General features: G+C 53.7%; 4 protein-coding genes across 15 annotated transcripts; all 4 read right to left on the bottom strand.

Moving 5' to 3' along the window:
- Positions 1-1,525: 1,525 nt before the first annotated feature.
- On the bottom strand, positions 1,526-8,517 carry ATG101 (autophagy related 101). 3 transcript variants are annotated; one of them, XR_009521196.1, is made up of 5 exons: positions 8,312-8,517; positions 8,045-8,201; positions 4,816-5,142; positions 1,921-2,616; positions 1,526-1,822 (listed from the first exon to the last, which is right to left on the bottom strand). XR_009521196.1 is itself a non-coding variant. In XM_060024811.1 (3 exons), the coding sequence occupies exons 2-3, from the start codon at positions 5,065-5,067 to the stop codon at positions 2,212-2,214; spliced, it is 657 nt and encodes a 218-aa protein (XP_059880794.1). In that variant the 5' UTR covers positions 5,068-5,142; positions 8,045-8,517; the 3' UTR covers positions 1,917-2,211. The 3 variants fall into 3 exon arrangements, 1 of the variants encoding a protein (XP_059880794.1); XR_009521197.1 differs by having other exon boundaries at positions 8,459-8,478; XM_060024811.1 differs by lacking the exon at positions 1,526-1,822 and having other exon boundaries at positions 1,917-2,616; positions 8,045-8,517.
- A 7,849-nt stretch (positions 8,518-16,366) lies between these two features.
- On the bottom strand, positions 16,367-31,343 carry NR4A1 (nuclear receptor subfamily 4 group A member 1). 3 transcript variants are annotated; one of them, XM_060024809.1, is made up of 7 exons: positions 31,177-31,343; positions 20,668-21,530; positions 19,732-19,861; positions 19,273-19,424; positions 18,743-18,945; positions 18,478-18,656; positions 16,367-17,181 (listed from the first exon to the last, which is right to left on the bottom strand). In XM_060024809.1, the coding sequence occupies exons 2-7, from the start codon at positions 21,526-21,528 to the stop codon at positions 16,925-16,927; spliced, it is 1,782 nt and encodes a 593-aa protein (XP_059880792.1). In that variant the 5' UTR covers positions 21,529-21,530; positions 31,177-31,343; the 3' UTR covers positions 16,367-16,924. The 3 variants fall into 3 exon arrangements, with proteins under 3 accessions (XP_059880792.1, XP_059880789.1, XP_059880793.1); XM_060024806.1 differs by lacking the exon at positions 31,177-31,343 and adding an exon at positions 24,412-24,548; XM_060024810.1 differs by lacking the exon at positions 31,177-31,343 and adding an exon at positions 23,280-23,382.
- A 24,297-nt stretch (positions 31,344-55,640) lies between these two features.
- TAMALIN (trafficking regulator and scaffold protein tamalin) lies at positions 55,641-63,679 on the bottom strand. 4 transcript variants are annotated; one of them, XM_060026229.1, is made up of 9 exons: positions 63,372-63,440; positions 61,215-61,264; positions 60,407-60,514; positions 59,555-59,609; positions 59,347-59,449; positions 58,101-58,194; positions 57,929-57,995; positions 57,288-57,354; positions 55,641-56,829 (listed from the first exon to the last, which is right to left on the bottom strand). In XM_060026229.1, the coding sequence occupies exons 5-9, from the start codon at positions 59,408-59,410 to the stop codon at positions 56,318-56,320; spliced, it is 804 nt and encodes a 267-aa protein (XP_059882212.1). In that variant the 5' UTR covers positions 59,411-59,449; positions 59,555-59,609; positions 60,407-60,514; positions 61,215-61,264; positions 63,372-63,440; the 3' UTR covers positions 55,641-56,317. The 4 variants fall into 4 exon arrangements, with proteins under 4 accessions (XP_059882212.1, XP_059882211.1, XP_059882213.1 ...); XM_060026228.1 differs by lacking the exon at positions 60,407-60,514 and having other exon boundaries at positions 63,372-63,679; XM_060026230.1 differs by lacking the exons at positions 60,407-60,514; positions 61,215-61,264 and having other exon boundaries at positions 63,372-63,442.
- Positions 63,680-74,965: 11,286 nt separating this feature from the next.
- On the bottom strand, positions 74,966-106,728 carry ACVR1B (activin A receptor type 1B). Of its 5 annotated transcripts, XM_060024805.1 has the most exons (10): positions 106,605-106,728; positions 89,675-89,914; positions 88,595-88,843; positions 85,426-85,656; positions 84,049-84,171; positions 82,683-82,850; positions 81,527-81,683; positions 80,076-80,200; positions 76,664-76,794; positions 74,966-75,212 (listed from the first exon to the last, which is right to left on the bottom strand). In XM_060024805.1, the coding sequence occupies exons 1-10, from the start codon at positions 106,693-106,695 to the stop codon at positions 75,087-75,089; spliced, it is 1,641 nt and encodes a 546-aa protein (XP_059880788.1). In that variant the 5' UTR covers positions 106,696-106,728; the 3' UTR covers positions 74,966-75,086. The 5 variants fall into 5 exon arrangements, with proteins under 5 accessions (XP_059880788.1, XP_059880783.1, XP_059880784.1 ...); XM_060024800.1 differs by lacking the exon at positions 84,049-84,171; XM_060024801.1 differs by lacking the exons at positions 84,049-84,171; positions 106,605-106,728 and adding an exon at positions 90,006-90,579.
- Positions 106,729-117,486: the final 10,758 nt, after the last annotated feature.

Raw genomic sequence — 117,486 nt, 5'->3', positions numbered from 1 at the left:
GGAGATAGCCCGCCCTCAGAATCCCGAAAGGATCTTCCAGACCTCATCCCAGGTGCTGGCTAGGGCGCTGCCCCCGCTGAGCGGGACACAGGACAAACAAGGGCCATCCCCACTCCTGGGCTTTCTGTCCCTGGGCCAAAAAGGTCAATACTGCTAGGTGGCCCAGGTGGCCACTGGGACAGGAGGCAAATAAGCAGCCTCTAGACCCTTAGTGATCATAGACTTCATCGTGCATCATCCCCTTGGGAGCCTCCTGGGGCCGGACAAGCGGCCAGTGCCTCCTTGGTCCCAGGGGAGGGAGATGGAGGGCAGGAGGACTTTAAGGCCTGCCCCCATTCCTTTGCTCAGGCCCCAGAGGTCAAGGAGAGTTACAGACCAAGGGGAAAGCATAGATCTGAGTCACCAGGGCTCCTGTCCTGACCTTGAGTAAATCAGTCCCCTGCCTCCGGGAAATCACGCCACCAAAAGGGATGGAGATGTTACTGAACTGCCCACTACGGGGGGCTTGCTGCCAACTGGGTGTCCCACAGCCAAGCCAGGGCGGGAGACTGGCGCAGAGCCTGGCTGCAAAAAAGCAGAAAGTATGGGGAAGCTGAGATGGAGGAAAGACCCTCCCGACCAGGTCTCCTGAGAACTGTAGCAACCCTGAGCTCGGTTTAAAACAAAGTCGCTGTCCGCAAACACCTGACTCAGCCGACTCCCCGGAAGGGATGAGCTGATGGCCTCTAGGAGGAAAAGAAGGTCCCCCAGACTGCAGCAGGCCAGGTAGGGTCACACCTCATCAAGGACTTGCTGAGAATTGGCCTTCCCCATCTCCAAACCCCTGAGAACCTCCTGAGTTCTCCAACTCCCCAGTGCCCCAGAGGTCAAGGGTAGGACATCAGAAAACCCCTCATGAAACAGCGCACGGCCAAGAGTGGCTTGGGGTGAGAAAAACGTGCAAACACTTCCTGGCCATCCTGGCGCCTAACTGCTCCAGGACCATGGACAAGACCCCCAGCCCCTTTCTCCCTTAGCACAGCTGCTTATGCACTGCTCACTTAGTTTGGTTAGAACTGGCACCTATGTAAAAAAAAGCATTGTAAAACATGGAAGACTAAATCAATGAAAACACACAATGGAGTTCACCGGTTTTGAGCATGCTTGCCTAGAAATGAGTGAGTTACCGATGTCCTAACAACTGGCGAGGGCCAGCCCAAACTGGAAGAAGTGTTACCAGACACCAGTCTTAAGGTGGCCAATCTCTCTCCAGAGAGAGAAACACCAAATCAAATGAGCTCTCTGGTGCAAGTGGGGGCCTGTGTGTGCTCTATGAAGACAGAGGAGATATTCTTTGGGGTCATCTGAAGGAAGACCAGATAATATAAAAGGCAGGGATGTCATACCTTCCTTAGGAAGGGAGGAGAAATAGCACAGTCACATCCAAAAGCAGTAGATCCTGATCTGTGCCCTCATTCATGGGACTGACCATGGTCACACCCGCTTATGTGAATGTCCAACAAAGTACAAAATCAATCAGCTTTCATCTATCTTTAATCCCATCCGCCCACTCCCCTCATCTTGGAATAATGCTCTCAACACACACATGTGTCCTGGCAGGTCTGCTATAAAAGTGTTAATGTTTTGGGCTTCCCTGGTGGCGCAGTGGTTGAGAGTCCACCTGCCGATGCAGGGGACACCGGGTTCGTGCCCCGGTCCAGGAGGATCCCACATGCCGTGGAGCGGCTGGGCCCGTGAGCCATGGCCGCTGAGCCTGCGTGTCCGGAGCCTGCGCGTCCGGAGCCTGCGCTCTGCAATGGGAGAGGCCACAACAGTGAGAGGCCTGCGTACCGCAAAAAAAAAAAAAAAAAAAAAAAAAAAAGTGTTAATGTTTCAGGCCAGAACACCAGCCAAGGTAGAGATGGCGCAACCCAAACTCACATTCTCAACTTTATTCACCATCCTAGTGATGTCCTCTGTACAGCGTAGGAAAGGGGACCCCCACCAGGGGCGCGGAGAGACAGTGTAGGCCGGACCTGACCATCAGTGAAGGTGACAAGGATGACCAGAGACTGGCAACCACACACCAGGAAGCCAGGGGTGGCCCTTCCAGATCTCATCAAGGACCTGGAGCGGGTTCCAGAGCCCCAAGGGCTAACAGGGCCTAACAGTACGATCCCCAGAAGCCAAGGTCCGCAAGCCATCAAGGAGCGCCCGAGGCCCCAGCGACACCTAGAGGGCCAGGGTGTCTTTGATGAGCCTGCGCATGGTGGTGGTGACGGAGGAGCCCAGGGCATCGGTGATTTGGAAGGAGATCTTGTAGAGGTAGGGCTGCACGTCCCGCAAGCCTGTGTCAAACACGTTGTCCACCTCCGACTGCGTGGGCATCTTGGGCAGGTACTCGTGCCGGTTCATCACCTCTACAATGTTGGTGATCTTCTCGCAGAGCTTCTCACCCACCTTCTCCCGGCAGATCTGCCGTTCCTGCTCCGTGGCCAGGGCCACCACGTGCACCTTGACCGTCCACACCTCCCAGGGGATGCACTCGTCTGAGAAAGGCCAGCGAGACTTCTTCTTCTGATAGAACTCCAAGGACATCTGGCCCAGCCCATCACCCCCGGAGTTTCGCAGAGCATCCTGGGGAAGGAGGAGCAAGAGTGAGCAGGCCAAAGCCTCCGAGGGGCTCTCGCCCTGAGCGCCTGCTTCCTATGCCCCAGGGAGCTGCTCTCCTAGCTTCTTCAGTCCCCCGAGAGGGCAGGGAATGAGGCCCAGAGAGTAAAGGATTCGTGTGAAGCGCCACAGCCAACTGCCGGCCTCAAGCTGAACGGTCCAAGCAAAGTCTGTGCGCCCACCCAGCTCCTCCAGCTTTGCTCGGAAGTGAGGTTTTTAAGCACATATTCTGGGCCAGGCTCTTTACACACGCAATCCTTCTCGCTCCTCTCAACAACTCTGTGCAGCAGGTATATAACCTCCATTTGACGGAGGCAGAATGAGGCTCAGAGACACTGGCAAGTTACCTTGCCAAAGTCCCAGGCCAGTGGATGACGGCGCCAGGGTTTGAATCCAGATTGTCTGATTTCAAAATCTTTGCCTTTCAACTTTACAAGAAGGACCTTCCTTCTCCTTCCACAACCCTGCCCCTTTGGCCCCCATCCTTCAGAAGGTTCTCCAAAATCACCTTCTCTCCAACGTCTCCTTCTCCCCAGGCCAATTAAGCACAATCCTACCTCATTCACTCAATGACAACCTAAACTCACAGCCTCTAACGAAAAGCCCAGTGATCCTTAAAGAGAGAGACAAAAGCCAAGGAACCGAAGGGGGACAGGAGGGGAAGGACAGACCAGACCTGGAGCTTCTCCCTCCTCTCCTCTGAGAAGCCAATGGGGCCACCTGGTCCGATAAATCTGCCTGCCCCCCCGTGGGGTGTGGCAACCCCACACTCCTCCTAATGCAGCCAAGACCCTAAAGCACCTTTCCATCTGAGTCCGGGCCAACCCAGAAGGTAAGGATGCCTCCCTCAAGTCCTTAACTGCCCATCAGGAATAAGTCTCTCCTTCACGAACAAACCAAGCTCGTGTGCCCTCAGCTGACAGTAATAACAGCTGCCGCTTCTGTAACGCTTCCTGGGTGCAGGCTGTGAAGCACTTGACATATTTGACTCATTTAATCCTCACGGTGCATATACCCCATGAGGTGGGCACAATTTTCATCCTAATTTTACACACAGTGAAACTGAGGCTGGGAGGAGTGGAATCACTTGCCCAGGGTCACACACTTGCTGGGTGGCAGAGCCTGGCTCGAGTCTGTGCTCTAAGAGTCCACTGTGCTCCCCGTGCCGCTCATAGGCATCTGGAGGACAGAGGGCTGAGTACCGCTGCCTCCCTTTGAAGGGGGACTGGGTAACTCTTATGAACTTGCCCTTTCTGGCCTTGGAGGGATGGAGGTGGGGAGCCCACTGTGGCCTGGGAGAGGGTCCACCCCCTGCAAGGATCACACCTCTGTGGAATGGAAGTCAGACAGACAACCCTCCTCCTCTGACCTCAGGGAACACCTTAAGAGAAATTCCCTTGGTTACTTGAAAATTTAAAAATATGCACTCATCGGGGCTTCCCTGGTGGCACAGTGGCTGAGGGTCCGCGGCTGGGCCCGTGAGCCATGGCTGCTGAGCCTGCGTGTCCGGAGCCTGTGCTCCGCAACGGGAGAGGCCACAACAGTGAGAGGCCCGCGCACCGCAAAAAAAAAAAAAAAAAAAAAAAAAAAAAAATGCACTCATTGAAATAGTGAAACACTGCAACACTGAATGAAGACAAAATAAAAATCATGCCTCCATTCCCACCCTGAGGTGACCAACATTAGCAGAATGGCGTGTCCCATCCACCTTTCCCCTCACCCCTACAGGCACACACAGACACGTGCCACGCTGCCCGAGAGACACTCCACTTGGATGCCCACTGCCTGAGCCCAGCATCCCTCCCTCTCAGGGAGTTTCATGTAAGAAAGGCCCAAATGTGGAAGCAGAGCAGAGGGGTATCAGGAGAGAGAGCTGCAGGGTCAGAGAAGGTCAAGAGCACAGCGGCAGCGATCACCCAGGGGCCCTGACCGCCAGCGCTCCGAGGGCTTCCTGCTCTGCTTCCTTGTACTTTTACCAGGTCCCCTCACCTCCCCGCCCCCCACCACGCCCTCCTCACCCACAGAAGCTCTGAAAGCTCCTCTTCCTTAGAACCTGAAAGGACCCGACAAGTACCCCCAGGAAGGGCGAGCTGGCCCAGCAGCAGGCCGGGGCGGGGTGGGGATGACACTCAGGGGCCGCCTGCCCCCCACCGCGCCCCACCTTACCCTGAACTCCCCGACGACCTTGCGCAGGGCGCGGTCCAACTCCTCAGACGAGACGCGCACGTAGGTGAAGTCGATGAAGTCGCAGTCAACGTCCTGGGTGCCCACGGTGCCGATGGAGTAGGTGCCCTCCTTCTTGTAGTGGAACTTGCCGGTGCTGCGGTGCAGGAGCACCGTGTGCAGCACGGCCAGCATAGCCTCCTCCACCTGCCGCCCCTCCACCGACACCTCCAGCACCTCCGAGCGACAGTTCATCTTGCAGCCGGTGGCCCACGCTGGGGTCGGGACGAGAGTAAAGACCGGGGAGCTTCGCCCCACCCGGGGACCGCCCTGCAGAAGGAACCATATCAGATGTGGACACCTTCTGCATGATCTGCGCGTCACCTGTTCACCTCCTTCCAGGCCCAGCCCAGCCCCTGACGCCGCAGCCCGTCTCTGCACTGCGCAGCACATGCTGGCAGAGAATCACAGACTCTCGGGATCGGAGAAGAGGAGAGCCTCAAAGTTACCAGTCCAAACACCCGGCCCAGGCCTGAAGTCCATGACGGTGTGCAGTGCAGGTTACAGCAAATGCTCACTGTGCAACACCTATCAGCCCCTGCCCTTGAGAAGCTGCCAGGATGGAGGAGAGACAGGCAGGTAAACATTACCAGAGTGGTGAGACTACATGGTGGGAATAGAAGAAAAGGAAGATTGGAATCTGATTTCCTGGGATCTTGAATGACCAGATTAAGGCATCTGGACTCTGTCCCGAGGGCAGAAGAGTCACTGCATCACTGTCCAGCACTGAACCTGGGCAGCAGAAAGTGAACTCTGGTTGACAAGCAGAGAATGGCTCGTCGCTATTTTGGGGTCACGGACTGCTCTGAGAAGTCAGTGAAAGCTAAGAAGACTGGACTTGAAAACCTGACTGACACATACACACCAAATCTCACGTTTCCATCCACAGACTGAGGTAAAAACTTGCCAATTTAAGGCAGAAAGGGCTGGGCAAGGAGGCCAGTTAGAGACCACTACAATAGTGACAGTTACAGAGACAGTGCAATGGGATATGGGAGAGTGAAGTACAGAGTGTGGGGTTTTCACGTCCAAAGGGCCTGGGTCTGAATCCCAGCTCTCCTATATCTTGCTCTGTGACCTTAAGCAAATCATTCAACCTCTGAGTCTATTTTCTCATGTGTAAATTTGGATCGTTATGAGGATGAAATAAAATAACACATGTAAAACACAGCAGAACAGTGGTTAAGAGCAGTGACTCTGGGCTCCCCTGGTGGTGCAGTGGTTGAGAGTCCGCCTGCCGATGCAGGAGACACAGGTTCGTGCCCCAGTCCGGGAAGATCCCACATGCCGCGGAGCGGCTGGACCCGTGAGCCACGGCCGCTGAGCCTGCGCGTCCGGAGCCTGTGCTCCGCAACGGGAGGGGCCACATCAGTGAGAGGCCCGCGTACCGCAAAAAAAAAAAAAAAAAAAAAAAAGAGCAGTGACTCTAAAGCCGGACGGCCTGGGTTGGAACCCCAGCTCTGCCAACTGCTGACTGTGTGATGTGATCATGGACAAGCTGCCTCACCCCTATGTGCCTCAGTTTCCCCAATCCATAAAAAGGGCATATTCACAATAGCTACCCCGAAAGGGTCGTCTCAAGGACAGGATGAGTAAGTATCTGTAACGCACTTAATGCAGTTCCTGACAGGTAGTATTAGCTGCTATAATTATTTCATTGTCATTGATGAGAGATGACACAAGGCTACAGGACAGGACTAGTGGAGAGAGTGGGAATGAAAGAAGAGACTTGAGGGCTTCCCTGGTGGCACAGTGGTTAAGAATCTGCCTGCCAATGCAGGGGACACGGGTTCAAGCCCTGGTCCGGGAAGATTCCACATGCCGCAGAGCAATGAAGCCCATGCGCCACAACTACTGAGCCTGTGCTCTAGAGCCCGCAATATAAAACTACCGAGCCCGTGCGTCACAACTACTGAAGCCCACGTGCCTAGAGCCCATGCTCTGCAACAAGAGAAGCCACTGCAATGAGAAGCCCACGCACCGCAACCAAGTGTAGCCCCTGCTCGCCACAACTAGAGAAAACCCACGTGCAGCAAAGAAGACCCAACATAGCCAAAAATCAAATAAATAAATTTTAAAAATTAAAAAAAAAAAGAACAGACTTGAGAACCAGAACTTCATCAGTAACTGAATATGAGCCCAGCAAGAGAGGGTTCAGCCTACACACCTCCCCTGACAGAGAATTCACTACTTCTCGCAGCAGGCCATTCCGTCTTTTCAAAGCTCTACTCAGTGATTCCCTCTATGGAAGGAATCTCTTAGTGCTTCAAACCACTAAACTTAGTTTTGATATCAAGAGCCACACACAGAATAAGTCTCACCCTTTTTCCACAAAGGAGCCTTTCAGATATTTAAAGGCAACTCTTCCATCACCCCCTTACCCCTCCCCCCCACCCCATCTACAGGTTAAAGGTCTCCAGTCCCCATAAACATGCCAGCTTGACATCACATCTTATCTCCTCAAGTCTGGCAGCTCTCTTCAAAGTGTATTGGTTTGTCTCTTTGTCCCTGAAGACAGGGCAGCAGGCCATGGACTGCTCAGAATCAAGCTGGCTCTCTGCCTCTCGCTTGGCAATCAGCCCAGGACTACCTGTATTATCAGTTATCTTTTCACAGGTGTTAATCTTGACTGATCTCTCCAACTAGGCAGACGATTCCTTGAGGGCAGGGACTGTATCCTAGTCATCACTGGAATCTCAGTATACCTGATTCCTAGTACAGAGACTGCTCAATTCATCCTGATGCAGGAATTGTTGCTGGGTTGGTTCTCTAGTCTAACTCCAGCCAGCAATTTCCCATCTAAAGATTCCCAGCTCTGGTCCAGCTCCCCTTTCTTCCACAAACCCCCTCTTGTATCCCCCGCAGGCCATCCATCTCTTCACTTTTGGCCCAAACCCAGGCTCTTCCCTCGTTCTCGGCGCCACTCCACTCCTTCAGGAAGTCATTACTAACCAACCTCAGCCTCCTTCCCAACGCGGCCACCTTTGGTCTGTGATGAGCTTCTCTGCTCCCTCTCCCCCGACCCCGGTGAGCAGGGGACTTCTCCAAGGCAGGGCCTGGGAAGTCTCGTCCCTTCGGTGCCCCCAAGGCCCAGATCTGCAGAGCACAGGTGCAGAGGCTGACTGATGCCTTCTCTGAGTCAGGCCGGAGCCCAGGGTACCCCCATCCTCACCTTATGCAGAGAGACTGGAGCGCGGGTCCCTCAGGCTGGATCTTGCCCTTCCTCCTCCTCAGGCGCAGGTAAGCCCTCCGCAGGTGCGATCTCCGCAGGTACGATCTCCGCAGGTACGCCGCAAACTCCGCGCGCCCGAGGAGCCGCAAGAAATGGGCTGAACGCAAAAACACACAGTTATTCGGCTCCGCATCAAGAAACCCCGGCCGGACGCAGGAAGGACTTCCCGTCCGAGTCGCGTTTCTCCAGCCACCAGTCCCGGCGAACCTCCACGGTCCAGGGCTACGCGGGAGGAGCGGACTCCTCCAGGTCTCGGGAGCGGCGCCCCGCGCCCAGCCTGGCCGGTCCCGGGAGTTCGAGGCGCGCCCGCGCTCGTACAAGAGAAGGGGGCACACGGCTAAAACGGCCCCCCACCTCCCCGAATCCCCGTCCTGGACCTTCGGGCCACGCAACCGCCCTCCCCGCGGGCGGCAGATCACCTCGGCAGGAGGCGGTGCCGGCGCCGGAAGCCCTGACCCTCCTCTGCGAGCCTGGCCGGTCCCACCTGCTCCATCGGCCTCCGGCGGGGGCGCGAGCGGAGCTGGCCGAGCCCTGACACTAGTGCAGCTACCCAGATCGTTCTACCTCCACTCCAGAGGACAAAAAGAATCGTACGCTGCTCTATAATTTGAAATCTACCTGTTTCTGGGTTATCTATCAGCTTTTAAGATTTGATGGTAAGAAGTATCTCCCTCATTTGGACGAGTCCATTCACTCCCACCACAGAGGATGTTGTTGTGTTTCGGCTGGAACAACTCACTTCCGCCATAGAGATTAGAGGGAAGGAGGGGCCTGATGGGCTCTGTGCTGCCTCCCTTGGCCGAGAGTAGTCATCGGCGGCGAGCCACCCCTGGAAAGGAGCCCCAAGTCTGGGCTCAGAGGCCTGGAAGGGGCATCAATCCCCCAAGATGAGGGGCATGCTATTTGGAGAGGTGCCCTGGAGATGAGCTCAAGCCAGTGTTCTGAGTGAATGGCAAAACTTTAGCTTGTTCAATGTGCACGATAGACAAGATCCCTGGCCCCACAAAGATGCTGGACAAAGGGGCTTAACCTTACTCCGTTATCTTCACACAGGAGCACTTCTTGGTGCTCTGCCATGACGGATCTGGTGACATTTCTTGTAAAGCTTGTAATTCTGCCATTGCCTCTGTGTGTGCCTCTTGATGTCATTCATCCATTCTTATTTTCTCCTCTATAAATGGGGCCTGGGGAAGGAGAAAGCCGCCTGCTTTAGAGACCAGCATCCTCTTCTAGAGCCTGGACTTAACCAGAAAGGAATCAGAATATTGAGGAATCAAAGGAATCAAAGGAATCAGAATATTGAGGAATCAAAGGAATCAAAATATTGAGAGGGGAGGATCTGTAAGGAGCCAAAGGAGGGGGACCCAGGGAGGTTAGAACCAGCCCCAGGGGGCGGGGGGGAGAGGGGCGGCGAGAAACAGAGCCTAGGGACTTCCCTGGCGGTCCAGTGGTTAAGACTCCCCACTTCCACTGCAGGAGGCGCGGGTTCGATCGTTGGTGGGGGAACTAAGACCCTGCGTGTCGTGTGACAAAAAAAGAAAAAAACAGAGCCTAACTTCCAGAGACTGCCAGTGAGTGAGGGGAGTGACTGACCGCTCTCTGTCCCCTGACATACTCATCTCAGGGCCCTTCACTGCCACTGTCCTGAATTCCCCATCGTCACCACTACCAGTCACCGAGCTTTGCAAGGTACCACACCAGCACTTCACATGCACTAGTGTGTTGATTTCTCCTACTGCCTTTGAAAGTAAATACAGTTTCCCCCCATGTTACAGATAATGAATCTGAGGCCCGGTGATATGTAGTGATGTGCTGTGACGGCTAATGTTATGTCTCAACTCGACTGTGCCACAGAGTGCCCAGACATTTTGTCAAACATTATTCTGAGTGTGTCTGTGAGGGTCTTTCTGCAAGAGATTAACATTTGAATGCAGACTTAGTAAAGCAGATTACCTTCCCTAAGGGGGGTGGGCCCCATCCAATCAGTTGAAGGCCTGAATAGAATAAAAGGTTCTGACCCTCCCTGACGGCTTTCAAGATGGGACATTAGACTTGAAGTGAACTATCTGCTCCTCCGGGGCCCGCGTTTGGAATCGCACCATCGGCTCTCCTGGATCTCCAGCTTGCTGGCTGTAGATCTTGGGACCTGTCAGCTCCCATAATCACATGAGCCAATTCCTCATAGTAAATCTCTTTCTATATATACACATCCTATTGGATCTCTTTCTCTGGAAAACCCTGACTAATACACTTGCCAAAGCTACACAGCTACTCTTTCCTCATTCTGCCAGTCTTTTTACCCACTCTCCTCCCTCCACACCTCACCTTGTCCCTGGAGCCTTTCCTGCCTGAGCCCCCTCATCTATCTTATCTCACATCCAGACACTGGCTAGTTCTTGCCTCCTCGTACCTCCCTGAATCCTTACGGGGCCATTCTCGTTGCAACTCTGACCCTGAGTCCTACACACATCTGGGTGGTCCTGTCAGGGAGCAAGGGTCTCAGCCCAAAAAAAGGAGGCTGTGTGGAGTGAATTCTCCCGTCCTATGCCACTACTCCTGATGACCCAGATGGAATCATTCAATCATGCCACGCCTGTGTGACTGTCCCCATGCCAGGCCGATGTCCTACCAAGGGGAACAAGTCACAATCCTGGCCCTCCAGGAACTCAGAGTCTCACAGAGGAAATGGACCAGAAGTTGCCCCTGGGTGAGAAAACACAACCAATGGTATGAAAAATGGCAGCAGGTTTTGCAGGGGCCAGAAGGGGCCAGGATGGAAGCCACTGCTGTTATCCCAGAAAGAGGCCTGTGGCCCGGAAGAGAAAGTGACACATTCAGAGTGAAGAGGAGTCCCAAGCCCTGCTCTCAGCAAGCTGGGAGGTGACTGGGCACCAGTGGAAAACCAAGACAACTGCAGAGAGCACACAACAGTAACCTGAGGAGACGGACAAGAAGGGGGCTTGGCAATTCCAGGAAGAAGTGGGGCTGCAGGGAACTATGTTGGAGAGGCTTCCTGGAGAAGGAGACAGAAAAGAGCTGGAGAAAGAGGTCTCACTGAGGGCTGAGGGTGGGAACTGAGAGTTCTGAGGCAGGACAGGCCAGGACAGAGGGAGCTGACTTCTCAGCCAGAGTCATGGCCAGCCAGTCAGACAGGCGACTGGCGAAGGCCCTCTGAGGCACGTCTGCAGCAAAGCCTTTGTGGAGGGACCTCGAAGGCCAACCCAAGACCTTGGGAGTAGGCAGCTGGCTTCCCATGGCGAGTGTGGCCTCGGACGGCCCCGCCCCATCCTAGTGCGCCCAGGGGAGAGCTGAGCCCTGAAGCTGGCCCTGCAGGCCACCCCCAACCGCTCCAGAGCTGACCCCAGTGCGTCACAGGGAGTGACTCAAGCCTCTGCAGCAACAATGAGTGGGACTGACGTCAGGCTGGGGGCCCCTGACAGTGGCCGGCTTGGCTGTGTAGCCAGCACCCTGCCCGCTGACCCTCTGATCCGAGCCAAGCCACAGGGGCCATGAGGACCAGCTGTCCCCTCTGACATCTGCCCCCTGGGATCCTGCGCAGGGGTTGCTCCACCTCCCACCCTTTCTGGATGTCACTCCCAGCCCCACCTCTTCCCAGGCAGAGGAAACGGCTGGGCGGATGAGAGAGTGGCAGAGAGCATGAGGAAGAGGTGGCGCCCAGCCCAGTCTCATCAGGCAGCCTCTAGACCTGGGCTGGGTGGGAGGGGGCGCATCTGCTGCCCTTTCCCCTGGGACACATGGGGCTCTGTCCTTCTGTGACGGGGAAGGGTGTTGTGTCTCTTTCTCTGAGAAGATCTACGTAGTTGTCTCTCTGACCAAGCTGGGGTGGTGCTTTATTTCTGTGTCCTGCCGGGATAAGGGGTCAATCTCGCCTTCCTGCGAGGTCTGTGCCTCTGTTCCTTTGGGAGGTGTGTGCATATCTGTTGTTCTTTGGGGCAGAGGATTCTGTGAGGCTATCCTTGCAAAAGAAGAAGGATAGCTGTTTACCCACCCTTGGTAAGGGAGTCTCTCCACCTACTCCTGGGGGGGCTGCTTTTCTGTCCCAGGTTTCCTATCGGGTGGGGTCACCTCTGTAGCTATCCTCATGGTACCCCAGTTACCTGGGATGGGGTCCAGGTCTGCTGCTTGGGCTACCCCAAGGCTGGGCGCCCCGGGTGGCGGCCCTTTCCCTCTGATGTTCCTTGACTAGAGCAGCGGCGGTCAGCACCCTGCCCGCCCGGCTCGCAGCTGGGCACTGCTCCCTGCTAACGCAGCACGTACCAAGACAGGCCCCCCCCCGCACCCCCCTCCCCAGCCAGCTGCCACCCCAGGCCCTCACAGCCCAGCTGGCATGATTTATGGTCCTGAGCCAGCACCTGGGTGAGACCTTGAGGAGACCTCAAATGGCCCCCCCGGCCTGGCAGGGTCAGGGCCCAGCAGGAGGCAAAGGGGAACCAGAGTGGTGGGCAGGATGGCTGGAGCATGGGCCTAGGGGTGGGGGACGGGAGGCAGACGCCAAGGCCAGAGCCTCCAGGGCCCCAGAGCCTTCAGAGTCCAGCTGGGGACCCTGGAATGTGCCTCCCGCCCTCAGAATGTCCCTGGCTGTGTGGGGAAGGGGATATTGAGGGGGTGGAGGGGGGTTTCCTCAGCCTTGCACTCCTTCCTGCCCTTCCCACAGGGGGCTGGACGTTTCCAAGTCCCACTAGGCAGCCTAGGCCTTACCCAATCAGCCCCCAGCCCGGGGGCCAGGGCAGGGCTGGCAGCGGGCTGAGCCTGCAGCAGAGAGAAGCAGCGGTCTGGGGCTCCAGGGAGAGCAGAGCAGCCGCCCGCTGAGCTGTGGGGCTGCAAGGCCAGGTCCGGACGGGGAGGCAAGGCGGACGGGCGGAGGCGCACCCCTTCAGCCTCACGTTCTGAGAAGGCCCAGCAGCCCTGGGGTCACGGCTAAAGTCAGGGGCTCGGTGGGGCTGGGGCTCGTCCAGATTTAAGCTAAAACACGCTGGGAATCCTCAGACCCAACTCTCACGTGAGGGGGACGCAGCACTGCCCTCAACCAGAACAGGCCCAACACAGCTGCCTCACGGCTACGGAAGGACATCACTCGACCTGCGGACTGTCCAGCCACCACCCAGCAGCCTCCCACCTCTGACAGGCTCTCACAGGCTTCCCTCTGCAGCCACAGAGCCGGCTACCACCCAGCCCGGCGCGTGGACACTCAGAGCAACCGTGCGGTATCGTACAGCTCACGTACCGGCTGGTTGCCTGTGACCTTCAGAAGCTTCTCTACTTCCTTGAGGCCGACCCTCACCACCTAGCTCCGTAACCACGTCCGGATGTAGCAGTTTCCCCTATCCCAGGCCCCCGTGAAGGGCCATCGGCCCCTGCTCAGAGCCTAGACCTCAGAGCTATGGCCCCAGTCACCGAGCCGCCCCCAGACTGGGGAGGGGGCCAGGGCCTCTGGGCACAGGGCCCTGCGTGGGTGGGGTGCTGGGAGACAGGGAGGTAGGCTTCCTGGGTCTCCTGTGAGGACAAACAGCGGGATTTGAGGCCTTGGAAAATCCCGCCTGGGATTCCAGGCCCTGCCGGCGTCACTGCCTTTTGACTATTGTCCCCGACGGAAACGGCCCAGCCCCCGGGCTGCAGGGACAGAGCGGCCATTGTGAGGCCCCACCAGGCTCAATGCCCCCTTGTTCGCCCTCCTGGCCCCTAGCAAGACTCAGAGGCCAGTTCTTCCAGTTGCTGGTTGGAAAGAAAAGGCCTGCCTGCAGGCTCCAGCCCTTGGGCGGGGCAGGGCGGGGCAGGGCTGGAGAAATCAGTCCCCCAGCCCGTACCCCAATTGCCAGAGTCCCGGAAAGGAGCCACCATCCATGGGGCTTCTTTCATTTACAAGGACAGGGAGACCTAGTGGTTAAGTAGTTAGACCCATGCAGCTCAGCCACTTAGAAGTCAAGTGACCTTGGGAAAGTCATTTCCTTTCCTCTGAAATGAATTCTCCTCTTTGGTAAAAACAATAGCTATTACTTATTGGGTGCCTGCTACAAGGCAGGCACTGTTGGAAACACTTTGTATACATTCATTCATGTATCACTATGAGCAACTTTGTGAAATAGGTACAACTAATTTCCCCATTTATAGATGAAAACACGGAGGCACAGAAGGGTAAAGTGACTTGCCCAAAATTGCACAGCTAGGAAGAGCTGGAGCCAAGATTTAAAGCCGGGTAGTCTGGTTCCGGAGTCCTCGCTCTTTACCCCTCTGCCGTGTTGCACGCTTTCCTTACAGTGTGGTACCGAGGGCTAGAAGTAACAAATATCATATGAAAGGAACTTGGCGGATGATAAATCCTAATATGTGGTAGCTGCTGTCATCACTATGGGGCCTAGATGTCTATAGGGACCGAGATTCTCCACTGCCCTGGCCCATTCCCAACCCCTGGCCCCTCCTCAAACACCTTTTGCTTTCCCCAGGGGCCTGCCCTGTGCTCCACATCTGTCTTTGCCAAAGAGTGATTCAGAGGGAGAGGGACTCAGTCCAGCCACAGCTGGTGGGGGACTTCCCAGCAAGCTCTGCTCCTAACCAGAGTACTGCCACCAGACTCACCTCCGCGTGGAACAGATAGGAAACCAGGGCTCAGTGAGGAAGAGGGGCTTCTCAGAGAGCAGCGTGGAGCTGGGGTAGGGCTGAGAACAGAAGCAGATCTCCCAACCACCCCACCCCTAGCCCCGCCTTGCCAGGTGCTGGTGCTGTGACACAGGCTCACTCACGAGCTCTGGCGGGGGTGCCAGGGATGCACGCCGTGGCAGTCATCATGCACAGGGCCCAGGACTCCCCAGCCCACCCCACATGGACCCTTCAGAACAGAACCTGAGCAAGGGCGGGTGGCTGGGGACTCCTTGGGGAACCTGCAGACTGGGGCTGGAGCAGCAGGGAAGGCCCTTGATTCGGTCCTACTGCAGAGCAGAGCCCTATTTTGTTCGACTTCCATCCAGCAGGGGCTGCCCTCATCCAGCCAGTTCCTCGGGGCTGTGGAGGTAGAGGTTCAGGGGTCCTGGGCCAAGGGCCCTGCTGGGTCATGAGGCTGGAAGGGCACTGAGAGCAGGGAAAGGGGCCGGACCCCGCGTGGCTACCTTGGGCCTCGGGTTAGGGTCAGGCTACGTTCATGTTTCTCGAAAGAGTGGCCTCCAGGCCTCCAGCCTCACAAACACCTGGGTGCTGGGCAAAGGTAGAGCTCCATGAGCCCCACCCCGTCAAATCCGAGTCTTTGGGGCAGAGCCTAGGAATTTGTTTTTGTTTTTTTTTAAAGAATCAATTTTATTTATTTTTGGCTGTGTTGGGTCTTTGTTGCTGTGCGCAGGCTTTCTCTCGTTGCGGCAAGTGGGGGCTACTCTTCGTTGCAGTGTGCGGGCTTCTCATTGTGGTGGCTTCTCTTGTTGCGCAGCACAGGCTCTAGGCGCGCGGGCTTCAGTAGTTGTGGCACACGGGCTCAGTAGTTGTGGCACGCGGGCTCAGTAGTTGTGGCACACGGGCTTAGTTGCTCCGCGGCATGTGGGATCTTCCCCGACTAGGGATCAAACCCGTGTCCCCTGCGTTGGCAGGCGGATTCTTAACCACTGCGCCACCAGGGAAGTCCCTAGGAATTTACATTTTAAGCCAGCTAAGCATCTGATGGGCTTGGGGGATGGAGAACCTACGTGGGGGTATTTGGGCACAGGTAGGGACCTCAGAACAGTTTCCTTGCCAAGAGGGTGCTAGACGCGTGGGGAGAAATATTGAAAATGGCGATGGGAAGAAAACTTCTACTGCATAATGATAGCTGCTATCACCATCCTGAGCTGCCTTGTACCCAGCCCTATGGTGAGCACCACACCCACACCCTCGCAATCCCAGCAGCCAGGTGAGGTGGGGAATGCCCTCCTCCTTGTGTTACAGATGTGGAAGCCGAATCAGAGGCCATCACCCCAGGTTAGGAACTTACAGCCAAAGCCGGTGCTCTTATCCCTGGATGAATCAGCCTCCAGGCGCAGGCCCCATCCACGAGCCAGGCCTGCTTCCCAGAAGCTTTCTCCGTGTCGGAAACTAGTCTCGGTGCTTTGCATAACAACCCCATGAAGCAGCTGCGATTATTTCCACCTTTTACAAATGAGTAAACTGAGGCCAGTAAGCTCAGCTTGGTAACATCCAAGATTTATGGGTGCCCCCCCGCCTCTCATGCCATTTGGGGGATGGGTGGTGGGGGGGGAGGGTGTCAGAGAGAGACAGGATCCTAGCTTCAGCTACACGTCTATTTTTTATTCAATATATTAAATATATTAATCAGAAAAGACACGTACTATAAATCCAGGAAAATACACAAATATAAATGTCAGAATCTGTCACTTGTCTTCCTCCTAGAGTGAGTCTATGTACACATGGAAGGAGGGCGGGAAGAGAGCAAGTAGGAGGAGGCTGGTGGGGGCCCGTCCCTCCCTCCCAAACCCCACTCCTACCTCAACCTCTTCCTTCCTGTATTTACAGCAGCATTTGGCTTATTTACAGCATGGCGGTATGTGTGTTAAAAACGGTTTTATCTTACAAAAACATAAAGACCGGGGCTGGGCTGGGGGGTAAGACAAATAGTAAGGGTCACCCCTGTGAACGCATCCCCCTCCCCCAGGGCATGAACTCCCTGCCGACCTCCCAGAGCAGGTGGTGGGGAGGGGCGGCCAGTCTGCAGCTCAGGCCCAGGCTGAGGGGTGGTGCTCCAGGGGTCCGTGGGCCGTGGGCTAAAGGCACGTGGGGTGGCGTGTGAGCGTGCACACGGAGTGCACGCGTGTTCCTGGGCTGGGGTCAGAAGGGCAGCGTGTCCATAAAGATCTTCTCGACGATGGGCGGAGGGGGCACCAAGTCCTCCAGCTTGAGGTAGAAGATGCGCTGCAGGCCCTGGGTGCACAGGGTCCGCAGCTCGGGCAGCTTGCCCAGCAGGCGGGACAGGCAGCTGGCGGGCTGAGGCTCGCCTGCCTCGGCCGAGACGTGCTCCTTCAGGCAGCTGGCGATGCGGTTCTGCAGCTCCTCTACCCTGCAAGGCTCCTGCAGCCCGTGCCGGTCTGCGGGGAAGGTGCAGGATTAGCTGCACAGCTGAGGAGCAGACGCCCCTCTCCCCGGCCTCTCCCAGGTCTCTGGAACGGCCGCCAGTGACCAGGCCCCACAGCCCTCTGCACTGTGCAAAAGCACAGGAGCCCGCTTCTGAGCCCCAGCAGAAGCCTAGCAAGGCAGCAACGTTCATTATCCTCATCTTCCAAGTGACACAGTGAGGCCCAGAGAGGTTAAATGACTTGCCTAAGGTCGCAAAAAGGAAATAAAACCCTACGCAGGTTTTCTGACGAGGCCAGTGTTGCTTTTGGCTTCTGGTTTTTTTCTCCCCAGACTGTTTGTGAGAAACCCTGGGTTTGAGCAGCAGGGTTTCAGAGGCCACCTCCAGGGAAAGCAGGCCTCAAAACCCACCACACTCTCTCTGCAGCCCAGAGTGCCTCAGATTCTGTCCTACAGTTTTTTGCCCTATGTAGCTTTGTGAAATTTCAGTTAAAAAAATTAAGTGAAAAAGAGGTGGGGCAGATTCTGGTGCTTTAAAAAATAAAGAGACCCGAAAACCTCCGCATTTAATGCCAAAAACTCCATCCTGCGTAATTATATTTACATAAAGTACACAACAAGCACAGCTAATCTGTGCTATTAGCAGTCGGGGTGGCAGCCACCTTTTGGGGAACTGATGACAGGAAGGGGGCACAGGAGGGGTTCTGGTGTCCCGGGCATGTCTGTTTCTTTTTTTTTTTTTTTTTGCGGTAGGTGGGCCTTTCACTGCTGTGGCCTCTCCCGTTGCGGAGCACAGGCTCCGGACGCGCAGGCTCAGCGGCCATGGCTCACGGGCACAACCGCTCCGTGGCATGTGGGATCCTCCCGGCCCGGGGCACGAACCCGTGTCCCCTGCATCGGCAGGCGGACTCTCAACAACTGCGCCACCAGGGAAGCTCATGTCTGTTTCTCGATCTAGGTGCTGTTTATGTGCACATGCTCCGTTTGTAAAAACTTCCTGTGTGCAACACGATTAAGATTTTAAAAACAAACCCAAACTTTAGGCCACACATGACACCTACACGATCAGGATCTGTGGTCCTCTGGGATAACTCACAGGCTGGCTTGGTTTGCAGTCAGCCACAGCTGGGCCTGAAGCCTGGCTCTGCCACCTGCCAGCTGTGTTGCCCTGAGCCATGCTTACCCCTCTCTGCATCTAATCACCCTCGCTCCACAAGGTGGGGGCCCAGGAAGTGCCAGGTGCCCGCCCATCCAGGGCCAGGCCCTCAGGCCCTCCCCATCTCCCCAGGTCTGTGGAACTAGCCACCCACCTGTGATAAGGACGAGCGCAGAGAGGCAGGCAAAAGCAGGGACGTCGACGACCAAGCTGTGCAGGGAGCGAGAGAAGGCCAGGATGCTGTCGATCCAGTCCCCGAAGCCGCGGGCACACTGCAGCCGGTGCAGCACCAGGCCCGAGCAGAAGATGAGCTTCCCCTCAGCCGGCTTAGACCTGGTGGGCAGGGATGCAGACACGAGTCAGAGGGGCTGGAGGGCAGGGCGGCAGGGTGAGGGGTGAGCAGACAGCCGGAAGCTCACCGGTAGGCCAGGCGGAGGATGAAGAGCTCCAGGAAGGCCGACTCCAGCAGCAGGTCCTGGTCCCCGGGGGACAGCTCGGCAAAGCCGGGGATCTTCTCAGCCCACTTGCGGATAACCTCCAGGGAACCCGAAAGCAGGTCGTAGAACTGCTGCACGTCCCCGGCATCCTCCTTCCCGAAGTGGGGCAGCACCAGCTCCTGGAACTAGGAAGCGGCCTGGCAGGGTCAGACCCCAGGGAAAGCCCCGCACCAAGGCCGCCACGTACAGCCATGACGCGCCCTCCCTCGGATGTCAGATCCCGGGGGTGAGAGTGGAGCTGAGATTCTGCCCACACTTGCTTGCCAACTCTCACATATTAACCCAGGGCCACAGCTGCTGGAAGGAGCACGTTTTTCTAATTGACCCCTGCCCAAAGGGGTACATTTTCCCATCTGGTCAGCCTGGAGGGGCCTCCTCTCTTTTCAGTTTGTGGAACTGGGGCTTTTCTAATGTGCAGGAAAGCGCTGAACGTGGGGTAGGCGGGGCCTCACCTTGGAGTAGTCCAGTTTGGAAGTGCTGGGCCCCGAGTCCAGGTGTGCCCGGACCAGGGAGGTGAGGAGATTCGCAGGGGAGGCATCCGGGGGTTGCTTGGGCTTTGAAGGGAGCCGCCCCCGCCGCCCCTTCAGGCTGTCTGTCCGGACAACTGCAGAGAAATGGGCAAGGGTGAGCAAGGGAGGAAGGGAGCCAGGGAAGGGCCTCTCAGCACAAGCTGTGCCCAGCAGTGCCGGGCAGCAACCCCAAGTGCAAGGACCTAGAGCCCCCGAGACCCAGGGGACTCTGCAGGGACCTCCCCCACCACAAGGCAGGCAGGTGGACCAGAGGTCGGGGAGGAAGTAGGGCCCAGGCATGCCCTGCCCTGCGGCCCACCAGAACAAATGTCTGGGGGACTCTGCCGGCCCCACCCCACTCAGGCCCGCCGCTGTCCCACTGGGCCTGTGCCAGCCACCCACCTTCCTTCACCATGCCCACAGCCAGGCACTTCTGGAAGCGACAGAACTGGCAGCGGTTTCGCCGTCTCTTGTCCACAGGGCAGTCCTTGTTAGCCAGGCAGATGTACTTGGCATTTTTCTGCACTGTGCGCTGGCGGTGGGGGGGGCAACACGGAACACGCTGTCAGAGCGTGGGGATGGGGGGAGCCCAGGGGAGGGAAGCGACCAGATCCTACTGCCATCGCAGACAAAAGCGCTCTCTGTTCACAGCTATTTTTCTAACATTTGGGTGGCAGGGGAGGGAGAGATGGATGGGTGGGGGAAGGAAGAGAAAAGTCTTGGGGACACTGGGGGAGGGTTCGGCCTCACCCTCAGGACACAAGATTAGGGGCTCGGGGCTCCCCAGCAGCTGGTACTTCTTAACGTGCCTGCGTCCGCCTGCCCCTTCCCTGGGGCAGACACGAGAGGGCTGAGGAGGGGCTGGGGGTGGGGACGGGAAGCGAAGCAGGCACCCAGCACTGGGACAAACACACAGCCTGTTCCCAAGTCCACCCCCAGCCCTCAAGCACCAAGCCCTCTTCTCAGATCCTTTCATCTCGCGCCAGGAACACGAGTGCCTGGGGCCCCCCTTCCCACCAGGACCTTGAGTGGGGGGAGGCCAGGCAGAGGAAAGCTAGAGGCTGGCCACTGAACTTCCCCTCGTGGGTACCCCTGCAGCCCGCACCCTCTGCCCAGCTCTCACCCCTCCCTCCATAACTCTACAGCCCCAGTCCCAGCATGAAAAGGTCCCAGCTCCCTGCTCCCAGGACAGTAGCCCACCTGGCAGGCCTGCCCTCTGCTTAAAGAGCAGAACTTGTTGGGAGGAGAACCCAAGGGAAGTCACCACAGACCCTGCTGGGGTGAGAGAGCAGCCTGTCCCACCTGTCATAAAAAGCTACCCCCCGGGCAGCCCAGTACCTTGAAGAAGCCCTTGCAGCCCTCGCAGGTGCGGACACCGTAATGCTGGCAAGAGGCGTTGTCCCCACACACGGCACAGCGGCCCTCGCTTGCACCCGGAGCCCCACTCCGGGCTTTGGCTGGGGTCACGGGCGCATCCACCATCCCCAAGCCATCGAGGTGTGAAGACGCGGGCACCAGGCCTGGGAACGCTGTCGGCATGGAATAGCTCTCTCCCTCCCCCAGCTGGTGGGCAGCCTGCGAGGGGAACAGCCTCAGGGGGCTCTGGGCCAGGCTGGGACTGGGGCCGGGGGGAGGGCTGAAGGAAAAGAAGGTCAGCGGCTGGGGGTGCCCAGAAGCCTTGGGCAGCTGCTCTGTCCATGCGCGCATGCCTTCGTAAGTCTGGCTGGGCGAGAAGGGGCCGAAGGAGCCGTCCCAGGGAGAGAGCTGTGGCGGCTGGAAGCTGGGCGTGGACGGTGACGGGGCTGAGCAGGGGCTGCCGTAGTAGTCGGAGCCGCTGGAGGACAGGGTCTCGTCGAGAGGGCCGCTCAGGGTGCCGGGGTAGCAGCCGAACACCTGGAAGTCCTCGAACTTGAATGAAGCGGAGGCAGGGGAGGTGGCTGACGATGAAGACGTGGAGGAGGCCGAGGAGGAGGCCGAGGAGCATGGCTGGGCTGTTCCCGGCAGCTGGTACAGGAAGGTGTCAAACTCCCCCGTGTAGCCGTCCATGAAGGTGCTGAAGCTGGGCAAGGCCGTGGGGACAGCGGGGGCCGCCTCAGGGCTGGCCAGGTCCATGGTGGGCTTGCTGAGCTCGGGGGTCAGGGGGTCACCGGGTCCCGGGCTTGATGCTGGTGTCCCATACTGGGCTTGGATACAGGGCATCTCTGGAGAAGGAAGAGACCAAAGGGTGGGGAGGTGGGGAGTCAGTGAGAGAAGCCTGAGGCCTGACCTCTAAGTATAGGCCCCTGAGTTGCCAGGTGGCAGGAGTCCCAGCCAGACAGGGGACACGAGGCGTTAGGGCCACAGCCCACCACAGAACCCAGGAATCCTGGCCCCCAGCCAGAGCACTGTCTCGACCTCCATGTCACAAAGCCCCTGGGCAATGGCCCAGCAAGAGTGGGCTCAAGTCGGAAGGCCAGCCACACCCCAGGCAGCCTGGGAACCCTAGGGAAGGCATCTAGCCAGCATTTCTCTGCTGGAACAGGGGAAAGCTGTGTTCCTCCAGCCCCCTGCCCCTCCCTTACTGGGTAAGGCATGGGTGGGGGCTGGGAGAAGGGTGGGTGGGAGAGGCAGCCAGGCAAGGCCTGAGCCCAGTCCCGGGAGCAGATATGTCGTTCCTCCAACCTGGCACTTCTGGGAATATTCCCAGGCATGGCCCAGCCTCTCCCAAACCCCCTCTCCTCCTCCCCACACAGTGCCAGTGCCTGGGCTGAAGGACATCCTGCAGATGGAAAAGGAGCTGGGAGTAAAGGCCCAGCTGCCTACGAAAGCAGCCTAAGCAGCAGTGAGCCTGTGCCCCTCCACCCCCACCCCCACCCGTCCCCACCCTACGTACTGAGCAAAGGCTGCAGATCCCACGCGCACCCCAGTCCTGCCATCTGGGGACAGGCACCCACTCTATGCTGCCTGGGATGCTCCCAGAAGCAAAGAGAAAGGGAGCCCGGCCTCCTTACCCAGTCCCCAGCTCCCCAGGGGATCAGGTAACCTGGCTCCAGACCTTTAAAGGCCGCGTGCTGGAAGGGGGAGCGTGAGGGAGACAGCAGCCCCTGGACTTCCAGGAGAAGTCCTGAAGAGGAATTCCTCTGCTACCCCCAAAGCGTCTCCCCCTGTTATTTTTATGAGAACACTCAAGAGTCCAGGAGGCTGGAGATGGCTGTGCAGGGAAGAGGGGGAGCCTGCTGGTGAGTGCCGGAAGCCCGGGTCCCTCCGCTAAAGAGTTCTGTGCCCTGAAGAAACCAGGAGCTCAGGCAAAGGTGCTTACACCCTGCCCCAAACCTGAGGAGCCTGAAGGAGCAGACGGAGCATCATTCGGGGGGATCCCTAAGTTCGCAGACAAGTCAAAAACTAACGCAGGGGAGGCTCCGGGACAGTTCCCCATCCCGCCTCCTGGCTTGGCGGTCTCCGTGACCCTGGCCTCATCAGTCAGGGAGGGAGGCTGGGTAAGAAAGCAAGCTGAAGCAGAGCGCCATAGTCAAGGGGGACAGCAGGAGGGGCCAAGGTTGGCATCACCTCCTGGCCAAGAGCCCAGGGAGTCCTCTGGTTCTAGCCTTTCTCCCACCTCCTTGGGCCCCGGACAGGGCAGCTCCACCCCTGACCTGACACTCCCACAACCAACCCAGACAACAGAGCCCCCAGAAACTCTGGCCCCACCCACCCAGTGGCACCCGTCCAGAGGCACTGAGCACCTGCAAGAGGTAAGGGTGGCCACGTCTGCCTGCGCTAGGACAGCCTGGGCAGGGATGGGTTTGGGTGGAGGAAAAGAGGCAGCAGCTACACAGGGTTGGGCTGGGCGTTCCAGCCTTATTCAAATCCCGTTTCTCCACGTGGACGTCCCACATCCGGATCAATCCCCACCAAACTACCCCCACTCCTGCCTTCATGCAGGTACTTAATGACACAAGATATGGACCTACATGTAGCCTTTGGCGGAAGCACAGGGAGAAGGAAGAGGCGGGGTTGAAGGAGGGAGCAGGGAGAATCCAGCTTCAGGCGGGTCCTGGCAACACTGTGGTTTGCACCTGTCGTGCTGAACAAGCCTCAGGCTGCACCCTACCTGTGTGATCCAACATAGACCAAGGCGGGAGTGGGGCAGGGCTGGTATCCTCTAGGTGGTACCACACCACAGAACGCAACATTAGCAACTGCCTACCAAGGATCCCAAAGGATGACGCTTTCCACCACGCTCCCTCCCTCTCTCCCTCCCTCTCCCTCTCTCACACACACAGACAGACGCAGATCCAAGCTACAGTAAAAACAATCTTCCCTACGCTTCCAGAGACCCTGCTCCTGCCGGTGAGAAGACGCCTCTATTCCAACACACAGCAGCACCCCCTGCACAGTTCAGCCAATGCTGACCTCAACAATCTAGACCTCTCCTAGATAATCCAGGGAGAAACTTGCAGCTGCGGGTCACCACAAACTAAGCCACAGCCTCTAAAGTGTTAAGAAAACAACTAACGGCTGGGGTGCGAGCTGACAAGCTGGGAAGAAGGAGACCCTTTTGGAAATTCAATCCTGGTAGGAGTCAGATACATCCCAGCAGCCCAAGCTCTGTGCACCTTCTCCCCCACGCACACTGTACTGAGACCCCAACCAGCAACTAAGTCCCAGGCGCCCGGTGCCCACTAAAGGACCCTGGGAGACTGAACTCTAGCCAGTCTCCTACTGAACAGGTCCCCACTGCCGGCACCAACCTAACCCTCTGTGGCTTCCACCTTGCACAGACACGGCCCCCCCCCGCCCCCGCCACACACACATACACACACACACACACACACACACACACACACACACACACACACACACACACACACACACACACACACACACACACACAGCGCTCAGTAAACTCCAGTCCGATCTGAGTCCTCATCCCGTTCCAACCGCTAACCCCCAACGCCAGAACTGCATCCTACTCCCGCCCTCCTTCATGCTGACCCTAAAACACCCTTTCTGCCCGCGCGAACACCCATCTCCTTCATGCAGCAAGCCCCCCAACCCAAAACAGAGCTCTGTGGAGATGCACGCTTCCCGGGGGTCACCTACCCGGCTGGCTCCTGCTCCCCGTGCCCAGGACCGGCGCCCCAAGTCGCAGCCCGGTCCCGCGTGCGCTCCCGCGGTCCTGCACACTCCCCCAACTTTCGCAGCCTCCACCACTGGGACTCCCGGCCGCGCCGGACCCTGCTCTTAAGCGCTCCGTGACGCACGGGGAGGGGCGGGGGCGCCACTGACGCACGCGGCCGGGCGAGCTCTGGCCATACAAGGGCGCGGGGGGCGGCGCGGTTCCGGCGGGAGGCGGCCAGGGGTAGGCACGGGGACGGGGAGCCCGAGGAGGCGGGGCGAGAGGGGGGGCCTGGAATGTCTGCGCGCGTGACGCACGCGGGGTTCCATTGACGCAGGGAGCGCGGATTGTTTGATCTATAAATAGTCCCCTCTCGCCCTCTGCGCCAGCTAAAAATAGCAGCTCGCGGATTCGCCAGGCTCCTCCGGCAGGACCCAGCACCGGCCCGGGGCCCCTGGAGCCGAAATAAGCAGCCCGAGGGCCAGAGCCCAAGAAAAGGGTGCTCTAGCGCCGTGGCTGCGGGGCTTCCCCGGACGAGGAGCTCCTCACCCTCCGGCGGCTCCCGGGAGCCACGAACGCGCCCGGCTCCGCTTTTGCACCCTCCCCAGCCCTTCCAGCGGGCACGGGGAAGGCCCAGGGCTGGGGCGGGCAACTCAGAGACTCACCCGGGGAACCTGCGCCCCCCACCTCAGCCCAAGGCGCTGCCACTGCACTTGACCCTTCTTCCCCAGCGGGGTCTCGGGCTGTCACACTCACACACACACACACACACTTATTCCCTCCCCCCAATTTCTCATGCAAAGTACCTTCCGGAGGGCAGGGATTCGCCAAGCCCAAGACAGGCCAACTGGCTGTGCTTCACAGCTGAAGTTGATTTCTCACCACTACCCTCCCCAGTCCCTGACAGGGTGAAAGCACTCTAGTTGGGAAATTACAGAATTTCAGAACCGGGTGGAGCCTGAGAAATCTTTTCGAATCTGTGCCGACTCTTCCCCACTTTATAAATAAACAGGCTCAGCAAAATAATAGCACTTGCTCAAGGCCACAGAGCAAGGCGGTGGCACACTGGGGTGGAACCTGACTACATCTCTAGGGGATCCCTTCACACCCTCCGCTGTCCATGATCGAGGAGTTCCCACCTGCAGCCTTCCCGGGAGCCCTCGCCTGCTAGGTGGGAGAGGAAGGAAGAAAAGGCTAATATTTAGAAGAAGAGAGCCCCTCCCCACACCCCTCCCCCTCTCCCCTCTCCACACTGAGCTTGCGCCCACGGACCCCACTCTGGCCTCCCCTGGTTACCCAACAGCACTTTCCTCTACCCTTGAGGCACTTCCTGCTCCTCACTTCCACTCTCACCTCCGTCTCAGGTTTCCCACACCCTGCTCTCCAGCCCCCACTTCTGTCCACTCAAAGGTCCCACCAGCACCTCAAATGTCACCCGTTCCAGACAGAGCTTGCCGTCTCTGCACTCCCCGCCTGCCACCCATCTCTGCTCCTGATGCCCCACATGCTACTTTTCACTCTTTCCTGAAATTCTATTTTGGAACTTCTCTTGGATCCTCCGTTCCTAATTGCCAGCCAGAGCCCACGCCTCACTGGTGCCTGAAGGCAGCAGACCAGCTGATTGAGGCCAACGACCTCCCCTTCTCCCTTCTTCTTGCCCGCACCCATTAAGAAACTGCCCCTTCACCAGCCTGCCTCCTCTTTCCAAACCCTACTGTCCACCACGGATGGAGCAGTCTTCATGTAACACCAGCATCATTCGGTGATCCGGTCAGAACCTAGCATAGCTCCCGCACTGCAGCCCACAGTCTCAACATGGACCCGTCTTCAGAGAGCTCTGGCCTTTGCTAAAACACCTTCCAAAGACGCTTCAACGGCCACCTGCGTGCAGATGAAGTGTGGGCAGGATGATGTTTAGCCAAAGTTTTGTTTTTCTTTGTCTTGGGCTTTTGCAGAAGATATTACTTGGATAAAAAGGATTCCACAGCTTAAAACTGGTTTGAAACCACTAATATAATTCATGTCTTCCCATTTTGCAGATTAGGACCCAAGGGCTCCCAGAAGAGCTGCACCTTGCTCAGAAGCACGAACAAGTCCGGGCTGGTGAAACTAACCCAGGTGGGTCACGGGCTGGTTTCCCCACCTAGCCCCCCGCCCCCCCGCCCAGCAGGGCCTTCCTCAGAAAATAAAAACAATTCTAATATGTTAGCAAAAGATGATTAGCCAGGCCAATGTTCTTCCCAGGTCAGTGTTCTTCCCTCCAAAACTCATCAGCAAAAGAAAAAAAGAGACAAGAAAAAGTATATGAGCTGCAGCCTTAATGGCTCTTTGAAAGCTGACCTAGCCTTGAGCCCTAGCACCCCCTTTTTTCCCCACCACTTTCCATCTGTAAAGAGCAACACAGACCATCCCCTACCTTTCCCATGGGGAGGCCCACCCAGGAGCCCCAGGGAACTCAAGTGTGGTGAGGAGCTGTCCAGGTCTCCAGTCTAAATCTCCGCGTCTCAGCATCCAGCCTCCAGATTTGTGCCTGCGGCCCGGGCCCCATCTCCACGGGAGATGGCAGATTTGCAGGTTGCAGTCTTGCTGCCCCAAAGGCAGAGGGTGGAAGAGACAGCAGCAGCTACCCCCTGGCCATGCTTGTGGAGGTGGGGGATGCTGGGGGCTTGGAACACACTACACTCTGAAAATAAGTAAATAAGGAGAAAAAGGCAGTCCCTCTGTAGGAACACACCCGGGGAGCACCTAGCCTAAGACAGAGAGGGGAGAGGCGAGAGGGGCTTCGGGACCTCAGGCTTCATCCCTGCTGGCCAGATGCCCTCCAGGGAGGGTGGCTTGGGGCTCTGAGGTGGAATCTGGCCAAGGTGGAACTCTTGAAAAGGCATAACTGATGCAGACGTTGGGAGACCTGGAGCATAAGCTGGTCGAAGACTGGACGGAGACTCCAAGGGACTCCACTAAGCCCAACCTTTAGGAGCAAGGTCAGAGTGAACAGCTCATTGTGGGGTAGGTAAGGGTTGGAAAGAGACAGGTAATGATAGCAGAGGTATCCGAAACTAGAGGTGAGGACCAGAAGGTAAAGCAGGGCCGTGATAACACAGGAAGGGCAGGGAAAGATGCTGTGCTGGAGACGAGACAGCTGCCCGAGGTCAGGCTCGCACAGCACAGCACAGCCCACCAATCTACCCTCACCACCCCCAGGATCCCCACTGCCCCAACATAAAGACCTTGGGCTAAACCTTCCCACCACCCATTGGGCACATTGTTCCTCTTCCTTCTATTCTAACCCTACTCATCCTCTAAGACTTCAGCTCATAACACCCTCCTGGACCAGCCTAACTCTTAATAATAAGTACCTTCTCACTGGAGGGTTTGGGGGTGGGGGAGTGAGGGACACCAGTGAAGGGTCAGACCCTCGGCTTAGGGCACGTCACGTGGATTCTTCCACTTAACCCTCTCCCTAACCGTCTACGTTTGGAATTACCACCTACATTTTATAAATGAGGAGGAGGCTTAGCGGCCAGGAATCAGACTCCCCGAACTCCCAGTTCTGCGCTAGACCCACTGCCCTCAACTCTGAACTCCAGAGCTCTGGCTTCTGGCCCCACAAGCCTCGAGTCTCACAAGTGCACCACAGAGCTGGTACGCACACGGCCTATAAGCTGGAAACAGCAGTGCCTACGAGGGCGTCTCTGGGGGGGCTGGAAGCGTCCCAGTTCCTAGTCTGAACGGTGGTCACCTGGGTGTGCTCAGTATGGAAAAGTAATCACACTCTATGCTCTGAAGAGTTCACGTCTGTGATTTGCATGCTTTTCTGTATGTATGTTATACTTTCAGAAAGAAAAGTTTATTTACAAAAATAGCCACACCTAAATGGAAGAGACATATTTATTCAAATGGAGGCAGATGCTGCTGGAGTTTACTGAAATCACAGAGAAACAGTGGCTGTTTCTCATTACGTTATTCGTTCTATCGACACATACTCAAGAGCACAGCTACGGTTAGGAGAGGCTGCAGCATCTGACATCAGAAAGGGGTCCTCTCGCAGCATGTTTTCTGAATCACTCAGCTCGGGCCTGGCCCCTGCTAGTCAAATCTTGTGGGGCTCGGGGACTCTCGTGCTCAGGCCATCCCTCCCCCGACAACCAGTGTGTGAACGGGAGGGCAAGGCCCTGTCTCTCCCACCTTGGCAGGAGGCCCCTTCATGCATCCTCAACAGTAAGTAGCCCAGGGCAGGCCGCAAATGGGCAGCCAAAGTACACCATCGTCCCCCAGCCAAGACGGTGGGTAAATAGGAGACGGAGGAAGTGGAACTGCACAGCCCCTTTCCCACGCTGCCCCGCCCACCTCAGGCTGGCCCCTGCCCCTGCTGAGCAAAGGGCAGGAACTTGCCCTACTTTCGCCAAGACCATCCTCACCCATGGGCCTCCACACCCTTCCCACAGGGTAGGCAGAGGGAGTGAGCTTTGCCTCCTCCCCCCCACCCCCCACCCCAGCTTCCCCACCTTAGCCCCAGGACCTATCTCCAGGCCTGACCCAGCCACTTCCTCTTCCTGCCCTGGCAGCAGGCAGGGGGATTTGTGCCGTGGGCAGGGAAGCTCTGCCTACTGCTCCAGGGGGCTTCCACGGACAGCTCTGGGAACTGGGGATGTAGGGGCAGGCCCAGGTCTGATCTTCTGGCCCTTGTCCAGGCCCTGCCACGACCACACGTTTTGTTACCTCCCGGGAAAACAGGTTCCCAAGGACACGGGCAGGTCAGCCGCCACCCTCCACTTCTCACCCCAGCCCCAGCAGAGGCAAAAGATAAAGGAACTCTCAGAGGCATCTTTGACCTGGAGCCAGCAAGCCTGGTGTGTGACCCGGGGCCAGTCCCTTGCCCTCTTTGGGACCGTTTCCTCATCTGCCCAATGCTGACAACATCACTAGTCCCGGTGCTATTAGAATTCAAGTCACTAACGGAAGGGGGAGGCTCACAGTGAAATGGGAGCACTGTCTGGGGGCTGGGGCTCTAGGGACCCGCAGCAGGATCCTGAGGGAGGCACAGAAAGGAGACACCAGCGCCGTCAGCTCGATGGGGAGCCAGCACCCTCCTTCTTCAAGACCCAGAGATAAATAGTACCCCCATCCCCACCTCTCCCTCTCCAGGGCTGCGTGAAAGGAAATGAGAGTATGCCCAGCACCAGGGAAATTCCGGACTGTGTGCAGCAAGTGCTCAACTGATACTCCGAAGAGAGCTGGTTACTTGAGCAGGTCAGACCTCTCTCCACAGAGGTCATTTCCAGTCCAGTGATGTCTCAACCCCCAGCCCGCTATCAGGCCAGAAGGAATCCACATACAACATAAAGCAACAAGATCAGACTTCAGGAAGAACCTCCAGACAGAGCTGGAAAACATAGACAAGATCATGGAGGTCCTCTGGGAAGAGTCGACCCACGCCTCATTTGTAGCCTCCTCAAATCTCCTTCCATTGGCTTCCCTGGTGGCGCAGCGGTTAAGAATCGCCTGCCAATGCAGGGGACACGGGTTCGAGCCCTGCTCCGGGAAGATCCCACATGCTGCGGAGCAACTAAGCCCGTGCGCCACAACTACTGAGCCTGCGCTCGAGAGCCTGTAAGCCACAACTACCAAGCCCACGTGCCACAACTACTGAAGCCCGTGTGCCTAGAGCCCGCAACAAGAGAAGCCACGGCAATGAGAAGCCCGTACACTGCAAACAAAAGTGGCCCCCGCTCGCCGCAACTAGAGAAAAGCCCGTGCACAGCAACGGAGACCCAACACAGCCAAAAAAAAAAAAAAATCTCCTTCCATGCCCCTCAGTCTGCTCAGCTCCTGGCCAGCTCTTCTCTCCCCGACCCTAGGGGGTTCTCCCACCACCTCGCACAACATCAACAACCCACCAAATTCTCCTGTGCCTGCCCAAGGTCTCCACCCAGCCTCCCTGGGCAAAATTTCAAATTCCAAAATAAAAACCCTCTGATAACGAGGCCCAGCCGGAAAGACTGATGCATTTTCCTATTGTTGAAGTATTTTTAGTCACAGGCTCTGGATTCGTTTAAAGACTCACGTTCAGAAAGGGAAAAATTTTTTTTTCAAGAACCGAGAAGGAGAGCACACAGCCTCCCACGTAAGGAGCTCCGCTTATTCCATGCCGGCCCAAGCCCCTGGCCCGGCTCCCGGGGAGCGTGCTTGTGGCAAGCCGGTTGGCGGACTTGCCAAGCCTAGCTCCAGTCCAGCTTCTCAGGCACCAAACCAGGCGGGAAGCCAGGCAAGTAGGGCGGGGCAGGGGCCGAGGGCGGGCTCAGGGACGTCAATCCACAAGTTCAGACCCCAAGTCCCAACCAGCTGGGGGGCCAGGGACCCTACTCAAGGACAAGTGCTGAGGTACCTGACTGACACCTAGCTCACTCCAGCAACCGTCCCCAGCCTGAGCACACCAGTGTTGTCCAGGCCGGGTCAACAGGACAGGAGGATGGAAGACCCTGTTGCAAATCTCTGAGGAAGGAGACAGGCGGCATCACCTATTTCCTCGTCGCCTGGTTCTCAACCACAAAGGGATCCAAGTCCAACTCCCGTCATCCAAGTGCCAAAAAGCCTTTACCCCCATTCCTCGGGAGGGTCGGCCACCCCTGCTTCCTCCTCCGCCCCTCCCCCTCTGGAGGCCAAAGAAACCACAGTGAGGACGGTCACAATGGAAAAAGATGCACACAGCCCAGCCCCTGTGCCTCGGTTTCCCCATTCCTAAGACTCACCAGCTTCCTCCACGCGATCTGCTTTGATTCTCTGAGGGCCTGGACAACTGCACCAAGGGAGAATCCCGGGATTGGTTGGGGACTCTTCCCGGTGGCCTCAGGAAGCCCTGCGGGAAGAGACGTGACCGCCCAGTCAGCCCGTCCTGCCGACCGAGGCTGTGCACCAGCTGAGCGGACTCAGGACACGGAGCGGCCTCCAAGCCAGCATGTCCTCCTCTGTTTATATAGCTGAAACCGGAGCTGGCCTCTGGGGGCAGGGGGAACTGCCTCAGGGCCCTCTGGCTGAGGCCTGACTTTGGCCCAGGTCAGCAAGAGCCTAAAATAGTCAGCTGACGGGAGCCCTGGCATGAGCGTGACCCTGGGCCCGTGCCCGGGCCTGGCAGACAGGTGCCCACGTCACAGGACCAGCAGCTGTAGCACTCGTGGAGCCCCCGCTGGCAGCACTCATGGTGGCCTTGCCAGCACCTCTGGCATGGGAATTCCACCCAATCACCACCCTCACCCAGACAACGGACTGACCGCAAGGAATTCTGGCCCCAGGAGCCACTGGGTACCCAAAGGGAAGGCTAGGCACTCAGCAGGCCGCGTCTGACCTGAGGGCAGAGGTGGGGGCTGAGCGGAGGGAAAGACACCCGGACACTGCTGTCATCTTCACTCACGTGCTTCCCGAGTCCAGATGTCCAGCTGACCAGGGACACCTGCCTCTTCCACTTACAGTAATTCCTCTCCCTGCCCCAGCCCGAGGTTGGTGGCACAGTGCCTGCTGCCAGCAAGAGGCCAGGTGCATACCCAGCACAGCCCCCGGAACAGGAGGCCCTGCTTCCCAGGGCTTTCCCTCCTTCCCTCCAGGCTTGGAGGGCTGGGCAGCCCATCCTCCCCATCCCAGCCACCTCTCTGGGACTCTCTGCACCTCGAACACCAACTCCACAAGAGGCAACAGAGTTTGGGGGTCCAGGGTGGGATACTGAGCCAGCTCCTGCTTCATCTGGGGATCTCTCAAGGCCCGAAGGGGGTGCTGCTCAGAGATGACCCTCGTTTCTGGGCAAGGAAGAAGGGAATAAGAGGGTCCCTGTCCAGGGCGCCAAGCTGAACTCCAGCTCTCTCAGGTAAACACGGTGACCAGGACTATGTACCCTTGACCCCGCCCCAGTACCTCAAGTCCCCAAGGAAAGGCCTGGTGGAAATCCCATTCCCACACTCCGCCCCTCACCCACAGATCAGCTTGTGTCTTCTCCGGAGGCATCTTCAGGCAAGGAAGGTATGTCCTCCATCAGCTGACCGGGCCACTGGGCTTGCCCAGAATCCAGAAGACCTGGATTCTGAGCTCGGGTCTACACGTCCTCAGTGTAGGACCTTGAAAAGTGCCTTGTCCCCTCTCTAACTCAGTTTCTTCATCCATAAGAAGAGGAGGGGAGCTAGACGGCCACAGATTTCTCTGGCCATGGCCACAAGTCTGAGACTTTCCCTCTCAGGGATGTTGGATGAATAGTGAAGGGTCTGTCCCTGCCCTTGGTCAGCGAGATCCTCCCCATTCATAGAGCCACCCGCCCCATACCAGACCCCACAGGACCTACAGGCCCACCGCAGAAGGGGGCAGTCATCACCCTTTCAGGGAGGCAAGGGGTGGTCCAAGTTTCCCTTCACGCACTCCCCTGGTACAGTGTCTACACCCTAGGAACAAGGCAACTTCCCATCCCCCAGGTCTGCCCCGCTATACTCCCAGCCTGGCCTTGAGCTATACAACCCCACCCCATCAGCTTCCCAGAACGAGGCACATGCTGCCCTGGGAGCAGCTGTCATCCCCAACAACCCCATGACACCCAGGCCCAGAGCCCCCCAGTCTGTCCTGCTAAGAAAGTCAGGCTTCCCCCCTTCCCTGCCCCCGCGTTACCCCCACCACTGAAGAAATCAGATCTCCCATGCGGAGCAGCACCTCGCCCACCACCTCTGCAGGGCTTCCCCCTCCATCCCCCAAACCACATCCGCTTCAGGCAGCTCCACACCCACCTCAGGGGCCCCAGGGGCGTACAAGGGGCAACAGCAGGGCACTCACCCCTCTGGATGGACCAACAGTCCTCGAACAACACTCGACCATCCCTCGGGCCTTCGGGGCCTGGCAGAAGGCGCCGACACCAGGGAGGGGCTGGGGCTGGCCTCTGTCCACAGTGGAGGCCTGCAGAGGGAGAGTCCACGCGAGAGAGGAGAAACCAGCTAGCGGGACCATTCCCTGGAGACAGCACAGCCAGAAAACACAGGAGTGGGAACAGAAGCAGGACCCGGGCCATGAGGGGGGACAAGGCAGCCCAAGGACCTCCGTGAGCTGGGCGTCAGAGGCTAGGGGCCCACACCGCAAGCAAACAGCACTTGGGAACGTGGGGTGTGGCCAGGAGCTGCCGACAGTGTCTGGGGCACCTCGGGGCCCTGGAGACACAGCTCCTCAGCCTCACACCCCACTCCTGGGGGGAGGGGGGTACCTCAATCCAGCTTTCAGCTCCCTGATGTACACAAAAGGGCCTGTTGTAGGCAGAGAAAAGGGAGCTATTGTGAGGACAGAGCAGAATACCCCTCTCTCCTTTAAGGGGCTCCAACTTGCCCCCCAAAGCTTCAGAGGCTGCAGAGCAAGGGCTCCATGCCCCCATCTCTAGGCAGCCCAGCCTTCTAATCTGAGCCATGGGGACTCTCAGGAAATCCTCTCTGAAGGGATTCCAGTCACAAAGCTGGAAGGTCCAGCTTGGGGTGGAGGGGTTAAGAGCATGGATGCTGCAGCCCTGTGGCCTGGGTTCAGATCCTGGCTCCATCACTTGTAACCTTAGGCAAGTTACATAGCTTCTCTGTTACTCATCTGTGAAAATGAGAATCTGTGGGACCTCCCTGGTGGCGCAGTGGTTAAGAATCCGCCTGCTAATGCAGGGGACACGGGTTCAAGCCCTGGCCCGGGAAGATCCCACATACCGTGAAGCAACTAAGCCCGTGCGCCACAACTACTGAGCCTGCGCTCCAGAACCTGCGAGCCACAACTACTGAGCCCACGTGCTGCAACTACTGAAGTCCGCGTGTAGAGCCCGTGCTCTGCTACAAGGGAAGCTACCACAATGAGCAGCCCGTGCACCGCAACAAAGAGTAGCCCCCGCTCGCTGCGACTAGAGAAAGCCTGCACGCAGCAACGAAGACCCAATGCAGCCAAAAATAAATAATAAATAAATAGTCTAAAAAAAAAAGAAGAGAATCTGTAATTGACATCTCTAAAATTAACAACCATACGGTTACCAGCGGGCTTAAAATGAGCTCATATGTGTAAAGGACTTAAAACAGTGCTGGATACACACAGGTGCTATCATTATTAGGAGAAATTGAATGATGACACATAAAAGCTAACCCCAGACCTGGTTCCTATTCCAAGCCACTTCTGGGCACCTGGCCTCTACTTCCAGGGCCACCTGTGCGTGCCACCCCTTCAGCCTCTTCAAGCTCTCCCCCAACCCTGCTGGTGCCAAAGGCTTCAGCCAGGGCAACGCAGACCCCACTCCTCTCCTTCCCTTCTCCTACCCTTACTCAGCCCTCTCCTCTCTTGCCTGGGCCCCAAGGTGAGGGCAGGACCAGACAAGGCGTGATCTTCCCTGGTTATCAGGATGCCCTTCAGGCCGATGAGATCTAGGAAAAGAGAAGTAGATGCTTCCACGGTGCCAGGTAGAGGAAGTGAGAAGGAGGGGTCCCAGAGGGTAGGTGATGGACTCCTTCACCCTCCTAACCTCTGTCCCACGGTCCACAGGCTTAGGGGAGTTCCTCTAGCCCATGGTACCCAGATTCTCCTCTTACAGAGCTATTAGCACCCCAATATCCCTGTGGGTATAATGGGGAGCAGGGCATGAAGAAGGGGAAGGCGGTCTGGATCATCTAGAGGGAGTCCAACCCCACACAGAAGGCAAAACCAGGCTGCAAACCTGGGCCAGCCCACAGCCTACACCTGCTTCCCAGAATGACCCTGTCATCTTCCCGTACCCCAGAAACGGTCTGCGGTCATGCCCTAGCCTCCCCCCATCCCCGACCCCACCAACCTTGCCTTTTCTCCCTTCCAGCCCACAGCTGAGGACAAAGGGTAGGGAGGGCCAAACACCTCTTACCACAGTCAGGCCCAACCTGAGTGCCTGGGAAGACCCTGTATCTGAGAACAGGGGTCAGAGTCGGGGATCCAGTTGGTGCCCAGAAAGTGATTCACAGCATCTTAGAGCAGGCATCTGATCCCATCTCCTGCCCTCCATCCAAATCCCATCCTCAACAGTCATTCCACAAGCATTTACAGAGGGCCTACTGTGAGCCAGTGAGCCTCAAACAGTGGGAGATCCAAGAAGCAGCAGATCAAGGTCCCGGGGCCCCAGGAGGTTACGATGCAGGAACGAATCAACATTGGTTCCAGTCAGCCCTGTGCCGAGGACAAACCAGGGGCTGAGTGGGCCTGGAGGAGGAGAAAGTGATTCCCCCCCAAAGGAAGTGGGCGCCTCAGGCCAGACTTCAGCCCCCAGCCCCTGCTCTCCAGCTCCCCTTCCCTGCTGTGCTCCAGCCCCGTGGGCTCTCTTGCCCCACGCAGAGCCTCTGCATTGGCTGTTCCCTCTGCCAGGAAAGTCACTGCCTGCGATATCTGTGTGGCTAGCGCCTTCTCATCAATCAGGTTTCCATTCCCATTTCACCTCCACTCCCACACCGCCACGTGAACCTATTTTTACCATCGCCATAGGACTAATGCTGTGCGTTTGTTTACGTGTCTCTCAATGGCTGCAGAGTTCAGTCTCCAAACCAGAGCTCAGTACTAATAGGTGCTCAGTTAAGTATTTGTGGAATGCGGGAGAGGGGGACTCAGACGTGCCTGCATCAGGAAGGGTTAGGAGGAGGGTCAGCCAGTCACCTGGAAGGAGGCAGGGAGAACACTGCGGCTAAGGAGCTGTCCCCTCCACTTGGGGGCAGACCCAAACTCCAAGGGTTCCCTCCTATGCTGAGTCACGACTGACACAGGAGCCCCCAGCCCCGCATGAACCCACCTGAAACCTCCTTCTCCTCCCTCCTATCAACTGAGTCTTTTCTTATCTGAACTCCTTGCAACAGGACATGAATGACAGGCCCTCTGCAGCCCTGGTGGCTTCCTGATGGCATAAACTCTGCATTGGCCAATGTCCCCACCCAGAAATGGGCATATTACTATTACCAACAATAACAACAGCAGCTAATATTTGTTGAACACCATGTGCTAAATATATCACTAAGCATTTTACACTCAGGTTCTCATTTTAGCCTCACAACACTGTGAGAAAAGCATTATTCTTATTATGAACGTTTTAACAAGGAGGAAACTAAGGCACAGAAATGTTAAGCAACCTGTCCAAGGTCACACAGCTAGGAAGTGACAAAGCCAGGATTAGAACCCAGGGAGCCCAACCAGGGAGCCCAGGGTCAGGCAACCCCCTTCCCTCCTTGGACCTGCTTAGTGGGCACAGAGCAATTTGACAGCCAACACCAGAGAGCCAGTGGGAAGCTCCAGGGCCTGAGTTGCTGGGTTGAACCTCTCAGCTAATTTTCTTAACTACAGCACAGGCCTCAACATTCATAATCAGTCTCATTCATCCTGCTAGACTTGGTCCATCCTTCTGCCTGGCTGCCATCGCTTGGAATCTTGGCTTTACCGTACTATACATTTGTCATTGTCATTCCTCTCACCTCTAGGTCACTACAAAGAGTCGGCTGGCTTCCCTTTCAAGTCTTCAACCAATTCACTTGGTGTGGGTCTAGGGCCAAGGCTGAAGTCACCACTGAAGCCTCCTACTACATCAGCACACTTCGGGCATAACTATTCTCAATCCACCTACCTCTGCCCAGCCTTCCTTTTCCCAGCACACCCCTAATACTAGCCCCCAACCCAAATTATTACTCCACTGGAAACCACTGGAGATGCCACCTCTGCAGCACTTCTAATCCCAGGTCCGCTCCTGACTCCACGAGACCCTCTCCAGGCTCGGCTTCTCAGCTCAGTCCCACGAAGGGGTTGCACCGGGCAACTCTGGTCCCTCCCGGCTCGGCGTCCTGGCAGCCGAGCTCCCTAACTCCTGGAAGCCAGCGGGGAAATGGAAGGAATTCCTCCGGCCTGGCCACTTCCAGCGCCCCTCGCGGGCCAAACCCCACCCTTGGCGGGCTGGGGCGAGAAAGCGCTGGCCGCCACACTCGGGGTCTGACTCGGATGTAGCCGGTTCCGCCGGGAATCCAGTCCCTGCCCCCACGCCCCCCGGTCTCCAAGCGGGACTCCCGGCGCGGCCCCGACCCCCGCCACGCACCCGCGCAGACCGCACCCTTCCCGGGGCCCCCGGAGCCCCCTCCCCGGCCCCCTCCCCTTGCCCGACTCGCCTGGCTCGCCTCGCCGCCCCCGCCTTCCGGGGTCGCGCCCCCGCCGCCGGGGAGCGGCTCGGCAGCGTAGGAGCGCCCATGGCCGGGCGGCCGGGGATCGCGGACGCCGCGCGGGGGGCCCCACTGTTCCGCCGCCGCCGCCTCGCGCTCCTGCAGCCGCGCCACCGCGGCCCCGCGCCCCCCGCCCCCGGGGACCCCCCCGGCCCCCAGTTCCGGCCGCGACCGCGCCCCCCGCCCCCGCAGCCGCCAGCACCGCCGCCCCAGCCCCGGGCTCGCCTCCCCCGGCGGGCGGGCGGGGACAGTGACGCGCGCCCATTGACGTCTCCGGAATCCCGGCTGCGTGGCCGACGCAGCCTCATCAATGGGGCTAAAAATAGCGGCGCCCGGAATAGCCGCAAGGGCCTGGCCCCGCCCCGCGGGCCCCCCTCCCCAACCCTCGCCGCACACCCTGTTACATAATCCGCCCGCCTGTGGCCTGGGTGGGGGAGCTGTTTCTCAGGTGAGGCGTCTGCGGCCTTGCTGACATCTTCCCAGACAGCGAACCTGGAGCTGACTTATAAATAAATTAACCCAGGGGCTTCCCCGAGGAAGAAGTGGAAAAAGTGAGGCCCAGAGAGGCTCAGCAGCGGCCCAAAGTCACACAGCAATTAGGCTGCTTTGAGAAACCAGGACCGGGGCCCTCTGAGCCCTGGACACTCCCACCAGCATCACTTGGCCTACATGCCACCACAAGGGCAAGGAGCCCAGCCAACAGGGTATCCAGCGTTCACACAAGAAGGCAGCTTAGAGAAAGAAGACTTCTGGGAAGGTGAAATTTCTCCTGGAGAGAAGCATTCCCAGAGGCAGCTGCTCCCATACTACTGTGTGACCTAGGGCAAGTCACTTCACCTCTCTGAGCCTCAGTTTTCTTACCTATAAAATGAGGATGATGAACTTCCCTGGTGTCCAGGGGTTAAGACTCTGCGATTCCACTACAGGGGGCACGGGTTTCATCCCTGGTCAGGGAACTAAGATCCCACATGCCGCACAGCGCAGCCAATCAATCAACCGAAATGAGGATGATAATATTATCCCCCTTTTCCAGTTATCAGGAGTCAGGAGAATCGAACAACCGTGGAGGTGCCTCGTACACAGTAGTTACTCACAGTTACTTTCTCCTCCTTGTTTTCCTCTAGGAACCTGACTTCCCCAATACACAGGAGTGCTTCGTGAAAGAAACACACAGAGGCACACCACAGTGGCCAGGAAGCGCTGAGTGGCCCACCCTCTTCTGATCCTATTCTTCTCCCCAGTAAGAACCTGCCCGGGAGTGAGAGTGCTTGGAAGGTTTCCCTCTCCCACCTGACTGGAACACTCTTTGGAAATGGGAGAACTGTATTTGTCCGGAGCAAACAAATCCTTCTCCCCCAGCAGCAGCCCACTCAGGAGGGGCTGGCTCGGGGAAGACGAGCCAAGGCCGGAGCAGGGGGGCGGGGGTCTGGCTGGGTGGGGCTGGGGTTACAGTGTCTCCCCCCGTGCTGCCCAGCAGGCAAGGCCCTTGGGGAAGGCCCGTCAGGCAGGACCAGTCCTGTGCTCTGTGGCCCTAGCCATCAGCCGCTGCTCATTTTCGGAGCCACCTTAAATTACGAGTCTGCTAATCAATCCCAGCGCCCAGGCCAGGCCCCACGCAGCAAAGAATCTCTTCTGCATTCAAAACTCTGCAAAAGAGGCCCCCTACCTCCACTCAGCCCTCATTCCAGGGGCCACATTCCTCTCCCCACCCCCCCACCCCCGCCCACCCCCAGAAATCCTTTCCCGGACCTGTCCTGAACGCCTGCTGCAACTCAGAAGCCCCTTTCTCTCCTTCTTGAGAACGATCCCAAGAATCTCTGGTTTGTCTCAAAATCACCTTCTCAGAACCTTTATATTTCTTTCCCAGATTCAAATATTAGGCCAATATGGAGATAAAGAAACGGAGTCTTCAGAAAACGGCAAGGTCGGGGGTGCGGGGAGGCTGTGAGTCTGGCTTTTTCCTTCCCTCACCACCCTCCTCTCCTTCCTACCCCAGGAGTTCCTTCCAAATGGGCTTTTTAAAGAAGCCACTACCCCCACCTCCTCCTTTTCTTTTTCCAGAAATCTAACTTTTGAAATACATTTTAAAAATATTTGCCTGTGTAGGAGAAATACATTTATTTGGACAGGAAGGATGAAATTTTTTAAACGTCTCAGTTACCAGTTTTTCCATGAAGGCTTCCAGCCCACAGAGGTCTCTCCCTTCTATAAATACTTCAGCACAACTTGGCTTTATTATATACTCTCCTGTTTTATAATGAAATAAAAAACATATTAAAATATGTAATGCTAAAACACACACACCTTTGTGGCTCGTGGTGGCAGACTGAGATGGTGGAAGTAACATAGGCTCAAGAGGCCTGGGATTGACACTGGTTCCAACTATTACCAACTAGGTGACTTCAGGGAAGTTACTCACCTTCTCTTGCCTTCAGTTTCTTCATTTGAAACAAGAATAATGACATACCCGGGGCTTCCCTGGTGGCGCAGTGGTTGAGCGTCCGCCTGCCGATGCAGGGGACACGGGTTCGTGCCCCGGTCCGGGAAGATCCCACATGCCGCGGAGCGGCTGGGCCCGTGAGCCATGGCCGTTGAGCCTGTGCTCCGCAACGGGAGAGGCCACAACAGTGAGAGGCCCGCGTACCGCAAAAAAAAAAAAAAAAAAAAAAAAACACCTTTAAAAAAGAATAACGACATACCCATCTCACAGATTTGTCATTAAGAGTGCATCTTTGATAGTAGATATCAGAATGCAGCAAGGAGTCTGGCACGTAGTAGCAGACCTGCCATTTCCACACAGGAGGATTTGGGGGAAGGCAGGGCTGGGACTTTGTCTTGAAGCTGCACATGCAAAGTACTCAGCCTGTCTTTGCCAACTGGTATGTTTATCAGGGGGCTTGAGGAGCTGCACAGATGAGGGCAATGTCACCTCATTATGTCATGAGAGATGTCCAGTAAATTTCAATCCTCTTGTTGTCTCCTTGACCCTGTTAGTCAGTGGCCAAGCCAGGACCACAGCCCCAGTCTTCTGACTCCCTGACCAGTGCTCTAATTTGTATGCACCATCTTGAACCTTCATAACTTAGCCTCTCCCCTTTCTACACAAATTCCAGGAACTACCACAGAGCCCACATGGCAGATGGGAAAACTGAGGGGAGAGAAGGTCAACTCCTTTCACGGCTCAGGAGCTAGGACTAGAGGGGAAAACAGACACCCCAGCCAGTGCTGTCCCACGTTCTGGGAAATTCCTAAGGAAGAGGACAAGATTTTGCCACAGAGAGATGGATCCTAGTCTGATGGGGAAGCAGGACACAAGAGGCCTCCCTGGAAGAAGCGAACGTGGGCACAGTGTGAAGGGAGAGACAGGACTAGGCAAGGCAGAGAGAAGGGAGGGTATCCCATGGAGGAGAAAGACTGACCTCAAAGTTCACAGGGGTGGGGTGGAGGCAGGGTTGAGATCCTGGGGGTGCAAAGCCCCAGGACCCAGGACAATCAACCAGACCCTTAGTGGTGTTCCCCATATGCCCTTCCATCTCAAAGTAGCAGAAACTCATGACCCAACTCCACCTAGTCAGGGAGACACCACTCCACCTCACCTCCATCCTGGCCCACTGGGGGCGGTGGTAAAAGGATGTCAAGGGGGTTCCCCAGCCCATTTGGGCCCTGAAGGGGCTCCCCTGTCCAGGCCCCAGCCCTCAGTGAGGAGAGAGGCTGTGAAGGGGATTCCCTTTGTGGTTCCCTTCCTTAACCTGAAGATGGAGAAATACCCGGCTGGGGTCCTCCCACCACTCCCCAGGTTTAGGAGCAATTAAAGGGCAAAAAAAAAAAAAAAAAAAAAAAAAAAATGGGGGCACAAAGACAGGGCCTTCCAGGGGCTGTCGCAGGGATCATGGCCTTCTACGGACAAAACCCGGATGAGAGTACTTGCTCTGAATTACATAAGGACGAGGAGGCGCCCCACTGGGAGCTTTTAAAAGTGCCTCCACATTTGCTCTTCCCTAGTTGCCATGCAAGGCCATCAGGGCCAACATGAAAAAGTGGCCAAAGTCACGAGGCTGGAAGTGACAGAGCTGGAATTAATGTCAAGATTTCTCCTAAATCCAAGCCAGGCTCTTTATTAAAAACAAACAGAAATCCTCTGTAACTTATTTTTTTTTTTATTACAAAATCAAACTGGCTCGTTGTAAACAAATGCAAAACGTTACAGGACTGCGTGATTTACGAAGTGAGAGGCCGGTAATCCACTCCCAGAGGAGTCGAGTTTGGTAATCCTTTGCTGTCTGCTTCCAAATTTCTCTCCACGTCGCCAGAGATCAGATCTGGCCCAGCGGGCCCTCCCAGAGGGGCCGGGACCGGAACGCTAGGCCGAAAGAAACAGGGCCGGGCCCCGCTGCAGCGCTGCGGCCTCGGCAGTGCCCCACGTCGCGTTCCCGGGGGCGGCTGTGCTGCCCAGCGCCGGGTCTGGGTGGGCCGGGTGGGGCCCGGGGAAGCCGCTGCCTCACGAGGCATACCCGAGGGAGTCAGCACGGGGACCAGCCGGGATTCCGTTGCATCACCCGGCGGCGCGGAGCCGCGGCTGGGTAAACACCGCTGCAAACCATTGGCTACCGGGCCGCCCTTCCAACCAACAGCACGAGCGTATGCAAATCAGCCATCGGGCTTTTGCTTCCTTTGGATCTGATGTATGCAAACAGACGTCTTTGCCAGGGTGGGGAGACCCTGGGCTGAGGAAGAAGCGTGTCTCGAATTACGTAGGGGGGCTGGTTTGCGACTTTCCATCCCAAATCTGGTCCAGCCACTCCTATGGGGAATAGAGTGTAATTAAGGGTAAGCGCCCTTAATTCTTGAGCTATCTTTCCAGTTAGACCATGCTTCTTGGAGATTCAGTGAACCCAAGAAATGATGCAAAAATTAAGTCAACTTGGAAACGAAAAGAAGGAAGAAATAAGAAATACAGAGATACAGAAAGCTGGATCGTACTTTGGAGAACATCTAGGCCAACCCTCTCGCTGGGGACACAGCAAAGAACAAAACAGGCCCAGCCCCTGTCTCCACCCCTACTTACAGCCCAGTTGGGGAGACTGCTGTTAAACCATCTTGCAAATAAGTACTAAGCGATGTAAAGAGAAAATGAGTTGCAGGGTGCCAATGCGATATTTAATGTGGAGCTGTAATTTACAAGTAGGGTGGTGGACTAGGGAAGTAATTTTTCTCCTTCCTCAGGAAGTAAGTTTTCAACTGAGGAATATTGATGAGGTGCAGAGTGGGGGGAAGGGCCAAGTGTTCCAGGGAGAGGCAGTATGTAGGAAAGCCCAGGGGTGGGAAAAAGCATCGTGGAGGGCCTTGTGCCAGACACTGTGCTGAGCACTTTCCTTGCTTTGTTTCTTCTTCCTTCGTTCAACAGCCCTCTCAGGTGGGTACAGTTTAGCATTGAGAGAACTGAGGCTCCAAATGGCTAAATAACATGCCTAATGTCATACAGCTGAGAAAATATAGAGGCTGGATTTGCATCCTGGCTGATGTGGCCTCAAGTCTATGCATTGAACCACTAGTTATTGCCTCCCGGATTAGAGACTGAAGTTCAGAGAGGTGAAGTGATTTGCCTCGAATCTCGTGGCTGCAACAGATCTAGGACCCCCAGAGAGGTCTGCAGCTTTTTCACTGTGTTGTGAAGGAAGGTGGGGCTGGAGAATGAGGAGCGGGACAGGGAGGGAGGGGAGGGAGGATGGGGAGACAAAGGGTCCTCCCTGCCCAGACCTTGGCCTAGAACTTGGGGTTTACTGAAGTGAAAATATGTAGAAGTTTGGTTTTTTTAAAATTTTATTTAATTTTGGCTGCACTGGGTCTCCGTTGAGATACGCGGGCTTCTCATTGAGGTGGCTTCTCTTGCTGCGGTACACGGGCTTCAGTAGTTGTGGCATACGAGCTCAGTAGTTGTGGCTCACAGGCTCAGTAGTTGTGGCCCACAGGCTTAGTTGCTCCGCGGCATGTGGGATCTTCCCAGACCAGGGTTCGAACCCGTGTCCCCTGCATCGCAAGGTGGATTCTTAACCACTGCACCACCAGAGAAGCCCGGAAATAGGTGGAAGTTTTTAAGCGTCTTCCTCTGGGGGTCTGCTGCTAGCCAGCAGGCGGCTGCCCTGGAGACTCTGAGGGGACTGGCCCGCCAGATCAGCCCAGATTAGCCGAATCTTGTGTGCTATTCAGGTTGCCGAGTGACGCTGCTCCTCCTCCGGCTCTCACCGGATGATCCAGCTCTGGTTACCAGTGACAACTCCCAGGGGAGGGCCTGGAGAGACAGGGAGGCAAGCAGGAGAACACAGGAGGCCAAGCCCTTTCCTATACAGGTTTACCTGGCAGTGTGCGTGTGGGGTATCCCTTAGCTCTCTGGCGAATTTTGGGCCTGTCTCCCCATGCCATGGGCTCAGAAATACAGGACGCACATGCGCACAGGAGGGTAGCACAGCAGGCACAGCGCCTTGGCACAGGTGGGACCTTCCAGGGAGAGCTGCTGTAGGAGCTTGGGGAGGAGGTCCTGTCCGCACACCTGAGCACCAAGAAGAGCAGCCGTGTGTGTGTGTGTGTGTGTGTGTGTGTGTGTGTGTGTGTGTCTATATCTGATCATTGAGCAGGGAATCTCATCAAGAAGGAGAAACAACTCACCAGCCTTCCATTGCTCCTTTGTAAAACTTCCCACCCTTCTCCATTTGGCAGGTCCCTACCTGTCACAGGGTTCTGGAGTCATGGAGTAAAGAGGTCCTAACTCCCTGGGAGTGCCCATTCTACTGAAGGATTGGGGGAGAATAATTAGGCGATTTAACTGTTAGGTAATTTAAATCATTTCTATACTTTTAGGGAGGGTTTTCTTTTTTCTTTTTGAGGGGTAGGAATCTTAAAGGCTAAGGATTGGAATACCCATCCTCATAGTTCTTACCATATGATCACCCTATACTGGGAGAACACCCTCCCACACCCTGGGTGGTCTTTGAAAGTCTGCCCAAGGTGCTCTCAGGAGTAGGCATGTATGTGCCTTGTCTCTGGAGGACTGTGTCCTTGCCAGTGGGCATCAGAATGTGTGGGCACCTCCTTGGGACCGGGAGTGCGGTGACAGAGCGGGCTGTGACACAGAGGCATGGGGGTGGGGGTGGCACGTAGCCTGCAGCCTCTGGCATCCCCCATCCCACCCCCAATTTCTCTGGCTCCTCTTGGGGCCCTAAGCAGAGGACGCCAAGGAGCAGAGATCCCAGCCTTCCCTGGTGCTGGCTGCAGAGATTCCACAACACTTTCTCTGGGCCAGGCTCTGGCTCCCCGCACCCAGGGTGGCCGCAGCGGGCACATTGTAGCTGTGAGCTGCCTCAGCCACTCGGGCTCGAGAGTGGGACGATCCCTCAGATGCTCGCACCATAAATGTCCAGACACAGAGTCACAGAGGACGGGCAGGGCCTCCTTCCAGAGAGGGCCGGGTAACCTGAGCTGCCGGCAGGCCCTCAGGTCACCTCGGGAGAGGTCAGCTGATGTGCCTGAAGACCATTCATCATGCCCCCAGCCCAGCCCGGCCCTGCCACGGCTATTTCCAGCCTCAGGGTACGGAGCAGCTTAGGTAACAGGCTGGCAGCCAGGGGCTGAGCTGGGGGCACTTGTGGCAAGGGGTGGGCTGCCCCCACCTCCCACGGTCAGGCCCGCCCCTCAGAGCCCCTGTTCCACATGTGGACGTGTGTGGTGGGAGCTCACAGGCCTGGGTGGAGTCACTGGGGACAGCCTGGTGGCCCCCAGCACACTTTCACTTGCTCCCTCCCAACCTGGCCCGGAAGATGACCCAGTCTCCTCCCTCCCATGGACCTGAGGCCACCAAGCAGTGTCTCCTTCACCCCTGAGCCCTGCATGGCGTCTGTTCTCTCACCCTCCCCTGAGGCTCAGAGGAAGAGCCAGGTGTGTTTGCTGCTGGCCCCTCTAACAAATGCGTCTACCCATCCCCGACGCCATTTCCTGACTCCGGTGGGGAGTGGGAGGTATCCCTTGGAGGTTAAGCGGGGTTCAAATACACGTGTCCACATCACAGCTTTGGGCGAGCTCTGTCAGCTGGCTGAGCCTCAGTTTCCTGTATGGGAAATGAAAAATCATACCTCTTTTTCCATGTGCCTGTGATCACGAGGGCTTAGGAACCCATTCTGGCAAGAGGCAGGTTATTCAGGTTTGAATCCCACCCAATCTGTGTGGCCTTGGGCAGTTTACTGAAGCTCTCCATGCCTCCGTTTCCTTGTGGAGAATGCAGACAGTGACACGACCCATCTCCCTGAATTGTAAGGGTCCCATGAGTTTCTACACATAAAGCACTTAGTGCCTGGCGCAGGGCAGCCCCATCTAAGTGTTGGCTATAATTAGACAATGTCTGGAGATCACTTTCCTCAGCCTTGGCTCCTAATAAGCTCTTGGTGAAAGGTAGTTATTTTTAACTTCTTTCTCCTTCACTATTTTAATCCCCTTCATAAACCCACCTTCACTTAGCCTTGCAAGTGCCCTCTAATCTCTCCTCTTTTGTTGCTAATCGGCTGCCACTACCAATAAAGGCATGTGTAAATTATATTCCCAGGTGTTTACATTCACAAAACATTTCACACACATTCCTGTTTGGGCTTCACAGCAAACCCAGGAGCCAGCCATGCAACTCCTGTCATTGCCCTCATTTTGGAGAGCTCAGGATAAGGTGTGATCTGTCCAGAAGACTCAGCTGCTAAGGGGTGTGTCCAGGACAGCAGTCAGGGTATTCCGACCTTGGGCACCGGAGCACGCCGGATGAGGCGGCCAGCCCAATGCCAGCCCATGCCAGCCCCCCGCTGCCAGTGCAGATTAGCACAGGGGGCCCTCCTGCTTCCGGTCCCAGCCTGACTGAGCGCCCACAGAGTGGGAGGAGAGAGGCCTGTGGGCTTTATAAATATCTCCATCCTAGTACCAGCCCTGGGAGACCCCAAAATGCTGTGTGGTGGTGCCCTCTACTGGACAGAAGTGGCTTCTACTGGGCTGCTGCCTCTTTGAAGGAAGAAAGGCAAGTGGTAGATTTATTCATATTTGCACAAAAATCTGTCCAGGGCCTACTATGTGCCAGGCAGTCTCCTAGGAGCCACAGAGGTGGAGGAAAAACTCAAAAAGTCCCTCCCTTCCAGGGAGATACATTTAGTGGGGAGATACAGATAAAAACATATGCAAACTTATAAGCTTTTGTACAGCAAAGGAAACCACAAACAAAACAAAAAGACAACCTACAGAACGGGAGAAAATATTTGCAAATGATGCAACCCACAAGGAGTTAAGTTCCAAAAAATACAAACAGCTCATACAACTCAATAACAAAAAAGCAAACAACCCAGTCGAAAAATGGGCAGAAGACCTAAATAGACGTTTCTCCAAAGAAGACATACAGATGGCCAAGAGGCACATGAAAAGATGCTCAACATCACTAATTATTAGAGAAACGAGAATGAAAACTACAATGACGTACCACCTCACACGGGTCAGAATGGCCAGCATTAAAAAGTCTACAAATAACAAATGCTGGAGAGGGTGTGGAGAAAAGGGGGCCCTCTTGCACTGTTGGTGGGAATGTAAGATGGTGCAGCCACTATGGAAAACAGTATGGAGGTTCCTCAAAAAACTAAAAATAGAACTACCATATGATCCAGCAATCCCACTCCTGGGCATATATCCAGACAAAACTACAATTCAAAAAGTTACATGTACGCCTATGTTCATAGCAGCACTATTCACAATAGCCAAGACATGGAAAGAACCTAAACGTCCATTGACAGATGAATGGATAAAGATGTGGTACATATGCACAATGCAATACTATTCAGCCATAAAAAGAATGAAATAATGCCATCTGCAGTAACATGGATGGACCTAGAGATTATCATACTAAGTGAAGTAAGTTAGAAAGAGAAAGACAAATACCATATGATATCACTTATATGTGGAATCTAAATATGACACAAATGAACTTATCTGCAAAACAGACTCACAGACATAGAGAACAGACTTGTGGTTGCCCAGGTGGGGATGGGGGTGTGGGGGAGGGATGGAGTGGGAGTTTGGGATTAGCAGATGCAAACTATTATATATAGAATGGATACACAAGAAGATCCTACTATATAGCACAGGAAATGATATTCAATATTCTGTGATAAACCATAATGGAAAAGAATATGAAAAAGAATGTATATATATGTATAACTGAATTACTTTGCTGTACAGCAGAAATTAACAAAACACTGTAAATCAACTACACTTAAACAAAATAAATTTAAAACACATACGTAGGACTTCCCTGTCAGCCCAGTGGTTGACTCTGCTTCCACTGCAGGGGGCACGGGTTCGATCCCTGGTGGAGGAACTAGGATCCCGCATGCCCCGAGGCGCGACCAAAAAAAATATGTAACATAATGCCATGTAATGAGAAGTGCTATGAAGAAAAACAGAGCAGGTCTAGAGAATGACTGGAGGCTGCTAATGATGAAGGAACAGTCAAAGCGACTTCTCTGAAGAGGCAACAGGGTAGCAGGGACCCCAGGGAAGTGAGGGGAGGCGGAGACATTTTCTGGAGAAAAAGCTAAGGAGGCCCAGGATGAGTTGGAGGGCCCCAGAAGGGGAATTTCTGGATGGGCTGGAGGAATAATGAGACCCACGTGGCCAAGAATGGTGTCAGGGTGGGGCAAGCTCGGAGACGGAGATTTCTCCCTTTCTTACCGTTATGGCACATGGAGAAGGGAGAACATCTTAAGTGCTCTGAGAAGCAGGCGGCTGGGAAGAGTACTGCGCAAAACACAGGCGGCACGATAACACCAGCTAACAGGTTCTGAGCTGGCTATGCCCAGGGCTTTACCGCAAGCCTGTGAGGTGGGTACTCCTGACATTACCATTTTGCTGAGGAGGAAACTGAGGCTGAGAAAAGGAAACGTTATGTGGTTTGCCCAAGGACGGAAATATACAGTCACAGAGCGAGGACTTGAATCCGGGTTTGTCTGACTTCCAGAAGCAGGCTTTTACGATGATTTGTGCTCTTGGAAAAAAAAAAAGACAGGACATAAAACAGCATGCAGAGTATGGCCACATATGCGATATATATGTTTATTATATAATTATATTTGAATTACATAATAAATATATTTAATGCAAATGTGACCATATATATTACATGTATATTATTTTTTTAAGAAAAGACTGAAAAGCAATGCATCAAAATGTGGTGATCCCAAGGGATGAATTAAGCCCCTCCTTCCAGAAGGCGGGAGAGAACACCCTTAGCTTTAACAACGACCACACCTCATCCTCAGATGCTCCCTTTCAGTTTACAAAGTGTCTTCTTTCACTGTCCCGCATTTGGACTTCACGACTGCTATTTCACAGGGAAAGAAGCCAAGGCTCAGGGAGACCGCGACTCTGCCGCAGACAGCCTGTAACAGAGTTGGAACCAGGACCGACATATACATGGTCGGAGTCCTGCAAGGGTCAGGTTAAGGAAAGGACAGAGAAGGCCGAGAAGTCAAGGAAGGTCCGAAAATAAGTGGTCCAGGGGGCAATGAAAGGACGCGGCGACGGAGGTGAAGCAATTCCCTGGTCTTCCCAGCAGAGGGCGACACCTCCCCCAAGCTCTGCAAACCACCCGGGCTACGCCCCCCCCACCCCGCAGGGACAGCCCCAGGGAGCCGGGCGGAGCGCAGGGGCAGCTTTCCCCGGATTCTGAAGGGTCTGCGGGCCGTGGGGCAAGGGATGAAGGGCGGGCCCGCAGGCGAGGCTTCCGGGCGCGGGGCGGGGGTGGTGGGACGGGATGGTGTGGGCGTCCGCAGTGGGGTCAAGGGTGCTGGGGCACCGCGCGCCGCTGTGGAGCGAGAAGGTCGCGGCGTGGGCGGGGGGAGGGCGTGCGGCGTGGATGTGGGACTTCCTGAGGAGGCAAGACTTGCTGCTCCGGGGAGGCGGTTACTCGCTCAGGCTTTGCCACCTGCTTCCCTCCCAGCGAAACGAAACCCGGAGTCCCCTTCTCCACCCCCAACCCAGCTAATGGCGGCCGCACCCCTTGGGGGACCTGCCTCCGCAACTCAGCCCCTCAGCCGCTCGACCTCAGGGTGGGCGAAGGTGGGTGCTGCCCGGCTGAATCCAGTTTGTGCACCCAAGTGGCACTCGCACCCCCACCCCCATTTCAACCAAGTCTAGAACTTGAAGGTCAATCCTGAAGCGCCTCGGCAGCTCATGGGGCTGCCTCCCCCAGCACCACCACCAGTCTGATCTCCCCCTGCTGACCCCAACTGCTGGTCTAGACATGAACCCCGGCTCAGCCCCAGACTCCTCTCGCCTCCCCCCCCCCGCCCCGACCGTTGGCTACACCCCGTCAGCCAGCAGGTCCTGGATACCTGTGTCGTGTCCCTATGCCCCACTCCAACCAAGGCAGGGACATAGATGTGTCCAGTGGGCTCTCCTTGCTCCCCAAGAGCTCCCAGTTTGGGGGGGGGAGAGGGCGGAGGCAGGGGAGTGGCCACCACACATCCCAACACTTACACCGTGAAGCAGAAAGTGTTTCTGTGCCAGTGGGAGGCTCAGGTCCTCAGCTCCCTGAGGATGACACGGATGACAGGACCTCAGGGGGTGCCTGAGTTCAGTCAGTATTTGGAGTGCCAAGGTTCTAGGTGGGAGGGAGTTCAGAGGCCTCCGGAATCATCTTCATTCAACATCCGATCAATAAATCCTTATTGAGGGTCTGGGGTGTTTTTAAAAATCCTGATGCTCCAGCCCCGACCCAGAACTCCCAAATCAGAATCTTATGGGGGGACTTCCCTGGTGGCGCAGTGGTTAAGAATCCGCCTGCGAATGCAGGGGACACCGGTTTGATCCCTGGTCGGGGAAGATCCCACATGCGCAGAGCAAGCAAGCCCGTGAGCCACAACTACTGAGCCTGCGCTCTAGAGCCCGCGAGCCACAGCTACTTAAGCCCCTGTGCCTAGAGCCCGTGCTCCACAACAGGAGAAGCCACGGCAATGAGAAGGCCGCGCACCGCAACGAAGAGTAGCCCCCGCTCGCAGCAACTAGAGAATGCCCGCGTGCAGCAACGAAGACCCAATGCAGCCAAAAAAAAAAAAAAAAAAGAAAGAAAGAAAGAAAAAAGAATCTTATGGGGAGGGGTAGGGTCCTATCTTTGGTTAAATGTCCCCCAGGCGATTTGTTGCTATAGTTGGTAACCACTGGTCTTGCATTCACTTAACCAGAGACCGTGTTCCTCAGCACTAGTGGGGCTTGATCTGGGCTTTCAATCAGGGTGAAATTTGGGGAAAGCTGAAAGTGGGACCTGGGTGGCCTGTCACTCTGGTGGGGGAAGGGAGTTGCTGAATGGACTGGCCAGCTGTGTGTGTTGGAGGGGGCCCTGTTAGTGACTCTTTGGGGAAGCAGTGGGGAAACAGGGACAGTATTTGCATAATCTTTACTTTTCGCAGATTTGTGTGTTCTCTACTGAAAGGCTAAACTCCAGGAACAGAAAATTCGCTGCCATTTAGGAGGTGTCCCTTATAGCAGCAATTCTTTGTGTCGCTGTTTAGCAGCTGTGCTTCCTCCCCTCTCCCCCCTCCCACCCCAGTCCCGGAGCCTCCAGACCGTGCGGAGTTCCCTGCAGAGAAGGTAAGCTGGTTGAAATCATTGGAGTTGGATGACTTAAAAGTTCTGAATTCATTCTTCACTCCCTTCAGGCATACCTGCCTTCAGTGTTTTTTGAACGCCCACTCATTACCAGGCCCAGGAATGGTGTCCGAGAGCTTCAAATGGGTTGTGTGGTTCCAAGGAGGCCCCGCCTTGTAAGGGCGTGGGAGCATGGCTGAAGAGGTGGGCTCGAAGGCGGGGAGCTGCCTTCACAGCTTGTTGGCTGAGGGGAGGACCCTACTTCTGCCCCACCCTGTTTCCCGAGCTCAGGGCTGAGCGGTGCAGTGTCCTGAGGTTACCACCAGGGGTCAGGCGCACCTGCTCTGTTCACCAGCGTCTGTCTCATCTCTTGGCTATCTTACTCTCTGAGGAATCTTCCTTGGTCCCTTGCCCTTTCTCTCTCACTTCTCTCGGCCTATCACTCCCTCCTTTAGGTCATCCCATCCAGCCATCAATGCAGGACCAGGCAGGCTCCCAACTCGACAGGCTGACGTTTCTTCTGACACTTGGAGAGTCCCACAGCCCTTCTCACTTCCCCAGCTTCATGAGTGACGGACTGGTGAACAGAAAGTGTCATCTACTGTCTCACTGTTTCCCCTCCTGCTGCCGTTCAGCTCACGTTCTCTGGTTTTGTTTCCAGGCAAAACAGGAGCGTTTATAGGTTCCCTCCTTCTAACAGGTTTTCTTACGTGTGTCCACAAAGCACTTCTCTAAACCCAAGTTCTTTTGTGACCCCTCAGAACCCAGTGCCAAAAGCCCCTCCCCACCTCACTCCAGGACAGCACCCACATCCAGGAGCCTTGATCCCTGTAGACCTGATCTCCTCCTCCTTTTGCTGTCTGCTACACCCCAGACCCTGCTCCCTCAGGTCCCACCATTCATTTACCCTCCGTGCTCCCACCTTGTTCCCCACGAGTGAGTCTTACAGCTTTGGAGGTTCAATTCCTCGAAATGATTCCTTACCACCTTGACCCTGTCCTCACACTCCTTCCTCGAGGAAGACTTCCCTCTCCCCAGTCTAGGCTCTAGAGACAGACAGATCTGAGAGAATGCTGGCTGAAGCAGGTACCAGCTGTGCTACCTTATCCTCTCTGATCCTCAGTTTCTTCATCTGTAGAATGGGCTGTCAGATACGCTGTGAGGCCTAAGTGAGGTGATGGATGTGGCGTCTTAGCACAGTGCTGGTGCCTAGGGGATGCTCTGGGAGCCAGTCTCCCGTCCCTTCCTTCAGGACAGCTGCCATCCCCACTGTCCCCCAACTCCAGCCTGCTGTCAGGAACCTGCCTTTGTCTCTGTGCACTGGCTGCTTCCGCTTCCCCCACCGCCCATGGGCAGAGCTCTGGCCTGGGCAGAGGGGGACGAACCAGGGGACTCAGGGCCATGCAGCCACCATGATTGAGGGGATGGGGCAGATGCAGGGCTCTGTGGGGACCTCATATCTGAACTCCATCTGCAGGGCTGTGTCCTCAGTCTACCATGCATGAGACCTGGGGTGGCGTCCACTCTCCTCCTTCCTGTAATTACTAGGGGCCCCTTATGGCCTGGGGAGGAGGAGGGCTCCCACAGAGTCCCCTGAGGCTTTGAGAGAACCAGAACGCTGGTGGGAGGGGAGGCAGAGCAGGGGGGATACCGACCGCACAATATTCCAAGTCCCTGCTCCTTTCCCATCCACCCCCACCCCTCCACCAAACACGATCCCTGGGTTAATTTTTAGCATCACAGCTCTCACATTAGTCACTCCCTGTCACCCCACCTACACGGCAGGAGGCTGCTGTGCTGGTGCCGTCATTCCGTCAGCTGAGAGGTGGGATCCAGCCCCACCCTGGGCACCCCCTCACTCTCCTCGGGGTGCATACGGCCAGCCAGGAGCCCCCCTTCAGCCTGGGTAAGCGGTGCTGACATCACTGCCAACGCTAGCTGCTTGGTGGGGGAGGGGAGGGGAGGAGCAGGCTGGTAAGAGAAGGGCTGGGAATCTATTCTAGGAGGAGAAAGCCAGGGAGGCCCTGGCAGCCCCCCACCCCCAGGAAGGTGTTAGGCTATGCCCAGGCAGCTGGTCTCCTGGCAGCCAGGGGCTCTGGGAACAAAGGTGCGAGAGGGCCCCTCCCCTGGACCTGAGCCCCTGGGAGCCGCTGTCTGTCATCACTGCAGAGCAGCTGTTCAAACAGGGAGCTTGGGGAAGCTCCGTTTTCTTAATCAAATGTCCTCCCTCCCCAGGACCAGGGAGGCAGGGCAGCCAGGTGCGTGCGCCCTGGCTGGAGCCGACAGCCAGCCCCGAAGGGATTTGGTGAGAAGGACCCACAGATGCCAGCTACAGATGGTGCAGGGCAGGGGCCTCCCCACCCCACCCTCCAGGGCTGAGAGGTGGGTAGGTCGTGGTCACCCCTGTGCAGGGCTGGCCCCAAGGAGGCATTCCCATATATTGAGCACCTGCCACGCGCTAGGTTGTGTGAGTCCCTGGAGCGGTGTTAGTAATTACTCACAGCTGAGTTTCCTGCCTTAGAAAGGCAAAAGGCAGATACAAAAGAAGTCAGTAAAATTACCAACTGAGAGTAACTGCTATAAGGAAAGAAAAATAGAGGGCTCAAGGTAAAGCATAATGGGGACAGGGAACTTCTGATCAGATCACGAACATCTCTTTAAGGAGGTGATGTTTAAGATGAGATCTGAGGCTGGAGGAACCAGTCTTGCAAAGAAGACTGTTCCAGGCACAGGGAACAGTATGGGCAAAGGCCAGAGGCAGGAAAGAGCTTGGCACATTTGAGAATAGGACTAGAAAGAAGAGTGTGGCTTAAACATGATGAGTGACACAGAAGGAGAAACGATTTGCGCTTGAAGAGAACTGCAGGGCCCAGATCCTGCAGAGCCTCGTGCAGGGCATCCCAGTACAGTTGCAGAGGTTGTGCACTGCACAGAGGCTCGCAGCTGCCAAATCGCTGGGCCCGCGTGGCTGCCGTCAACCCACAGGAAGGGATGCGTTTTTGTAATTTGTCTGCCCAGAGGGACAACACATTATGGCTAGGCCACGATAAAGAGTTTGGATTTGATTTTTTTATTCCAGGGGAAACCATAATGTGTTTTAAGCGGAGGAGGGTTGTGACCCAATTTCCTTTTTGGAAAGATCACCCTAACTGCTGTGTGAAGGGGTGGTCCAGGGGTGAGAGATGAAGCAGGGAGCCATTCAGGAGGCAAGTGCAGTGGTGCAGGAGGGAGAGGCCTCCCTCCTGCCACTTAGACCTCTCAAAACCACCCCTTGTATGCTGATTACTGCCAGGGAGAAGCACTCAGGAGGCTCAAAACTCAGGCCCAACTCTGCCACCTACTTTCTGTGTGACCCTGGACAGGTCACTTGCCCCGGGTCACCTCAAAGAAGGTGGTGACCACCTCTTGAAGATGCTTTGAGCACACACTGTATTTATCGAGGCTCTATTATGCGCTAGCGTTGGGCAAGAAATAAAGCAGTGAGTAAGACAGGAGAGGTCCCTGAGTCCTGCTGTATGGAGTGTATATCCTAACAGGGAAGGGAGCCAGGCAAAACCCAAAACCCATCCGGGTCGAGACAGTTTCAGAAGCGGGTGAGTAGTATGATGGAAATAAAACAAGGCTCTATCAAAGCAGAGGGTGCGACAGTATTTTAGACCAGATGGGACGGCCTTGGGGAGGCCAAGCTGAGTGCCAAAGGAGTCAGCTATGGACGGAGCAAGTGCAGAGACCCCAAGGGCAGGGCATCTGAAGTGTACCGTGGGCGAAGTGGCCAGAGCAGGGAGCGAGAGGGGAGGCAAGAAAACGAGGCAGGCAGGAGTCAGATATCCCTGCGTAAGAGCTGGAATCTTATACTAGGAGTGATGGAAAGCTTTGAGGAGTTCTAGAGCAATGAGTGACCAGTGATTGGGCCTGTCACAGGTTGGGTGGGTGATGGCTAAGGTCTCCTAAGCAGGAGACCCCAGACCCCTGGGAGAAAGGATGCCAAGCAGTTGTTTACACAAGGATAGTTCAGAAGTATAGAGGAGCCTTGACCCCACCAGTTGTGGTATTTGGGGAGGGAAGTTCTAGATACATTAAACACGAGACCCAAGTTCTGAAGGGGTGTGGGGCCTCTAGTTCAGGCCCATACATGTAAGTTAAACTCTCCCAGTCTGTTTCCCTGGCTGCAAGCTCCGAGTAAATTAGATGTAAAATATTGTGTGTGTGTGTGTGTGTGTGTGTGTGTGTGTGTGTGTGTGTGTGTGTGTCTGTGTGTGTGTCTGTGCGTGCGCGCGCATGCTGGGGGTCGGGTGGTGGAGTCAGAGCTTGCCCGAGCCCAACCCTCCCCCTCGGGCAGTCACCACACTGACACAGATGCAAAAAACCGTCAATTTTATACAGTCTGTGGTTCAGAAGCAACAATATGCAAAACGGTGGAACAGTCTGTGCTGCCCCCATCCCCCCAAGACAGGCCCATTCCTGTCCCCCAAGGGGCAGAGGACCCAGGACCCCTGCCAGGCAAGACCCCACTTAGTTACAGGCTCCTGGGAGGGGCCAAGCCCTTAGGGGTCAAGGCTGGGAGGGAGAGGGACCAGCGCTGGTTAACTGGAACTATGTCTGTGGGGGGATGGGGAAGCGACTGGGCATAGGCCATTTCTCCCCAAGGCCAAGGGTGGGGAGCAAGTAAAGCTGAGGAGAGGGCTTCGTGGGGCAGGGTCCTCTCACCCGGAGAAGGGGTTTTCTTGGACACCCCACAAGGCACTACTGACCCAGATGTAGGATGGCACGCCCCATCTTTGGCCCCGGAACCTCTCCCAACCCCGAGCTCGCCTAGCTCTCCGTGCCCACCTCCCACTGTGGTTCTGGGGAGGAGTAAAGGGGCCTGGGGCTCGGGTTCATTCACCACTCTGCACAAGCCAGGAAGGCAGGCCAGCTGGGGCTGGCGAGGACCCTCTCCCGCCGCCTTGGGCTCCCGGAGTCTCCGCGGCCAGGCGCCCGCCCCCGCCCCCTTTTTGCACTGGCTGGAAAGAATAAATAAATAAATACCTTCCCCCGCCCGCCCCCGCCCCTACAGCTGGCTCTCCTCCTCCTCCAGGGAGCGGTTGAGTCCGGGGATGAACTTGAGCAGCCGCCGGCGGAAGCTGCGGTACTTGGTTTTGCGCAGGCCGGGGCCGCACAGGGCCTGCTCGCGGGCCTCAGTCCAGAGAGCGCTCGGCGCGCCCACGCCGCCGCCGCCGCCGCCGCCGCCGCCCCCCCCGGGGCCCGCGCACCGCACGCTGGCGCTGCGGCTCAGCACCGCCCGGGGCCCTGGGGTCGGAGCGTCGGCGGGGCCCAGGCCGGGCGCGCGCGCGGGGGGCGGGGGCGGCGGGGGCTCAGGCGGTTCAGCGCCCCCGAAGAAGCACGTGTGGTAGACGGCGTCGTCCGCGTCGCCCCCGGGCCGCCGCGCGCCGCCGCGGGAGCCCCCGGGGGCGGCCAGCAGAGGCCCGAAGGGCAGTGAGCCCGGGAGCAGGCCCGCACCGTACAGGCTGGAGCGCACGGACTCCAGCGTGTCATAGATGCTCGGGTCCTTCACCACGAGGCCTGCCGGGGCAGAAGACACGAGGGAGGGCCGTCAGAGGGCACGGGTAGGAGACCTCAGCTCCTTCCTGTTGACCATCTGTGTGGCCCTTGGGCAAGTCACAACCTTGAACCTCACTTCTCTTGTCTGTAAAACAGGAATTATACACTCAGATGCTTAGGAGGGTCACTTATGACACAAGAGCCACGGAAGGGGTCTGAAACAAACTCGTGGAGCCCTCCTGTTCCCATCTGTAAAATGGAGATGGTGCTATCTCGTACTTTCCTTCAGGGAACAACTGTGAGAATAAACTAAAAATGTGTGTGCATCAGCCTGGGGCAGCATTGCACCCAAAGTAGTAGCTCAACAAACCTTTCTTCACTTTGGAGGGGGAAGTAACCCACTAGTTCTGCGGGGGAAGCAGGAATGGGGGTATCAGTAGGGGTGCAAGTGGCCCTTCACACACCCCTAATCTACTCACCGTGCACCAGCCGCTGCTCCTGCACCATTAGGGACCTGTATTCTCCCCACTTCTCATACAGGGTTTGCTGTAAGAGACACGCCCCGCCTCACTGTCAGGAGCTAGCAAGAAACTAGCAGGAGGTGGGTACAGACTGAGGGATCAGGGAGTACACAGAAGAAACCTTAAGGTTAAAAGGAGGTTCAGGACTTCCCTGGTGGCGCAGTGGTTAACAATCCGCCTGCCAGTGCAGGGGATGCGGATTCCAGCCCTGGTCCGTGAAGATCCCACATGCCGCCAAGCAGCTAAGCCCGTGTGCCACAACTACTGAGCCTGTGCTCTAGAGCCTGCGAGCCACAACTACTGAGCCCGCGTGCCACAACTACTGAAGCCTGCACGCCTAGAGCCCGTGCCCCGCAACAAGAGAAGCCAACGCGATGAGAAGCCCGCGCACAGCAATGAAGAGTAGCCCCCGCTCGCTGCAACTAGAGAAAGGCCGCACGCAGCAACGAAGACCCAACGCAGCCAAAAAAATAAATAAAATAAAATAAAATAAAAGGAGGTTCAAGCAGATAAACGACCCCTAAAAAAGAGTGCGGCCGGTAGGGGCAGGGGCTTGGGAAGAGGAGGGTGGCGACTGGACGTTATCTGGGCTGCTTTACCTTCAGGTACTGCAGACGAGCCTCCAGTTCCGCCTTCCGAATTGATGTCCCATACAGAGTTTCCAGTCTGAGGAGGTTGGGGAATCAAAGGTTAAGTGGGCCCACAGGGTGGGGAAACACTGAGAGAAGCTGAGCTCAGCAATCCCTCAGGGACCGCAGCACTTGGACGTACCTGAGAACGTTGCCAGACGCCTTAATGATGTCAACAATTTCCCGATGCCGGATGCCTTCCACGTTCAGGCCGTTGACACTAGCGATGGTGTCCCCTGCCAGGCAGAGAGGGGATCAGAATCTGCTCCACGGGGCATGTGGAAGAATTCCAGCCACCTTCGCCAGAAAGGGTAGGGGTAATGACCCCACAAAATTCTCCTGAACTCCCTACCCCCAGTCATGGTTCTGGGGAGATCGTGTCCAGGCCCGGCACCCCAGCAGAGGGGCCAAGGCCCTCAGACACCCACATTCTCACCTCACTCTCAGGAAGCTCTGTCCTCAAAGGCTGAGCCCTCCTGGCAAGCCTGGGCTGCCCCCAGAGCTGGTTATTTTGGTCCAGCCCACAGGCTGTCATGACACCCAGCCGAGACAGGAAGGGGGCAGGGTGAGAAGCACCAAGCTGGGAACTAACACCGGCCCCAGGCATGAGAAGCCTCAGCTCTGATACCCTGGGCCACTGCAGAGCCCCCTGACCTCAGGCAGAGCAAGGCACCATCTCCGAGGGCCCATTTCCCATCTGGAAAAGGGGGTGTGGACCCCTGCGGAGGCTACCATGGCGATTAGGAGGGAGGGTGGATGTGAAACTACTTTGCAAAGTTGCAATATACCACTTAGCTACCAGGGGCTGCTGGTAAATAGGCAGGGAGGTAAGGGCTTAGGGAAGGAAATGGTGACAGGACTGGGTGGGGGTCAGTTGGCTGTCCCTTCCTGGGACTTGGGACTCTAGATTTGGCCAATTCGAAGGGTCTCCTACCAGTGGCACCATTTCCTTGTTAGAGGAAGTATCACAGGTACCCCAGTTTGGGGCCAGGTTGGGAGCAAGACAGACCCTGATTCTCGATATCAAGCAGATCTAATGGAGTGGTTCCACCCCACCTCCTGCCCACGCTGGACTGCCAGATCGCCAGGGGGAGGAAAAACAGCGGCACCAACACCTGCCATTTACCAGGCCCTGGCTCTGTGCCCAGGGGATTCCCTCACCACGCTGACGTGAGGACATGGTATTGCCCCCAATTTGCAGATGGCACTGCTCAGCATCACACAGTAAATGGCAAATTTGCCTAAGTCCAATCCATGCTTCTTTCTGGCCTTCTCAAAATAGGAGGAGGAAGGGAAATTGTTTTCAGAAGAGATTTCTTACCCCCTCTGCTTGGGAGTAAGGTCATACCCCTCTTCCCAGAGCCCTGTGTCCCGGGTTCACGCCTCACCTGGTGTGAGCCCAGCCAGCTGGGCAGGGCTGGACTCATGAACCCGGCAGACAAAGGTCACCATCTCCACGCGCTGCTCCTCCCGGTGGTGAAGGCCATAAGTCTGTAATAAACAAGGGGACCCTCAGCCCAGCGGTGGGGCGAGATCCATCCAGCCCTCTGACCAGCCTCCCAAGCCGTCCCTCCCTCTGCACTCAGCTTCTCCCACCTGGATCTCAAAGCCGAAGGTCTGGTTCTCCTCCTTCTCCAAAGTCAGCACTTTCCTGCAGGAGACACAGGGGCCATCTCATCAAGACTGTCAGGATTAAAAGGAGCTTGCCAGTCCCATAGCATGGCCCCCCGCTAAAGCTGGGAGTCTGCTCTGGTACATCCAGGCAGGGTTCCCTGTCTCCAGTGACAAGTCACATTCATCACAGGTTGTCGGAATGTCCTTTTCCCATTCGCAGCTGAAATCAGCTTCATTGAGCCACACAGCATCAACCCAGCCCCTGGTGGGGGAGGCACGGGGACAGCTGACCCCCAGAGCCGGTGGACTTGCTGAGTTTTTCAGCCACACTCCCAGCTTTCTAGTGAGCCCCAGAATACTACTTACTGATTTAGCTGAGGCCCCAAATTCGGCCACAGCCTGGAGCACCGTCCGCTGCAGAGCCCTGGGGAGAGGGCTGGCCCCACCCCCAGAGGCCAGTCACGAGGCTGAGCCCAGACCACAGCTGCTCCTCCCAGCTGCGGTGAGGCCAGCCCACCAGATGTGAGGGCTGGGGGGAGGGGAGCCTCGAGGCCGCCCCTTCCCGCACTGCAGGCCTGCCCACTGGACACAATGGTCTGGAGTAGCTCCAGATTCTCGTCTGCTGGGGGAGCCCAGAGTTTCCTCTGCCCACCCCCACACCCCCTTCCTTCCCGCCCAGCCAGAGGCAGAGTTAAAGCAGCCTGCAAAGGCCCCTTCAAGCCTCAGGGCCTCAGAAAGGCCCTGGAGACCCAGGCCTCTCAGTGCCCAACCTGACCCACATACCCCCCAAATGCTGAGCGGCAACTCCCCGCCCCAGCCTGAGCTCCTCCCTACTTTGAACGCAGGGCTTTCCCCCTCTACACGTATTGGGGCGGGAAGCAGGGTGACTTCTGTGTCTACTCCAGTGCTCTCTGGTTTTCTGGAAGGGTTGGCAAACTTTTTCTGCAAAGGGTCAGACAGTAAATATTTTAGCCTTTCTTTTCGAGTCCTAAATTATTTGACAGCCTCCGTCCTATACTGTTCTTTGTTTTTACTTGTACGACCCTTTCGAAAGATAAAAACAACTCTTGGCTCAAGGCCAGTCTGGCCAGCGGGCCACAGTCTGCCGATCCAGTTTGGAAGAAGCCACGCCCAAATCAGGATGGGACCTGGGCAGAGTGGGGCCTGAGTCAGCACCTACTTCTGCCCTCACCTCAGACCCTTCCTAAGAGGCCACCACAGGACAGGACCAGCAGAGGACTGAGATTTGGGGTGCAGGGGCAGACAGACTGGAGCAGCTGGACGTAGCCTGGCCATGGTTTGGGCCCTCGGAGTTTGCTGGGCTGGGAGGGCTCAGGGTAGCCCCGAAGACTTCCTGCTTCCCTCCTCCCAGATCCAGATCTCTCCGGGGAGGGGTAACTGGCAGGGACTGGGGGTGGGTTGAGGAGCACCTGATGACTCAAAAGTCCCTATCTCCTTCCTCTGCCACCCCCTTCACACAGCCCACACCTCCACCTGCCCCTCATTCCTAGCAAGGGTGCTGTGCTGAGAGGGTGGGAGAGTGACTCCCCCCTGGCTGGGCTGAGATGCTGTGTCGTGCTGCCCCCAACCCAGCGCCTCACCCTTTTGGACCAGGGCAGGGGCTGCGGTAATGGTGACTCACCGCTGCTGTTCGGGACTCTGGCTGAGATTCTTCCAGCGCAGACCCGAGCCCTGGGTGGGAAGGAGAGTCAGGAAGGAGCAGGTGAGAGGGAGCTGCCCGGGAGCAGATGGTGAGAGCCCTCCTTTGGGGGTTTCTCACCTGGGCTCTGGCCCTAGACCCAGCACCCCACTTCCTGTTGCCTGTGTGTCTGGCCCCAGCTCCACACTTACTCTGGTGCCGGCGTAGCTATCTGCAGAGTGCCGCCACCAGCACCATTCCACAGCTTTCTCCCTAAGCTCTATCCCCACAGCCGGAGGACTGTGGGGGCACAACAGTCTCCCGGGTTCCAGATGCATGAACCTCTAAGCCCTGTGCTGGTTCCCAACCTGGAGGGTAGGGGGTTTCATTACTGTAGATAGAACAGTCTCCACCCCCAGGGTGCACGTCTGCGGCGGCTCAGGCCCCCTAGACCCCACAAGCTGAAGCAGGGGCTCTTCCCAGCTGTTATTCAAGGAAGGGCAGGGGGCCCCTGGGCTTGCCTGTGAAAACACTCCAGAGGCCCCTGGGCCGGTCAGGTCTCTCCTCATTTCTCATTCACACAGAGTGGCTCGGGGGAGCCGGGGTCAGAGGCCCAGGTCTGGAGGGCTGGACTCTCAGCCTGAACATGGAAAGGCAGGGGACAGAGGGGCCCAGCCTCCTCCCTCAAAGTAGACTGTTTCAGGGACCAACTATGGATTCCAGCTGCAGGTGGCCAACTGTGCCCAGCTCCACCTGGGTCTCTCAACATTGCCATATATTTTGTTGCTTTCTGGGACAAAAACGAACAAAAAAACAAAACCTTGGATCTCAAACTTGTCCATAAGTCTCACTATACTTAAGGAGAGACATTGGGAGGTTTTTTTTTTTTTTTTTGACATGGCGGATGACAGAGCTGAGGGTCCCTACCTCTTTTGGGTCCTTGAGAAACTAAAGCAGTCTCTCTCCCTCCCTAAATTATTGATCCTTGGAAGAAGCCCAGTGCCAGACCAGCCCTTGTCCTGTGTGCCCCAAACAGCCCAGGGCCTTCCTGGTCGGTGCCCTTGTTAACCCTCCCCCCAGGCTGCCCCAAGGCCAGGAAGAGAAGGAAGCCCTCCTTCTCCAGAACCAAAGATTGGCCTCAGGGGTGGGGACAGTTCCCAAATGGGCCAGGGAGGAAGGACTGGGCCGCAGAGAGAGACCCCTTTGTCTTTCCACCCGATTTTCATAAAATGCAAATTCTCAACAAGCTGTTCATTGTGTTGGGGGGAGCCAGGGGCCAGGGGGAGAGGAGGGGAGCTGAGCTGGGAAAGGCCACCAGCCCCCTCTCCTTAACCTGGGTCTTGAGTTCCCCTTTCTGAGTGCTCGGGTCCCCCTCAGGCCAGAGGAAGAGCCCTGCGCAGGGGGAGACTCAAAGGGCGGGCGCGGCCCGCATCCTTCCTGCCCCGCAGGCGCCCTGCGACCCCTCCCACCGCGTCCGGTCGCGGCTGACTTCCAGGGAGCGGTGGCCTCGAGCCCCGCACCTCAGACGCAGGGCAAGGCGGCAGGCCCCGAGTCCAGGAATCCGGGCGTCCCCTCGGAAGGGTCGGCGGCGCCGCACGCACTTCCCCCGCTAGAAGGCACGCGGCGCGTCCGCCGCCCTCCCCACCTGGAACCCGCAGACTCTCAACTTGACTGGGCGAGCGGCGGGACCCCAGCCCGAGGCCTCCCCGCTCCCACGGGAGAAGCCCGGGCGAGGCGTCCTGGGGACCTCGAGACGTCTGGACGCGGGGAGGCGGGGCTCGGGGGTGGCCGAAGACCAGCTAGGGCGAGGGGAAGGGGACCTGGGGAGGCGGCAGGAAGGAGAGCAGCGAGACGGGGCGGGGGCGCATGGGGAGTGGAGAGCCAGCCGCCAGGTCGGGGGCGGCGTGGAGCCGGGGTCGCGGGTATGGGGGATTGCTCCTTCTGAGCAGAGGATCGAGGGGACCCAGCAGGATCTGAACGTGTCCGTGGGGGATCAGCGGGCTGGGGAGGAATGGGGGAACTCGGGGACCCCAGGAGAATGCTGTGGGGGTCGGCAGGCGCGAATGGGGGCTGCTGCGGGTTGCGCGGGTCCTGAGGAAGGGACCCCGGAGGGTACCGAGAGCCGGGCGGGGGGCCGCGGGAGTTGGGGGGGATACGCACCTTTCGGCGGGGCAGGGTACCCCCGGACACGGCGAGCGCGCGATACAGCTCGGCCGGGTGATAGTCCTCCAGCGCCGCGTACAGCTCGTCCCCGGGGGTCCCAGGGCAGGCGGCTGCGGCAGGGGGGCCCGAGGCCGGGGTCGGGGTCGGAGGGGCTGGAGCAGCTTCCGAGTCGGGGGCCGGGGCAGCGGGGTCTGGGGTGGCCGCCGCCTCCTCTTTCTGCTGCAGCTTCCTGAGTCGGCGGAGGGTCATGGCTCCGGCGCCCCTCGGAGGCGGCGCTCGCTCCGCGCGGCGGGGCAGGCGGCGACTCGGGGATGCCAGCCGGGAGGGTGGTGTGTCGCCTCCCTTTATAGGCTCGGGGATCCGGGCGGGCGGGGAGCGGCCTCGCGGGGCCTCGCCCCCCGCACGGCCGGCTCCGCCCCCCCCCGGGGCGGGGGGGCCCAGCTGTCCCGGAGCCCCGCCCACAGCTCCCGAGGCATGCCAGGCTGGGGAAACTCTTGGGGACCGGAGTGCTCAATAGGGGGAAAAGCTAGCCTCAGAGGGGAGGGGGGGTCCAGGGCATCGGGGGGCGGAGCATAGGTCTCCGTGATACCTGAGGGACGGGGAGCCTGTGAAGGGGCTTGTGCACGAGATTTGAAAATTTAGGGATGGATATCTTTGGAGATTCAAGCAGTCTGGCCGTGGAGCGACCGTAGGAGTCCTTAGGAGGAGGTTTGGAGGCCGCCCAGAGTAAGATTCTAGGAGACCCAAGAGGCTGCAGGAGACTTTAGGCAAGGAGAGGGAGGCAGGGGGAGGGGTGAGGTCCCTGATGGGAGGGAAGAGATGGCCCTGAACTAACTGTGCAGAAGCTGCTAGGGAGTGAAAGGGTCCAGGATTTCCCCCTTACCCAGCTGTCCCAGAAGAGTTCAAAGAGGCTGCCTCTCCTTCCCATGTCATGGGGAAAGGGAAGAGGGGGTAACCCAAAAAGTAGTAGACTTAATTCTGGCCTGTCCCCTCAGAAGGTCAGGAGTTGTTCCTCCTGGATAAACCTTTCCTCACCTCCTGATGTTGGAGCTCAGGTATCCTTTTCCCAGCCGATACATCCTTACTATGGGGGTTGACTCATGGCAGGGGATGTGACCGCGCTGAGTGGGTGCTCAGGGCTGGGGGATGGTGCTCAGCCATTATCTGACCTTTTTTGGGGAGCATCTTCCCCCCACCCCCGGCTGTGTTGCTGGTGGCTGCCAGGCCATGGGAGAGGTGGGAATGGCCCAGCTGTCGTCAGTGGTACCCGAATAAGAAGTGAGAGGAGGAAGTGGAAGGCCAGGTCTGGCATCTAAAGAGTGGCCAGCCACCGCAGGGCGTCAGCATCACAAGCTGGGGGCTCCACATCCCGACGTCTGCCACTGAACAGAAGCCAGGAATGTCCACATTGTCCCCTCCTCCAGTGTTCCCAAATCCGTTATGCCTTTCCAGCTGACATTTATTGTGCTGTGCACACTGTTCTGTGTAATCTTTTACATCTTCTACATCCATGAATGAATTCATTTGGTCTTTATAACAACTCTATGAAAACAGATACCATTATCATCCCTTACAGAGGAGGAAACTGAGGCCCAGAGAGGTTAAGTAACTTGCTTTAGGTCCCTCAGTGGCAGAGCTGATTCGTACCTGGGCAGCCTGGTTGCAGAGCTTGCAATCTAACCACCGTGTGATGCTGTCTTCCGCTGTTCTTCATTCACCCTGTGTTGAAGCCCTGCTCCGGGCCAGGTTACAGAGGCTCTTGGTCAGGTAGGGAGTGATACACGCACTGGTGCTGTGTTAGATGTGTGGCCTGCGGAGTACAGAGGGGCTAGTGGCCCATCAGCCTGGGGAGACCAGGAAAGGCTTTCTGTCTCCTGTCTCTCTCAGTCCATGGGTCTGTCTCCGTCTTCTTGCTTCCTAGTCTCCTTGACTCCGTCTGTGTCTTCCCCACCCCCAGGCCCCTGGGGCCCCAGCCCCTACAGGAGGTGTGTGGGGGGGGTGCTTCTTCACCCTGCAGTGATTACACAAGTCCAGATGGCAGGATGCTCGTTGGGTGGGGGGCAGGGGGTGGATTGGGGACTGCCACGAACCAAGTGCTAGCTCCCTTAGTGCCTTCCTCTCCCTCCTCCCACCTTCCCCCTTGGCATCACCAAGTGGCCATCAGCTGAGGGGCCGAGGGGGCGTTGGTGGGGAAACACGGGACTCTATTGTGAAGCATTAGCACAGATGGACCCCTGGACCGTCTGCTGCCTGCTCCTGACAGACGGCATCTGCAGCGGGGGTGGGGATGGGGAGGCAGGCAAAGGCAGCAGAGGCAATGGTTTCTATCCTCCTCACTCTGTGCTTACTCATGCAGGGACCCTCAAAAGGGCATCTTGTAAGCTCTTCCGTACCGCCACCCCACCTATCCCAGAGGCTTACCTAAGGGACAGCTCCTCGCCTGAAACCTGGAGGAGCAGACACCACGGGTGTCACAGCACCTGTGTCTGCCAGCCCTGTTGAGACATTCCTCCTTCAGACTGACGTGGAGACAGACAGAGACTGCCCATCAGTATCCAGGCCAGCCTGCCTCCCGACCTCCAAGTCAGAGAACAGCACCAGAGAAGTGAAGCTTACACCAGTTTCCGCCTCCTGCCAGGCAGGGCACCCTAGAGAACCCCAGAGTAAAGGTGGGCCCAGGAGATGCAATTTCTGTCACGTTCATTGCATGATTTCCTCAAACCCTAGAACTTCAGAGCCGGGAAGGGCCCCGTGGGCCGGAAAGGACACCAAGTGGTCCAAGTCCTTATTCAACGGAGGAGGCGAACTGAAGCCCACCAGGGAGGGAAAGATGGTGGCAGAAGAGGCACTAGAAGCCAATAGAGCCCAGGTCTCCTGACTCTGGAGACTATTTAACTCAGCTGCTGGTAGCTCCCGCTGAGAGCTCAGAGACCCGCGCCTGCTTCCTCCTCCCAATCTTCCCAGTTTCTCCAGGGAGGTGATGGAGAGCCCAGGATGCCACACTGTGGGGTGGTGGTGCCCTCTGGTGGCCATGAGTCTCGGAAAATCTTCAAATCAGACTCCGAAGGGCTGTCTGGCTGGTGCTAGCCCCCCTCCTGGAATCCCAGCCAGGTTTAAGGAGCCCCCAGAGCTCCTCTCTGGCCTGAGATGGTCTGTGTTCAGCTGAGACCCCAAGCCCCGCTTCGGTCACTGCGTTCTGGAGTTTCACACCTGTTAGGAAGTTGTGTGTTTGTCACCCAGCCGCAGGTGACACTGCTCGGTGAGAGGGCAGACAGCTGGTGGGCTTCCTGCACACGTCAGACAGTACACCAGGCCTAAAGCTTTGCTTTTTCCGACCCTCCACGACTTCCTCCTGAGCCCGAGTCTCTGGTCTAGCATCTGCTCTCCTCATCCCATCTTCTGCAGCTCTCTTAAGGCTGGTGGTGGCGGGGGGTGGGGGGTAGGGGGGGAGGGAAGCATGCTGCACGCCACCTGGGGCCTCATATTAGGACACCTCCCCCTCTGTTCTCCTACCCCCGGAAGCCTCTTTGCAAAAGCCCCATGGCTCTGGCTCCCGCAGACATCTGCACTCAATCTGTACCTTATTCCTGAGCGTGTCCCGGGCTTTCAGAGTGAACTCTCCAGGCTTTGCTTCCTTTGGATCCAGCTGTCCTGGCCCCTGGCTCTCAGGGTAGGCAGGGCTTGGCCTGTGGTAGGGGCACAGAGAGCGGGGGCTTGGCTAATGGACAAGGCCTAGGTGAGATCCCTTCTCTTTGGAACAAGCCCTTGCCCAGGTTACCTAACAGTCAACGGTCCCCTGAGTCCCGTCCTCGCCCACCTGCTCCAGCTCTAGGCTCCCATCAGGAGGTCGGGGCACTCAAGGCAAGAGCTCCAGAAGCCCAGGCTCCTCTGGCATCTGAGTTAATGTCAGGGCTCTCGCACAGTCATTTCATCCCAGGACTGGGGGGCTCACCGGTCCGCCGGGGCTCCTCTCTGGGTACTGCCACTGCTTCTGAGTGGAAGGTGGGAGGGTGAGGGCCTGGGACGGAGCCAGCTGTGTGGGCAGGAATGAGGGGCTGGGCCCTGGCTCTCGGATGCTGAGGGAGGCCTGGGCAGCTGGTAGGCAGCTGACTGGGCAGGGAGCGGTTGTTTTCCTTAATGGCTCATATTGCCCAACTGTTTCCACGGGCTCGTGTCTGTGTGTGGCACTGGGGTCCAGGGGAGCTCAGCAGCAGGGGCGAGGGGGAGGTGGATCCATCACAGCCCAAAGAGCTAATTCTAGGGGGTCTGAGAGCCGGAGCCAGGCGGATCTGGCCATTTATTTGTTTTGGATACTGTAGCTTCTGAGTCTAGTCCCAGCCAGAGGCCAGGGACCATCTTGCCTCCTAGGTGGGATGGCAAGGTATCTCGGGCTTGAACAGGTTAGACTGGCAGGAGGGAGAAAGGGTCATCTCTCTAGTTTTCCTTACAGTATCCACAAACCACTTCTAGGACAGAGGGCATGTATTATCGTACCCCACCTCACTTCAGACAGGTACAGACGGCTAGGACAGAAAATGACAGCTTTTAGGGCCCCAGACTCCCCAGATCTCGTCTCTCTTGGCAAACACAGCTGCTCTGGTGGTCCAGCCCTGGTTCCTTCTCCCCAGGGACAGCATTGTACACAAGGCTGAGATTCTCCCGTGGACTCCACACTGAAGTCGGCTTCTCCTCACTGTCCACATCTGATCGCGCCCCCAAACTCTGCGTCCTTTCCACCGTCTCTCCCCGTCCTCCAGCTGTTCCTGCTCTACCACCTCGGCAATTACCTTCTCAAGTCAGCACTGTGTTCTCCCCCCCAGTACAGGTAAGATCACATCACTCCCCTGCTCAAAACCCATCAATGGCCTGTCATTCCTACAGCAGGAATGAAAAAAGAGGTGTTCATTCATGGGACAACTCCACATAAGCGAGCTGTTGAGAAGAATTTGGAGACCAGGTCGAGACCCAGGAGGAAAAACTACTGAGATCAGCAGTCTGAGGCAGTGGTCACAGGGGAAGCGATGGCACTGGTGGCTCTCGGGATACAGTCTTGACGGCTTAGCACAGCATGGCTCTAAGAGAGCTCCTGTGTGCGCCCCTGGCTCTCTTGCTCTAGCCATACTGAACCTGTTGTTCTTGAGCAACGCACTTTAAAAAAATAATTAATTTCTGGCTGCGTTAGGTCTTCGTTGCTGTGCGCGGGCTTTCTCTAGTTGCGGCGAGCGGGGGCTACTCTTCATTGCGGTGCGTGGGCTTCTCATTGCAGTGGCTTCTCTTATTGGGGAGCACGGGCTCTAGGTGCGTGGGCTTCAGTAGTTGTGGCACACAGGCCCTAGAGCGCAGGCTCAGTAGTTGTGGCGCACGGGCTTATCTGACCCGCGGCCTGTGGGATCTTCCAGGACCAGGGCTTAACCCTGTGTCCCCTGCATTGGCAGGTGGATTCTTAACCACCGTGCCACCAGGGAAGTCCCGACACACTCTTTTTGACCAAATCTCCCTCCTCCCCAGTCAGCAGGCCAGTGCCTATCCCTAAATAGATGTCACCTCTCTTGACGCCATCTTCCTGTCTGTTCTGTGTTTCCAAAGGATTGTGTGTCTACCCCATCATAGCACTTACCTCAGTCCATTGTAATTACCTATTAACTAGTCCATTCCACCAGGCAGGGAGCCCCTGAAGGGCTGGCTTTCCCTAGGCACCTCACCTGAGCTTCCACGACGCATTACACACGGCTCTGTAATGGGACTTGCTAAAACCTGCTCTACTCTCGATTCTCTGTACAAATCCTCTCGGTCTCGAAGGGCAGTGGCCACAGCTTGTTCGTCCTTGTATTCTGCCTACTGCTTTACACACTAAGGTTGCTGAACTCGTGCTTGTTATTTAATAAGAATGTATTTAGAGCCCAGTCCATCCTATCGTTCCTTAAACCTTCCTATCCCATTATCCTCCATCCTTGGCCTCCAAGGAGCATTCCCAGGTGGATCCAGAGCCGTCTGCCTTATTCCTTAAATCCCACCCTGTCTGGCCATGGGATGCCTAACACTTTTCAGGGTGTGACGCCAGCGGTTTGGTCAGACCAGTCTGGATGTTCCTGTGAAGGTCTGATTGAGATGTGATCAACGTTTAAATCAGTAGACTTGGAGTAAAGTAGGTTAGGTTACCCTCCACGGTGTGGATGGGCCTCATCCAATCAGTTGAAGGGCTTAAAAGACTGAGGTCCCCTAAGGAAGAAGAAAGTTTGCCTCCAGACTGCCTTCAGACTCAAGACTGCAACATCAATTCTTCCCTGGGTCTCTAGCCTGTCAGCCTGCCCTGTAGCTTTCAGACTTAACAGCCCCACAGTTGTGTGAGTCAATTCCTTTAAATATCTATCTATCGATCGATCGATCTATCATCTATCTAATCTATCCAACCCTATTAGTTTTCATTTCTCTGGTGAACCCTAAGAAACCATTCCTGTCTTGATCTACAGCTCTCCCTCCCTCTCCCTCCCCTTCATTATGCAGCCCTCACATGTTCCTGCATGTCTCTTGAACTTTACTACTCTACCCCTCATTTTGTTTGGGTTGTATTTAGCAAGCATGTTCTCCAGCCTATAGATCAGAAGACATGGCCGGGGGTAGGGGGTGGGGACAGAAATTTAAAACGTGTGAAACAAAACCCCTAGTGATACACCATTAAATGAACGCAGGTCTCCTGGGTTGTGGGCCTTACAAAGGTGAAACGTTAGTAACCTTCAAGGGCACGTGAAGAGGTCCCAGAATTGCTGCCTTTCTGATTTTCAAAACGGTAAGGGTGAACCTGCAATCCACAGCCTAGTGAACTTTAGGTCCGTGCTTGGCAAGACGACTGATCATTGACTGGCTTCTGAACTAGGCTGAGATCCACTGCAAGCCACTTCACCTTTCCTTCCGACAGACAGATCAGAGATGCAGCAGCCACAGGAATACCTGCCACTTCAACAAGGTACCTGGGATTCTGCTGTTATCTTTGTCCAAAAAGAATTAGGGCCAGGGTGCGAGGACAGTTTAATTAGCAGCCACTCTGGGTTACTAGGATATATGCCAAACTTCGAGCCAACTTCTAGAGGTAAGTTACTTGATTTGCTCCGGCCCAACAGTCTCAGATGGGAGGACAAATGGAAAACTCTGGGCAACAAGCAGAATTCTAAAATATTGCCAGGCTGCAGCCACGGACAGGTTCTGTGGTGAAATTTAACAGGGTAAACCTGTAAGGCGTATGAGGTCCTGCACTTGAGTTCAAAATACCAACTTCTCATATACAGGAAAGAGGAAGGGGGCTGGATTTTACTCAACCCAAACATAAGATGCAGTCCTGGGATGTGACCTGAAGGTGTCAAGCAGAGTCTGGGATTCTCCTTCTAGTCTGTGCTGCCAGTGAATGCCTGGGTGGAATGTCATGTGCTCTCCGTGGCCCCAGGCTTGAGCCAGGTTCTCGGAGAGCAGCCGGCATGGGGGAAGGGCATGGCGCCATGGAGGCAGGATGTGCAGAGGCTGAGGGGCTGCAGTCTCTGGCCAGACACCCTGGACCCAAGGTCTTCTCCACCCTTGTGAGCTATGTGGGCAATTTATTTGTTTTCCCTAACCCTCAGTTTCCTAATCCAATCTCATACATTGTTTTGAGGATGAAAGCAGTTCACGTACGTAAAGCCAATTCTGGCACACTGCGTAGCACAGAGTAACTTTTTTTTTTTTTTTGCCGCCGCACAGCATGCGGAATCTTAGTTCCCCAACCAGGGATCAAACCCATGCCCCCTGCAGTGAAAGCGCGGAGTCTTAACCACCGGACCGCCAGGGAAGTCCCACACACTAACTTTTTAATAAGTATCTGCTAATATTAACTGAAAAAACCCTAAGCTTTGCCACATTCATAGTAACGTAACAGCTGCCTTCAAATATGTTAAGGGACCTTACATGGAAGACAGAATAAGTGCTCTGAACCATCCTGGAGAGAAGTTGCAGGGAGGTTTCCCAGTTCTAGGTAAGGAAGAGCTGTTCACTGAGCAGATGGCCGGCAGGTGAAGGTTGTGGTCCTGAGCGTTACAGCAAGAGGCCCCCGCCACTCGGCAGGGATGCTGTGGGGGAGGTCAAATGCCTGATGGGTGCTGGACCTCTGGAGTCCCATCTAAACTTGAGAGTCTATGATTCTAGGACTTGCTCTCTTGGTTCCTCAGCCTGGAGATGTTGGGTTAGGGCTGTTCCTCACAGCCACCTGCACACTGAAAACCCCGGAGTCACCACTGAAGACTCCCATCTCAAAGTCGCTTAGCCAACCCCAAATTCACATTTATACTCCAAGTCAGGAGGGGGAAAGCTAAAACTGAGGAGGGCCCAGGCTGCCTTCGAGACTGGGTGGTTTGTGACTTACCAGGATCAAGACCCTCTTTTATATAAAGAGAAAAATGCTAAAAGACAAAGACAAATACAGGCAAAGCCCAAGAAAAGGTGCTGAGTTCGTCCTCCGCTCCCTCTCACACGCCAGGCCCTCCTTCTATGAAACACAGGGCAACAGCCTCAGGAAGACCCCGGATGTTCCGACAGGGTCCTCTTCTGACATGACCTGCTGCAGCTGCTGTTAACGTCGTACCCCAGCCAGTGGCGGGAGGGACGCTACCTGAAGCACCTGCCCAGCTCCTCTGATAAAGGCTGGGCAGCCAGTCCACAGATGTAAAACAGATGGCACCAGAAAAGCTCTGTGAATAAAACTTTAATAATGTACAGCAGAAACTGGACAGGCTCATTCTTATATTAAAACAAAAGATTTCCTATATTACAACTTATTTACATTTGCATACTGAAGAGGTAAAGTGTCTAAGTGGCTATCTTACAGTCCATTCTAATAAAATGTACAAAAACAAACAGAAGTACCGAGAATGCCGTTCGGGGGCCTTGACGGCGACCTAAGAACGGGCTTGGACTTGGTCTGTGAATCCAGAATCCAGAGGTGCAGGTAGCCCTATGGATCGGGGTTAGCCTCAGGGGGCCAAAACCACAGCTTTAGTTTCTTCCCAACTCTCTCACTCCTAACTCTCGGGTTAAGAGTGGTGGCGGTGGGATTGGGAGCTTCCCCCCAAAACTGCTCAGTCTTCCCCAGAGGTGGAGAAGGAGGAGTGTGTGGTGAGGACAGCAGGGCCACCGGAGGAGTGGGCTAGTGGCTTGGGAGTCCCTGGGTCAAGGAGTGTTGGCAGATCCCAGAGGCTGGCTGTGGCGGGGGGGAGAGGAGTCTGAGTTCCGTCATCTCCTCTAAACCGCTAAGTTCTGCCGCAGGGCGGACAGATGGGGCATCGGCAGGGGTGGGGAAGAAGGTCCCCCTAATGACACAATTGGTATTCGAGGGAAATTAGTCAGGAGCCAGTAAATTGGCTCAGAGGGTTAGGGGAAGATCTCCTTTAACGCAAGGAAAGAAGCAATACAGCAGGAAAATAAATAGGAAGGCCAGGGCACGGGGGAGACCAGTGGAAGTGGGGGGAGGGCTCTCCCCTCCTCCACAAGCTTTGGCAGAGAATCGCTGGGCTGGAGGCAGGGATGCTCTGAGGCTGCACACAGTCTGTGCCTCCCCTGGGGGCAGGAAGGGGGCTCCGGATGAACGCAGCGACTGGGGGGGGTCTCACTGCCCACCACCGGCCTCTTTGGTGGGGGACAGGTGGGCATCCTCACTCCTTAGTGGTCTTATATAAGAGCAATCACTCCAGGCTCAAAAGGCTCAGAAGCAACTACGAAAACTTCTGGTTTCAAAACAGTCACCCACTAACTTGAATGGGTCCCGTGGTCGGCGCTCCAAGAGTAGGACCCAAGCCTGTCTTGTTCACAGCTGTATTTCCCAGCGCCCGGCGCACTGCTTGGCATCCAGCAGGCACTCAGCGATGTCTGTAGCGTGAATGCGTGCAGGAGAAGCTGCAACCTGCTGGACAACACACGGAAGGCCAGGGCCCCAGTGCAAAACCCACTTGTGGAACTGGGAGGGGGGGCAGAACGCAAGCGAGACCAACCCCCAGGGCAGAGGAACTCTTGCTGCTGGGTGGGGGGAGCAGGCTCAGGTACAAGGACAGACATTTCCAGTGTGATTGAGCTGTGTGCGTTTGATTGAAGCATTTTTTGTGTGGTTGTTTTTATAGGGATTTCCTTAAAAACAAATAGATTGAGAGGTAATCATCACATAGAGATGGTTTTCCTTTTATAAAAACTTAACAATATTTAAAAAAAGTTAAAATCCAGACCCTCCCAATTAAATTAAAAAAAAAAAAAAAAAAAAGAAAGAAAAGAAAACCAAACCACTCCAGTTAAGTTATGGCTTCAAAGTTAATATATACCTAAGATATGCTGACGGAATCACCACCCACAACCGCGCTTCCAGACGTCGTTAAATACTACACTCAGGTTAAACAACAGGTTCAGCTCGGGCTGTTCCCTTTAGTAAAGCCCCTGAAGTGGATGCAAGTCTCACATCTTCCCTCCACCGTGATCAGATAATCCAGTAAAAGACCCATGCAGATGCCTCCCTCCCGCCCCAGACTCCCTCCCCACTCCTTGCCCCCCCTTCCCTTCCCCACCCTAAATCCACTACCACCAAAAATATACACTGCTGTTTCCAGAATGTGGGATATGAAAGACAGATGTGACATTCCGATCTGAGTCCCAAGATCTGGGCTTCAGATTCCTCGGCCCTTCCTCGACGCTGCCGAGGACGCTGCCCTTAGGCTGGCTCATTTCCCACGGTGGCCGCTGACCACAACACCCAGACTGCCACCGAGATTCTCTCCCTGCCCATCCCACCCCGCCTCCCTTACGTCTGGACCCAAGAGCCTTGCCTGCCAAGACAACCGGGCCAGCTTTGGTTCCACAGTCTGAAATGGAGAAGGAGGGCCAGGCGACACAGGGCAGGGAGACCCACCGTGGAGGGGGGCTTCTGGAAGGGAGGGGAGGGAGACCTCCGGGAGGGGCACCAGGGAAACCAGACGCTGCTCACTACTGAACAGAGGCCCCAGCGCGCAGAGCCGGCGTGACGACCACACGCCTGACCTGCACATGCACGGAAAGCTCGAGCAGGTAAGTGCGCACCTACAGACACACGTGCGCGCGCACACACACACACGCACACACGCGCACGCGCACACACACGTGTAAGGGCGCGGCACAGACCAGGCACAACAGGGGACGCACCTCGGCACATGCATACACGGCTGGACAGACGGGCACTGGCAGTCCCTCCAGGTGTCCCGACGGGGCGGAGGGGAGCACGAGGCCCGGCGCTGCCGAGAGGGGCCATCCTTCTGGTTCCCCGGGCTGCCTCGCTGCGCTGGGGTTGGTCCCAGAGGAAAGCCCTCGGTGCCGCTCAGCAGGGGCCACGCTCGCTCCTCCCGGGCCCTCCCAGGCCGCCCGTCACCATGCCAGGCTTCTCGCCAGGTGCGCCGGGCTTTGCAGAACTTCCCACTACAGCCGGTCCAGGCTGTGGCACTGAGTTCTCCACACCGTTTGCTCTCAGAGGCTCTGTGCCACTAGGAGGTAAATATAAAAGGTGTCTGTGTCTCAAACCCAATGTGGGAGTGAGCGAGTCTCCCGGGCTCTGTCCCTCTTGCGGGCCAGGCTCCTGGCCACAGAGGGCTGGGCAGAAACGAGAGGTAGGCCTCCATCGGACGCTCAACACGGCAGCTCGGCTGTAGGTCCCGCTGCCCAGCAGCGTGTGGGGAGGGGCAGCTAGATCTTCACGTCCTCCTGCACGCTGAGCTGGGAGAGGGTCTTCTTGATGCGCAGCGCGGTCAGGCGGGCCGCGCCGTTGGCGTACCAGCACTCCCGCATCATCTTCCCCATCACCCGCAGCGCCTGCACAGAGACCCGGCGTCACTCGAGCCTGCCCCCGCCCCCACTGAAGCCTTCCTGGTCCCCAGGCTGCCGTCTCCCCGACCCGTGCTCCGCCCGCCCCCCACCCCCTGCCCCGGGCTCCCCCTTCCTTAAGGGACAGCCTGGGGAGGGGGACCTTCTCGGCAAGCATGGTTGGTCAGCCACTCCCCGGTGTCTGGGTGATCCTGAGAGAAATACCTGCAACGGCCTGTGATCTGAAAATCACTTCTGGAAGGTTTGAGTATCCGTGTTTATGACTGTTTACTGACTGCTTTTTGTAAAGCAGCGCTCGAGCCAGGCACAGCAGGGACATCCCCCAGCACGAGCACGCACGCGGCTGTGACCCCACGTTCACGTGCAGAGACAGGGTGGCGGAGGAGGAGGCAGCAGCCCCTGAGGGGCAGCCTCGTCAGAGGCAGAAGCTCACGGCCAGGGCCCGGACGGCACAGGCCAGGGGCAGCCAAGGGGCGGACCTGGAAGGTCACCTGTGGAGGGCTACGGAGTCCCCAGACTGCTGCCTCAGGCCTGTTTTCCAGGTTCCTTTTAGCAGTGGGACCCGTTTTCCCCAGCGGAGTCCCAACACACAAACAGCCCCGACTGAAGAGGGAGTGGGGTGCGGGCAGCTGAAGACCAGCTCTTTCTGCTTCCCTCACCCTCTGAAGTGAATAAACCCTGAGGGTTCCAAGGACCATTTTGGAAAAGGCTGCTCTGTCAGGCAAAGCGGAGGCGTCACCAAAGTGTGAGCGCAGTAATTCTGCTCTTCAACGCAGGCCTGCCCTCCAGTGGACACACTCCTTAAAGCAGAGCCACGAGAGAAAAGGGGGCCCAAGAGCACTAGCGAAGCAAACCCTGTGCCGCCAAAGACTCCAAGACCCCGCAACTCCATGCTTCTTAGGAATCTAGATCATACATTTGTCCTCGTTTCTGTTATTGCCATCGAATGCCACCCCCTCCCCGCTTCATCCGCCATCACTCCCCAACCCAAATTCTCTACACCCTCCTCGCTTCTGAGTTTTTAGAAAGGCCACTTCCCTCGCAGACATGTCTTCTCACTGAGTCCCACCCCCTCATTCTTCTACACCCTTCGTGGACGCCTCTTCTTAACTCTTCCACGAAGCTCAGCTCACCCCTTGGCTCCAGAGCCATTTTTCTAGTTGGGCAGGTCTAACAGCTCCCACTCAGTCTTTGTTCTGTCTCTTATCTGTGTCCTGGGACCAAGCCTTTTTCTTCTTCTAGGCTGTCAATTCCAAAGGGGACCCTCCAGTGCCCAGGACAAGGGCTCGGTATATATAATACAACAGCACATAACAGTCTGCAATGACCGACACGCTCAGGGGGTAGCCCTGGGGTTGGCCCCACTTTTGGCAAACGCTCTTCTAAGGGAGAGAAATCGGGCAGATAGAAAGGCCACGGGAGAGAGGGGAGCTTCCCACCTCGTAACTCTGCCACCAGTTGGGGATGTTGGGGCGGAGCTTCTGGTCGCATACGACCTTCCGCATCTCCTCAATGGAAGGGTCAGAGGGCACTAGGTCATAATATGGTAGCTGATATTCCTCATGGACTCCTGGGAGAAAAGAAAACGTCCACCGGAGTTATCAAAAGAAGGAAGAGATTACTCAAAAGCCAATGACAACACCCATGTTGCGATCTGTAAATACCACTTCCCACTAAGAGGAACTAGGGCTCCTTGGAGAGCCTGGTCAGTGCTAGTTATGGGACAAGAGACACACAGGATTAGCCAGGAATATCTTTTTCGTAACAAAAAGCAAGGAAACTATCAAAGACTACTGAGGCCATGTCAAAAGGTACCGACCTGAAAAGCTCCCAACGGGCCAAAGATGAGAACATTTAAGCAACAGTAAGACCTATGACTTCAATGGAAACAAATATTTTAAATCACCAGTTCGTGATGACACTAAAAACAAACAAATAAACCAAAACCTCAGTCGCCTTTGTAGAATGAGAGGGAATAAACTCATTATTTTGAAAAATGTCAAATAAATGGAAAGAATCAAGTATTTATCCTGCCTTTCCTCTTCAAATTAAACATCTTGGTAACCAAATAGACAATAGGGGAAGTTTCTCTTTAAAGAAAAAAATCTAGCTAATACATGAAGTTTGACAGGATCGGAATACTGGCATTTTTCAACCTCTAATACATTTGGATTTGGACAATAATCAACAACAGCTGCTAACATCACAAAAAGAGAGGTAACCACCATTATCTGTGTCTTTTAACAGAAGGATTTGGGGGGAAAAAATGATTCTAGTCTTTAGATGGAGCTCTCATAGGAAATTCACAGAAACAGTAGAACGTGTGAACTGCATAAGAGGTTACCTGGAAAATCTAGACAGGAAAACCCTACAGGATAAAGGACCTGGATTCTCCAATTTTGAAAACTGCAGGAGAGGGGACTTACTTGGTGTTCCAGTGGTAAAGAATCCACCTTACAATGCAGGGGATGAGGGTTCGATTCCTGGTCGGGGAACTAAGATCGCACATGCCATGGGGCAACTAAGCCCATGCGCCACAACTACTGAGCTCTCGCGCCTCAACTAGAGAGCCCGCGTGCCGCAAACTACAGAGCCCACGCGCCCTGGAGCCTGCGTGCCACAACCAGAGAGAGAAAGAACCCGCACGCCACAACTAGAAAGAGAAAACCTGCACGCCGCAACTAGAGAGAAGCCTGCGCGCCGCAACAAAAAGATCCCGTGTGCCTCAACGAAGATCCCGCATGCTGCAACTAAGACCCGACGCAGCCAAAAATAAAATAAAAATAAATAAATAATAAATCTTAAAAAAAACCCCAAAAAACTGCAGAAGAAAAAAATTGAGGGGTAACCTGTAGATTATGAGACTTGGGAGTTATATCAATCAACTGCAGTGGATAGACATTTAAATTAAACCCTGATTTAACAAGCTGTTTTTTATAAAAAATTCACAGATAATTGGGGAAATCTCAACACTGGCTAATGTTATATGATATTAAGAATTAAGATATTAAGAAAACAGAATTACTGTCTGTTTTTTAAAGTGTGATAATAGTACTATATTTTTGAAGTCCTTATCTTCTAGAGCTACAAACTGAAATATTTTCCGTAATAAAAAGTTAATTTAAAAAAATCCAATGTAACTTTCTCATGCCTTTTTCCAGAAAAAAATTCTGCTGTTCTGAGCTGATGGGACAGATTTTTATTTTTATTTATTTATTTTTTTGAGATTAGCATTTATTTTATTATTTCTAAAAAATATTTATTCATTTATTTGGTTGCGCTGGGTCTTAGTTGCAGCTGGCGGGCTCCTTAGTTGCAGCTCGCTGGCTCCTTAGTTGTGGCACGTGGGCTCCTTAGTTGCGGCAGGCAGGCTCCTTAGTTGTGGCATGCGAACTCTTAGTTGCGGCATGCACGTGGGATCTAGTTCCCTGACCAGGGATCGAACCTGGGCCCCCCTGCATTGGGTGCACAGAGTCTTATCCACTGCACTACCAGGGAAGTCCCCCACTGCACTACCAGGGAAGTCCCGGGACAGATTTTTAAATAGAGTCTGACTTGGTTAATCATCTAAGGAGCAATTAGCTTAAACTCTGGCCTCAGTCTGCCAGAGTCTGAATCCTAGTTTATCAGTGGTGTGACCTCGGACAAATCACCTAATCTGTGACTCACCTTCTTCATCTGCAAAACGGTGACAATAACAGTACCCACACAGACCCGTGCGACCAGATTCAGCTTGATCTGTTTTATCTGTATATCACGATCAAAATTTAAGATGTACAATACCTGGGTGCCTCCTCCATAATTTGGATTTTACCAAATGTATCACAGATGGAAAAAGGCAGTAAAATACAGAAAAGGGCTCTGCTGGAACACTCATCAGTTCTTTTTAATTAATTTAATTCACTTCCACTGACCTGGAATCTCTTACATCAAAGATAAATGGCTACGGGCAGGGTTCTAGTGGTTCTTGAACTTGATCATGTGGCAGAATACTTAGAAGTCACCATAAAATTCTGATATACTAAGCCGATGATAAAAAATGTTTTCTGCTGGGCTTCCCTGGTGGCGCAGCGGTTGAGAGTCCGCCTGCTGATGCAGGGGACGTGGGTTCGTGCCCCGGTCCGGGAGGATCCCACATGCTGCGGAGCGGCTGGGCCCGTGAGCCATGGCCGCTGAGCCTGCGCGTCCGGAGCCTGTGCTCCGCAACGGGAGAGGCCACAACAGTGAGTGGAGTACCGCAAAAAAAAAAAAAAAAAAAAAAGTCTTCTGCTAAATCTGATACTACCTTTCATTGAGTTCTGACGTGGTTGAACACTTGCAAATGCCAAAGACTTAGGAGAAAATTGCATAAGAAAAGACTCATTGTGAGAAAATTCTACGCATTAGTAAGCTTTCTCCCACAAATTGAGAAATCACCACTATTATTTTATCAGTGAAACCCCACATTCCCCAGGAACGTGGCTTGAGAGCCAGTGTGTTAGAATACCCTGCCTCCTGTATAAAAGAGACCCCTGCATTAGTCCTGTGCTATTCCTACCCAGGGCTTTCCCAACCTCGAAAGACCAAGAAAGACAATGTGTTACCAAAAAAACCCCCCAAAAGCCCAAATGAGTCCCCGGAACGGTCACCACTACATAAAACACTATTCAACAAGCTGGTCCAAAGAGTAAACACACTCTTGTCCCTGCGGCTCCCCGGTCCCCTCCCTCCTCTTGGATGAGAACCCTAAGTATGATGGGTGCTGGTGCCAGGCATCTGACAGGCCGTTAGGAGAAAGAAGGCAGGACAACTCTAGTCCCTCAGGACTCTGGACTGCGAAGGAGGAGCCAGAGAAGGCAGGAAGAAAGGTACCTCCAGAGTTGCATCTTCGAGCAATCTCCCAGTACACAAGCCCAAGGGCGTAGATATCAGCACACTTAAAGGAGTCGAAGTGCTTCATGTTGATGGTTTCATCAAGTACTTCGGGGGCCATGTATCTGCAAGAGCAAAGGAAACGTGATCACGCATAGAAAATGATGACTTCTTTCTCGACTCAAAGTACTGATTCAAGGGCCCCCTGAATGTGGGACAGAATCACCCCAAGACAGCCCCTTGGGGAGGAGGAAGTGATGGATTCTTATTATTGCAAACTCCCATGCTTTGGATTCGAATCTAAACACCTTAGCAAGGTTTGGTAATACTAGCCTACTCTTATTTCTACCTCTATTTTTTAACCGCCAAGATTTATTTTAAGCGTGTTTTGATTTCTTGGCAGAGGTATGCGTACTGTAGGCCACAGAGCAGGAACAGTACATAATATCTGGTTGCTACTGGGGGCTTGGACTTTATTCAGTGCAGCCAATAATGGGTTGAGCTTAAATTTCAGTCTGAACTTCTTTTGTTATCTTACCCGTGCAGGTAGTGAGAACTAGTTCTAGGTAGTCATCAGAGTCCCACTCAGTTAGTTCATGAGTACTGCTTGAGCCACTCCCCACTGCCCACAGAGGCCAATCAGCTCACCTCAGGCCTCACACTTTGGGGCCTGGGTGGCTGCAATCATTCAGGTCAAAAGGAAGGGGAAAAAAAGCAGCAGCACAATCAGTGAAATTCACTGATACTCAGCAGAGAAACAGCCCTCCTCTTCCATCCTATGAAAAGTTGCATTTCCAGCTCGTGAAGTCGACCTGGAGTCACAGTCAATCTGTTCCTTATTTCCTTTGTTTTTGGCCATGCCATGCGGCCTGTGGGATCTTAGTTCCCCATCCAGGGATTGAACCCAGGCCCCCGGCAGTGAGTGCTCGGAGTCTTAACCATTAGGCCAGGGTACGCCACGTTCCTTATTTCTTATGTCACTTCTCTGTGACGCGGGAAGGAGGCCCATAATCCTTACGCGGGGCCCTCATCTCCACCCTGGACTACCTCTGCTCTAGCTTGGCAAACCTGCTCTCTACACCCTAAGCAAAGCATGCTCCCTGCCTCCTGTGGGGTCCTGCCCAGGCCACCCCTTCAGACTGCAACATTTTCCCTCTCCCCCAGCCAAGGCTGGTGCCTGTCTCCCTTCTAAATCTTGCTCCAGGTTCTCTTTCTCCATGGCCTCCCCTGCCCAATGCACCAGCACCTATGGGTATAGGGTCCTCCGGAGCTGTGCCGCTCGCACTTGTATCTGTGCGATGCAACCTGTGTGGCTTTCCAGTGTGGGGAGCGGGTGTTCAATTCAACCGCCACCTGTCAGAGTAAGGACCACACTGCCTTCTCCCACGCAGTTGGGCAAGGGCTACTCAGTACCAGTGTCGGGCAAGCGCGAAGGCCCAGGGCCTTCCTACCGTTTGGTTCCCACCCTCTGGTTGGGGGCAATGTCAATGGTGTCCGTGACTGCATCGTGACGGACAGCCAGGCCCAGGTCTGCAATGGCACACATGCCATTTTTCTTCACCAAGATGTTCTTTGACTTTAAGTCTCGATGAGCAATTCCAGGCTTCCCTAGCAGAGAAAAAACAAACAAACAAACCAGGGATCTTTAAAGACAGACAGTACAAGTGTTAAAAGCATGGTCTCTGCAGCCAGACGTATGGGTTCGAGTCCCCGTTTTGCTCCCCACTAACCCAGTAACCCTGGAAATGCGACTTCACCTGTCTATGCATTGGTCTTCTCATCCATAAAATGAGACTAAACCCCAGTACTGACTCCAGGGGAATGTTGTAAGGATTAAATGTACTGTATTAACTTAGGTAAGTCAAGAGCTTAGAAGGGCATGCGTATGAGCTAATATTGCTATATTAATACTACTCCTGCTCGCCTTCCCCGAACTAATAAGCTCCTGTACAGAACTGCTGAGGACTTCAGAGAGAAGCTGCTGCGCTAGCTACGTTCTGAGAACCAAACGGGGGAGGTAAGGACTGCTACTTGCCCTGAAGAGCCCAGCAACAGGGTCAAACTTTCGTGGCTGGTTTTCTGTCACGGGCAGCAAGAGCTGCTGCCCGGTCGACCAGGCACGAAGGAGCAATGTGCCGCCTGCCAAGCCCAGGAGCTCCCAAAGAGCTGATGTCAGGCCACAAGCAGGGGTGCCCGCGGTCGCCTTCCTCCAGGAGGGCCCTCCTAGTTTAGCAGAGCCCAGTGTCGAACCCATCAAGCTGACCCACCGATGAGGGTGTGAACCTGCTAAACTGACGCTCGGCACAGCAGCTCCTTCGATTTTCTCAGTCCCCTCCTCTACCAGTGATCCGTGGGCATCTGAGATGACCACTCAGTCAACGGCAGCCTCCCAACCGACAGCCACGCCAGTCCATCGGGGACAAACCACCCACACTTCCGTCAGGAGTCCCCCGAGGAGCTCTGAAGGCAGAGGCACCTCTTGTTCTCGCTGGAGTGAGGCCAAGCTCCTCTCGCTTAGACCAGACCCCAGGCCCTGAGGCCCAGATCCCACATCCTCAGGGAGAAGGGGTTCTGGGAGCTCGGTGGGGATGGGACAGGCCCACTCACCTTGGGTGCCCACAATCTCCATGTGCAGGTGTGCCAGACCGCTCGCGGCAGACAAGGCCAGCTTAATCATCCCCTCGATGGTCACCGTGTACCGGTTTAGATAGTCAAACAGGGAGCCGTGCTCATGATAGTCGGAGACGAGCCACAGCTGTGTCCAGGTGCCGTTATCTGCAGAGAGCCACAGAGCAGGTCCAGAAAAGGCACAACTACCAGCAAAAAGGTCAAGGTAGGAAAGGAAGAGTCTGTGTGCAAGCCCCAGTTAGACCCCTGTACTCCCCGCTCCCCGCCCCTACACCTCCTGAGGCCCCTCTGTGCCCGTCTCATCCACCACCGTCCACAGCTTTAGGCTCCAGGAAGGACAGAACAGTCTTTCTTTCTTAGACCCGCTCCCTTACTTCTCGTAGGCAGGATTCTGAACCGCACGCACCCTGATAACACCCAAATTTGAAATGCGAGGCACCCCGAGGAGGAAGCACATGCTTAGGCAAAGTAACAGGATCATCTGTTTCTTCTGCAACACTGCTTCTGATCCTGACGAGACCCGCTCATCAAAACCATGACCGGCCGCACCCACCCCCGCCAAGGAGGAAGGCTTCGCAGGCCCTCCTCTGTGCTCCAAGACCCTGCGAGCACAGCCCAGCCCGAGCACCAGGCTCATCTGCAGCGGGTCCTTGAAGTCCACTGCTCTTACCAGGCCATGAGCTCTCTGTGAGAGGAGGAAAGAGCTCCTTTGCGTATTATTGTGTTCCAGGCCAAAAATGCTTTTCAACGCATGAAGAGCACACTTACAAGTATTCCAGAGAGGAATCTTATCATCTCATCCTCAGAAGAGCAATGGGAGGTGGCGAGCACACACTTTCCTACTAGGGGAGAGGGGTATGCAGTGTACAGCGGGAAGGAGGAGTGGGAAGAAGGGAGGGAGAAAAAGAAAAACCAAAAGCTGGTAGTCTAATTAGCTTGTGCTGCTGTCAGTAAGAAGACTGGGAAATTGGATCGAGATCGCCCAAATTCCAAGCTGGCCCTAGCTCCAGGACGCTATACTATCCGTATCATGTTAAACAGGCAACAACAAAGGAATCCGAACTTCCTCCTCCCCTGGCCCTCGCGTGGGTTTCAACAGCCAGATCCTACTCACACAAGCTGCCAGAATCAATACAGGCAGTGGCTCCTGGAAGAGCACCAGCCTGTTTCCCTGATTACGAACGAGCGGTCCACCGAACACACCCCTTTACACTCAACTAGCCCTGACATCTTGAGGACCCTGCCCATGAGTTAGAAGGGAAGACATCTTCTGACCCTCTAAAATATATGTCGGATTTAAATGAATAATCAAAAGGTAATGCTGTTTTACAAAGGCACAGCTTACTCAGAGGGAGTAAGGAATTCTCTCTTCCCCTTCCTCCCTTGCGTGAGAGGTCAAGTCTCTTCAGCCTGGGGGCAGCTGAGGCCACTACAAACCGCCACGGCAACGTGAGGAATGAGCGCCCTGCTGTTGTTTTAGGAAGGAAAAACAAACACTTAGCATCTTCCGCAGCTTCTGCCAGCACCAACTTCTAAAAATTACTGGACCACGGAGCAAACTGTGTCCTGACCGCCGGAGACACTCTTCTAAAATGCAAATGCCTTCACCCACGGTCTTTCTGACTTCAAGTGCGCTACCTGCCCAGGTGTCGGCTGTCCCCTCTTCCTGGGCACTGTAAGGTCAGGGACTGTGTCTTGTTCTTATATGTGATGATTCCAGGACCAGACAGCAGCCAGTGAATATTACCGAATAAATGAATGCAATTTCGATTACTACCCACTCTCTATAATAAAATACAATCCTCTCAAAAAGGCCCTTCCTAATCTGGCCTCTGCCACCTCTCCACCCATGTCTTTGGCTGGAACATCCCAAGTTACCTGCAGGTTCCCAAAGACACTTCCCCTTTGCACATGTGCCTGGAGTGCTCTTTTCATTCGTTTTTCTTTCTGACCAACTCCCTGCCACCTTCGCCTCAATCAAGCTCAGGTGTGATATCTGTGATCCCCATCTCACCCCCAATTTGCGCTCACCAGAACAGCTGTTGTTTGATTACTTCCTATAAACAATCATTAGTTTGTCTCTTTGCTAGTCAGCAAGGTCCTTAAAAATGAGCACATGCCTGGGCACACGAGAGAGACTCAAAAACTACAGCGAAATCAGCAGAGAGAGGGAGGAGGAAATAAGGAACCTCAGGTACAAGCGGACCCAAAGCTGAGCTTGGAGGCCACGGGGGAGCACCCGGGGGGAGGCAGGCCGTGTCTCTGCTGCACCCGCTTCACTGCAATAGTGTGTATGATGCTGGTCTGTCACTCAGTGTGGATCGCATGCCTTTCCAGGGCCAGCCTTTCCTGGCAGGGGTTGAAGCCACCCTTCTTTGTTCCAACCGGAATGAAGGTAAATTTACTGGAGCCCCTGCAGGGACTACCCTAGGGGTGGGTTTGGGAGTATCACAGAAGGGAAAGTGAGCAGGTAGGATGAGGGTTTACTTATCTGCTTAATAACTGCTTATTTACTTGCTTAATAACCTGGATTTCTGTACAAGCTTTTCATAGAAGAGAAGTTTGAAAACCATCGCCTTACTCAGATCCCCTTGCTATGGGTAATAACTATAAAGGCAAACAAAACTGTGCTGTCCCACAACCGTTCAGTTTCCACAGTCACTCCTCCATCTGGGACTACTGTTGGCTCTGGGACACCCCGTATCCAAACCCAGCCCTTTACCTTTATTGTCAGCAGCAATAAACCCAAGGATGTTTTCATGGCGCAGCATGACTGTCTGGTATATCTCTGCTTCCCGGAACCAAGACCGCTCTTCACGAGAAGAGAATATTTTCACAGCCACGTCACCACCCCTCCAGCGGCCGCGCCACACTTCTCCAAACCGGCCCTTGCCAATAATCTCCTGTAAAACGATGGTTCGGGCCACTGTGCGCTGGACAAAAAGGGGTAACCCTACGGACCAAAGAATGGAAAGAAAGCAGACATTTGTGCATTTGCTGAACTTTGCAACGCCCACTCTCACTGCCACACTGGAAAAGCCCTTATCACAGTGCCTCCGTTCTACACTGGTCCAATGACCACGGAGCTCGGCTGCCCCTACAACCGTCCAGGTAATCCTCCGGAAGTCTAAGCTGTGCAGCGCTGACAGTGAGTGAGCGAGGACGGGGCAATGTATACGATTAGCTCCTCCTCATCTAAGCGATTTCTCCTCCCAGTTAGTACGGACGGACGACAGATCTGAATGTAAATGTCTGACCGGATTTACTAACTCTTCAGCCAGCCTCCGGGGGGCCAATCCACCTACAGCTGCTTTATGTGGAAGAGGAAAGCGGAGGTTTGAGTGCTGGGGGCCGCCTCTGCTGCTCCACTCATTGGCCACTGGAGGGCAGTGCTGCGTGGCCCATGAGAGCCGACGTGTGGTCAGGGCCCACCAGGTTCCCACCTCTCTCCAGGGAGATCAAAGTTCTGCTCACTGGGAGCTCCACATGCAGGACGGTGGGGGGGGGGCTACCCAGGCTTATTCTAAGATTACATTTACTGCCTTTATAGGACTCGTTTATCGCCTCATTTGACCCATGCAGTAAGTGTCTCCCTGTCTCTCCAATCACCCCCACCATCGTGACCCTTAACTCTCTCCCTCTCCCTGACCAAACAAATAATGTGTCGTTAACCCCTAACTTGTGTACTGTATGTTTAATACTATGCAGGAGGCACCTGCATAAATGATCTCATTTCCTCACAACCACCTATATGGTAGGTGGTGTTATTATGCCCATTTTACAAATGAGAAAACTAAGCATCAAAAGGGAAGGTTAAGTAACTCATTCGAATTGCTACAAGCTGTAAATGGCAAAGCATCTAAGACCGACTCTAAGGTTTATGCTTTTAACTCCCACAGTACAGAGCCACCAAATGCTTCCCAATGCAGCCCCCTCCTCTCCAGGTCCCCCCTCGCTGGCCCTTGTCCCGGCCCTCCTTTGAAAGATTTCCAGTGGGCCTCTGCGCCTCCCAGCTCACCCGCCTTGCCCTGCCCTCCTCAACAGGGGGCGTAAAGCACAGCAGCCCGAGGCTTTCCCACCCTGGCCTGGGGACGGCGTGCGGGCCTCTTGACCATTCCCTAAACACCCAGTGAGCGTTCATGCCTTTCTGTCCTTCTTTTGCTCAAGGGTTTTCCCTTGGCCTGGAATGTTCCCTGCCCTCTTACCACTCTCAAAACGTCCGACTCGTGCACCCCTTTAGACACGACCTCCTCTGTGAGACCCTTCTCCACAATCTCTTCTCTCCCATCCTGGCTCGGCCTCTTTCTCATTTTGTTCGCCCTGTATCACCCAGAGGGTATTCAACGTATACTTGTTAGTGTGAACTGAACGTCACACAAACAGCAATGACTGGGCTTCCCTGGTGGCGCAGTGGTTGGGAGTCCGCCTGCCGATGCAGGGGACGCGGGTTCGTGCCCCGGTCCGGGAAGATCCCACATGCCGCGGAGCGGCTGGGCCCGTGAGCCATGGCCGCTGAGCCTGCGCGTCCGGATCCTGTGCTCCGCAACGGGAGAGGCCTCAACAGTGAGAGGCCCGCGTACCGCCAAAAAAAAAAACAAAAAAAAACCAGCAAGGACTTAGTACTTTAAGTCCACAGAATTAAAACCCCAGCACCTTGGAAGCTTTGCATATTCTGAATTAAGAATGGACTAAACCATCCAGAGAGGAACAGTTATTAACCATTTTACTCCAGATGACCGGGCAACTGCCCTGGACCTGCCCTAACCTCAGCTAATCCTGATCTTACAAAAGACTCCAGAAACCCCGAGCAACCTTCCTCCAGCAGCAAGTCAGGTCACAGAGTCAGTCAGTTCTAACCACTGCCCTACCCTCCTTCAGCAAAGAACAAGCCATATATTTTCTCTCTTCCAAAAATATGCAGCTTTTAAATATATCCATCATCTTGGCACTCTCTACTGCAGAGCTTAATAAAGGCAAAACCACAGAAACTCAGGAGATGCCAGAGCCCAAAGCATTCCTGTGCTCAGGAAGGGATGTCTGGCCATGGCTGATGGCGGCATAATTTCCCTACAGAAGAGCCTTGTCACACGGCGAGAAAACATACATAAACACGCACAAAGCTCTCACAGATATGATCCTGTCTGTCTTAGTTAGAATGGCAACAGTGACCTTTGTGGATGATTTTTTTCTATAGGAAGAGAATACCACCGTCACTAAAATAATCGTCTGTCTTCACAAAAAGACTCTTTTGCAGTCATAGCCACATCTACTAGCTAGCTGAGCTCTACCCTGCGACTGAGACAACCCAACTCTCTTTACCCTAAATTCCAGTCTCAAGTCAAGGTCCACCTAAGAAAGGCTTGGTCGCTCACAGGCAGCTCTGCAAGTGGTGCTGACGCCATGCTGGAGGCCCCAGCTGCCTTTATTTCAACCGCCACCAAAAACCCTTGGGCAACTGGCACAAGTCAACGACTCACCCAAGCCGGGCTCTCGGCTCTACTCGGTGTCCTTAAACTCCCCCTGCGGTCGCGCACAGATCAATGATTAGCTGCCACCACCTCACAGGAACCCGGCACACTCCTGTTTCTCAAAAGGGGCCCTGAAACTGAGTACTCCACTGCTCAGGTGGAACCAGGTGAATTTTCATAGCTGTACGGTTACAAGACTTGGAGAGGCAGGGATCCCGGAATGGAGAGCTTTGCACCTGACCTTTGGAATTCCAGAGAATGAAAGATTTTCTGTGAACCCCATTATCTTATCTTATTACGTGTCAGACTCCCAAAGAAGGGGAATTATGAACGCAAATGGCCAGCCTTCTTCCTGAACACTCCATCCTGCTGGGAGGCAGTGATGGAGGCCAACAGCAGACACGAGGCCTGAAGAAGCGGTACCTGAGCCAGACCCCGACGTGGAGAGGTCGTAGACGAGATCCTGGAGCGTCTTGTCCTTGGAGAGACACATCTCACACGAGGGGTCCTCCACGTCCAGCCTCTGGCGGTTGTGATAGACGCGCTGATGATAGTTAATGACAAGGAAAACAATGATGATGATGAGAAACAGGAGGAACACTGGGCCGGCAATAATGCCCACCAGCTCCACAGGGCCCCACATGGAGGGGTGCTCAGGCTCCTTGAGGTGACCTGGGTCAGGTGAGAGAGGAGAGGGAAAGAACAGAGTAAAAATGAGGGAACGCCATGGCCTCATTTTTCCCCGGCTCCTCCCTCCAGGTGGAAACGCCCTTTTCCTCTCCCTGTGTTCAAGGTGCCCTTGATCTCTCTGGTCTTACTGGGCTCCGTATCTGCCTGGATGCTCTCAGATACAAACCACTCTAGTTAAGGTACCCTTTGCAACAGTCAAACCCACAACCCGCTCTGTAATTTCACAGCATGTCATGGTGCTCTTCCCACCTCCACGCCCCAGGCACGTGCCATGTTCTGCTCCCCCACTTGTGACGGCCTCCTGAAGCTCGGCCTGGTCTCTCTCTTCCTCCTCTCGCCTCCCCAGTCATACCTCCTAAGTGGCGGACCTGCGAAGGCTGGTGTCTAACACTCCTCAGCCTTGATGGCCGTCCTTTCAAGCTCTAGCTCCTCTTCCCATTTTGCCATCACCATCACGCCAGAAGCTTCCTTCAGATGGCTTAGGGGCCGCCTCCTTCGGGATCAGCCCCAGGCCCTCCCGTGGGGACCCCTGCCTGGCCCTTCCACATCTCACCAGCCGCCCATGGCTGCTCAGCCACGACCCAAGTCGCAGCTTTCACCTCTGCGGCTCACTCGACAATCTGTTTCCCCCATCCTCGGAGCTACAGACCGGAGCTGGGAGGAATGCCATCCCATGTCACCTCCGGGAGCATCAAAAAGGCACCTTTACCTATCCTCCAACAAAGGGGTGGGGGCACAGTAGAGAAGGATGAAAATGACAGGGGTGCCCTACCTCCACGATGAGCCAATAGTCCAACAAGGGTGTCCACTCACCGCTGGGCACCCTCAGGTCGATCTTGTTGCAGAAGTCAGTGTAGCAGCAGTGCGTGTTGCGCAGGTCCTCGGAGCTCAGGCAGTAGAAGGGCTTCCCGGCGGGGACCAGCTCCACTTTGGGGATGCAGGTGCGCACATGGTGCTCCATCCCGTCCAGGTTGAAAATGGAAACCATGCAGGCCCCATCTGTCTCACACGTGTAGTTGGCCTGTAAGCAGCTGGTGCACGCACAGAGCAGAGCTGCGGGACATTTGGGAGCGGACACTGACATCAATGGCGAGGTCTTATCCCAGGTCCTTTTCCAGACTTAGAATACAATCCCCCAGCATACTTGATGTTCCAAAATAAGGCGCTTTTATAGAGATGGGGCCAGAAAGATGACATCGTCAGTGGGGGCCCAACCTTTGCACCTGTTTATTCTGCTCACAACAAGGCTTTCTGGGTCCCACCATTGTCCTCTAAGTGCTCTAGTTTATGCCTACAAGAAACAGAGAAACTGCCTTTTTAACTTTTAGACTTTGACTTATTTAAAAAAATTGTTTTGTGGCTAGGAAAGCCTGAGGATGGGAGGAAGGCACCTTCCCTTGGGAGACTAGAGGACCCCTCTCCCCACGCACTCCAGCTGACACCACCCGGGCTCCCTGGAGTCATCATCAACCCCATCTCCTTTCTCTGCACCAGGAACGCCCCCAGTTTCCTGAATGCAGTGTACGTGCTCTCACACATGCTTTTGCTGCAATGCTTCTTTTCCCAGCTAATGCTTACAAGTTCTTTAAGATTCAGCTTAAACGTCACTTCCTTTGAAAAGCTTCCCGACTAGTCCAACAACCTCCTCCATCCTTTAGTCCCCAGCAGGTGCCCCTCTCAAGAGGGGGCAAAAAGAACACCCTCCAAAGAAGATAATATTAGTGCCTACCTCATACAGTCACTGTGAGGATTAAATGAGCTAACGTACAGAAAGTGCTCAATAAATCTAACCCATTCGGAAAGACAACTGATATCACTTTATTTTTTTATTTATTATTTTTTTAAAAATTTATTTATTTATTTTTGGCTGCATTGGGTCTTCGTTGCTGTGCGCGGGCTTTCTCTAGTTGTGGCAAGCGGGGGCTACTCTTTGTTGCGGTGTGCAGGCTTCTCATTGCGGTGGCTTCTCTTGTTGAGGAGCACGGGCTCTAGAGCGCAGGCAGTAGTTGTGGTTCGCGGGTTCTAGAGCGCAGGCTCAGTAGTTGTGGTGCACGGGTCTAGTTGCTCTGCAGCATGTGGGATCTTCCCACACCACGGCTTGAACCCGTGTCCCCTGCATTGGCAGGTGGATTCTTAACCACTGTGCCACCAGGGAAGCCCTGGATATCTCTTTTAAAAGCACTATATATATATATATATATATATATATATATATATATATATATATATATGTATATGTATAAATTTTTTTTTCTTTCAAATAGGTAGTGCACACAATCATCTCTGGAACTAGTGAGTTTGGCTGGGTGTGTATTATCCGTAAGTGTGCACTGTTGACAGGAAATTACTGTAAATGAATTTGGTGCCTCTGAAAGCCAGCTCGGCAGCCCTGGAATCTGAAATCCTTTATTTATCCGTCTAACAAGAATAGCACAGACAGCAGCCGTTGGTTCTCCCCAGCACTGTCTCCCATGAGCCTAACCCAGCCCTGACCCCTTGGGATGGGCAGGAGGGTGGCTTGAGCCACTAGGATACTGAGGTTGGGACTCCCAGTGCTGAACGAAGCATTCACCCAGCGGGGATGCAGGGCCCACCCGAGGCCCCGACTGGACACTAAGCCAATACTATCTGGATCCCAAGAGGGAACATATTCAAACTATGGCCCCTGGAGAAGAGACATTTATGACCAGTCCCGTGAAAAACCAGCCTGTCGTAACTCACCCCTTTCGGCTGTAAACAGTCTATCTTTGTCTCTTCCTCTAAAACACTGGAAGGCATCTCCTGGCTTTTCAAGTCCAAAGACAGATTCCAAATATCTCAGGGTCCAGCCCCCTCCTTCCCCAGGCTTTCTGTAAGTGACACGATCCTTGCCATCCCCAGCGAGGAAACAAAGCAGGGCGAGCACAGACAGGTAAGTGGACAGTGTGGATCTCCACTGCACCGCCTGTGGGATTTTTCTCACCGCGTCTGATCAGAACCCTTTCTTCTGGGAGAAATTCCAAAACACGCAGCTACCTGCTGAAGGGCTCGGGTAGTGTTCTATTTTAAAGGCAGGAAGTTTAAAGCAGGTACCCTTTAGACTAGGATCCCAAACATAAAAGGAATTTTAAAAGTAAACTCCTCCTAAATTTCCTTCTTCTTGCTAACTGAAGTTTACTTCTGCGACTCTGAGAACACTCAGCCCAAACCTCTTTGACTCACCCTGGAGTCCTGACTACTCATCCACGAGCGCAAACGCCCATTCCTCTTGGTGTCAATGGGGACATTCAGGCACAAAAGGGGTCCCCGTGGCGCGCACACCTCTCAGTACACGCGCCCCGACGTCCGGCGATGAGAACAGCCTCAGGTCTATTTTGGGAAGCAAGAAGGGAAAGCGAACAACTCCCAGAGGGCTATTCTGAGCACAGTGGGACACGCGGGCCAGACCCGCAGCCGCCTTTGGAAAAGCAGCTCACTTCAGAGTCCGTCAATTAGCAGGCAGGGAACCAGAGCCTCTGCTCCCAGACACGCACTCTCCTTTCCTTGGTTCGTGGCCTCTTTCACAGTGATTCATCCTGGAGAACGAGCACACCCACACGTGGCTCATTATTTTTGGGAAGTACTTAAACAATCTTGGTGTAAGACAGGAAAGAACAAAAGTGGTGAAATCTATGCTAGACGGGACGAAGGACGGAACTGGGAGCAGGGCCATGCGGCTTTGTGATAAGGGATTGGGCAATAAGCCCCTGACTCTATCTGGGCTTCGGCCGCCCAGCCAGAAAATACCATTTATGTTACAGAGATGGTATGAAGATCAGCCCACATCTGCTAAGTGCCGTGGGTACGCTGAGAAGACTGCTCACATCTGTGTACATCTCTGCTTTTACAGAGTGAGAAGTCTGAAAAAGCTATTTTTGCAATAACCATCACTACTGCCCACACCCCTGCAGAGGTTTCAGTTACTCTCACTAGAGCCACAGCAGAGCATCATGGCAGGAACAGGCCACACAGACCCAGTGCTCAAATACCAGCTCTAGTGTTAGTCACATGGCCTTGAGCAAGTTAGTAACCTTCCTGCACCCCAGCTGCCTAATCTGTAAAGTGGGACTGTTAATTAGTTCACAGGACTATGTAAGAATTACATGAAATAAGAGATTTAAAAAGTGCTCAGCAAATAGATGCTCAATGAATTTTAATCCCTCCCTTCAATGTAAAACTCAAGTAAACACATCCATGTACAATGTGTCTCTCTAACCACTAATTAGGAAGTGACAGCAAGACCACAGCAAGGAACTGCTGTTTGAGTCTCAGCTCTGCCAGTAACTGGTCGCGTGGTTTTGGGCAATTCATTTAACCTTCCTGAACCTCATTTTCCTCACCATTAACCAGAAAGAAGGGGTTGAACCAGATGACCTCTAAAATCCTCCACTTGAAATCTGAATCTAGCTTGTTTTTAAATTCACATTGTCTGGATCACTGATTCAACACTGGGAAGTTCTGCTTTAATTCCATATACCTTTTCCTGAACTTTATAAAGACAGACTAGTCTTTAAACTGTCTTCTGTTAATATTCATTTTTCATTGAAACAAAGTAAGTGACAATAAGATTACAAAACATCTGAATTTACTAAAACTCCACTAGTACACTACATCACAAACCTAATTGTGATTTCTTTGAAAAGTTAAATCTGGACTAATGATAACAGCCCTTTATAATCTGTTTCATAGCGACTCATCAAGTGAAATCCGCCTACTACACATGTGTACATAGACAACACATACCTAAAACTCCCAGTGTTCCATCACCAAAGAGTCACGTAGTAGAAACAACACAATTAGGAAAGCCGATGGCAGAAGAGGAACAAAATCAATCTACAGAAAAGCAATTAAAAAGTGGTCAGAGTGCAATTCTCACTAGCACAGCATTTTGTTACTAACAAGCGAGTCAAACCTGAACTAAAGACATTTTGGCAGGATTTGAACATGGTGCCAAAGTATGATTAGGAGGCGGTCTGTGGTAGGATGTCAAAGCAAATTTGATTCGTGAGACAGGATGTGTTTGGAGGAAGGCTGACAAGTCCCGGCCTGGGCAGGCTCTGTCTCACTGCATCTTATGTAGGCACTAACACACGGGGCCTGAGCAAAGGCACCCCCACCGCAGGCCCCTCTCTCCTGCCCACGGCATACTCTAGGAGGATACAGTAAGGCTGTTGCTCACTGGAAATTCCCAAGAACCACCATCCAGGACTAAACTCACAGCCACTCAATCCACATCACCGGGGGACAGGATGTGGGAGGAGCAGGGTGGGGGCACCGACCTCAAAAGGTAAGAGGCATGCTGCAAGACACCCACCTTTGTGCTGGTAGATGAAGGTCCACGAATGTTTTAAAGCTACAGTTTCTATGATTTTTAGCTTATGTATATGCTCCTTGGGGATGGTAAGTTTCATCAATTTAGCGTGGAACAGGGTCCCATTTAGGGACACTAAACCTGCCTCTTCCAAGCTTCACTGGGCAACCTTCTAGTTCTACAGGAGCTAAAATGTGGTGCCCAAATAGCCCGTGCCACCCTTCCTCTTCATGATTTTACAACTTGATCATAAGCTGCCTCTGAGCCCTCATCTTACCAGATGACAGCATCTATCAGGCAGGCCAAACTGATAAGAACAGCCTATTACAACCCATGATTATTTTAATTATTCTTCCATGGACCCTATCCAAACTCCCTACAGCTTACTTGGGATAGAACAAAGACTACAATTCTACACAACTCTGTGATCCTGAATAGCCAAGATGATCTTGGGAGGAAAAAAAAAGAGAAAGAGAACAAAGTTGGAGGGCTCACACATCCTGATTTAAAACTTACTACAAAGCTACAGTTATCAAAACAGTATGCTACTCCCCGAAGTACAGACTATATATCAATGGAATAGAATTGAGAGTCCAGAAACAAATCTATACATCTATCATCAACTGATTTTCCACAAGAGTGTCTACAACATTTTGGGGGTGGCAAGACTAGTCTTCAACAAATGGTGCTGGACAACCAGAAATCCACATGCAAAAGAATAAAGTTGGACCGTTACTTCACACCATATACAAAAATTAACTCAAAGTAAGTCAAAGACCTAAATATAAGAGCTAAAACTTATATCCGAAAACTTCTAAAACTTTTAAAATGAAAGTAGGGGTATATCTTCATGACCTTGGATTTGGCAACAGTCTCCTAGATATCACACCGAAAACGCAAGCAACAAAAGAAAAATAGATGAATTGGCCTTCACCAAATTAAAAAATTTTTGTGTCTCAAAGGACAATATCAAAAGAGTGAAGAAAAGAGAACTTACAGAATGGGAGAAAATATTTGCAAATCACGTATCTAGTAATGGTCTTGCACCCAGAATATGTAAAGAACTCTTAAAACTAAACAACAGGGCTTCCCTCATGGCGCAGTGGTTAAGAATCTGCCTGCCAATGCAGGGGACATGGGTTTGAGCCCTGGTCTGGGAAGATCCCACATGCGGCAGAGCAACTAAGCCTGTGCACCACAACTACTGAGCCTGCACTCTAGAGCCGGCGAGCCACAACTACTGAGCCCTCGTGCCACAACTACTGAGCCCTCGTGCCACAACTACTGAAGCCCACGCACCTAGAGCCTGTGCTCCGCAACAAGAGAAGCCACCACAATGAGAAGCTCGTGCACTGCAAGGAAGAGTAGCCCCCGCTCGCCAAAACTAGAGAAAGCCCGCATGCAGCAACAAAGACCCAACGCAGCCAAAAATAAATAAATAAATTTATATTAAAAAAAACCTCAACAACAACAAAAAATAATTTTAAAACAGGCAAAGGACCTGAACAGACATTTCTCCAAAGATATACAAATGACCAAAAAGTACATGAAAAGATGTTCAACATCATCTCAAATGCAAATGAATTTCAAATTCAAATGTAAATCAAAACCACTTCACACCCACTAGGAAGGCCATAAGAAAGTGTTGGTGCAGACTCAGAGGAAACTGGGACCCTATACACTGACAGTAGGATCATAACCCGGTGCAGCCACTATAGAAAGCAGTTTGATGGTTCCTCGGTAAGTTAAACATCGAATTACCACGTAACCCAGCAATTCCACTCCCAGGTGTATATCCAGAAGATTGAAAACAAGTGTTTAAACGAAAACTTGTACTCGAATGTTCATAACAGCACTATTCACAACCGTCAAAAGGTGGAAACCCCAATGTCCACCAAACATAGAAAGGATAAACAAAATGTGGTATATTCATATGATGGAGTATTACCCAGCTATAAAGGGGAATAAACTACTGATATTCACTACACTGTGGATGAACTCTGAAACATTATGTTAATTGAAAGAAGCCACATACTGTATGGGCCCATTTATATTAAATATCCAGAAAGCATTATTAGTGGTTGTTAGGGGCTTGGGGGAGAAGATGGGGAATGCTGGCTTAATGGGTTACTGGGTTTCCTTCAGGGTAAAGAAAAAGTTCTGGAACTAGAGAGTGGTGATGGTCTGTGTACCATTAGGAAGGTACTTAACACCACTGAATTATATACTTTAAAATGGTTAAAAATGGTTATATGTGTTCTACCGCAATTTTTAAAATACCATAAATCTCTGTAAGACAGTATGTATAATATAATCTCAATTACAAAACAATAACAACAAAAACCTAACACGAGCATACCAAAAACAATGGAGGTACAGTGTCCTTCCCAAGTCCCAGGAACCTGTAAACTCCTAAAGGAGGGAACCAGTGTCCTTCTCTGCTTCATTTTCTCACTGGTATCCAGCACAGTGATCAGCAAATAGCGCCATGATTAATAAGTCTCATTCAACAGATCTCAGCCTAGCAATCTGAGAGGGAAGGGGCTCTGCCAGAGTGGACATGCTTTTATCCGTTTTATATACCTGTCTACATTTTCATTTTTGAAAGAGTTTTACTGCTTTAAGAAGACAGAAAGAAAAAAGAAAGGGCTTCCCTGGTGGCGCAGTGCTTAAGAATCCGCCTGCCAATGCAGGGGACACGGGTTCAAGCCCTGGTCCGGGAAGTTCCCACATGCTGCGGAGCAACGAAGCCCATGCTCCACAACTACTGAGCCTGTGCTCTAGAGCCCACGAGCCACAACTACTGAAGCCCGCGAGCCTAGAGCCCGTGCTCCGCAACAAGAGAAGCCACCGTGATGAGAAGCCACCGTGATGAGAAGCCCGCGCACCACAACGAAGAGTAGCCCCCGTTCGTTGCAAACAGAGAAAGCCCGCGTGCAGCAACGAAGACCCAATGCGGCTAAATATAAAAATAAATAAATTTTTTTAAAAAAAGAAAGAAAAAAGTTGTTCAGTAACTACTGATTTAGACAACTGCCAAAATGTTTATGAAAATCTTGAATCGGGTTTAAAAATGGAGGTGTCTGGCACTAAACTATCACAAAGTAGAGGTAATGTTTGTTTCTCCAGGGGGTGGGGGGTTGGGGAGAAGACAGCGGGTGAGGCTGCAGAACTGACACAGTACCAGGCAGAAAAGTCCTCCTGCATTAAAATACAGCAATCAGATGCTATTGCTAACAAAGAATCAAGCTGCATTTCCAGCCTTCACAATCATCAGAATTAGATTGTAAAACTACACTAAAATAAAACAAAACAAAAAGTCTTAAGCACCCAAGAGCCATGATAAAGTCAAATTTTACATGTGTAGTTGGTGGTATCGAAAACATCCAAAAAGTATACTGGTAAAAAGCACTTATGAAAAAAATGTAACTGACTTAATAAAGGAAGCTATTTGTATGACGAGGGGGAAAAACGCACAGATTTAACAACAAGACATTTGATAAGCTTGGTGTTTAATTTCAATCTGGGAAAAGGTCTCAGAGTGGGTTTTGCATAAGAGAAAGGTGTTTGAAAAGCCAGCTCCACACTATATCTATTCTACAAACTGCCTTTCTGACATTCTACTTGGAGACAAACCCAACCCCAGAGAGCTGTTTAAACAAGTCACCCTTAAGCCTCAGGTCTAGAGAATGAAAGCTTTGTTCTCACTCGAAAAAGACGTTTGATGTTTATGCTAAGGAGACCTGTCACTGCGACTTAACTTATGGCTGACTGTAAATGCCTGAACACCTAGCAAGGGCCCACCTGCTGCCCAGGAGAGCGTCAAGGTAAAGCTGGAAGGAGTGGCATCACTATGACAGAGCACGTCCGGTGTTCCTGGGACCTAAATGTCCAGACTCGGCTGTCACATTCAGGCTGCCTACTAGTAACCTGGTATTTCTCCTTTACTGACACGTTTATATTGACAGGTACAACCATTCTGTTTTCTTTCTTTGCTGTACTTAAGCAGACACGCTCGTGGCCCGTCAGAGCAGGGGAGGGTACTTATCAGTGGCAGTCCTCTTTGCTTCCTGACCTACTTACTATACTATGGATGTGTGGAGAGGCCACAGGGTACATCACAGTTTTGAGGGAGAAGAGGGATAGGAATGACTGTTTCAGGCAACTGGGACAATGAAGGAGAAAACAAAATCAGCCAGGACGGAGAATAAAACTAAAGAGGCTGAGATCAAGTTCATCTGGCTGGAATAAAATGGGCAGGTGGTAGAATAAACAGAGTAGAATAAACAGAGATGCAAGAGGTGAGGTAGGAAGTGTGATTAGGATGTTCCAAGTAACTCACAAGTGTTTGCAGCATTCTGAGAGACTGGGATAAAAACTGTACATACAGGAGACAATAAAATTACAGCAGGACAGAACTAGAATTATTTACCTAGGATTTTGCTGAGAGGATGGAAAAGAGATGAATGAATTCAATTAAATTATTAAGTACTTAAAATACACAAGGCTCTGTGATAGGACGAAGACATATAAAGAAAAATAACGTAGCTCCTAGCATCAATTTTTATGGGGTAGAGAAGCGAGAGTGGGAGAAGCAGAAAGCTATAAACCAGTGCGAACCTCTATACCACTGATATGGATGAAAGGGAAAAGCAGAGAGGATGGAGTCACTGGCTGGGGGATAGGAGGAAGACAAAGTGGGTCCCACATTGGAGGATGGCTGGATTTGGACTAGGCTAAGAAGAGAAGGCCAAGACCAAGAAGAGCACAAGGCATGTGAGGCCCAAAGCAAACAGATGTGACAACAATGCCACGGTTCCAGTCAGAGGCGAGGGCAGCAAGGGAGACTCGGCCAGACTGCACGGACTGTGGTGTGACGCCAGGCTACGGGGTCTGGAGCTGATCCTGGAGGCAGCAAGGGAGACTCGGCCGGACTGCACGGACTGTGGTGTGACGCCAGGCTACGGGGTCTGGAGCTGATCCTGGAGGCCACATGAAAGTGACACGGAAGGTGCACTTTCCAAAGTTAAATCCAGTGGTAGGAAGGATCATAAGGGAGAGACAGGAGGCAGGGACTGGTTAGAAAGCTACTTTAATAGTCATTACAGCACATAGTAGAGTACAGGATTTAGAGCATGTGCTTTGGAGTCAGACAGACTTTAGGCCCACTGCTTAACCTCTCTATGTCCCAGTTTTCTCATCTGTAAAATGGGGATGAGAGTGCCTCAGAGAATAGTTGTACAGAGTACGCGATGTAGCACAAAGGCTCCGTGTAACACTTGAGTAGATAGTAAACATTCAGTAGATCAGATGCTTTTATCACTACTGTCATCCTAGGGAATGAGAAGGGTCAGAGCTCTTTGTGGTTTTATGGTTCTTCTAACAAGCAGAAGTCAATTTGTGCGTAAACGCCTCAATGGCAAGGACAGAGTCGTTCCTCAGTATCCCTCTCAACATTAAGCTGGGCCCTGCATGTTAGGAATGAACGTTGACTGAATGTGATTCAAGCTTATCTACTACAAGCGTAGAATGTAATGTCTACAAACATACACCAAGACAATATGCAGAGATTCGGGGTAAGGCAGGTTCAACACAAATACTTATTAAAAAAAATATCCTTCAATTCACAGATTCCTCAACTCAAAACATCAAAACCATCTGAAAAGTTTATCTCCAAAGCACCCATAATCTCCTCTCTCCTCCAAACACTCACAGATATCTAGGAAAAGGTAACAGGCAGTAGGTGAAAGCCACAGGTGGTCAAAGGACTTCTTTCCACATGCAAGGTCCATCCATGGGATGACAGGTCTCAAGGCGCCTCAAGCCTATCTTGGGAGAGTCCTGTTGTTTCCCTCTCCTGTTTTCCTTCTCCTCACATCACCATCTGACTCACCACACACACATTTTTAAAAACAACACCTATTTACTATTTCACAGTTTCTGTAGGTCAGAAGTCCAGGCACAGCATGACTGATGTCAGCCGGGGCTGCTTTCTCATCTGGGGCTGGGACCTCTCCCAAACTCACTCGTTGCTGCCGAACTCTAATGCCCTGTGGAAGAAGGACTGAAGCCCCCGTTTCCCTCCTCGCTGATGGCCAGGGACCACTCAGCTCCTGAAGTCAGCCTGCAGTTCCTGCTCACGTGGCTCCCATGGGCAGTTCATACATGGATGTTTACTTTCTTCCAAGCCAGCTGGAGCATCTCTGCCTTCCTCTTCTGCAATCAGCTGAGAAAATGCTCTGCTTTCAAAGGGCTAGCTTGATTAGGTCAGGCCCACCACGACAGCCTGCCTATCTGGAGGCGCACTGATTTAATCCCGTCACAACACAGTTGACCCTTGAACAACTCAGGGGTTAGGGGCACTGACCACCATGGAGTCAAAAACCCAAGTATAACATAACAATCATCCCTCTGGATCTGTGGTTCCGCACCCACGGATTCAACCAGCCTTGGACCGTACAGTACTCTAGTCTGTATTTACTGAAAGAAATCCAAGTATAGGTAGACCCATGCAGTTCACACCCACGTTGCTCAAGGGTCAACTGTACCACCTGCATTCATGCGTGACTGAGTAACTGGGAAAAGGTGTGTATATACCTAAGGCTAGGAAACTTGAGGAGAGGAGAGCAGCGGGGGGACTGTGGTAGACAGAATCACCTTGTATTTTATTTCTTTATTGTCCATTTCACCAGCCAGAAGGTACACTTCACCAAGGAAAGCATTTGTCTCCTTTTGTTTACTGTTGTATCCCTGCACCTACAGCAGTGCCAGGTATATGGTAGGTGCTCAAGGGTTAAAGGAACCCTTAGATCACCGTAGCAGTATTCGATATACGTATATATATACCTGTTTAGTTTATTCACAGGCTGGAAACGGGACTCCTAACTGTACACATTAAACTTTTGGTTCAGTGAAACCATTCAGGAATCCTGGGAATTCCACATGATATAATTTTCTCTCTGCCACAATCATTGTATGGCTTTTAACAAGATACAGTTGATTCTCGTTATTCATGGATTCGTATCTGTGAATCTGCCCACTTGCTAAAATTTATTTAGAACCCCCAAATCAATACTCTCAGTGCTTTCATGGTCATTTGCAGACATGCGCAGAGTGGTGAAAACTTTGAGTCACCCGATGCACACGTTCCCACTGAGGCTGAACAAGGCAATGCTCTGGCTTCTTGTTTCAGCTCATGCTGTTAACATGTGTCCTTCTCATGGTATGTTCAGTGCCAGGCTTTTTGTGTTTTTTCTTGGTGATTTCACTGTTTAAAACAGCCCCCAAGAGCAGTAGCTTAGTGTTCTGAAGCTCGAGAAGACAGTGACGTGCCTTACGAGAAAGAAAATACATATACTGACTAAGCTTCATTCAGGCACGCATTACAGTGCTCTTGGCCCTGAGTTCAATGTTATTGAGTCAACAATGTAAATTAAATGAGGTGTCTTTAAACAGAAACACGAACAACACAAGGTTATGTACCAATCAGCTGATGAAAACGTGTGACCAGCAGCTGCAGGGAACTAACCCTGTGTCTCCCCCAGGAGCAGTGGTCCAGTATTTGCGAATCCTGTGTTCAAGTGGGCCTCACAGAACACAGTTACGGCAAATAACACGACCTGACTGGATTAGCCCCATTTTACAGATGAAACAGTGAAGCGGACAGGGATGTGATGTGGCAGCCCCCCGCGCACTCCAGCACACCATCCTGCTTTATTTCCTTCACAGCCCTCATGACTGATAACTGTGTTTACTCATTTATTTTCGGTCTGAGCCACTGCAATAGTCAGTTCCATGAGAGTTCGGGATTCTTGTCCACCTTGTTCCCTGTTACCTCCTCATGCCAAGAACCATTCCAGGCACATACCCAACCGAATGAATAAAGAAACCTCCTGTATGTAATTGTGTAAATATTAGGGGGATTGATTCTTTAAAGGGAAAGGCAGTTACTTTCATTGTGTTAAATTCAAAATATTTAGCGAGACAAATGCAGGCTTCAGACTAAGTGGAGAGAGAAGAAAACCCGAAAAGAACACCAGAGCTGCCTGAAGTGGCGCTGTCTCAGACACCCGTGGGCAGGTACGACTGCTGGGGGTGGCAGCTGCACAGCTGCACCAAGCTCCCGAGACCTACAGAGGAAGAAGAAAGCTACACTCTGGAACGGTATTTATCCGCGACGGAAAAGCCAGCAAGGCAGAGAGAACAGGCAAGAGCAGAGACGCTGCCTCCAGGCCCAGCCGCAGGTTGAACCACGTGTGAGAGAAGCTGAGGAGAGCAAAACCCGAGAGCTGGACTCGAACCTGGCCGTGATGCCGCCCCTGCAGAGTGACAGAAACGTAGCCGAGACTGCCGGGGACTGGCGGCTCCGGAGCCGATTCCCTTCAAAGGTTTGGACACTCCTAGGCCAGGCGGAACTGATGGGCTCCGGAGGCCCGCAGCACTTCCAGCATCGGGGGGAACTGATGAGCAAAAGGACTCCAGGATTTTCTTCTTGTGAATACAGAGAGGAAAATGAGGTAAGACCCTCTTACATCAACCCTACTGTAACAGACAAATAGCACAAGAACTCGAGACAAAGAGGCGGGATTCCAGAATTAATGTTCACGGCTGCTCTGAGCAAAAACTGAACAGTAAACAATAAGGATTTCAAAATTAAAACAAAAGAGCCACTCCAGTATTCTAATCTAACCTTCAAAAATAAAGAAGATCTCAAGCACCGCGGACTGAGAATTCCATTCCACCTCAACACCCCGCACTCCTGAGTTATTATGAGAACAGACTGCGAGGCAATTCAACTCGTGCTCCGAAATGCAACAAGCAGCTTCAGCAGGCCATGCTGGAAGAGGCAGCGCCTCATCATCACCTCCTGATTCATATTCTGGTAGCAAGGTTACAATTAGCTCACCGGTGGAGAATACACCTATTTATAACACAGTAGTCCACCTGAAAGACACAATCATCTAAAAAGGTTTTTAGACAAAAATGAAGCGCAGCTTCTTCCTGTACTGACTGCAGATTCCCAAGGTCCTTTCAGATGAAGTCCTCAGTCTAACCTTCCTGTGTTCACAGGCACCATTCTGGCCACCTCTCAGCCTCCATGTTCTTATGTAACATTTACATAGTGCCATAAACATACCCGGAGTTGCGTAAGAATTAAAACGTTGCCAAACCAATAAAGCCTAAAGCAGGTCACTCCCTCCAGACTGCCTTTGATTAGCAAAGGTATGCTGCCCGGCCTAAGATGTAAGGGCCTGTCAAGAGACAGAAATTAACTTGAGGAAATCTGAAACGGGTCCACAGAAATGCACAAAGAAGAAGAAATTAACCACACTGTGACATATGATGCTTCTATCAATCCCAAGAATTACTCTGCCCCATAAGATAAAAAGTAACCCAACATTGCCTGGTCTCTGAAGTCAGAAACTGTGTCTAAAAATACCTCCCAGCCAACTGGCTATCAGTAAGTCAGTCTCACAAATGTCCCAATAAGAGCGGCACAGACTAGTTCCTTACTTTACAGAGGCAAAACTGAGGCAGTCACAGAAAGGTTAAGTGCCTCATTCAAGGACAACCTGTAAGGGAGCAAAGTTCAGGGGCTGGAAACCAGCCTCCTCCCTCCATCTGGCTCTAACCTTTAACCAGAGTAGCCATTTTATTGTTTTAATCACATCTGTTCCCGGAGCTCTTAACAAAACTAATCTGAGATTCTCTTTTTCTCTATGAGAGTTCACTTTCACCGTAGTTCGAATTCATGTCCACTCAACAAAATTACACGACTTGGCCTGAAATTAAATTTTTAGTTTACTCACAGAAATTAAAAATATTCCTATCAGAACCTCAAATGTCTCCCTTGTTGCCTTTGTCTTAAGAAAGAAATATCACGCTCCCCTGCTAATTCAATTTTACGTTTTCAAGTACTAATGTGAAAATTCCCAAGGCAGGCCTTAAAACACGGCCCACCTATCAAATGATGCTGTTTATAACCTGGAACTCATGCTTCTTATCACTGGCCTTTTACTAAGTCGACATTAGTTCACTATTTAGCGCAGACACCGACCCCTTGCTGCCCTCATGTCCTGTCCAAGTACCAGGCAGCAGGGCTGGCTGGTTCTGCCATTCCTCCAGCCCGCCTCGAGGATCACAACAGAGGAAGTGCAGGGGAGGACAGCAATCAACTTCTTGTTATCCCACAGCCTCTATTTTCCCAGAACTGATGTCTTACTTGAAGCCTTTTGCAACAGTGGTCTCTGTAGCATGCACTATTGGCAACTAGATGTGTCCCGGAAAAAACTGTAGTGTCTGGCCAAATTTAAAGGCCTTCGAGAATGCTTGCTGGACACACAACCTTATTTCCAATTTACCAAAAAAAGAAAGCAACTTCCTATTATGCCCACCCATCCTCACGCCAACAACATCCATTTCAGGAAGGTTACAGAAAATGAACTCTGCCCCATTCAGAACCAGCTGGATTATCAATTAAACATTCAAGGCTCACAACAAGAAATATCCCACCAGACACTACACCAAACCAACAGGGACACGGCTGTTAAAAATCTTGGATATATTAGGAACAGGATAAAAATTCCTATGGAAGGAATTTAAAGATTTATTCATCACATGTAAAATAACAAACCTGAAGGCTGAGTCTCCTTACTTACTACCCTACTAGAGAAATAACATCGTGTTACACACTCCAAGAACATGGCCCATAATAAGGCCCAGTAAACAACATTCATGAAAACCATTAATTTACCACCAATGTCAGACTGTGTACATACACCTTCACCATGTCTATCAGACCCCACGACACATTACCTATGCCACAGAGCGGCGAAGACCCAGGAACACGCATGAGGCGCCTTAGCAGAAGCATTAGCCTGTGAACAAAGACCCCACCACACAGGCTGCACCACTGGGAACAAATATCAAGGCTGGAGGTAATGAACTTGTTTTTGAGACTCCAAAGTGGGATGAGGTCTTTTGTTGATTGTCTGGTTTACGAAGGAAGCCAGAACCCACCTAAGAACCATTCTTTTTAGTGGAGAGAAGAGAGCCACAGGACATACATTTGATCTCCCACTGCTGGAAGGTTAGGGGCTGCTGAGAAGTCAAAGCAGCAGGCTTTGTACATCGGGAGCCGATACAGACCTGGATCAGCTCTCCCACATCTATCTGTGGGTCAATAATCAGTTCAATATAACTGCCAAGCATAACCTTCATCTGCTACCCCAATGCCAACACGCATTTGAGACGACACCCTTAAGTTAAATATTTTAGGGTTTCATCTGCTCTCCTCAAGCCCCCCAAGCCTCACAAACAAGACACCCAGCTGAGTGTCCCACAGAAAGGGGCTACCTCTGCAGCGGGAAGGGTGCGGGTGCTACCAGGGAGCAGAAGCCTGTGGGGTTTGGAAGGTAAGGGGTGTGTGAGGTGGGGGAGTGTGTAGGGAAGGGGCTGTGCTGGAAGGTAAATAAATCCTGCCCAAGGGCCGGGAGCCGCTCCAGTGCTGGGGTCTTTAAATGATCTTGGGGGTGGGAGGCAGGTTCTAGGATGTCACCTGAAAGGCATCCACAAAGTGACGAAGTGAATGGGCCCCCTGGGGTAGGGTGGGAGAGGCGAGGTGAAAAGCAAATACACCTAGATGCAGATTAACTGTTCTGGAACTAGGTTTCCTAGGGTTCGAGAGATTCCAAAGCCAAGCTCCCAAAACGTTTAGGGCCCTGTTGGTCCCATTGCCTCCACAGAGCTTCCGCGGGGCATGTGTATTGGAGGGGTGGGGGGGCTGGCCCCACTGAACTCAAGGGACTGCGCGAAGGGGAAATGTGACTCGCTTTCCCAGAACATTAGAGGGGAAGGAGAAGGAGGGGAAGAGGCACCCCGAACGCAGGAGCTCAAGGAAAGGTTTGAGACCCCTTCCCCTTTCATCTGAGGTGCGCAAGGACTCTCAACATGAGGATACCTCGGAGAGGCGAAGACCCCATCGCCCGAGCCCCACAATCTTGGCGGGAGAAAAGGCGCCCCCCAAGGAGCATCTGGAGAGAGGGAATGAAGACCACCGCCCCTGGACATGCTGAGGGGCAGAAACGTGGACCTCCAAATATTGGGGAAGGAAGCCCGCACTCCCCTCTATGGAACATGGGGGTGCTGGGAGCGCGACCCCCGAGAGCTCCCCGAATCCAGTTTCGCCGGGAAGAGGGATCGGGTCCCCAGGGGCCCGGCGTGAGCTCGGTCCCGGCTGGACGGCCGCGCCTCGGGGATCGGGGAAAGCCGACTGGGGGTCACCGCGACTCCCCCGCGCCCCCCGCCCGGCCATATTGAGTGCGTGGGGAGGGGGCGCGCTGTAGCCAGGGGCCGCTGCGCGAGGCCTCGCCCTCGCCCGGCCCTCTCCATCCTGGCCCCCGCCCCGGGACTCACCCTGGATCCCCCGCGGCCCGGACCCGCCGCTGCCGGCCAGCAGGAGAACAACAAGGAGGAAGAAGGAGGAGGCTCCGGCCGACTCCGCCATAGTAACCGCCGCCGCCGCCGCCGCCGCCGCCGCCGCCGCCGCCGCCGCCGCCGCCGCAGCCCAGCAGCGCCCAGCGCGCGCGCGCGCGCCCCCGGCGCCTCCCCTCCTCCCGCGGCCCGGCTCCCGCCTCCCTCTTCTCCGCCCGGCGCCGGCACGTGCACTCCCGGCGGAGCCGGCGCCGCGGCCGCCGCGCGCGCCCCCGAAGGGCGGGGCCGGGTGCGCGCGGGCGCCCGCCTTAAAGGGGAGTGTCCCAGTTAAAGGGGTGGGAGGGGTTCGCGCCTCGGCCAACCTCACCCGTGGGTGCAGAGCGCGGCGCGGGGGAGGCCGAGCCGGACACGCGACTTCTGCTCTGTCCTGCGCTCCCCGCAGCGCAGCGTGATCTTAACGGCACCGACCCCCATCCCCCGCATCGAATGTTCTACGAGTGCCGTGCGTGTTCCCGTTCCCTTCATCCCTACTGCTTAGCCTCAGGCTCCCGTCACGTCCCATCGCGATCGTCGCAACCGTCTCCTAACTAGTCTCCCAGCCCCAAGTGGCCCCCCTGCGATCCGCGGGACGCACAGCCACCTGTGTGATCGAATCATGGGATGCCCCTTTTCAGAACATACCGGGCTTTTTAATGACAGTACTCAGTCTTGGTGAGGGTGCCGTGTGAAGCACTCCCACTCTGCTGCAGGTAGAATCCTTTTGGTAAACAATTTGGCATTACGTATAAAATGTCTTAGAATATTCATATCCCTATCCCCTGTCTTCAAGAAATAACAGAGATGAGGACAAATATTTGTGAGAAATGTTAACTGTTGCATGTTCATCATTGTAAAAAAGCTGGAAACAAGTACTCAATAATAGAAGACAAATTATGGCCCATCCATATGATGGAGCATTATTTAGTAATTAAAAATTATGTTTATAAAAATAATGACGTGAGAAAATGTCCACGAGATGTTACATGCAAAAGCAAAATACAAAACTATTTACAGTACTGTTCTAATTTTGTTGACACTATATATCTGCATGGAAAAAAGACTGAAAAGAAATTGCCAATATTATCACCAGAATAATTTTTTACTTTTTCTGTAAACATTTCAGTATTTTCTAAATATTTTACAAATAAGCTAGTGTTACTTTCAAATTTAGAAAAAAAATGCTTATAAAAGGTAAACTGAATCACCCATATCTTTCTGAAAAGAGTTCACTTTCCTTAGCTTGAAAAAGCGCTTGAGATCACAAAAAGGACAGGGTTTTGGACCCAGAGTTCTGGATCTGAAACCTCCTTTTCTTACTAACTGGCATGAAAACGTAGGCAAGCTTTTTAACCTCTCTAAGCACAATTTCATCATCTGAGATGTGAGGGTGGAGAGGATGACCAAAGGTGGGAGTTGGGGTACGGGGGAGCTTCTCAAATGGAATCCCCACCTTTGAAGTTGTCACAAACCTGAAGAACACCCCTCCTCATATAAAGAAAAAAACTGGACTGTAGACACACTCCCCAGACACAACTCACACACACACACATGTGCAAAGTCTTGCAGAGGCACCATGTACACAAGGGTCAGTAGCTGAATGAGCAAACACCTTATTTTTATACTGCTCTGCCTCAGGCCCCCAAAATGGGCATTCCCCCCTCCATTTTATCTAACTGGTCTCCCAAACTCTGTTCCACCCACCCTTAAGGGCTCCCAGCTGTGGTGGGCACAGTGTAAGGTTACTGTGTTAGTTTCCTAGGGCTGCCTTAACAGAGTACCACAAACTGGGTGGCTTAAAAGAACAGAAATTTATTGTCCCAATTCTGGAGGCTAGAAATCTGAAACTAAGGTGTCAGAAGCCCCATCCTCTCTCTGAAGGCTCTAGGGAAGAATCCTTTCTTGTCTCTAGTTTCTGGTGGTTCCCAGAATTCTTAGTGTTCCTTGGCTTGCGGAAGCATAACTTCAATCTCTGCCTCCGTCTTCACATGGCTGTCTTCCCTCTGTGTCTGTATCTCTGTGTCGAAATTTCTCTCTTCTTATAAAGACACCAGTCATCAGATTAGAGCCCACCCTAATCCAGTACGAGTTAAAATCATTTTAACTTGATTGCATCTGTGAAGATCCTATTTCCAAATAAAATCACATTCACAGGTTCTGAGTAGACATGAATACTGGGGGCACACTATTCAACACAGGACATTCACCAACACACGCAGTTGGGAAGGAAAAGCTGACCCCTCAGGAGCACATTACTGAGACCAAGGGAGAGGAACTGTCCTTCCTTATACTTTGCTAAGTGCTGCCGCTGTGGCTGCAAGACCAAGAGTCGCAGGGGGGACCTGTGGTTGCTCTACTCCTAAATGACAAGGGCAGTCACATAGCTGAAGGTACAGCCCAGGGAATCAGAACGCTGGGTCCACAGACCAAATACCAGCTCACCTGCTAGCCTTTGACTGTGGACAAGATATTTTACCTCCCTAAACCTCAATTCCCTCATCTGTAAATTGGAACTGATGTTAGTTCTACCTCATAGAGATATTGTGGGGATGGATGAAGATACTGTCTTTAAAGCATTTGGCAGGGTCTCTGACACCTAGGAAGTGATATTAAAAGAAAAGCTATTGTGATGATGATGATTTAATCTTTACTATAATCCTATGAAGTGGTTTAGGCATGTCAGGGTGTGCTCAATTTACAGGTGAGGCAACTGAGACCTAAGGAAGGTAAGCCACTCGCCCAAGCTCATGTCTAATTTAGTGTTGAAGCCACAGCCTCCTGGTCCTGTGCTTCTTCAACATCACAGCATCTCATGCTTTTCCAGAGACTGGTTTTCAAGAGCCAGCTGAAGGTGGGAAATTAGACTTGATGGGGTTGGGGAGGGGTGCGTTATATTCCTCATACGCTATTCCTGAGAGTTTGCAGCAACTCCTCAAGTCAGAGTTTTACCAGATGATGCATCTACCTTCCCTTTTAGGTCCCAAGCAGTACGGAGACAGACCGCCCAATCTCCCTGCGCTCCCTCCCACAGCCTGGCTCTCCTCCCATCCCTGAAGACCTCAGCAAAGCATCCGCTTCTGTAAGCCTCCTGAATCTTAGGACTGGACCCACATCACATCTACGAACTACTCATCCGCCTTGCTCTGTCCCTTTGTCATGGGATTCCCCAGAGCTACCAGGATTTACTTCTCCGGGAAAAAGTCTTACACCCCAGGCTCCACTGACTAGACCACCCAGTGTCACAGCTGCCATCTTGTTTACAACACACCAAGACACTCCACGGCAGTGAGAGGCCCGCGTACCCCCCCCAAAAAAAAAAGATACCAAGGTAAAATTGTCCAATGTTTAGGCATGGCAGTACACGCGGAGAGTGGAGGGTGAAGGGGGCTGGTGGTGGAGCTGAAAAGTAATGTGGGAGAGAGAGACAGATGTGGAAGTCCACATGGAAGTGTCCTTTTCTCCAGTATTCCTGGACGGGTTCTAAGCAGGGGGGTAAAGTGATCATATTTGTATTTTAGAAAGACCACTTTGTTGAACCAAATGAACTTGAACTTTGTGCAGATGGTTTGGTGGTAAGGAAACCTAAGAGCTAGTAGCTCAGACAAAATAGGAGGAGGACCTGACCCTAGGCAGCAGCAATGGAGACGGGAAAGAAAAATAGATTCAAGAGATTTTAAAGAGGTAGAAGCTACAAGATTGATTGGATGTGAGAAGTGAGGAGGAAACAGAGAAGCCCATTATGTTTTCAGTATAATCTGATGTGGGTGACTGTCTGCTTGGTGGCTAATTCAGCAGATTAGCAAGAGCAAGTTTGGGAAAAAGAAAATGAGCTCCCCGTTGGACATACTGAGTTTGAAGGGCCTCTTGTAGGAACCTGGAGCCATGGAGCTATGGATTGGAAATCAGCAGCATATCATAGTTACGCAGACAGCTCAGGGGTATGCAGTAGTTCTGGAAGTACAGCAACACAGACAGGAAAGAGGAGACAGAGAAGGAACACTCAGAGAAATAGGAAAAGAACCTGGAAAAAAACAGAATCATGGAAACCAAGGCAGGAGAGGGTTTCAAGAGATCAGTAGTTTCTAATGTTGAGAAGGAGTCAAGTAAAATGGGAAACAAAGAAAGTCTAGGATTTGATAACTTGAAACCCAGTGGTGACTTTTACTTGAGCAGGTTCAGCGGAAGGTGGAGTGGAGGCCTAACTTCAGGGGGCTACAAGTGAACGAGAGGTGAAAGCTTAGAAAGACTGAGTGTCAGACTTCCCTGGTGGCGCAGTGGTTAAGAATCCACCTGCCAATGCAGGGGACACGGGTTCGAGCCCTGGTCCAGGAAGATCCCACATGCCGCGGAGCAACTAAGCCCATGGGCCACAACTACTGAGCCTGTGCTCTAGAGCCCACGAGCCACAGCTACTGAGCCCGCGTGCCACAACTACTGAAGCCCGCGTACCTAGAGCCCGTGCTTCGAAACAAGAGAAGCCACCACAATGAGAAGCCCATGCACCACAACAAAAGAGTACCACCGCTTGCCTCAACTAGAGAAAGCCTGCATGCAGCAACGAAGACCCAACACAGCCAAAAATAAGAAAGGAAGAAAGAAAGAAAGAAAGGAAAAAAGAAAGAAAGAAAGAAAGAATTAAAAAAAAAAAAAGACCGAGTGTCATCTGTTCTTTAAAAGAACTTGGCTGTGATGGGAGGGGGAGATTTGAATTTCCTTCAGAATGATAGACCAGGTTCCCTGAGCAAAATTTCTGCTAAAGAAACAACCCAAAATGCTTGGCAAACTAGCAAGAAAGTGAAGAATACTCAAGTCAGAAACTAAGGAACAAAGAGAGGAAAGCAGAGAACCAAAGCTGGCTTTCACCTTGAGAGCATTTGTATACCAGGTGAACTTGAACTTTGGTGTTCTGAAGGTGAGCAGGATGCAGAGGACAGAAGAGAAAGTCCAGGACTGCCCAAGGTGTGGGAGTCTAATAAATCTTCCTCTGCTCAAATCTGAGACCCACAAGAGATAAGATGACACTCGGTCAAAGGATGAACTAGAAATAATTCACTCCTCCAGGAGGCTGCCAGGAAAACTGCCTGACTTGAACCTTGGTCCTGAGTGAGAAAAGGGGAACATCTTCCCTGCGAATTCCGAACTACAAGTTGGCCTGCATCATTTAATTTAATTCCAAATTAACCCTACCCGGGTGGTCTGAAAAACTATACACTATTTAGATTCAAGTGGGCCTGGGCTGGTAGTACCCCCTGGTAGTACCTGGAAGAAAGAAGAGCAAATAATCTCTAGAGGACCCACCTTCAACTCAGGCTACAAGGAATTCTCACAGACAAAATTCCAAGAAATATAATCTATGTAGTCAAAAATCCAAAAACAATTAAGTAGGGCTGAGAGAAAAATAACGGTCAACCTAGAATTATATACTCGTAGAAAATGTCTTTAAAAATATATATAAGTGGGCTTCCCTGTTGGCGCAGTGGTTGAGAGTCTGCCTGCCGATGCAGGGGACACGGGTTCATGCCCCGGTCCGGGAAGATCCCACATGCCGTGGAGCGGCTAGGCCCGTGAGCCGTGGTCGCTGAGCCTGCACATCCGGAGCCTGTGCTCCGCAACGGGAGAGGCCACAACAGTGAGAGGCCCGCGTACCACAAAAAAGAAAAAAAAAAAAGTATATATATATATATATATATATATATGTAAGTTATGTATGAATTCATGCCTACTTTACTAATTGTCAGATATTCCCTATTAGAAGGGAAACAGACTATATAACTTCCAGGTTAAGAGAAGGAAAAAAATAGAATAAGAAAATATAAGCAATCCTGGGCTTCCCTGGTGGTGTAGTGGTTAAGAATCCATCTGCCAATGCAGGGGACATGGGTTCGAGCCCTGGTCCAGGAAGATCCCACATGCTGCGGAGCAACTAAGCCCATGGGCCACAACTACTGAGCCTGCACTCTAGAGCCCCTGAGCCACAACTACTGAGTCCCGTGTGCCACAACTACTGAAGCCCGCGCACCTAGATCCTGTGCTCTGTAACAAGAGAAGCCACTGCAATGAGAAGCCCATGCACCGCAATGAAGAGTAGCCCCCACTTGCCACAGTGAGAGAAAGCCCGTGCGCAGCAACGAATACCCAACACAGCCAAAAATAAATAATAAATAAATAAATTCTTTAAAATAAATAAAGGCAGGAAGAAAGAAAATATAAGCAATCCAAAAGGAGGCAAGAAAGGGGAGGGAAAAAAAGGATAGTATTAAGGTGAGATAAATAGAAAGCACAAAATAAGATGGTGAAAGTAAATACATCTGTGATTACAATAAATATGCATGGGCTAAATAATCCAAATTAAAAATACAGATTTCTAGACTAGAGAAGAGAAAGAGAGAAAAGGGGATTTCCAGAGGACATACAAGGTCAAAGAAGTGTTTGCTGCATTTTGTTGCTTTAATAAGAAGGGAGAGATTGCAACTTAGACTGCAATAAAGGAGTCAGGAAGAGTTCAAAAATATGGAAGAAGAAGAAGTAAGTGATGGAGCGAGAAGCTGGAGGAGGAGGTGAAAGAAAGTTTATAGGCATGAGAGGGTCACCTGGATGTTCTCAGTCAAGTTTTGGGCATGGCCTGTTTTGGTACAACATGGTCAGGAGGCAGGATAGCATATGATGGAGGACATGCTTGAAGAGAGTAGGGAAAATTTGCAAAAGCCACTGTGGGGAATGGGATGGTGTCCAGGAACATAGGAAAGCAGAAGGTAATTGCCAGGGTGGCTCTGGGACCCAACCAGAGTTGCCGAACGTTAAGTTGAGGTCATAACAAGCCTCTTTGATGGTACAGTTTCCTCTAGAAATGCTCAGCATCCCAGAGTGGGAGCTGAAGAGGGGATGTTTGGAGGCTGAAGGGGTGGGGGAAGCGGTATAGGTCTGGTGGGAGAACAGGTGGGTCCGGGAGTTGAGGGAAGCAGAGGGAGGGCAGCTAAGGCAATGGAAGTAAAAGGAATGTGATGTGGCTGGTGGCTAAGGATGGGAGGCTGGCTAGAGGCACTGTTATGGGCCTGAGAATCCCGAAGGCCCCAGTCAGTGTTAGGGACCTGACAGAGTCAGCGGCTGCTGTCTGTGCTCAGGGGCCCCATGGGATGGTGCTGAGCTCTGCTGTTCTTGAAAAAAACCCTCCCCAGGCTTTTCCCCCTCACCTTCTGCTCCAGAGGCCATGGCATGATTGTAGATTACTATAACCCCCACACTGACCTCGTTCCACCCCAGTGCCTCCTTGGTAAACAGGCCCAGTGCCCTCAGCCTTGATGATTCATACTTTAGTTCTATCCGGACATGCCCAGAGGCCAAGCAGGATGGCTCTCCTGGTCATTCTCCTTTTGCTGTGGACCTCTGAGCTTTTGCCTATCTGTACCCCCCTCTTCTCCATGCCCCTAATGAAGCCCCCATCCAGAACCTCATACCATACACCTCTGATATTGCTAGCACTGTAACCTCCCCGACCTCCTGGTCACCCTTCCTGAAGTTACCAGGTACGCCATAGCAAACCCGTGTTCCCTCTCATTTTGTCATCTGCCTTCCTGAGAACATATGAGCTCCCTATTGCCCATGACACCACGCCAAAAGCATGGCATTCTAAATCTGCAGGGGATTTTTAGAGATAATTTAGTCTGACCTCATTGTTTTACAGATGGAAAAACTGAGGTCCAGAGAAGATAAATGACTTTTCCAGGGCAAAACCAAAACTGGTAGTCAAGACCTCTACATGACAAGCCCTTAATATCCATCCAGACTTACTTCCCCTACACATAAAAATAGCATACAGAGACTGACCATGTACTCTCCTAAGAGCGCTTTGTGGATTATTTATTTAATCTTCACGACAACGCCATGGGAGCAGTACTACTGTCCACCCTATTGTAGAGATGGAGAACTGAGGTACAGAGAGATCAGATAATTTGCCCAAGATCATCCAGCTAATCCCAGTTCTGACAGCTCCTCCGTCATCCTGGCTCCTCTCTCTCTCTCTCAATCCCTCCCCCTTTTACACACTTATACACTTGCAAGCACACCTGCCAAGTCCTCAGTCATAGTCTTCCCCCTGCTTGGACAACCCCTGCTCTCTTTTTTTCCATGTGGATTACAAGGGGGTATTGCTGTCACCTGCCTACACCCCCTTCTCCTAGATGAATACATGGTCTGCCCTCTGGCCACAGATGATTGCACCAGCGTTGGGCATCTGAACCAAGGGAAAGTAGTAAATAGACTGGCTGAGGTATTCAGCTTCTCTTTCATGAGCATTTGAACTAAGGAGGCGTAGAAACTGTGTTACTTAGATGGTGGCAGGAACTACAGAGTAGTAACTGGAAGCCGTGTGGTATCAGGATGAGCTAGGAGAAGAGAATGGAATGGAGTCAAGGCAGGGAGAAGGCCGGGGGTGGTCACCAAGGTGGGCTAGTGCACACGCACCCTCCAGCCTCAGCCCCTCTAACAGTCAAATTGTCCTCCACACATACCCAGTCCAGTGTCTTCAAGACCCCATGAGATCTGGCCATATTTTCCCGTTACCAGTTTCTCTGAGACGCCCATGTACCTTTCCAGGAAATCCTCTTTTTTCACTTCTACTGGTTTGAGTGTGTTAATCCTTGTAGCCTAGGGTTCCTGGCTAGAACCCCAGGTCGAGGAATTCTACCCATCGTTCAGAACGAGCTCAGAGCCTGACTGCTGTAGGAAGCCTCCCCGCTTCCTGGGTGGGTAGCCTCTGCTTCCTCAGACAGATCATTAACGCTACCACTTCCATTTCCCTCCCAATGTTCAGGAAATACTAACTTTGGGGCACCCAGTTCTAATTTTGCCATTTGAAGCTGGACTATCTTTACTGTTACCATTTTCTGTTCTAGAAAAATCCATGGACCCAGGCATCATTTATTGATCCTGGAACATGTTTTGAGTGTCTTTGTGCCAGGCACCGGGCTAGGCCCTGGGAATGATTCAGATGAAGTTCTTAGTTCTTTGCCCTACAGGAGTTCACAGGCCAGGAGGGAAGTCTATATTCCCCTTGCCAAACTGGTCACACCAACACGGCCTCCGGTTTCATGATCCCAGACACACACACACACACACACACACACACACACACACACACCCCAGACGTGACTATGAACGCTGTCACATTGTCACACACACACTCAGACACGGGCTCTATCTTGTCTCCTCCTCCCGGTTCCTTCATCGCCTTCCTTATGCCATGTGCCCACCCATCTGGGGCCTGAGCTCACACGCACACTGCTGTCCGCTCAGGAAGATGCCCTGGAGTTCCTGCTCCACTCACTTTTCGATCATTCTGTGGTACGGGAATTGACACCATAGTCTGAGTGTGTGTGTGCCTTCATGCTATTTTAAGACCCCAGCACTTTGCAAAAACCTGGTGGAGAATACTGCCAAAGCCAGAGGGCGGGGGAGGGGAGGCCAAGCAACCTGAGCCCAGGCGGCCGGGCCTCTGCGAACCCGGTTAGCGGAGCCAGCTGCAGACTCCGCTGTGAACTGCTGCTTGCCCGGCCGGCCTGACCTGGCCCTCTAACATCTCTCTGCCACGTCCAGCCCTCATCCCTCCCCAGGAGTTGTTTTGGAGTTTGCACACCATGCAGCATGTAAAATTGTTTGTGTTTCTGGAAACGCACGCGCACGCAGAGAAGTCTTGAAATTCTTCTTGGAACGGTTCCAGGGATTTATTTATGAAATTCCCAAGGGGTGGGAGAAACAGAAGTCTGGACTTTGCAGACTGAGTGCTGCGCCGTCATCTCATCAACATAAACAGCAGCTCTGGTGTGCACTTACTAAACACCCACCGCGAGCCTGGGCCGGGCTGGAGGGGTGGGGGCAGGGGAGCATGCACAGGTGCTCTGTCCCCAAGGCAGCAGGGGTGCCCTCCCTGCCATCCCACAAGAGGGAAAGACAAACATGATATTGACATATTTTGCCCATGGTCCCTCCTGCCTGCGCTCTCTCTTCTACCAGCCTCCACTTCCTCACTCTCTGGCTCTCTTTCTCCTGGCGTCTGCAGCCTCTCTCCCCCTGCCCACGCCACTGCGGAGTCCATACTGTCCTGTGGATGGATGTCTCCGTCCTCTGAAGAAAGGCTTCGTGGCTAGTTTGTCCACGAGTGAGAAGCTGAGAGCCGGCTGTCCTGTGCTGCCATCCCCGCATCGGATCGTTCTGCTCCGATCCCTGGCAGTTTGGCAGGGAACAGAAACGGGGTTGAGGCGCAGGCATGGCAGGGTCTGCCAGCTGCTGGAGAAAACTGAGGTGTCCAGGCCTCTGAGGATGGTTTCTAAGTTGTCCCCCAGGACGTGCTGTGGGAGCTTCAGAGGGGAACTGAATGGAGGCGGATAGTCAAGCTAATGGAGTTGGGGAGAGAGCCTTAATTCTGCTCCCAGTGGAAAAGCGTGTAGAAGCTTCCTGCTGCAAGGCACGCTTCAGCAGGTCTTCTAGCCCCAGTCAAACCTTCTGATGACTGAAGCCCCAATCAATGTTATAACTGCAACCTCATGAAAAACCCTGGGCCAGAACAACCAGTAAGCCACTCCCAAATTCTAGAACCACAGAAGTTGTTATGTGAGATAATAAGTGCTTATTATTGTTGAAAGCTGCTAAAGTGGGGAGTAATTTGTTGCATAGCAACAATACATGACTTCCAGGCTTGCATGATACATCTCCTTCTTTGGCCATTAGACCCCATCGCCTACAACCCTCTCCCTTGTTCATTCAGCTCCAGCCAAAATTTACCTAGTTGGCTTTACCAAGTGTTCTTTTTTTTAAACATCTTTATTGGGGTATA

This window comes from Delphinus delphis, chromosome 11 (genome assembly GCF_949987515.2).
Source record: "Delphinus delphis chromosome 11, mDelDel1.2, whole genome shotgun sequence".
Classification (NCBI taxonomy): Eukaryota; Metazoa; Chordata; class Mammalia; order Artiodactyla; family Delphinidae; genus Delphinus; species Delphinus delphis.
This window is presented reverse-complemented; position numbering and strand designations above follow the sequence as displayed.

Coding starts and splice junctions, on each gene's coding strand:
- NR4A1 (XM_060024809.1), bottom strand. CDS start 21,528: ATGCCCTGTATCCAAGCCCAGTATGGGACACCAGCATCAAGCCCGGGA. Junction 19,862..20,667: donor GCTGCAAGGGCTTCTTCAAG/GTACTGGGCTGC, acceptor CCCCACCGCCAG/CGCACAGTGCAGAAAAATGC. Junction 17,182..18,477: donor TGCGCTCGTCCTTATCACAG/GTGGGTGGCTAG, acceptor CCTTCCCCGCAG/ACCGGCACGGGCTGCAGGAG.
- TAMALIN (XM_060026228.1), bottom strand. CDS start 63,623: ATGACCCTCCGCCGACTCAGGAAGCTGCAGCAGAAAGAGGAGGCGGCG. Junction 61,265..63,371: donor GTACCCTGCCCCGCCGAAAG/GTGCGTATCCCC, acceptor CTTCCCACCCAG/GGCTCGGGTCTGCGCTGGAA. Junction 57,355..57,928: donor CTCGTCTGCAGTACCTGAAG/GTAAAGCAGCCC, acceptor TGTCTCTTACAG/CAAACCCTGTATGAGAAGTG.
- ATG101 (XM_060024811.1), bottom strand. CDS start 5,067: ATGAACTGTCGCTCGGAGGTGCTGGAGGTGTCGGTGGAGGGGCGGCAG. Junction 2,617..4,815: donor AGGTCGTCGGGGAGTTCAGG/GTAAGGTGGGGC, acceptor CTCCTTCCCCAG/GATGCTCTGCGAAACTCCGG.
- ACVR1B (XM_060024805.1), bottom strand. CDS start 106,695: ATGGCGGAGTCGGCCGGAGCCTCCTCCTTCTTCCTCCTTGTTGTTCTC. Junction 82,851..84,048: donor GAATTCCTTACTCCCTCTGA/GTAAGCTGTGCC, acceptor GGCTCTCTGCAG/ATAACGGCACCTGGACACAG. Junction 80,201..81,526: donor CAGAGGGTGGGAACCAAACG/GTAGGAAGGCCC, acceptor TTGCTCTTGCAG/ATACATGGCCCCCGAAGTAC.